The 144,179-nt window shown below is 41.3% G+C and overlaps 2 protein-coding genes and 1 long non-coding RNA gene across 3 annotated transcripts; 1 reads left to right on the forward strand and 2 right to left on the reverse strand.

Moving 5' to 3' along the window:
- Window positions 1-2,769: 2,769 nt before the first annotated feature.
- On the reverse strand, window positions 2,770-24,480 carry LOC139360287 (uncharacterized). The gene is made up of 3 exons (XR_011617592.1): window positions 24,320-24,480; window positions 20,497-20,580; window positions 2,770-2,992 (listed from the first exon to the last, which is right to left on the reverse strand). It is a non-coding gene; the product is annotated as an uncharacterized lncRNA (long non-coding RNA).
- Window positions 24,481-44,417: 19,937 nt separating this feature from the next.
- LOC139360197 (pregnancy-specific beta-1-glycoprotein 2-like) lies at window positions 44,418-108,510 on the reverse strand. Its single transcript, XM_071086200.1, has 6 exons — window positions 108,447-108,510; window positions 106,815-107,174; window positions 100,926-101,204; window positions 98,519-98,773; window positions 51,688-51,981; window positions 44,418-44,626 (listed from the first exon to the last, which is right to left on the reverse strand). The coding sequence occupies exons 1-6, from the start codon at window positions 108,508-108,510 to the stop codon at window positions 44,418-44,420; spliced, it is 1,461 nt and encodes a 486-aa protein (XP_070942301.1).
- Window positions 108,511-123,639: 15,129 nt separating this feature from the next.
- On the forward strand, window positions 123,640-125,634 carry LOC139360288 (deoxyuridine 5'-triphosphate nucleotidohydrolase, mitochondrial-like). The gene has a single exon (XM_071086938.1). It carries the CDS (start codon window positions 124,844-124,846, stop codon window positions 125,336-125,338), a length of 495 nt encoding a protein of 164 aa, XP_070943039.1. The 5' UTR covers window positions 123,640-124,843; the 3' UTR covers window positions 125,339-125,634.
- The last annotated feature ends 18,545 nt before the right edge of the window (window positions 125,635-144,179 follow it).

A 144,179-nucleotide genomic window follows, 5' to 3' on the forward strand; every position in this document is an offset into this window, starting at 1 on the left:
TGAAGAACTGGGGGGCCAGGTGTGCTGGCACAGGCCTGTAATCCCAGCACTTTGAGAGTCCAAGGCAGGAGGATCACTTGAAACCAGGAGTTTAAGACCAGCCTAAGCAACAAAGGCAGACCAAGTATTTACAAAGCAAAATAAATCAAATTATCCAGGTACAGTGGTGCATACCTATAGTCTCAGATTCTTGGGAGGCTAAGGTGGGAGGACCGCTTCAGCCCAGGAGTTCAAGTCTGCAGTGAGTACACTCTAGTCTAGGTGACAGAGCAAGATTGTGTCTCTTAAAAAAAAAAAAAAAAGAAAAGAAAGAAAAGTAAAAGAATGGGGTAAACAGGAAAGCCAAAGATCTCAGGCATCTCCGGACGATTTCCTGAACAAATTGTTTTTTCTTGGCTTCAAAACCTTTCAAGATGTATGTTTCTTTGCAAAAGAAAGACATGCTGATTGTAACTTTGGGTGAACAATCAAAATCTAGCTCCTAAAACTGAAGTATTTTAACTCTCATTCTGATAATATTTATTTTCTGAGGCACAGAAGAAAGACAAGATTAGATCAATTGTTTTTCTGCCCACTCCATCTCTTCCTACCTGCCTACCCTCCTTTAATCAAATGTATAAATACTAAGCCTCCTGAAACCTCTGCAGAGAAAACACAAGCCACCGAAGTTTTTTGAAAGTCATGTTTTCCCAGGGTGCCGTGTCAAGCTCTGGCTCAATAAAACTCGATTGTTCAAGACCCTTGCCTCAGTCAGTCATTCTGGATAACCACCATGAGTCCTGGAAAGCCCTTCAGTAATCTGTTGTCTGCCTTGTTGATGTGTATCTAGGTGAGTCAGATCTTCTTAAGTCAAACACTCTTCTTCCATTTCTGCCTTTCCCAACCCTACCACGCAGTGCTGTGTGCTCTGATCTGACCCCAGCTCTCAGGTTGTTTGTATTGGTCTAAGAAAGCAAGACCAGGAAGGGCAGGTTGAGAAGGAAGTAAGAGGTCAACAGCCATGGAACATGGCAGATGGGACTGTCTTGGCTCAAAGCCACACTCTCTGGGTGCATTTTATGAATTTTTCAGATTTGGAATCTTTTCCCTGTGTGTCTATCTGGAAACTCACCCTCCTCCTACTTTCTTCTCCTTACACTTTCTTTTTCTAGTGCATTTGTTTATGGCCAGAGAACGGCCATGCAAATAGTTGACAATAGAATAAAAAAATGATCTTTTGTGAGACTTGGAACCTGGCCTTTCTTTTTTCCAAAAAAGATTGAGGTTTCTAAAAGCTAGCTTTTATGCAGGGCTGTGCAGTTGTGAGTGTAGTGTTAGGGAACAGGTGCATAAGTGAAGGATGAGACAGAAAACAAAATGCTGGCTGTCAAATCCTGAAAGTAAGTGGGACAAAAATCATTTTTGAAGGTGGATGTCATTCAGGAGACCTCGTAAATCTTAGAGTGTCCTCTTACCGGATGAAGTGGAGGATGAGGTTAAATTATGGAGTGAGGAGACAGTGGGCACATACTTCTATGCCACAGTTTTTTTTTTTTTTTAATAATCTGTAGAAATGGGGATGGTGGCACTTAGGATTTTTTGTCAGGACTGTAGCTACATGAAAGGCTCTTAGGCTAGAGTCTGTTGCATAGTGAGTGCTGCATCAGTGTGTGAGCTATTATAATTATGGGAGTAGGCAAAAGTGCCACCCTGGTCATCCAGAGTGTGCAGGTAGTTTCCAGTCAGGGTCCAGGCAGGCCAGCTAGAGATGAAGCTCGTTAGTGAGGAAGCTTAACTTCCAGGAGTAGTATTTAGGAGGAGTAACTCATGCACAACATTCTGTAAACATACCTTTACCCAATAGTAGGAATGCTCTGAGTGGGTGTGGCTTCCGTGACAATCATTATCTCCTGGGAATCTAAGAATGTATCCAAGGCTCAAATGGCTTTGATGTAAACCAAACCCAGAAATAGGCTTCAGTGCTGCCTTGCAGATAGCATTCATCTTGAAAAAGGAAAGCATTCATCTTGCTAAAGGAATACCCTCTTCAGGCCCAGGCCATTATTTTTGTTTTTGTGCTATCCTAATTTTTAAGTTGTAAGGAGAAAGACTGAAGAATAAAATAATGAAGTGCATGTATGAAATAACAGGGTTGAATTGATACTGGTGTGTGTAAGTTAAGAGAAATGGTGTATAAATTTTGTGTGAACATAAAAAGGATTTCTTGTTGCAAACAGACCTCTCCATATAAGTAATACTCATTGCTTTGAGTGGATAGCAGACTCTATCAGAAGAACATACCATCAGAGTCATGAGGGAATAGGTAGTGTGTCTCTTTGATTGGCAGGTTAGACTGAGGAAGTTACTGAAGAGAAAGGAGTTGAAGGAGAAGATGGGTGAGGGCAAGAAAAATGGGATGGTGAAAGGAAAGGACTGAAACGAATGTTTACCGAGGGCTCATTAGGTACCATGCTCTGTGACTAATGTCTTACGCATGTTAATTTACTCTTCCATTGTCATTTTCTGACTGCAGATGAGGAAGGAGGCTGAGGGAGGTCAAAGGAGTGGCCTAGGGTCATCCAACCACTTCTTAACAGAGCTAGTATATTTCACTGTGGTTTGTGCAGACAGAAAAATGAGACATGGAAAGAAGGCAAAACATATTTTTATTGTGAGTAATGTTTATGATAGTGACATGTATGAGGCAGAATAATAGCCTCTTAAAAATGTCCACATCCGGGCTGGGTGCGGTGGCTCATGCCTGTAGTCTCAGCACTTTGGGAGGCCGAGAAGGACAAATCACGAGGTCAGGAGTTCGAGACCAGGCTGGTCAACATGGTGAAACCCTGTTTCTACTAAAAATGCAAAAATTAGCTGGGCGTGGTGGTGGGCACCTGTAATCCCAACTACTTGAGAGGCTGAGGCAGGAGAATCATTTGAATCTGGGAGGTGGAGGTTGCTGTAAGCTGAGATCACCCTACTGCATTCCAGCTGGGGCAACATGAATGAAACACTGTCAAAAAAAAAAAAAAAATCCACATTATAACACTTGGAACACATGCATTTATTTTCTTGGAAAAAGCACTGTTGAACGGTGATGCAGTTGAGTATCTTGAGATGGAAAGCTTATTCTGGATTATCTGGGTGGCTCCCAGTGTCATCCTAAAGGTCCTTGTAAGTGAAAGAGAAAAGCAGGAGGGTCAGGGGGAGAATTATACAGCCTGAGAGACTCCACTGGCCATTGCTTGGTGTGAATATGTGTGACAAGACAAAATTACAACTAATTTAGTTATAGATGTAATTGGCTTTTATTTGTCATTTATGATTTGGGGCAGCTCTCTCTCTACAGATACGGTGATAACTTCCCCTGGGCAATACAATAACAAAACAATGGGTTTTGACAAATGCGGATCAGTAAACAAAGCCATAGAAATAAATTCATTGGTTAAAGTCAGAGTACTTCAGGTCACTTTTTTTGGTAAAAGTTAAAGCAGAGGGGACTTCCTTATTATGCTCACTCAGGTTCACTGGAATCTTCTTTTTACAGAAAAATATGATCTGTTTTGAGAGCTATCTGCTTCCTTAAATTTTCAGTGGGAGTATACAACGTTTAACATATGTGGCTTTATTTTGAAGTGTCTGTACTCTCACTTAGGTGAGAATATGATCAAAACTTAAAGAATTAGCATTATTCTCAATAACCATAATTTTGGGCTTCCATCATTTCTTTTCTTTTTTATTTCAATTTCCTTTGTCTTTTAAAAATATTTTTTAAACTTTATGTACTAGGGCACATGTGCACAATACGCACATTTGTTACATATGTATACATGTGCCATGTTGGTGTGCTGCACCCTTTAATTCGTCACTTACATTAGCTGTATCTCCTAATGCTATCCTTCCCCCCTCCCCCTACCCCACAACAGACCCCAGTATGTGATGTTCCCCTTCCTGTGTCCAAGTGTTCTCATTTTTCAATTCCCACCTATGAGTGAGAACATGCGGTGTTTGGTTTTCTGTTCCTGTGACAGTTTGCTGAGAATGATGGTTTCCAGCTGCATCCATGTCTTTACAAAGGACACGAACTCATCATTTATTATGGCTGCATAGTATTCCATGGTGTATTTGTGCCACATTTTCTTAAGCCAGTCTTTTATTGATGGTCATTTGGGTTGGTTCCAAGTCTTTGCTATTGTGAATACTCCCACAATAAACGCATGTGTGCATGTCTCTTTATAGCAGCATGATTTATAATCTTTCGGATATATACCCAGTAATGGGATGGCTGGGACAAATGGTATTTCTTGTTCTAGATCCTTGAGGAATTGCCATACTGTCTTCCACTATGGCTGAACTAGTCTGCAGTGCCACCAACAGTGTAAAGGTGTTCCTATTTCTCCACATCGTCTCCAGCACCTGTTGTTTCCTGACTTTTTAATGATCGCCATACTAACTGGTGTGAGATGGTATCTCATTTTGGTTTTGATTTGCATGTCTCTAATGGCAAGTGACGATGAGCATTTTATCATGTGTCTGTTGGCTGCATAAATGTCTTCTTTTGAGAAGTGTCTGTTCATATCCTTTGCTCACTTTTTGATGGGGTTGTTTGTTTTTTTCTTGTAAATTTGTTTGAGTTCTTAGTAGGTTCTGGATATTTGCCCTTTGTCAGATGAGTAGATTGCAAAAATGTTCTCCCATTCTGTAGGTTGCCTGTTCACTGTGATGGTAGTTTTTCTTTGATGTGCAGAAGCTCTTTAGTTTAATTAGATCCCATTTGTCGATTTTGGCTTTTGTTGTCATTGCTTTTGGTGCTTTAGACATGTAGTCCTTGCCCATGCCTATATCCTGAATAGTATTGCCTAGGTTTTTTTTCCAGGGTTTTTATGGTTTTAAGTTTAACATTTAAGTCTTTAATCCATCTTGAATTAATTTTTGTTTAAGGTGTAAGGAAGGGATCCAGTTTAGCTTTCTACTTATGGCTAGCCAGTTTTCCCAGCACCATTTATGAAATAGGGAATCCTTTCCCCATTTCTTGTTTTTGTCAGGTTTGTCAAAGATCAGATGGTTGTAGATGTGTGGTATTATTTCTGAGGGCTCTGTTCTGTTACATTGGTCTATATCTCTGTTTTGGTACCACTACCACGCTGTTTTAGTTACTGTAGCCTTGTAGTAAAGTTTGAAGTCAGGTAGCGTGATGCCTCCAGCTTTGTTATTTTCGCTTAGGAGTGTCTTGGCAATGTGGGCTATTTTTGGTTCCATATAAACTTTAAGGTAGTTTTCTCTAATTCTGCGAAGAATGTCATTGCTAGGTCACTGGGGATGGTGTTGAATCTGTAAATTACCTTGGACAGTATGGCCATTTTCATGATATTGATTCTTCCTATCCATGAGCATGAAATGTTCTTCCATTTGCTTGTGTCCTCTTTTATTTCATTGAGCAGTGGTTTGCAGTTCTCCTTGAAGAGGTCCTTCACATCCCTTGTAAGTTGGATTCCTAGGTATTTTATTCTCTTTGAAGCAATTGTGAATGACAGTTTATTCATGATTTAGCCCTCTGTTTGTCTGTTATTGGTGTATAAGAATGCTTGTGATTTTTACACATTGATTTTGTCTCCTGAGACTCTTCTGAAGTTTCTTATCAGCTTAAGGAGATTTTGGGCTGAGACGATGGGGTTTTCTAAATATACAATCATGTCATCTGCAAACAGGGACAATTTGACTTCCGCTTCTCCTAATTGAATACCCTTTATTTCTTTCTCTTGCCTGATTGCCCTGGTTAGAGATTCCAACACTCTGTTGAATAGGAGTGGTGAGAGAGGACATCCCTGTCTTGTTCCAGTTTTCAAGGGGAATGCTTCCAGTTTTAGCCCATTCACTATGATATCGGCTGTGGGTTTGTGATAAAGAGCTCTTATTATTTTGAGATACGTTCCATCAATACCGAATTTATTGAGAGTTTTTACCATGAAGGGGCGTTGAATTTTGTCAAAGGCCTTGTCTACATCTCTTGAGATAATCATGTGATTTTTGTCTTTGATTCTGTTTACATGCTGGATTACGTTTATTTATTTGTATATGTCGAACCTGTCTTGCAGCCCAGAGATGAAACCCACTTGATCATTGTGGATAAGCTTTTTGATGTGCTGCTGGGTTCGGTTTGCCAGTATTTTATTGAGGATTTTTCCATCATGGATATTGGTTTAAAATTCTTTTTTTTTGTTGTTGTCTCTCTGCCAGGCTTTGGTATCAGGATGATGTTGGTCTCATAAAATGAGTTAGGGAAGATTCCCTTTTTCTATTGATTGGAATAGTTTCAGAAGGAATGGTACCAGCTCCTCCTTGTACCTCTAGTAGAATTCGGCTGTGAATCTGTCTGGTCCTGGACTATTTTTGTTTGGTAGGCTATTAATTATTGCCTCAATTTCAGAGCCTGCTATTGGTCTCTTCAAGGATTCAACTTCTTCCTGGTTTAGTCTTGGGAGAGTGTAAGTGTCCAGGAATTTATTCATTTCTTCTAGGTTTTCTAGTTTATTTGTATAGAGGTGTTTATAGTATTCTCTGATTGTAGTTTGTATTTCTGTGGGGTCAGTGGTGATACACACTTTATCAATTTTTATTGTGTCTATTTGATTCTTCTCTCTTTTCTTCTTTATTAATCTTGCTAGCGGTCTATCAATTTTGTTGATCTTTTCAAAAAACCAGCTCTTGGATTTGTTGATTTTTTTGAAGGGGTTTTTGTGTCTCTATCTTCCCTCTGTGGGTAACCCTACCTTCCTCTGGCTACTCTTAACATTTTTTCCTTCATTTCAACTTTGGAGAATCTGGCAATTATATGTCTTGGAGTTGCTTTTTTGAGGAGTATCTTTGTGGTATTCTCTGTATTTTCTGAATTTGAATGTTGGCCTGCCTTGCTAGGTTGGGGAAGTTTTCCTGGATAATAGCCTGCAGAGTGTTTTCCAACTCGCTTCATTCTCCTAGTCACTTTCAGGTACACCAATCAGATGTAGGTTTGGTCTTTTCACATAGTCGCAAATTTCCCGGAGGCTTTATTCATTTCTTTTTACTTTTTTTCTCTAAAGTTCTCTTCTTGCGTCATTTCATTCATTTGATCTTCAAGTTGAACCCTTTCTTCCAGTTGATCGAGTTGGTTACTGATGCTTGTGCATTTGTCACGTTGTTCTCATCTCGTGGTTTTCATTTCTATCAGGTCGTTTAAGGACTTCTCTACATTGGTTATTCTAGTTAGCCATTTGTCAAATCTTTTTTCAACGTTTGTAGTTTCTTTTCTCTGGGTTCGTACTTCCTCCTTTAGCTCAGAGAAGTTTGATTGTCTGAAGGCTTCTTCTCTCAACTCGTGAAAGTCATTCTCTCTCCATCTTTGTGCTGTTGCTGGCAAGGAGCTGTGCTCCCTTGGAGGGGGAGAGGGGCTCTGATTTTTAGAATTTTCAGCTTTTCTGTACTGCTTTTTCCCCAACTTTGTGGTTTTATCTGTCTTTGGTCTTTGATGATGGTGACATACAGATGGGGTTTTGTTGTGGATCTCCTTTCTGTTTCCTAGTTTTCCTTGTAAAAATCAGGACCCTCAGCTGCAGGTCTGTTGGAGTTTGCTGGAGGTCCACTCCAGACTCTGTTTGCTTGGGTATCAGCTGTGGAAGCTGCAGAAGAGTGAATATTTCTGAACATCGAATGTTGCTGTCTGATTATTCCTCTGGAAGCTTCATCTCAGACTTGTACCCGGCCATGTGAGGTGTGGTGTGTCAGTCTGCCTCTAGTGGGGATGTCTCCCAGTTAGGCTACTCAGGGGTCAGGGACTCACTTAAGCAGGCAGTCTGTTCGTTCTCAGATCTCAAACTCCATGCTGGGAGAACCACTAGTCTCTTCAAAGTTGTCAGACAGGGACATTTGCATGGGCAGAGGTTTCTGCTGCCTTTTGTTTGTCTATGCCCTGTCCCCAGAGGTGGAGTCTACAGAGGCAGGCAGGCCTCCTTGAGCTGCGGTGGTCTCCATCCAGTTCAAGCTTCCTGACTGCTTTGTTTACCTACTTAAACCGCTGCAATGGTGGGCACCCCTTCCCTAGCCTCGATGCCGCCTTGTAGTTAGATCTCAGACTGCTGTGCTAGCCATGAGGGAGGCTCCATGGGCATGGGACCCTCTGAGCCAGGTGCAGGATATGATCTCCTGGTATGCCGTTTGCTAAGACTCTTGGTAAAGTGTAGTACTAGGGTGGGAGTGACCTGATTTTCCAGGTGTTGTGTGTCACGGTTTCCCTTGGCTAGGAAAGGGAATTCCTTTCCCCCTTGCACTTCCCTGGTGAGGTGATGCCTCACCGTGCTTCTGCTCTCACTCGTTGGGCTGCACCTACTGTCCTGCACCCAATGTCCAAGACGCCCCAGTGAGATGAACCCCGTACCTCTGTTGGAAATGCAGAAATCACCTGTCTTCTGTGTTGCTCATGCTGGGAGCTAGAGGCTGGCGTTGTTCCTATTCGGCCATTTGGCGCCACTCCTCCTTTTCTTTTTTTAAATGGAGTCTCGCTCTGTGACCCAGGCTGGATTGCAGTGTCATGATCTCAGCTCACTGCAGACTCCGCCTTACGAGTTCAAGCGATTCTCCCGCCTCAGCATCCCAAGTAGCTGAGATGATATTGCGGGATCTGGCCAGCATCCCGCCATGCAACAGGTCTCCTTCTTTGTTCCCAGGTGGATTGGCAGGTCAAGAAATAAAAGACACACACACGATAGTGAAAGCTGGGTCCAGGGGGGTCATTGCCTTCTGGTCCTGCGATGCCACCAATGTACTGGATATACCAACATTTATTATTAAGTTTAGTGAGGGTGGGGGTAGGTTAGCGAGGGATTCATTGTTGTTTGATTACGAGGTGAGATGGTCACATGGGGATGAAGGAATTCTTTAACATAACATCTTTATGCAGAAGTACAGTATACAGAGATAAGAATTTTTTTTCTTTTTTTTTAAATTTATTTATTATTATTATACTTTAAGTTGTAGGGTACATGTGCATAACGTGCAGGTTTGTTACATATGTATACTTGGGCTATGTTGGTGTGCTGCACCCATCAACTCGTCATTTACATTAGGTATAACTCCCAATGCAATCCCTCCCCCTTCCCCCGTCCCCATGATAGGCCCCGGTGTGTGATGTTCCCCTTCCTGAGTCCAAGTGATCTCATTGTTCAGTTCCCACCTATGAGTGAGAACATGCGGTGTTTGGTTTTCTGTTCTTGTGATAGTTTGCTAAGAATGATGGTTTCCAGCTGCATCCATGTCCCTACAAAGGACACAAACTCATCCTTTTTTATGGCTGCATAGTATTCCATGGTGTATATGTGCCACATTTTCTTTTTTTTTTTTTTTGAGATGGAGTTTCGCTCTGCCGCCCAGGCTGGAGTGCAGTGGCCGAATCTCAGCTCACTGCAAGCTCCGCCTCCTGGGATCCCGCCATTCTCCTGCCTCAGCCTCCCGAGTAGCTGGGACTACAGGCGCCCGCCACCGCACCCGGCTAGTTTTCTGTATTTTTTAGTAGAGACGGGGTTTCACCGTGTTAGCCGGGATGGTCGCGATCTCCTGACCTCGTGATCCACCCGTCTCGGCCTCCCAAAGTGCTGGGATTACAGGCTTGAGCCACCGCGCCAGGCCGATGTGCCACATTTTCTTAATCCAATCTGTCACTGATGGACATTTGGGTTGATTCCAAGTCTTTGCTATTGTGAATAGTGCTGCAATAAACATATGTGTGCATGTGTCTTTATAGCAGCATAATTTATAATCCTTTGGGTATATACCCAGTAATGGGATGGCTGGGTCAAATGGTACATCTAGTTCTAGATCCTTGAGGAATCGCCATACTGTTTTCCATAATGGTTGAACTAGTTTACAATCCCACCAACAGTGTAAAAGTGTTCCTATTTCTCCACATCCTCTCCAGCACCTGTTGTTTCCTGACTTTTTAATGATTGCCATTCTAACTGTTGTGAGATGATATCTCATTGTGGTTTTGAGTTGCATTTCTCTGATGGCCAGTGATGATGAGCATTTTTTCATGTGTCTGTTGGCTGTATGAATGTCTTCTTTTGAGAAATGTCTGTTCATATCCTTTGCCCACTTTTTGATGGGGTTGTTTGTTTTTTTCTTTTAAATTTGTTTGAGTTCTTTGTAGGTTCTGGATATTAGCCCTTTGTCAGATGAGTAGATTGCAAAAATGTTCTCCCATTCTGTAGGTTGCCTGTTCACTCTGATGGTAGTTTCTTTTGCTGTGCAGAAGCTCTTTAGTTTAATGAGATCCCATTTGTCAATTTTGGCTTTTGCTGCCGTTGCTTTTGGTGTTTTAGACAGGAAGTCTATCCCATGCCTATGTCCTGAATGGTACTACCTAGGTTTTCTTCTACGGTTTTTATGGTATTAGGTCTAACATTTAAGTCTCTAATCCATCTTGAATTAATTTTCGTATAAGGAGTAAGGAAAGGATCCAGTTTCAGCTTTCTACTTATGGCTAGCCAATTTTCCCAGCACCATTTATTAAATAGGGAATCCTTTCCCCATTTCTTGTTTCTCTCAGGTTTGTCAAAGATCAGATGGCTGTAGATGTGTGGTATTATTTCTGAGGACTCTGTTCTGTTCCATTGGTCTATATCTCTGTTTTGGTACCAGTACCATGCTGTTTTGGTTACTGTAGCCTTGTAGTATAGTTTGAAGTCAGGTAGCGTGATGCCTCCAGCTTTGTTCTTTTGACTTAGGATTGTCTTGGAGATGCGGGCTCTTTTTTGGTTCCATATGAACTTTAAAGCAGTTTTTTCCAATTCTGTGAAGAAACTCATTGGTAGCTTGATGGGGATGGCATTGAATCTATAAATTACCTTGGGCAGTATGGCCATTTTCACTATATTGATTCTTCCTATCCATGAGCATGGTATGTTCTTCCATTTGTTTGTGTCCTCTTTGATTTCACTGAGCAGTGGTTTGTAGTTCTCCTTGAAGAGGTCCTTTACATCCCTTGTAAGTTGGATTCCTAGGTATTTTATTCTCTTTGAAGCAATTGTGAATGGAAGTTCATTCCTGATTTGGCTCTCTGTTTGTCTGTTACTGGTGTATAAGAATGCTTGTGATTTTTGCACATTAATTTTGTATCCTGAGACTTTGCTGAAGTTGCTTATCAGCTTAAGGAGATTTTGGGCTGAGACAATGGGGTTTTCTAAATATACAATCACGTCATCTGCAAACAGGGACAATTTGACTTCTTCTTTTCCTAACTGAATACCCTTGATTTCTTTCTCTTGCCTAATTGCCCTAGCCAGAACTTCCAACACTATGTTGAATAGGAGTGGTGAGAGAGGGCATCCCTGTCTTGTGCCAGTTTTGAAAGGGAATTTTTCCAGTTTTAGCCCATTCAGTATGATATTGGCTGTGGGTTTGTCATAAATAGCTCTTATTATTTTGAGGTACGTTCCATCAATACCGAATTTATTGAGCGTTTTTAGCATGAAGGGCTGTTGAATTTTGTCAAAAGCCTTTTCTGCATCTATTGAGATAATCATGTGGTTCTTGTCTTTGGTTCTGTTTATATGCTGGATTATGTTGATTGATTTGCGAATGTTGAACCAGCCTTGCATCCCAGGGATGAAGCCCACTTGATCATGGTGGATAAGCTTTTTGATGTGTTGCTGAATCCGATTTGCCAGTATTTTATTGAGGATTTTTGCATCGATGTTCATCAGGGATATTGGTCTAAAATTCTCTTTTTTTGTTGTGTCTCTGCCAGGCTTTGGTATCAGGATGATGTTGGCCTCATAAAATGAGTTAGGGAGGATTCCCTCTTTTTCTATTGATTGGAATAGTTTCAGAAGGAATGGTACCAGCTCCTCCTTGTACCTCTGGTAGAATTCAGCTGTGAATCCATCTGGTCCTGGACTTTTTTTCGTTGGTAGGCTATTAATTATTGCCTAAATTTCAGAGCCTGCTATTGGTCTATTCAGGGATTCAACTTCTTCCTGGTTTAGTCTTGGAAGAGTGTAAGTGTCCAGGAAATTATCCATTTCTTCTAGGTTTTCCAGTTTATTTGTGTAGAGGTGTTTATAGTATTCTCTGATGGTAGTTTGTATTTCTGTGTGGTCGGTGGTGATATCCCCTTTATCATTTTTAATTGCATCGATTTGATTCCTCTCTCTTTTCTTCTTTATTAGTCTGGCTAGTGGTCTGTCAATTTTGTTGATCTTTTCAAAAAACCAACTCCTGGATTCATTGATTTTTTTTGTGTCTCTATCTCCTTCAGTTCTGCTCTGATCTTAGTTATTTCTTGCCTTCTGCTAGCTTTTGAATGTGTTTGCTCTTGCTTCTCTAGTTCTTTTAATTGCGATGTTAGAGTGTCAATTTTAGATCTTTCCTGTTTTCTCTTGTGGGCATTTAGTGCTATAAATTTCCCTCTACACACTGCTTTAAATGTGACCCAGAGATAATGGTATGTTGTATCTTTGTTCTCATTGGTTTTAAAGAACATCTTTATTTCTGCCTTCATTTCGTTATGTACCCAGTAGTCATTCAGGAGCAGGTTATTCAGTTTCCATGTAGTTGAGCAGTTTTGATTGAGTTTCTTAGTCCTGAGTTCTAGTTTGATTGCACTGTGGTCTGAGAGACAGTTTGTTATAATTTCTGTTCTTGTACATTTGCTGAGGAGTGCTTTACTTCCAATTACGTGGTCGATTTTGGAGTAAGTACAATGTGGTGCTGAGAAGAATGTATATTCTGTTGATTTGGGGTGGAGAGTTCTATAGATGTCTATTAGGTCTGCTTGCTGCAGAGATGAGTTCAATTCCTGGATATCCTTGTTATCTTTCTGTCTCGTTGATCTGTCTAATGTTGACAGTGGAGTGTTGAAGTCTCCCATTATTATTGTATGGGAGTCTAAGTCTCTTTGTAAGTCTCTAAAGACTTGCTTTATGAATCTGGCTGCTCCTGTATTGGGTGCATATATATTTAGGATAGTTAGCTCTTCCTGTTGAATTGATCCCTTTACCAATATGTAATGGCCTTCTTTGTCTCTTTTGATCTTTGATGGTTTAAAGTCTGTTTTATCAGAGACTAGGATTGCAACCCCCGCTTTTTTTTTGTTCTCCATTAGCTTGGTAAATCTTCCTCCATCCCTTTATTTTGAGCCTATGTATGTCTCTGGGTGTGAGATGGGTCTCCTGAATACAGCAGACTGATGGGTCTTGACTCTTTATCCAGTTTGCCAGTCTGTGTCTTTTAATTGGAGCATTTAGTCCATTTACATTTAAGGTTAAGATTGTTATGTGTGAACCTGATCCTGCCATTATGATATTAACTGGTTATTTTGTGCGTTAGTTGATGCAGTTTCTTCCTAGCCTCGATGGTCTTTACATTTTGGCATGTTTTTGCAATGGCTGGTACCGGTTGTTCCTTTCCATGTTTAGTGCTTCCTTCAGGGTCTCTTGTAAGGCAGGCCTAGTGATGACAAAATCTCTAAGCATTTGCTTATCTGTAAAGGATTTTATTTCTCCTTCACTTATGAAACTTAGTTTGGCTGGATATGAAATTCTGGGTTGAAAATTCTTTTCTTTAAGAATGTTGAATATTGGCCCCCACTCTCTTCTGGCTTGGAGAGTTTCTGTCGAGAGATCTGCTGTTAGTCTGATGGGCTTCCCTTTGTGGGTAACCCGACCTTTCTCTCTGGCTGCCCTTAAGATTTTTTCTTTCATTTCAACTTTCGTGAATCTGGCAATTATGTGTCTTGGAGTTGCTCTTCTCGAGGAGTATCTTTGTGGCGTTCTCTGTATTTCCTGGATTTGAATGTTGGCCTACCCTACTAGGTTGGGGAAGTTCTCCTGGATGATATCCTGAAGAGTGTTTTCCAACTTGGTTCCATTTTCCCCCTCACTTTCAGGCACCCCAATCAGACGTAGATTTGGTCTTTTTACATAATCCCATACTTCTTGCAGGCTTTGTTCATTTCTTTTTCTTCTTTATTCTTTTGGTTTCTCTTCTCGCTTCATTTCATTCATTTGATCCTCAATCGCAGATACTCTTTCTTCCAGTTGATCGAGTCGGTTACTGAAGCTTGTGCATTTGTCACGTATTTCTCGTGTCATGGTTTTCATCTCTTTCATTTCGTTTAGGACCTTCTCTGCATTAATTACTCTAGCCATGAATTCTTCCACTTTTTTTTCAAGATTTTTAGTTTCTTTGCGCTGGGTACGTAATTCCTCCTTTAGCTCTGAGAAATTTGATGGACTGAAGCCTTCTTCTCTCATCTCGTCAAAGTCATTCTCCGTCCAGCTTTGATCCGTTGCTGGCGATGAGCTGCCCTCCTTTGTCGGGGGAGATGCGCTCTTATTTTTTGAATTTCCAGCTTTTCTGCCCTGCTTTTTCCCCATCTTTGTGGTTTTATCTGCCTCTGGTCTTTGATGATGGTGATGTACTGATGGGGTTTTGGTGTAGGTGTCCTTCCTGTTTGATAGTTTTCCTTCTAACAGTCAGGACCCTCAGCTGTAGGTCTGTTGGAGATTGCTTGAGGTCCACTCCAGACCCTGTTTGCCTGGGTATCAGCAGCAGAGGCTGCAGAAGATAGAATATTTCTGAGCAGCGAGTGTCCCTGTCTGATTCTTGCTTTGGAAGCTTCCTCTCAGGGGTGTACTCCACCCTGTGAGGTGTGGGGTGTCAGACTGCCCCTAGTTGGGAATGTCTCCCTGTTAGGCTACTCAGGGGTCAGGGACCCATTTGAGCAGGGAGTCTGCCCCTTCTCAGATCTCAACCTCCGTGTTGGGAGATCCACTGCTCTCTTCAAAGCTGTCAGACAGAGTCGTTTGCGTCTGCAGAGGTTTCGGCTGCGTTTGTTATTGCCCTGTCCCCAGAGGTGGAGTCTACAGAGACAGGCAGGTTTCCTTGAGCTGCTGTGAGCTCCACCCAGTTGGAGCTTCCCAGCAGCTTTGTTTACCTACTTAAGCCTCAGCAATGGCGGGCGCCCCTCCCCCAGCCTGGCTGCTGCCTTGCAGGTAGATCACAGACTGCTGTGCTAGCAATGAGGGAGGCTCCATGGGTGTGGGACCCTCCCGGCCAGGTGTGGGATATGATCTCCTGGTGTGCCTGTTTGCTTAAAGCACAGTATTGAGATGGGAGTTACCCGATTTTCCAGGTGTTGTGTGTCTCAGTTCCCCTGGCTAGGAAAAGGGATTCCCTTCCCCCTTGCGCTTCCCAGGTGAGGCAATGCCTCGCCCTGCTTCAGCTCTGGCTGGTCGGGCTGCAGCAGCTGACCAGCACGGATCGTCTGGTACTCCCCAGTGAGATGAACCCAGTACCTCAGTTGAAAATGCAGAAATCACCGGTCTTCTGTGTCGCTCGCGCTGGGAGTTGGAGACTGGAGCTGTTCCTATTCGGCCATCTTGCTCCGCCCCCCCTCCCCCCCGAGATAAGAATTTACAGCATAGTGTGTGCATCAGCAATTTCTAACAGAGCCTTGAAACAGAAACACAGTCAATCCATAACCTATTATTAGCAAGATATTAATCAGCAGTAACAGTTGCAGGAAAAGCTGGTTGCAAACAATCAATAGAAACAGGACGACCGGGCGCGGTGGCTCACGCCTGTAATCCCAGCACTTTGGGAGGCTGAGGTGGTTGGATCACGAGGTCAGGAGATCGAGACCATCCTGGCTAACACGGTGAAACCCCGTCTCCACTAAAAAATACAAAAAATTAGCTGGGCATGATGGCGGGCGCCTGTAGTCCCAGCTACTCGGGAGGCTGAGGCAGGAGAATGGCGCGAACCCGGGAGGCGGAGCTTGCAGTGAGCCGAGATGGTGCCACTGCACTTCAGCCTGGGCAACAGAGTGAAGACTCTGCCTCAAAAAAAAAAAAAAAAAAAAAAAAAGAAACAGGACATGAAGCTAGACAACCGGGTAAACCAAAAAATTCTTTGAAGGGAGTATGCCTTAACCCTAAAGAGACCTAGAAGAGCTGTGGCAAGATAAGGGCATTTATAACCCTATCTTATCCGTATGAACAGGCTCCCCTCGTATGTCCTTTTATAGGCTCTCCACAAGGGTTGTATTCCATTCCCAGAGCTTTGAATATCTGCTTTTCTGGGATAGGAATCTTGGTGATGTGAAACCTCCCTGACTATACGTCCATTTATAGGCTCTCTGCAGGGGGAAGTACACCACGTGCTGTTGAGTCATTCTGGCAGCACAAACTGGCATTGTGTAAATACACAATCCTGCATGCAATTTTGTATTTACAATAATCAGGAGCGTTTCATCTTTTATTCCATAGCAATGGTTTCAGGGGTTCTCCCTACGTAACTACAGGTGTACGCCACCACACCCGGATAATTTTTGTATTTTTAGTAGAGACAGCGTTTCACCATATTGACGAGGCTGGTCTCCAACTCTGGACCTTGTGATCTGCCTGCATTGGCCTCCCAAAGTGCTGGGATTACAGATATGAGCCACTGCTCCCGGCCCATAAACCACACATTTCCTTGAGTTTTTGAATTCCAGCCCAAGGGAAACAATTTGATATTTGAAGGATGTCTGCACACAAACATTTGCCCACAAATAAAAATGTTTGTAAATTGCACCACATGAGGGAGAGTACCAGTATGACTGTCAGGACGAAAATATCAACAGTTTGGAATATACACCTTAGGCAAGATGCAAACTAACTACAATAGAATAGATCAAAGAAGAAGCCAGAAGAGTCTAGTCATTTTAACCAGGCAGCACATTTGTTGATTTTACAACTGAGTCTCTATAATACCCGATGTATTTATCTAAGTGCAAGAAGAAGTGTCAGAAGCTGCACAGGCTCCCCCCTGTTTAGCTGGTAGAGAGCAATTCTATTTTCTAGCATTGCATGTCTACTTTAAATTAAAACAGGCAGTGAGAAGAATAGGCAAGTATAGAAGTAGAAGCTTAAAAAAAACTCCATACATTTGAGGTAAATATTGTGTTAAAGATGCAGCTTACGTCAGACTTTGGGTTTATTAAAGGATCTCTGGTTATGTAAAAATGTGTGTACCATGTGTGGTGGCTCACACCTGTAATGCTAGAACTTTGGGAAGCCAAGGCGTGCGGATACCTGAGGTCGGGAATTCGAGACCAGCCTGAACAACATGTAGAAACCCTGTCTCTACTAAAAATACAAAATTAGCCTGGTGTTGTGGCGCATGCCTATAATCTCAGCTACTAGGGAGGCTGAAGAAGGAGAATCACTTGAACCCAGGAGGCGGAGGTTGTGGTGAGCCGAGATTGTGCCATTGAACTCCAGCATGGGCAAGAAGAGAGAAACTCCACCTTAAAAGTAAAAGGTGTGGTTGACATGATATATCTGACACTGTTAACTTACTCTCAGAAGGTATTTCTTGTGAAATCCTAAGTACAGCATTATTCTGAGAAGCAAAGGAGACAGGCATAAGCAAGGACAAATTAAGAGAGGTAAGAATTTCATCATGATCGATAGTCTTGTTCTGACATCTTGAGAAAAGCTGTCCACAGTGTACACTCATCAACTTGTTGTCCTGGTTTGCAGTTTAAGCGTCTCTAAGTTATGGTGTTGAACATTTGGTGAACTCAGAGTGGCCCACACCTCAGACATGAGGGTTTAACAGAGCTGTTCTTGTTCTTAATTATTTCATTATAGAAAATTGAATTGGAAAAACTAAAAGAATTCAGGGTCCAATCCAGTCTACCAATGGATTTTAAATACTCAAAGATAATGAAGAATGGTTCAATACAGTAACAGGTGTACTACAGTTTTCTTTTCAATATAATTTTTCTCTATATAGGAGTCTCTTTTTTTACCAAAGATAATTCCAGTAGGATGAATTTGTTTGCAAAATAGATTGAGTCTCACCGAAGTTGCCTAGATTTTTTTCTTAAGTGCAGCAAGAGTAGCAAGAGACCATAGGGCTCTTTTTAAATTTTGCTTTGCTAGAAGTTTTATAAGACTCTCAGATTAAACTTCCAAAACCTCTTGAGACTAGGAAGCCAAACCAAGGCCAATTTCAGACTTTGCCTGCATTCCCTATGGGTTTATTCTATGTATATTCTCAAATAGAACATCCCAGTCAAAGCCTTGGTAGTATAACCAGTGTTTTCAAGTGTGTCCTGTTATAAACAGAGTAGATTCTTACTGAACTTGTGCAAATAACTTTATTACCATAAGCATATGAATACTCATGAATAGTTTCCCAATTCTGGGGCACTCAGACTGGGAGTAAAGCAAATGTTTCATTTTTGTTTACAAAAGTATAGTTTACCAAATTGCTGCAAAGTATTAATAGCTTAAAAGAGAAAGTTCATAAATCTGGAGAAAAAACATTCAAAGACTCAGCACATTTTCAAATAAAAAATTATGAAAACCTTATCCTTTGTATTGTTTAGTCCCATAAAACTGAGTTTTTTTTTTCTTCTTTGTCTTGAATTCCAGGAAGATATCAGCCTGTTCATTAAAAGTTTGAAAGTTCTCAGAGAGTCCGGTGCTATGATACTGAAGTTATCAGAAACTTGTATTCAAGAGTCGTTTTCAGAGACTTTTTACATATATCACCTCGAAGAAAAAGCAAATTTGTACAGTTGCTGATTATAAATACTTCCAGTAAGAATCATAGCAATTATCTGGGAATGACAAAGATTTAAAATGAATATGGTTAGAAATCTAATGAGATTTTTATTAGGTTTATTACGGTAAAGACAGAGTTCATGTAGAAATCTAGTTACTTCTGTGGCATATGACACTATAACTGATAACACATTGGATTTCCAGAAATTTCATAGAGGTTTTAGAATACTCATTTTTTTTGAAATTCTTTTATTTTTTTTTTTGAGATGGAGTCTTGCTCTGTCGCCCAGGCTGGAGTTCAGTGGCATGATCTCTGCTCACTGCAAGCTCCGCCTCCTGGGTTCATGCAATTATCCTGCCTCAGCCTCCGGAGTAGCTGGAACTACAGGTGACTGCCACCACCTCCAGCTAAGTTTGTTTTGGTATTTTTAGAAGAGACGGGGTTTCACCGTGTTAGCCAGGATGGTCTCGATCTCCTGACCTCATGATCTGCCAGCCTCGACCTCCCAAAGTGCTGGGATTACAGGTGTGAGCCTCCGCGCCAGCCTAGAATACTCATATTATTAACATTCCCATAAATATTATTTAGAGAAGCTTTCGCATCACTTATCACTCATTTGAAAATACTTTATATATATTTTAATATATTAAATAAGGTGGCTTTTCCATTCACCTTCTGTTTCCCAACTGGATTATTGAGTTCTTGGTGTAGCCCATTAATAATTGGGGCCACAAAAGTATAGTCTTGTTTATGTTGAAAAAGGGCCTTAGGTAATACCAGTACTTCTAGCTGAAAATCATTGATTTAGTTTTAAGTTCTACCTATTACAACAGGAGTTCTCCTTCCTCGTTACATGTTTGCAGTATCAGGGGAGACTTAAAAATTACCAGTGCTTGGGTCGCTCTCCAGACTTTTAAACTGGAACTCATGGGTGGGGCTTGAGCATCCACTTTTAATAATATTTTCCATTGATTCCAATGTGTAGCTATATTTCCCATCAGATTTCTCTGATTTCTGGTGGCCTTCACTTTTTTTCTATTTTGGTATCATGATTGCTTTCAGATCTCATTCCCTGTCTTAGGCTTTATGTCCCCTGGGGTAGGGACTTTGCCATCTTCATTTTTGTATCTTTTCTGAACACGTGAATTGGTCATCAGGAAAAAGTCTCAACCACACATAGGTTTTGTTCTGAGTCTCAGGTACACAGGCTAATCCTAAAGTCTTTGTTCTCCATGAGGTCGGAGATTGCTTGTGATGAAGGGTGTGGTTAAGTCTGTAGTGCAGGTTGTGGAGGGGAGTTCACCCTGTTTTTAGGCATAGCATTGGAGCTAAGAATTTTTTGTCTATATGGGTGAAGGGGCAAGGATGTGTAGGAAGACCGTTGTAATTAGGATGGAGAAATTATACTAGGAAGTAGAGGTAAAGGAAGTGAGAAGGATTAGTAAATAGAAGAAATGTGAACTTACCAAATAGGCTAGAGTAGACCCTTGGGGATTCTTGATTAAGTGAATTAACTAGATTTTAGAAAAGTAACGAGGCAGTCATATGCAAGGAAGGTTTCAAAATCTGGAGACAAGAAGTCAAGCAACACTTTGAGAAGTGGTTGGTCTTTATGGGAATGGAGAGAATTACACTATTGAGAGATGTGAAAAATAATGAAGAGGGTTTCATAATGTGGAATTGTGTTTCTCATGTGAATCTGAGAAACAAATGAGCAGAGACTGGTGATAATTATGTCTAAACGACATTGGGGTAGAGGGAGCATAAAGGCCAGGTAGAAAGGGAACTGCAGGAATTAGTGCTGAGAAGCAGGAGTTTGGTGGAAAAGGAGGCGATCCAGTCCCAGATACAGGGAAATAAGTCTTTTCCCTCTCACAAGCATGGCAGTCAGCCCTGCAGAAAACAGAACAAGAGAAAAGGCCATCATACCTGCCAGTCTTCCTGAAATACAGAAATGACATCACGGTTGCTATATCGGAATATTCCAGGATAGCTGTGCTCTTCTTAAAGGAGCTGTCATGGAAAGAAATAAAAGAAGGAATGGTGGTGATGTTATTTTACTGGGGGAAGCCTCAGGAACAGGCATGTAACATGAGGTACTCTATAATTGTTTCTTCAAGGAATGTATTATTTCTGTAGGAAATTTGATGGGAGATGGTTATATTCTTGGAGGTTTTTTCCCCTCTCACCGTGTTTCTAAGTTGGTGATCAGTCCTCTGTCAATTCTCAACTGCACTCAGATATTTCAGAAAGCTTTCAGATGTGAGAAAGGCTGATTGCTATTTTCTATGTCATTAGAATCTGCACTTTTCCACCTTTTCATGGTTGCAACTTTTTCTCAGTGTCTCTGTGGTGGCAACCATGAATGAGACCCTGTCAGGTCTTCATGGCAGGGACAGAATTGACAGAAGGCCCAGGTCAGTGCATTTCAAATTCACCACGTCCTTTACACAGAAAGCTTCCTTCCCGCAGGCTCCCAGCAAGGGCATGAAAGCAAATGTAGTTCTCTGAGGCTGTGTTTAACTTTAATGGGAACCTGGTAGGAGGACTAGCCATCAGCCTTGCAAAAACTCTCTTAGAATTGTATTGATACCTAAAACTTCGTTCTCTTTCTTTTTCACAGGAGTCAGCTTTGCATAGTGGTCTCTGGGTTCTCCCATACTACCTTCATGCCTGCCCCACATTCCCTCAGAGGTGTCTTCCCTGATAAATTATCTTATATGTCTAATCCCATCCTGGATATATCTCAGTTGGTAAAAACTAACATGCCAGGCTTGGTTCTTTGCACTTAGCTTTTTTCCTTTCTCTCCCACAAGTAATCAGTCACCATGTCCTAGAGTTTTATGTGTTACCTGTTTTTCTATATATATATGGAAACAGGTACTCTTGAGGGGCACGTCCTATATGCCAGGCCCTGTGCTAAATAGTTTACCTGTACTTCATTTAATTCACACAGTAAGCCTGTCAGGTAGATATTTTTTTCCATTTTGCCATTGAAAAGACTGAAGCTTAGAGTAGTGTAGAAGCTTTCCTGGTGTCATTTGGCTAGTAATAGGTGGATCTGAGATTTGATTCTGGGACTATTTGACCTCAAGGCTAATGACGATGGTAGTAATATAGCAACGGACATTGGTTCGCCTGTGTGTGGCATCTTGTTTCATTGACTGCATGAAACCTTTAAAAGAATGATATGAAGCAAACTCTGTCATACTTCAGAATATGAAAGAAGAACAAACGAAACCCAAGCACAGTGAATGAAGGAAACAATACGGATTAGAGTGGATAAAAATAAAATGGAGAATGGAAAAAGAATAGAGTAAATTAATGAAACCAAAAGTTGATTCTTCAAGTTAAAATCAACAAAATGGATGACCATTAAATAGACTGACTAAGAGAAAAAAGAGAGAAGATTAAAATTACTAAAATCAGAAATGAAAATGGAGTCTGAGTATGATGGGTCATATTTTAATCGTAGCACTTTGGGAGGTCACAATGGGAGGATTTCTTGAGGCCAGGTGTTTGGACCAGCATAGGTAACCTGGGGAGACCCAGTCTCTACCAAAAAAATTAAAAACCAATTGGCTGGGCATATTGGCATCCATCTGTATTCCTAGTATCTTGGGAGGCTGAAGAAAGAGAATTGCTTGAGCCCAGGAGGTTGAGGCTGCAGTAAGCCACAATCACACCACTGTATTTCAGCCTGGGCTGGCCTACAAAGTGAGAGCCTGTCTCTCTCTTAAAAGAAGAATGAAAGAAAGAAAGAAAGAAAGAAAGAAAGAAAGAAAGAAAGAAAGAAAGAAAGAAAGAAAGAAAGAAAAGAAAAAGAAAAAAGAAAATGAAGTGATTACTATCAATTCTAATAAAATGATTATGAAATTACTGTAAATAATTGTTTTCCAATAAATTGGATAACTTAGATGAAATAGACAAATTCCTAGAAAAACACAAATATATGAATAGAACTATAATCAGTAATAAGATTGAATCAATATATGCATTTGATCAAATTCAATGTTTTTTCACAGTAAAAACATTCTAACTAAGAATGGAAGGAAATCACCTCAACATAAAGGCAATATGTGAGAAACTCAATGCTAACATCATACGCAATGGAGAAAGACTGAAAGCTTTCCCTATATGAGCAGGAACAAGACAAGGATGCTGCTTTTGATACTTCTATTCAATGTAGTATTGAAAGGTCTAGTCAGAAAAATTAGGCGAGAATTTTAAGAAAGACGTTGAAATTGGAAGAAAGGAGTAAAATTATTTCTGTTCGCAGATAACTTGAACTTATATGTAGAAAATCCTAAAGATGGAACAAACCTATTAGAATTAATAAATGAATTCAGTAATGTAGCACAATACAAAATCAACATTCAAACAGTCGTATTTCAATACACTAACCATGAACAATCCGAAGGGAAATTAAGAAAAAGTTTTAACTCATATTAATATCAAAAAGAATAAAATATTTTAGGAATAAGTTTAACCAATGAGGTAAAATGATTATACCTGAAATCCATAACATATTGCTTAATGATGACATCAATAAATTGAAAGACATTTTGTTTTCATAAATTGGAAGACTCAATATTGTTAGGAGGACAATGCTACCCAAAGTGAGCTGCAGATTCAATACAATTCCTATCAGAAACTCAGTGACATTTTTGCAGAAAAAGAAAAATCTATCCTAAAATTTATATTGAAACGCATGACCCTAAATAGACAAACAACTTTGAAGAGGAAGAATGAAGCCCAGAGGACTGACACTTCCGGATTTCAGCATTTACTACAAAGCCCCAGTAACCAATACAGTGTGGTACTGGCATAAAGGAGGACATAGAAATTAATGAAATTGAACAGAGAGCCCAGAAAGAAATACTTGCATGTATGGCCAAATGATTTTCATCGAGTGTGCCAAGATCGTTCAATGTTGAAAGGACAGTGTTCTCACCAAATGATATTTGGAAAGTTGGATATCCAAGGGCAAGAATGAGTGGAACCTTTACCTAACACCATATACAAAAATTAACCCACAATAGATCAAAGATCTAAATGTAAGAGCAAAAACTATACAACTCTTAGAAGAAAAGATAGAAGAAAACCTTAATGATATTGGATTTCACAATGATTCCTTGGTTGTAACAACAAAAGAATAGGCAACAAATAAAATGGATAAATTGGACTTCATAAAAATCAAAACCTTTTATATATCAAAGAACATTATCAGTAAAGTAAAAAGGCAACCCATGAAATGAGAAAAATATTTGCAAATTATAAGTGTGATAAGAAATTAATTTCCAGAATACATGAAAAAACTAGCAAACATTCAAAACCCAATTAAAAAATGAACCAAGGATTAAAATAGAGTTTTCTCCAAGGAAGATATGCAAATATTCAATTAGCCCATGCAAAGCTCCTCAGCGTCACAAATACTTAGAGATATGCAAAATCAAAACCACAATGTTACACCCCCTCACACACTTTGATGGCTTTGATAAACAACAACAACGACAGCAACACAAAACAACAAGTGTTTTCAAATAGATGGAAAAATTGGAGCTCTAGTGCATTGCTGATGAGAATGGGAAATGTTATAGCCACTGTAAAAAGTGGTGTGGCTGTTTCTCAAAAAATTAAACAATAAATTACCATTTGATCCAGCAATTCCACTTCTGGACATACTCCCTATAGAATTGAAAGAAATTTTAACAAATATTTGCACATTGATGTTCAGAGAAGCGTTACTCACCTTTGGCACCTTTGATTCCCCCACAGGTATCCTTCAATCAGAGTTGGCATCTCCCACCTTTCAGCCCACCTGAGTCCTTGAAAGCCAATAACTGGTGCATGTGTCACAAGACAGATGCACGGTGATCTAAGGGCTCAAAGACTGTGAGGCCACCTGCTCTGTCTTAGGGAAGCACAGACTTTCTCAAGTGTGAATTGAGCAGCAGTGTTGGGTCATGAACAGACACGTCAGTGGGAGTCACAGCCCCAGGTACTGACTGGCTGGGTCACCTTGGATTCCTTACCTGGAATGTGCAACTGCTGGGCCCCTTCCAAATTCCATCCTACTTTGCCCCCCTAGATGTGATTTCTCTGCAGCTTCTATTTCCAAGGACAGTCTAGAGATGAGTAACAATGGGACTTCCCATTGTCCTGACACCCTGAAGATACTGAGCAGCCTGGCCTGGGACTGGATGTTTCAGCAGAAATAAGACAGGGGAGACCAGAGTCAAGCCTGGAGGTCAGTTCATTCATCAGGCAGTGGAGGCGCAATGTGGGGCCGTTTTCTGCAGTGTTTCATGATGACTTACTTGAACCAGTGACCTCCAAAGATAGAGCAGAGTGCAAGGAATGATCTAGAAAGAGTGAAGGGGACAGGCAAGAGCTGGTGGCTTTGGAGCAGAACCATATTCCATGTTCTGGGATCTTTAATTTTCCTCTCCTTCTGCAGAGGGCAGGTGAGGACTATGTGGATCCTTCCAGAAATACATGTGGACATTTGCAAATGCAGAACTGAGTGGTGGAAAGGGTGGGAATGAACTGCTAGAAATCTGGTCCTCATTGGACCATGTGTGTTTGATGGAAATGAGACAACTTTTGGGAGAAGTTTTGGAAATATTTTCCTTTATTGTACTCTCTACTCTCCGATTCCATGGGTTTGACTACTCTAGGGACCCCATGGAAGTGGATTCCAGAGTGAATCTGAGAAGAGACTGCTGGTTGCCAGGAGCTGGGAGTGGGAAGAATCAGAAGTTGGTCATGGGTGTGCAGTATCAGTTATGCAAGATATTATATACAGCTTGATGCCTATAGTTCACACAGATTGAGCATTTCTTATGCATAAGACTTAGGACAAAAAGTGTTTTGGATTTCTGACATTTTTTGATTCTGAAATATTTGTCACATACTTACTGGTTTAACATCCCAAATCTGAAAGATTCAAAATCTATAATGCTCCAGTAAGCATTTCTTTTCAGCATCAGATTAGTATGCAAAAATGGGAGGTGATAGGCCAAATACGTTCTTGTCCTTTTTCTCTCTCTCACCATGTTTCTAGCTTGGTGATTAGTTTTTGGTCAATTCCATACTGGCCATGCTGCACTTGTATATTTTTGAAGGTTTTGGGATGTGAGAAATAATGATTGCTATTTTCTATGTCATCAACACTTTCCACCTTTTCATGGTTGCATCTTTTCTTCAGTGTCTCTGTTGTAGCAGTCATCAATTAAGAGCCTGTCAGGTCAGATTTAGGACAGATTTTTGTAATTCTGCAAAAAATGTTACTGGGATTCTGGTAGGAGTTGTGTTGAATCTGCAGCTCACTTTGAGTAATATTGTCTTCCTAACAATATTGATTCTTCCAATCCGTGAAAGTGAATAGTCTTTCCATATAATGATGTCGTCTTTAATTTCTTTCAGTAATGTTTTGTAGTTTTCATGATATAACCCTTAGACCTTTTTGGTTAAACTTATTCCAAAATATTTTATTCCTTTTGATGTTAATGTCATTGGAAATTCTTTTCTTAATTTCCTTTCAGATTGTTCATTGTTACTGTATAGTCTAAAGAATGATGTAGAAGGAGTGAAGGCGACAGGTAAAAGCTGGTGGTTTTGGAGCAGAAACATATTCCCTGTCCTGGGTTTTAGATTTTCCCTCTCCCTTTGGAGAGGGCAGGTGGCTCTTCCCTGATAGCCAGAGAGACTTCACTGGAAAACGTATTGGCAATGCTCCAGGGATCCACTTACCAGGGACCATGATCCTCTTGATTATGAGATTTGTTCCACCAGTGGCTGAGTTATGCATGAAACAGACATAGACCCCTCCATATGTTTTAGTGATTTGGGGGATAAAGAACACTTTGTTCTTTATCTGGATTACTGGAATTTCCCATCAATCAGCCAAGAAAGCTCTGGCAGTGGGTGAGAGTCTGTGAGGCAGGATAGCTTGGGGACTTCCCCTGGATGGTAATAGGTGTATGAAGAAGAAATGGTGGGGGTATCTAGGCCATCTGGAGCAAAGAGAATAAAGTCACAGCTGATGTTGTCAGAGGGAAGGGAAAATCCTGGTCTGTGGAAAGGCCACAGTGACCCTGTGAGCCTAGTCACAACACTGAAATCCCAGCCAAATCCTTGCTGTGTTCACTGTTCTGGAGCCTGAGACATTCCCCTGTTTCTCCCATCATAAGCTGTGGACCCTGAGTCTCCTGTGACAGGAGCAGCCTCTTCTCTCCCATTGTTGATCAAGCTGAAGCCTACTCTTTGTAGTCATGGCCAGCTTTGATGTGCAGGGGTAAAGGTCTTTGTACTTGCCCCTGAGAGGGACTGGGAGGCCTGGCCTCTGGCCATATGTATTTGAGATGGCAGCCTGGCTCACAGAGGAACAGAAGATACTCACAGACGGGATTCAGGGTGACGGGGTCACTGCGGCTGGAACTCACTGGGCTCTTCATTTCACATTCATAGGGTCCTGCAGTATACTGTGTGACACCAAATAGAATGAGGGTCCTGTTGTTTTAAGACAGCTGCAACCTGGGACTGATAGGGAGGCTCTGACCATTTATCCACCACAGGTAGCTTGCGTTCGGGGTGTCAGGATCACAGGATAAGACCACAGTCTCCGTGGCCTCCTTGGGGTTTAAATTACTGCTGGAGATGGAGGGCTTGGGAGTCTCCACTGTGGAGATAACAGACAGAAGATTGCACCGTGCGGCACATTTGATTCCTCCTAGGACATTTTTCAATCAGAGTTGGCATTTCCTACCTCTCAGCACACCCATGTCCCTAAAAGTCCATGGCAGGTGTATGTGTTACAAGACAGATGCATGGCAATCTGAGGGCTCAGAGATTGTGAGGCTGCCTTCCGTATGTGGGAGAAGCACAGACTTTCCCAAATGTGAATTGAGCAGCGGCATTGGGTCATGGAAAAATATGGGACCAGCAGTCACAGCACCTGGTGCCTCTCTGAGTCTCTCCCTCTCCAACTGCCTGCCTGGCCCACTCTGTGATCCTCACCTGGAGCATGTAGTACTGGAATCTTTTTAGTTTCAGTCTTACTTTGCCCCCTAGGGTATGTTTTCTCTTCAGCTTCCCCTTCCAAGGATATCCTAGAGATGGATGATGGAACTTCCCAATGTCCTTAAACCCTTTGGGTACTGGGAAGCCTGGCCTGGGACTGAGTACTTCAGCAGAAATAACACAGGGGAGACCAGAGTCAAGCCTGGAGGTCAGTTCAGTCATCAGGGAGTGGAGCTACAAGTTGTGGCACTTGCCCAGCTGTCTCATAGTGAACTGACTTGAGCCAGTGACCTCTAAAGATAGAGCAGAGTCCAAGGTATGATGTACAAGGAGTGAAGGGGACACGCAAGCTCTGATAGCTTTGGAACAAGACCATGTTCCCTGTTCTCTGTCCATGATGTTCCCTTCTCCCTGTAGAGGGCAGGTGAGGACTATGTGGATCTTTCTAGAAATACATGGGGAAGTTTGAAAATGGAGAACTGACAGGTGGAAAGGGCGAACATGAACTGATGACAGAAGTCTGGCCCTCATGGTCCGTATGTGTTTGGTGGATATAGACCAATATTTGGGAAGAAGTGTTGCAGATACTTTCTCTCGTTAGACATTCTACTCTCTGATTCTATGAGTTTGACTACTCTATGTACCTCATCTCAGTGGATTCCAGAGTGAATCAGAGAGTAGAACAGTAGTTTCCAGGAGCTGGGGTCTGGGAAATAGGGCATTGTTCTGTGAGTGTGCAGTTTCAGTTATGCAGGATAAGGAGGACCTAGAGATCTCCTGTGGAACTTCATGCCTATAGTTCACACAGATAAAGTGTTCCTTATGCAGAAAGCTTAAAACCAAGTGTTTTGGATTTCTAACTTCTTTTCAATTGTGGAATATTTGCAGTAGATGTACTGGTTTAGCATCCCAAATCTGAAAAATTTAAAATCCAAAATGCTCCAGTGAGCACTTCTTTTTAGCATCACATCAGTTTTCAGAAGTGTTGGATTTTGGAGCATTTCAGATTTTGGATTTCTGGATTTGGGATGCTCAATTTGTAATACTGTAATTTTCCCATAAAAAGTTGTCAGGAATTTAGACCTCATGCTACATTCTGACTCCAGTAACAACAACAATAGCAAAATTTGGAGGAAACATTAAATGTTGTCATAAGTGGAAATTTTTACTGATGGTCCAAATATCTAAGATCAATTGCTGGTAGTAGTATTTCTCCTGATTACAAATTAAGTTTTAGGTGTGCCGTGAATTCCTGCAGGATCACATTATGCTCAAAGAAAGATATCAAAGGTGATTTGAAATTAGCAACTCCTTAAGTAGAGAGAGTCCCATTAAAAGGGCAGAACTGGTCAGTGTGTCAATTACATAAAAGGAGGAATGCTGCTGAATTAAAAGAAGTGATGTGTGTTATGTTAGTAAATAAAGAAAGAATTCCCTGCTTCTAATTTCTGTGCAGAGTTAGGAAAAATTTGGAGGAGCCCAAAACAGGTATTTGAAATGCTTTCTTCATTTTCTGTTAACCTCAGAAAATACAACTAGTGTTTAAGATTGTGTGAATTAGGAAGAGTCTAAGTGAGAAGCCAGTGGCTCATGTGTCCCCCACACGAAGAACCCCAACTTATGAAAATGGCATCATAATGATGAAACAATGGTTTGTAGCACAGGCAGTAAAACCATCAGGTAGCAGCCACCTGGCTACCTCCAAGAGGTCCCCGAAACCACCAGTATTCCCATTGCGTGCCTTGGTAGTTACAGCCTTGGTAGTTGTCCCACAACTACAAAATTGAAAAATTGCGATTGTCAACACAAAATATTAAATATGAAGTTTAATATGTTGTTCCACTTTTTTTTCCCCCACTCTTTTTGAACTTTCCTGTTTCAGTTTTGGAAGTTTCTATTGACACATCCTCAAGCTAGGGATTCCTTCCTGAGTTGTGTGCAGTCTACCAGTAAGCATCAAAAGCATTCTTCATTTCTCTAACAAACCTTTTTTTTTTTTTTTTTTTTTTTTTTTTCTGAGACGGAGTCTCGCTCTGTTGCTGAGGCTGGAGTGCATTGGCACCGTCTTGGCTCACTGTAAGCTCCGCCTCCTGGGTTCACCCCATTCTCCTGCCTCATCCTCCCGAGTAGCTGAGACTACAGTCGCCCGCCACCACGCCCGGCTAATTTTTTGTATTTTTAGTAGAGATGGGGTTTCACAGTATTAGACAGGATGGTCTTGATATCCTGATCTCATGATCCGCCCGCCTCGGCCTCCCAAAGTGCTGGGATTACTGTCATGAGCCACTGTGCCCGGCCATCTCTTAGGGATTTTAACGAGTTGTTGACTTTTGAGTTTGTTAGCTTTTTACTTACTATTAGAACCGAGTAACAAATTTCAGGCATGTTATATGCCTGAAAGGAAACCAGAAATCTCTAGGAAATGACTGGAGAATGTGAACTCCATAGTAGGTTGAGGATGGAGTCACGAGTGAAATGGGTGAAATGAGCCCATGGGCTTTGGGCACCGCAGGCCTGTACAACAACTGACACCCTGGTGAGTCAGTGCAAAGTTTACAACAGTGACAGCAAACCAGCATGGATGAATACATGTGGCATCCAGTCTCAGGCTGGCTGTCCTCACTCATTCCTGGACATAGGCCAGGCTAACCATGGGAGGAATTTAGTTTATGGTTTAACTTTGAAGCAAGAATGATAATAGTTCCTCCATAACACTAATACCCTTCTTTTGCCAAGGGATTGCCTTTGTAAAACTGGTGAAAGACCATGAGAGTAAGATTATAGGAGGGAAGTGAATTCTGCTAAAATGTAGGCACAGTTTTTATAATCCCTTACTGCTCAAATGTCATTTGGTCAGAGTTTTCAAAATTTGTAACTAATTACTCCTATAAATAACATCACTATTGTAGAACCTGAGATTGGTCTTTTGAGATGTTTCTTATTCTTTGCATTCTGGCAACCGGCTGACCTCATCCATACCCATGACTAATGGTTGAGCCAATCACGTGGTCCCCACCTAGCGGCAGATTCAAGCAGAAACAGATCATTTCTTGTAAATTTATTTGAGTTCTTTGTAGGTTCTGGATATTAGCCCTTTGTCAGATGAATAGATTGCAAAAATTTTCTCCCATCCTGTAGGTTGCCTGTTCACTCTGATGGTAGTTTCTTTTGCTGTGCAGAAGCTCTTTAGTTTAATTAGATCCCATTTGTCAATTTTGGATTTTGTTGCTGTTGCTTTTAGTGAAGTCCTTGCCCATGCCGATGTCCTGAATGGTATTCCCTAGGTTTTCTTCTAGGGTTTTTATGGTATTAGGTCTAACATTTAAGTCTCTAATCCATCTTGAATTAATTTTCGTATAAGGAGTAAGGAAAGGATCCAGTTTCAGCTTTCTACTTATGGCTAGCCAATTTTCCCAGCACCATTTATTAAATAGGGAATCCTTTCCCCATTTCTTGTTTTTGTCAGGTTTGTCAAAGATCAGAAGGCTGTAGATGAAAAAAAAAAACACCCCATCAAAAAGTGGGCAAAGGATATGAACAGACATTTCTCAAAAGAAGACATTCATACAGTCAACAGATACATGAAAAAATGCTCATCATCACTGGCCATCAGAGAAATGCAAATCAAAACCACAATGATATACCATCTTACACCAGTTAGAATGGCGATCATTAAAAAGTCAGGAAGCAACAGGTGCTGGAGAGGATGTGGAGAAATAGGAACACTTTTACGCTGTTGGTGGGATTGTAAGCTAGTTCAACCATTATGGAAAACAGTATGGCGTTCCTCAAGGATCTAGAACTAGAAGTACCATATGACCCAGCCATCCCATTACTGGGCATGTACCCAAAGGATTATAAATCATGCTGCTCTAAAGACACATGCACATGTATATTTATTGCGGCACTATTCACAATAGCAAAGACTTGGAATCAACCCAAATGTTCATCAGTAACAGACTGGATTAAGAAAATGTGGCACATATACACCACAGAATACTATGCAGCCATAAAAAAGGATGATTTTGTGTCCTTTGTAGGGACATGGATGCAGCTGGAAACCATCATTCTCAGCAAACTATGGCAAGAACAGAAAACCAAACACCGCATGTTCTCATTCACAGGTGGAAATTGAACAATGAGATCACTTGGACTCGGGAAGGGGAACATCACACACCGGGGCCTATCATGGGGAAGGGCAGTGCGGAGGGATGGCATTGGGAGTTATACCTGATGTAAATGACAAGTTGATGGGTGCAGCACACCAACATGGCACAAGTATACATATGTAACAAACCTGCACGTTATGCACATGTACCCTAGAACTTAAAGTATAGTAATAATAAAAAAAAAGAAGTGTTATTCAAGCTTAACAAGGAATAAAATTCCAATATATCGTGCAAAATGGATGAACCTTGAAGACATTATGCTAACTGAAATAAGCCAGATACAAAAGGATAATTATTACATACTTCCACTTATAAAAGATATAATAGCCAGTTACATAGAGACAGAAAGTAGAATGGTGAGTGCTATGGGTTAGGGGGAGAAGGAGTAAGAGTTACTGTTTATAGGGTACAGAAGTTTAATGGTAGGAGGAAAAAGTTCTGGAAATGGAAAGTGTGATGGTTACACAACACTAAATTGCACACTTAGAAATAGTTAATGATAAGCCTTATATTAGATATATAAATAGTGTCCTGGTAGTCTTATACTCTATAAATACACACTTTTTGGTATTGCCCGTTTCCTGCCATGCAGAGTCCCAGAGGTGAATCTCCCTATTTCTCCAAGTGTGCATCACTCACTCTCCTCTGTGCTGTGTCCTAGTGCTGTGCCCACAGCCTCACACAGCCGATGACTTCAGAGCCAGGAAACAGCACAAGAGTCGGCCCCGAGGTTCCCTCTCTGCTTATTTCCCTGCAACCTAGGCTTCACTTCAACTGGCAGCTCGATTTAGCCGAATTCAGGACAGGCCACCAGGGCTCTTTCTCCACACAAGCTGGTCCCACCCCAGGTGGAGTCAGGCAGGGCCAGACACCAGAGAAACCCGGAGCAGAGCAGGGAGCGGTCTGAGCTGCTCCTCTCTCATCCAGGGGACTTCCTCCTCCCATTTGGAGGAAAAATGTGAGCTTGTTTCAAACCTCAGATGTTCCTTGAAGCTCATGGAGTAGTAAAAGAAAACAAAGACGTGGTGGAAAGGGAAGTGTTGGTGACAGTGAGAAAAAATTTGACCTTGAGGACTCTCCTTCTTGTCCCTCTGTGAAGCCTCTTCCACCACATCGGGCTCAGGACTGACAAAGCTTTCTCAGCCTGGACTCAAATTCAGCCATGAGAAAACAGAAACACAAGGAGAAGAGAGTCTGTAGAGACAAATTGGGAGGGTTCAAGAGGAGAATTTAGGATTTGCTTCTGCCCATGGGACACAGGCTGGGAATAAAAAATGTTTTCCTGACTCTTCTCAGAAAGCCATAGAGACTCTACCTAAAACCCTATTGCCAGTGATGCAGGATCCACTTACTATAGACTTTGATCCTCTTGAATGTGGAACGTTCGCTGCCAGTGACTGAGTTACGAGCAGAGCAACCATAGAGCCCGTCATGCTTTGTAGTAATATCGCGGATATAGAGCTCTTGTCCTGATTGCACAAACTTCCCATTAATCTTCCAAGAATACTCTGCCGGTGGGTTAGAGTCCGCGAAGCAGTACAAGTGGATGTTTTCTCCTGTATAGTAGTAATACCTGACTGGAGCCAAAATGCTGGGTACGTCTGGACCATCTGGAGTAAAGAGAATAAAGCCACAGGTGATGTCGTCTGAGGGAAGGAGATGCTCCTGGTCTCTTAAAGGCACCAGTGTCCCTCTGAGCCAAGACACACCCTTAAGGCCCAGCCAAACCGCTCCTGTGTTCACTGAGTCGAGGCCTGAGGTATTCACCTGTTTCTCCCATCACAGGATGCAGACCCCAAGTCTCCCATGATGAGAGTATCTCCTCACCTTATATTCTTGGTTAAGGCTGTGCCTACCCAGGTTTTCCCAGGGCAGGGAGTCATGGCCAGCTCGGGTGTCCAGAAATTAAAGTGTCTGTATTTGGACGTGAGAGAGACTGAGATGCTTGGCCTCTGGTCATTTGGATTTTAGCTGGTGGCCTGGTCCACAGAGGAACCAAAGATACAAAGGACCTCCAGGGTGACTGGGTCACTGGGGATGCTACCAACTCGATCCCGTATTTTACATTCATAGGGTCTTGTGTCATTTCTTGTGACATGCTAGAATGAGGATACTGTTTTTACCGGGTTGTTTAGCCTGGGAACTGACCGGTAGGCTCTGACCATTTACCCATCACACATAAGTGTAGCCCTGAGTCTTAGGTTCACAGTTAATGCTACAACATTCTTATTCTCCATGGGGTTGAAGCTGTTGCTGGTGAGGTAGGACTTGGGCAGCTCCGCTGTGTGGATAACAGAGAGAAGATTGTCCTGTGTGGCACCTTTGATGCCTCCATAGTCATCCTTCAATCAGAGTTGGCATCTCCCACCTCTCAGCCCACTCAAGTCCTTGAAAGTCAGTAGCTGGTGCGTGTGTCACCAGACAGATGCATGATGATCTAAGGGCTCAAAGACTCTGAGGCCGCCTGCTCTGTCTTAGGGTATCATAGACTTTCTCAAGTGTGAATTGAGCAGCAGTGTTGGGTCATGGACAGACAGGTCAGTGGGACCCACAGCCCCTGGTACCCCTCCCAGTCCCTCTCTAATCAACTGTCTTGCTGGCTCACCTTGGGTTCATTACCTGGAATGTGCAACTGCTGGGCCCCTTCCAAATTCCATCTTACTTTGCCCCCCCAGATATGATTTCTCTGCAGTTTCCATTTCCAAGGACATTCTAGAGATGAGTAATAATGGGACTTCCCATTGTCCTGAAATCCTGAAGATACTGAGCAGCCTGGCCTGGGACTGGATGTTTCAGCAGAAATAAGACAGGGGAGACCAGAGTCAAGCCTGGAGGTCAGTTCAGTCATCAGGCAGTGGAGGCACAAGGTGGGGCAGTTTTCTGCAGGTGTTTCATGATGACTTACTTGAACCAGTGACCTCCAAAGACAGAGCAGAGTGCAAGGAATGATCTAGAAAGAGTGAAGGGGACAGGCATTAGCTGGTGGCTTAGGAGCGGAACTATGTTCCCTATTCTGGATTCTTTAAGTTTCCTCTCCTTCTGCAGAGGACAGGTGAGGACTATGTGGATCTTTCCAGAAACACATGTGGACCTTTGCAAATGCAGAACTGACTGGTGGAAAGGGTGGGAATGAACTTCTGGAAATCTGGTCCTCATGTACTATGTGTGTTTGATGTATATGAGACAAATTTGGGGAGAAGTTTTGCAAATATTTTCTTTCATTGGACACTCTCCTCTCTGATTCCATGGGTTTGACTACTCTAGGGACCTCATGTAAGTGAATTCCAGAGTGAATTTGAGAAGAGAGCTGCTGGGAGTGGGGAGAATCAGAAGTTTTTTGTGGGTGTGCAGTTTCTGTTATGCAAGACGAGGAAGTTCTAGAGATCTGCTGTACAGCTTGATGCCTATAGTTCACACAGATTGAGTGTTTCTTATGCATAAGAGTTAGGACAAAAAGTGTTTTGGATTTCTGACATTTTTTGATTCTGAAACGTTTGTCACATACTTGCTGGTGTAGCATCTCAAATCGGAAAGATTCAAAACCTAAAATGCTCAGGTGAGCATTTGTTTTCAGCATCAGTTAAGTATGCAAAAGTGGGAAGTGATAGGCCAAATACTTTCCTGCCTTTTTTTTTTTTTACTTTTTTTCTCTCACCACGTTTCTAGCTTGGTGATTAGTTTTTGGTCGATTCCGTAGTGGTCATGCGGCACTTGTATATTCTTGAAGGCTTTGGGATGTGAGAAATAATGATTGCTATTTTCTACGTCATCAAATCTTTCCACGTTTCCATGATTGCATCTTTTCCTCAGTTTCTGTGTTGTGGCAGTCATTAATAAGAGCCTGTCAGGTTAGATTTAGGACAGGTTTTTGTAATTCTGCAAAAAATGTTACTGGGATTCTGCTAGGTGTTACTTTGAAACTGCAGCTCATTTTGGGTAGTATTGTCTTCCTAACAATATTGATTCTTCCAATCTGTGAAAATGAAATGTCTTTCCATATACTGATGTTGTCTTTAATGTCTTTCAGTAACGCTCTGTAGTTTTCAAGGTATAACCCTTAGACAGTTTTGGTTAAACTTATTCCAAAATATTTTATTCCTTTCGATGTTAATGTGAATGGAAATTCTTTTCTTAATTTCCTTTCACATTGTTCATTGTTAGTGTATAGTCTAAAGAATGATATAGAAAGAGTGAAGGGGACAGGGAAAAGCTGGTGGTTTTCAAGCAGAAACATATTCCCTGTCCTGGGGTTTTGTTTTTCCCTCTCCCTTTGCAGAGGGCAGGTGACTCTTCCCTGATAGCCAGATAGGCTTCACTGGAAAACATATTGCCAGTGCCCCAGGGACCCACTTACCAGGGACTATGATCCTCTGGATTATGAGATTTGTTCCAAAAGTGGCTGAGTTATATATGAAACAGACATAGACCCCTCTATATGTTTTAGTGATTTGGGGATAAAGAACACTTGTGCTGATTGCTGGAACTTCCCATCAATCAGCCAAGAAAGCTCTGCCAGTGGGTGAGAGTCTGTGAGGCAGGAGAGCTTGAGGACTTCCCCTGTGTGCTAACAGGTGTATGAAAAAGAAATGGTGGGATCATCCAAGCCATCTGGAGCAAAAAGAATAAAGTCACAGATGATGATGTCAGAGGGAAGGGAAAATCCTGGTCTGAGGAAGGGCCACAGTGACCCTGTGAGCTAAGTTACAACACTGAAGTCCCAGCCAAATCCCTGCTGTGTTCACTGATCTGGAGCGTGAGACATTCACCTACTTCTTCCATCATAACCTGTGGACCCTGAATCTCCCATGACAGGAGCAGCCTCTTCTCTCCCATTGCTGGTCAAGCCTAAGGCTACTCTTTGTGGTCATGGCCAACTTTGATGTCCAGGGGTAAAGGTCTCTGTACTTGCACCAGAGAGGGACTGGGAGGCCTGGCCTCTGGCCATGTGTATTTTGGATGGCAGCCTGGCTCACAGAGGAACAGAAGATACTCACAGACGGGATTCAGGGTGACTGGGTCACTGCGGCTGGAACTCACTGGGCTCTTCATTTGACATTCATAGGGTCCTGCAGTACGCTTTGTGACACCAAATAGAATGAGGGTCCTGTTGTTTTCGGACAGCTGTAGCCTGGGACTGATAGGGAGGCTCTGACCATTTATCCACCACAGGTAGCTTGCGTTCGGAGTGTCAGGATCACAGGATAAGGTCACAGTCTCCATGCCCTCCCTGGGGTTTAAGTTGCTGCTGGAGATGGAGGGCTTGGGAGTCTCCACTGTGCAGATAACAGAGAGAAGATTGCCCTGTGTGGCACCTTTGATTCCTCCAAAGACATTTTTCAATCAGAGATGGCATTTCCCACCTTTCAGCCCACCCAAGTCCTTAAAAGCCCATATCAGGTGTGTGTGTTACAAGACAGACGCATGGCAATCTGAGGGCTCAGAGATTGTGAGGCTGCCTTCTTTATATGAGAGAAGCACAGACTTTCTCAAGTGTGAATTGAGCAGCAGTATTGGGTCATGGAAAGGTATGGGACCAGCAGTCACAGCCCCTAGTGCCCCTGTGAGTGCCTCCCTCTCCAACTGCCTGCCTGGCCCACCCTGTGGTCCTCACCTGGAGCATGCAGTGCTGGAATCTTCTTAGTTTCAGTTTTCTTTGCCCCCCAAGGTATATTTTCTCTGCAGCTTCCCTTTCAAGGACATCCTAGAGATGGATGATAGAATTTCCCATTGTCCTTAAACCCTTTGGGTACTGGGAAGCCTGGCCTGGGACTGGGTACTTCAGCAGAAAAAACACAGGGGAGACCAGAGTCAAGCCTGGAGGTCTGTTCAGTGATCAGCCAGTGCGCCACAAGGTGGGGCAGTTTTCCCAGCTGTCTCATAGTGACTGACTTGAGCCAGTGACCTCTAAAGATAGAGTAGAGTCCAAGGAATGACCTACAAAGAGTGACGGGGACAGGCAAGAGCTGATAGCTTTGGACCAGGACCATGTTCCGTGTTTAGTGTGCATGATGTTCCCTTCCCCCTGTAGAGGGAAGGTGAGGACCATGTGGTTGTTTCTAGAAATACATGTGGATGTGTGAAAATGGAGAACTGACTGGTGGAAAGGGCGAACATGAACTGATGATCGAAGTCTGGCCTTCACGGACGATATGCGTTTGGTGGCTACTAGAACAATGTTTGGGAAGAAGTCTTGCAGAAACTTTCTGTCATTAGATATTCTACTTTCTGATTCTATGAGTTTGACTACTCGATGTACCTCATCTCAGTGGATTCCAGAGGGAATCAGAGAGTATAATAGTAATTTCCAGGAGCTGGGGTCGGGGGAATAGGGCATTCTTCCATGGCTGTGTGGTTTCAGTTAGGCAGGTTGAGGAGGTTCTAGAGATCTCCCGTGTAGCTTCATGCCTATAGTTCATACAGATAAAGTGTTCCTTATGCAGAAAGTTTAAAACCAAGTGTTTTGGATTTCTAACTTCTTTTTTTTTTTTTTTGGAATATTTGCAGTAGATGTACTGCTTTAGCATCCGTAATCTGAAAAATTTGAAATCCAAAATGCTCCAGTGAGAGCATCTTTTCAGCATCACATCGGTGGTCAGAAGCATTGGATTTTGGAGCATTTCAGATTTTGGATTTCTGGATTTGGGATGCTCAATTTATAATACTGTAATTTTCCCATTAAAAAATTGTCAGGAGTTTAGACCTCATGTTATATTCTGACTCTAGTAACAAGACCCAAAAAAAATTTTGGAGGAAACTTTAAAATGTTGTCATAAGTGGAAATTTTAACTGATGGTTCAAACATCTAAGATCAATTGCTGGTAGTAGTATTTCTCTTGATACCCAATTAAGGTTTAGGTGTGGGGTGAATTCCAGCAGGATCAAATTATGCTCAAAGAAAGATGCCAAAGGTGATTTGAAATTAGCAAGTCCTTAAGTAGAAAGAGTCCCGTTAAAAGGACAGAACTGGCCAGTGTGTCAATTACATAAAGGGAGGAAGGATGCCGAATTAAAAGAAGTGATGTGTGTTATGTTAGTAAATATAGAAAGAACTCCCTGTTTCTAATTTCTGTGCAGAGTTAGGAAAAATGGGGAGGAGCCCAAAACGGGTATGTGAAACGCTTTTTTCATTTTCTCTTAACCTCAGGAAGTACAACTAGAGTTTAAGTTTGTGTGAATTACGAAGACTCTAAGTGAGACGCCAATGGTTCATGTGTCCCCCACATGAACAACACCAACTTATGAAAATGGCATCATCAGGAGTAAACAATCATATGTGGCACAGGCAGTAAAACCATCAGATAGCAACCTCTGGCCACCTCCAACAGGTCCCCGACACCACCAGTATTCCCATTAGGTGTATGTTACAGCCTTGGTAGTTGTCCCACAACTACAAAATTTAAAAATTGCTATTGTCAATACAAAATGTTAAATATGAAGTAGAATATGTTGTCCCACTTTTTTCCCCCACTCTTTTCGAACTTTCCTGTTTCAGTTTTGGAAGTTTCTATTGACACATCCTCAAGCTAGGCATGCTTTCCTCAGCTGTGTGCATTCTACCAGTAAGCATCAAAAGCGTTCTTCATTTCTCTAACAGCACTTTTTTTTTTTTTAAATTTCTGAGACGGAGCCTCGTTCTGTTGCCCAGGCTAGAGTGCAGTGGTACGGTCTTGGCTTACTGCAAGCTGCACTTTCGGGGTTCACACCATTTTCCTGTCTCAGCCTCCCGTGTAGCTGGGACTACACGTGCCTGCCACCACGTCTGGCTATTTGTTTGTATTTTTAGTAGAGTTGGGGTTTCACCGTGTTTGCCAGTATGGTCTCGATCTCCTGACCTCATGATCCACCTGCCTCACCTTCCCAAAGTGCTGGGATTAGAGGCGTGAGCCACTGTGCCAGGCCATCTCTGAGGGATTTCAATGGGTTGTTGACTTTTGAGTATGTTCAGCTGTTTACTTACTGTTAGAACAGAGTGACAAATTTCAAGCTTGTCGTATTCCTGACGGGAAACCAGAAGTCTCTAGGAAGTGACTGGAGAATGTGAGCTCCATGGTAGGCTGAGGATGGAGTCACAAGTGAAATGGGTGAAATAAGTCCATTGGCTTTGGAGACTGCAGGCCTGTCCAGCCTCTGACTCTCTGGTGAGTCAGTGCAACGATTCCAACAGTGACACAAAATTAGCACGGTTGACTCCATCTGGCATCTAGTCTCAGGTTGGCTGCCCTCACTCATTCCTGGACATAGGCCAGGCTAACCATGGGAGGAATGTAGTTTATGGTTTAACTTTGAAGAAACAATGATAATAGTTCCTCGATAAAACTAATACCCTTGTTTTGCCCAGGGATTGCCTTTGTAAAACTGGTGAAAAACCATGAGAGTAAGATTATAGGAGGGAACTGAATTCTGCTAAAGTGCAGGCACAGTTTCCACAGTCCCTTACTGCTCAAATGTCATTTGATCAGAGTGTACAAAATTTGTAAGTAATGGCTCCAATAGATAACATCACTATTGTAGAAACTGAGGTTGGTCTTTTGAGATGTTTCTTATTCTTTGCATTCTGGCGACCTGCTGACCTCATCCATACCCATGACTAATGGCTCAGTCAGTCACGTGGTCCCCACCTAGAGGTGGATTCAAGCACAAAGGGATCATTTCCCTCCGCCCGCATGATTCCATCATCAAACAATCAGCAGTACCCATTTTTTCGTCCTGTGTCCCTGAAACTATCCTTGAAAATCTCTAACTCGTGATCCACTAGGGAGGCTGATTTAAGTAATAATAAACCTCTGTCCTCCTGTTTGGCAGACTTGGACTCGTTAAAATCTTTCTTTACTGCAAATCACCATCGGGATAAATTGTGTTTTTTTTTGTGCAGGAGGCCAGAAGAACTTGTTTGGGAATTATAAGAGTGGATGGAGGAGCTGCCTATCCCTGTCCCACGGTCTTGTCCACAGATCAGCCTCACAAAGGGAAAGATCCTTGGATGGGGATACAGTGGAAGATCATTCTCGTAGTGACCTGGGGAGATTGGCTCGAGATGAAGCTTTTCAGGAGTGGCAACTCCAGTTGATTTCTGTGCCTTTCCTATTTCCTGGGAGGTGGGCCAGGTCACAGTGTTAGCAGGAAGGGAACAGAACAGTCAGCCTAGTTAGAGGGAGTGTCTGGGGAAGGCCTAGGGATGGAGGAAGAAGCTGTGCAGGGCAGGGCTTGCCAGGTAGAATGAAGTGGGAGGAAGATGAGGGACACAGAGAAGCAGAGAGAGACAGAGACAGCATGACAGTGAACAGTGGGGCCTACAGTGACTTCAGAGACCCCAGGGACCAGGTGCTCCCGTTTCCACAGTCCAGGACCAGGGAGCCCTGAAAACCCTCCAGTGGCCAAAGAGCTTCAGAGTAACACATGAAGTGGGATGGCTTTAGGGACAAGAGGAAGTGGGGGGATGAAACGTGGGTGTCAGCCTCTGAATGACAAGGGACAGGTGTGGCGAGAATTTCCTAGGATTCTGCATCCAAGATCCAGTCTCTAAAGAGGTTATGGATCATTCATTCCTTCATTCAATTCCTTCATTTGTTATGTGAGAGCACCTGAGAGTGTGTCTCTCACTGGACTTGAGCTGGTGCAGGGTGTGAGTGGGGAATGAAAAAAAGGTCCTCTCTTTTATCCTGTCATGCCAGTGACATGGACAGTTTGGGAAACATAGGATTTCAGGTTCAGTGATAGGGGTTAAGATCTGAGGGGGACGCCTGGACATATTTTGTACTGACTCTGATGGTTGAGACTGGTGATTTAGTTCTGGAGTGCAGACTAATCAGCTGACCATTTGCTCTCACTCCTCTGAGGTTTGGATGCCTAAGAAGAGAGGATTTGAGCCAATAAATTACTACAGGGTCATTGGAATCCAATAAGCCCTCACTTCTGGTGGAGGAGAGGATGGGCCTGTGGCTGCAGACAGACCTCATGTGACCCTGATCTGCCTTTTGTGTTTGTGTGACTCTGGTTCAGTGACTGTGCCTTCCTGTGCCTCAGTTTTCTCTCAGTCAAATAAGCTAAATGGCAAATGGACTGTGGCTTTTCATGCTATCTGTGAATAAATTGTAAATTCTTCACAGTCACCTGACCTAATGCTTGGCACAGTGGAGGTGTTCACACAAACAGCATTTATTGTTATTCACTTCCATGAGAGAGCACCTTTACGTCAGCTCTCTGTGGACAAGCTGCTGCCAGGTACATTTTCTCTCTTCTGTTTCTGCTTCTGGGGACATTAGACTATCTATGGGGTGTCCTAAGCCCCACAAGGCAGTTGGCTGATGGCCTACAAAGCTTGCCTTTCTGTCCTCTCCACTCTGAGTGTCAGGTGAAGAAAGCTCTGTCCTTGACCAGATGAGGTTCTGAGGGCTGAGCCCTGGCTAGTGAGCAGCTCCAGGAGACACAGTCGTCAGACAGCTGGTGAATCCTTTGTCCCAGTAAGCCCTGCCACAACCCAGAAGTGACACAAGCTTCTCAGCTTTATCTGGAGTAAGGATTTAGGGACGGGGTCTAGGGTTGAGGCTTCTTGGGCTGAGCTGCTCTGAGAGTATCTCAGGGGTCCTCTTTGGCAAAGCCCTACTCAGTTCTCCAGGGTCTTTCTCAGGGTCAAGTTTATGAAGAGGGCATGAGGTGCTTGGCTGAGGCTGATCTCCTCCTGCTGAGCACCCCCCCACCCCCTATCAGACTGTCCTTCCTGTGCAGCAAGTGTCTACAGGGTCTGGAGGCAGGAAAGGAATTCTGATCTGTTGAGGTTTGTCTCCTCTGTGTGTGTCCTGCACTAAATGCCAAAACCCCAACATGGGACATAATGCAGAGAGAGACACAGGCACAGTCCAGGCCTGACCATCCTGTGTGTGCAAAGTAGAAGTGACCCCCACCCCCCAACACCCAGGGATCATGTGGAATCACTCACTGTATAAGGTGAAATGTCCAGTTACTCCTTCAGTCCTGTAACCTCGCTTTATGATTTTTACGGTGTAGGATCCTGCGTCCTTCTGGTTCACACTCTGGATCAGCAGGGATGCATTGGAATATACTCTTTCTCGTCCACTGTATGCAGGCCCAAATATAATTCTTTCAGTGTCTATTGTATATGCTGTAATGTAATTTTGGAGGTCCATTATTTGCCCTTTGTACCAGATGTAGGCAGCTGGATTCTTGGGTAAATTGTGCACAAGTAGAAGAACATCGTTCCCCTCGGAAATATTGGTTGGCTCAGCTTCAATTGTGACTTGGGCAGTGGTGGGCGGGTTCCAGAAGATTAAAAGTGATGCTAGTAGGTGGAGAGAGCATCAGTCAATATTGAGACCTATGTATTGGGGTGAAAAGATGGGGCCCTGCATCCTGAGAAGATCTCTTCAGTCATCAGCCTTGAAGACACACACGCACACACACACACAAAATCCACACATACCTCTTTTTTTGTGTGTGTGTGTGATTGTGTGTTTGTGTCCTACTGTCCTACTGTCCTACTGGGTGAAGGTCAGTGGCATGACCCCATTCCTTCAACACTTCTGACCTCGGTATTTTTCTGTTTGGAATTCTCTTCCCCAGAGTTCTGCACGGCTCCCTCCACACTGCCCTCAGGTCCTGCTCACATCAGGGCATCCTTAGACTTCTTTCCTGATACCTCCTTCAGAGACTCTGGGTCTTCCCTTTCTGACATTTCCCTGCTCTGCTCCCTCCGGAGCTCTTGTCAACACCTGACCTCACATTCTAGATCTCTTTGCATGTCTGTCTTCCTCCCTATGAGAGCATGAGCTCACTGAGTACAGGGACTTTTATGAACTTGGTTTCACCCCAGTGCTTGGGACAGGCTGCAGACTCTTGCAGATGTGAGGGTTCCAAGGGCCCTCCATGCCAGGGCTATTTTTTTTTCTTTCCTCAATTGTTGAGGATTTTGCTGAGGACAATGTTTCATGCCCTGCTTACATTTTCATTTGAAGTGCAATCTGATAATAGTTATTATTATCATTTTTCAAAATGTGGTGTCCAGTGATGATTAACCAGGAAACAAGAACACTTGAGATTTGCCTACCTCTTACTAATTCCCGTTCAATGTGATATTCCTGTTTTGACCCCTGTCCCTCTTGCGTATATTTTTCCCTATCCAGGCTCCAACAGAGCCTTCTATCCTGTATTTTTTTTTTTTTTTTTGAGACAGAGTCTCTTACTGTCAGCCAGGTTGGCGTGCAGTGGCACAATCTCCGCTCATTGCAACCTCTGCCTCTTGGGTTGATGCAATTCTCCTGCCTCAGCCTCCCAAGTAGCTAGGATTACAGGAGCACACCACCACACCTGGTTAATTTTTTTGTATTTTTAGTAGAGACGGGGCTTCAGTGTGTTGAACAGACTGATCTTGAACTCCTGACCTCATGATCCACCCAACTCAGCCTCCCAAAGTGCTGACTTTCATTTTTAAGAACCCCATACTCTCCAGGAGACCCCATCCAATCATTCTGCTTCCTCCTCCTGTCCTCTCCCAGGAAGTTCTCTCCTCACCTGTGAGCAGGAGCTCCTTCCAGGTGATGTGCAGTGTGCAGGGAGGGGCTGAGGGGGCCCCCATGGTCTGTGCTGCCTGTGTGTTCTCCGTGGAGATGAGCCTGGGATCCAGAATCTTTCTGAGCACGACTGTCAGCTGTGCTGTCCTTCCTCCTTCTGTGCTGAGCCTCTTCCCGCGGCAGGAGCACTTCTCTGGTTCATGGGTGGGGTCTGTTCCCAGAGCACCTCTCTGTCCCCGCCCCTCTCAGTCCTGCCTCCTTGTCCCTCCTTCTCTTTTACCTTTTGTCTGTGTGTCAGGTCCTTGGGAATTGTGGAGGCCTCTGCCTTTTTCAGCAGTGATTCTGTCAACAAACCTCGATACACACTATGTGCAGAAACACAAACACACACACAAAAGAGACACACACAGACACACACGGTCACACACATACCCTGTAGGTTGGGCAATCACAGTCCTGGGTCTCAGCCTCCTGCTGTCCCCATGGGTCTGGGTCGGTGTGCACATTTGTGCCCTTTGCCCTCTTTCATCCCCGTCTAGCTCTCCCCTTCAGTGCAGGAGGCTGGAGCTGCACCATGTCCCTGTCACAGGGATACCCCATTGTGCTGTGGGTGAGCTGTGTGTTGCCTAGTGACAGGGACCATTCCTTTCTCTAATTGTGTCTAGCTTGACTGCAGCTTCCAAGGATGGACATTCAGGACCTGGGTGTCCCACAGGAAACTGTCCTTCCTGGAGGTGTGCAGGGTGAATCTCTCATGCCTCTTGGGAGGAGAGGCCTGTGCTGGTTGCTCAGTGAGGGCTGTGAGTCCCATGGTCAAAAGACAGTTCTCAGTCACTCTATTGCTCCCTGGGGACTGGTGGCTGAGCTGGGGCTCAGGGTTTATCATTTCTTCCTGACCATCTTTTGTGTCCTCTCTTCTGTGCCCAGCTGACTGTACTGTGGTCAGCACAGTACACTTCCCCATGGTGCTGCAGGAGGAAGTGGGGAGTTACCCAGGAACCCCGTGGAACAAGGCTCGTTGAGACACAGGAAGAGAAGCCTGGGACAGAGCAGGGGTTTAGAGCTGGAGAGATTCATCCCGACTTACTCTGTGGTCATGATGGGCTCAGCCCTGCGTGTGCTGACATAACCAGGGGTCTATCCTGAGGGTTTTGAATTGGCCAAGCTGCTCTCTGTAGAGGAGGAACAGGCAGTCGCCAGAGATTCTGTTTGGAGGGACGTTGGTCACCCCTGAGAGGGCAGGTGAGGGTGAGTTGTGTTCTGGGAGCAAAGAGCAATAATATCCCCTTCTCCTGGCAGGGACACAGGAGAGGTCTGTCTTCCCAAGGGACAGACGGGGGTAGGCGGCCACATCCTGGACGGTGCCTGTGTGTGACCATCACACACGCTTTGAGCCCCACGGGGTGCAGCGGGTAGACAGGTCACGGGGTGCCTGTCTGATTCCCGGGGAGGCTGTGGGCCCTCAGGCAGCCGCTGTTCTGTGTCAGCGCTAGGCTTGGCCCGGGATGCCCCACAGAACAGGACAGATGGAGCACAGGCGGGCATTTAGGGAGCAGTAAAAGAAAGAGTTGATGAGGATGGAGGGAGGTCACGAGGGGAAAGCGTGCAATGTGGCTTCGTGTGCACCATCGCTGCCCTGGGAGATGTCTTTTTAGCTGAGCCCAGGGAAGGAGCAAGCCTGTGGGGCAGGAGCTGCCAGCAGAGGGAGTGGTCTTAGATTAGCGGCCGCCAGGTCTGGGAGGAGCTGACAGAGTCCATGTGGCGAGCATGGAGGACGTTGAGGTCTTGGGCCGAGGTGACCCTGGTGAGGGTGGACCCTGCTTGGCTATGGGTTCTACTGAGGGACGTCGGCCTCCCCTGGGAAGGCTCCAGGCTGGAGGGACTCTGCCGCCCTCTGGTGGACTGGAAGGGAAGTGTGGGTGGCCGAAGTCCCTGCCAGGCTGTGTGTTTTATTCCACAAGGATCTGCACATTTCACTCGAGGTCACACATATGTTATATTACAGCTCCATCACCTTCCAGCCCAGTGAGTCCCATTCTCTGTGGCTCCACGTTCACTGTTCTCCCTCTTTCACAATCGGATGTCCCGAATGCAGATTTTTGTCACCTTCTGTGAGTTTGTGTGTGTGTGCAGTAGGCGGCACTGTGTATACCCTGGGGACAGTGATGTCTGGAGCTGAGCACTGCACATGGGCTTGGGAGCTTCCAGCTAACTTGATTGAAAAAGTGATACGTTTCATGGAAAACACTGGGTCAGATGATGTATTCACAGGCTTTAGCTGCTATAACAAACAACTTAGCCTTGGTGAATTAAATAATAGAAATCGATTTTTCACAGTTCTGTGAATTACGTGCTATTTTAACCACTTTAAAATGTGCAATCAAGTGGAATTAACCACATACACAGTGTTAAGTTCCCATCAACACTGTTTTTCATAGAAAATTTTTGTCATTTTAAACTGAAACTTTGTATCATTGAAACAATAATAACTCCGTGTATTTTCCACCCTAGACCTTGATCATCTCTACTCTATCTCTATGAATTTGCCTATTCTAGATGGTTCATGTAAATGGAATTTTATATATATATATATGTTATTTCGTTTCTGACATATTTCACTTAGCATAGTGTTTCCAAAGTCCATGTATATTCCAGCGGATGTCAGAGCTTCCTTCCTTTTTATGGCAGATTTACATCCTGTTGTATGTGTCACCACATTTGTTTATTGATGTGTTGATGAACACTTGGATTGTTTTTATATTTTATCTTTTATGAGTAATGCTGCAATCAACAGTCTCATGCGAGTATCTATTTGAGTTCCTGCATTCAATTCTTTGGGTACATACCTAGGAATGGATGCTCTTTTATATGAGAATTCTATGATTATCTTCTTGAGGAATAGCACATCTGTTTCTCCTAGTGGCTGTACCTTTTTATAATCTCACCAGCAATGTATGAGGATTCCAAATTCTGCATAAGGCTTTCACTTGTTATTTAACATGTGAAAAGAATGGTAGCCATATTTGTAGGTGTAATGTGGTATCTCCTTGTGGCTTTCACTTTGTATTTTCCTAATGACTATGATGTTGAGTTTCTTTTCATATTCCTCTTGATGATTTACATATCTTCTTTGAGGAAATGTCTATTTGCGTCCTTTGCCCATTTGTATAAATTGGTGGTTTGTCTTTTTGTTATCCAGTTGTAGCAGTTCTTTATCTATTCTGGGCATGAAATCATTGTCTATGTGATTTGCAACTTTTATGTCTCATTCTGTGTTTGGTCTTTTTATTTTCTTGATAATATCTTTGATGCACAAAAGGCTTGCATCTTTAGCCCAATTTATCTATTTTTCCTTTTTCTTTCTCATGTATTTGGGTCATACCTGAGAATCCATGGCACATTTGAGGTCATTAAGTTTTACCCCTATGTCTTTTTCTAAGATGTTTTTATGGTTATAGATCTTATAATTAACTCACTGATCCATTTTTAGATAATTGTTTGATATGGTTGGAAATACAGTTCTCTAAGTTTATTGTCTCGCATGTGGTTACCTAGTTGTTCCTGCACCTTTATTTGAGGGACAGTGAGCTCCTTAATGAGGAGCACAGAAGACATTGCTTTGGGACACAATGTTGTCAGGGGAGTTGTGTTCATCTCTACTTCTTTATTTTTTGTACAGTTTGGTTCTCTGCTGGACATACTAGATATAGAAGTCTTTGTTCATTCTCTTGGTTCTGGTTTGGCTGACCTGTCAGCTGGAGCTGGAGGACATGCCTTGCAGGGGAGTGACCCCCATGTGAAAGAGCAGGGCTCAGCAGAGTGAAAGCAGCTGAGACCCAGAAAAGCCAGTGAGGTGTGACTCTTAGAAGCCAAAGACCAATAGGTGGGTGTCCTCAGGGGCAAATGGACTGCACTGGTAACCATTCCAGTGGACTGGGGAAAGCTAAGAGGCTTTGGATATTCCATTTTCTCTCTCAGCTCTTCAGTAGGAGATTTGGGCCCTGGGCTGGTATTGTCCTGCAGCAGGGACACGGTGGACAGGGATGGCTGCATATCAGGCCTAAGTCCATGTCATGCTCTCAGGCATTGCCCCTGAAGTTGGAGAATTTTGTTCAGAGGCCCAGCCTGGGCACGTGGGAGGAACCACCTTATTAAAATTAATTTAAGAAAACAGTATGCATGCTTTATTCTTCTAGAATAAGTATTAATGTCATGTTTTACAATGTGTCGCTTAAAGGAATGGTGAGAATCATCTACATAATGCATGTTTTAGGTGGTCTTTTCTATAATTGCAGTTTTCACATGTTCTTATAGAAACCATTTCCTTTGGGATCACACAGGCAGTATCTCTGTGTTCATTTCTACTGGGAAATGTTTATGCGGCGTGGAGAGAGTCACGTTTCCTAAGGAGAGATGGAAAGCATTTGACTACCAGAAAAAGTGTTGAAATTCTGCTGGTATGATCATGGTGCTGCAGGTGGAGGTCAGTTGAAGGGCGGTGTCCGGCAAAGCAGTTTTGAAAGTCTTTTTTATTTTTATTTTTGTTTTTTTGTTTTTTACAAAACCATGGGCAGAAGCCACCACCTGGACCCACCACATGTTGAAATGGATGAGGGACAGAAGTGGAGCTCAGTAAATTGAGAATGAAATCCACGAGTGGGGAAGAGGTTTGAGAGGTCAACGGGTGTGAGAGGTGAATGAGTGAATGATGAATGTTCAAAACATCTTTCTCCATAATAAGAGAGCATTTAGTCCCCTGAGCCAGACAGTGTCCAGGCCAGGGGGAGCAGGGTGTTGTCAGCTCTCCTGGTCAAAAGTGAGACTCCAGCAGTGTCCAGTTACTTGATCCAGTTTGGGATTTATTCATATTTTAAAAATGATCCAACAGTATACAGTTTTGAAAATATACAAAAATCCCTATGCTACCATTCAAAGACAGACAAGATGGCTCTAAGATGGTGAGAGAATCAGAATGGGGTTTGGGTTTACATTGTGTATTTTTTTCTCCCAATATCTACAGAATTCCCTACATCAATTTTTTAACATAACCCAGTGTGTGTCATTCCCTTTCACAGTTACAGACATTTCCAGTTCATGGTTACAGACCCTTGGATAACCCACACCCTTTCTGCTGTGAGGTACAGGCAGCCATGCGACATCACCTCTAAACATGCCTTCTGGGACATCAAATTGCTGATTATGTAAAGGTCATTTCAATAGATATTGAAGACCTCCATTTTACCCCTCTCACACTTGTAATTCTTCTACCAGGAGGTGATGGATTTTAGTGGTGATTTGCTTTTATAGATTAGTGTAGATTAATGCATCTGCCAGGGGCAATTTTTGCGTTCGGAAAAGCAATTGGCAAAGTCTGGAGACATTGCTGGTTGTCAGAGCTGGGGGAGGGAGTCCTGCTGGCCTTGAGTGTGTAGAGTCCCCAGATAGTGCTGAACATTCTAGAGTTCACAGAGCCCCAACAGCACGACCACTACAAAGTTCAATGCTGAAGTTGAGTGGAGAGCCCTGATGTGCTTCCCCTAGCTTCCCTGGAGCTTTTTACCTTCCCCTTCCATCAGTCTCTAGCACTTTCTCACCTCCTTGAACCTTTGTGCCCTCCGTTTGAACTTTCCCTTAGTTTAAGACCTGCTGTAAACTCTGGACTTCCTTAACCCCTTTCTGATCCTCAGCAGGGTGTCCTCTAGAGGGGATTCTCACCTTTCCTGGAGCTTCCCAGGATCCAGATGCCCCTGCCCTGTGTGGGCACCAGGGATATGGCTGTATGCCTGTGTCCCTACAAGTCCTGTCACTCAGGACATTTGTGTGAGAGCAACTGAGGTGATATTACCCTCCCCTACTTTTCTTGGAACATAAAAATATGTACAAACCTTATAGAGTAAAATTTCTCGATGCCTGTCAAAATTTTAAAATTATATATTTTTGCCTTCCAACCTTTACTGGGAAAAATTTATCACACTACCAGTCATGAAAAATGATGCCTAATCAGGGTTATTCACTGTATTGTTTGTCTAACAGCAAAATATTGGGAACAACCTATACTTTTACCAGCACGATGCTTACTAAACAGATTACCTTGTATCTACACAATAGAATATGATGCAGTTGCATTAAAAGTAGAGAATCTTTCAGCTATTCATATGGAAACACCTCCATGTTGTATTTTAAGTATGGCATCTAAACATCACAGAACAAGGTGCAGTTTTTGTACTAGATGTGACCTTAGAACATTATTTTTACTTTTTTTTTTTTTTTTTAAAGAGAGAGTGTGTCACTCTCATACCCAGGCTGAAGTGCAGTGGCGAGATCATAATTGACTGTAGCCTTAACCTTGTGAACTCAAGCAATACTCTTGTCTCAGCCTCCTGAGTAGCAGGAATCACAGGCACGTGCCACCATGCCTAGCTAATTTTTTGTGTTTGTTTCTCTAGAGATGGGGTTTCACCCAGGCTGGTGATATCCCAGGCTGGTCTCCAACTTCTGGGATCAAGTGATCTACCCACTTTCCCTCCCAAAATACTGGAATTACAAGCAAGTGTCATCACACCTGATTGTGCCTTTTTTTTTTTTTTTTTTCTTCAAATTGGATTGCAGTCTACTGACTCATCTCTTTCCCCATCAGATGATTTGTGTTTTTCCTCTATTTCTCTACCATATGTCCATGCCTAAATCCAGATGTATTTGCTTTTGTTTAGAATTAGATTTTTTTTTAAAGAGAACCTTAGGAATGGTCTCCTAGCTGATTTTCAGGATTCTAATCTTCACTGTCTAAGCCATAGGTTTACAATTCTGGATATTGATTAGAGTCACTTATAGGGCATTTAAAGCCTACCAATGCCTGTACCATCCCTCAAGTGTATCTGATTTGGCTGATGTGCGGTGTCGTCCAAGGATTGGTTGTTTAAAAATGCTTTCAAGGAAAAGTGTCATTTTGCAGTGGAGGAACTTTAGCCCAGTGATCAAAGTTAACATCCCCAGTAATCAGAGATAACGATAAGGAAGGAGACCACCCCTCATATTGTCTTATGCCCAATTTCTGCCTCTAAAGAAAGAAGAAGTAAAAACTAAAAGGCAGAAATGAAATCTACAGACAGACAGCCCGGCTCCGCACCCTGGGCCTGGTAGTTAAATATGGACCCCTGACCTAATTGGTTCTGTTATCTTATAGATTGCAGACATTGTATAGAAATGCACTGTGAAAATCCCTATCTTGTTTCATTCTGATCTAATTACCGGTGCAAACAACTCCCAGTCATGTACCCTCTGTTTGCTCAATCAATCACGACCCTCTCACATGCACCCCCTTAGAGTTATGAGCCCGTAAAAGGGACAGGAATTGTCCTTTTTATGTTCCTTGGGGAGCTAGGGTCTTGAGACTGAAGCCTTGCCAATGCCTCCAGCCGAATAAACCCCTTCCTTCTGTAAATCGGTGTCTGAGGAGTTTTGTCTGCCGCTCCTCCTGTTACTTTCTTTGTTCCCTGACCGGGAAGTGAGGTGAATGGTGGATGGTGTAGGCAGCTCCTTAGGCGGCTTAAGCCTGCCCTGTGGAACATCCTTGCGGAGGACTCCGACCAGCCCAATCCACGCGGATCCTGAGAGGGCTCCCGGGTAGGCATTTGCCCCTGTGGGACGCCTCACCAGAGCAGTGTGTGGCAGGCCCCCAAGCAGGATCAACACAGTCGCTGAACACCGGGAAGGAATGGGCACTTGGAGTCTGAGCATCTAAAACTTGGTACGACTAGTCTCCGAAACTTGCCCACTCCGTTTGAGTGGAAGTGTGGCCTGATCACCCATGGTGTGCCTTTATTGGCACTTTGGTTTTGGTTTTGACTTGGTTTGAATTGCTTGACAGGACTGGTCTTGGGAACTTGCCTACTCCATTTGAGTGGGAGCGTGGCCTGATCACCCACGGTGTGCCTGTATCGGCACTTTGGTTTTTGTTTTTGACTTGACTTGGATTGCTTGACACTTTGGTTTTGGTTTTGACCTGGCTTGGGTTTCTGGATACCCAGATTTTGGTTTGGTGTAAACTACAAAAGTGTGTGTGTGCCGTTTTTACCCGTTTTTTGTTTTGTGTTGTGCATGTGTTGTGAGCGTGGTGTTTTGTCTAGAGTAAACATGGGTGAGGCACAAAGTAAGCCCATCGCACTAGGAACCATGTTGAAAAATTTCCAAAAAAGGATTTAAGGGAGACTATGGAGTACTATGACACCAGAAAAACTTAAAACTTTGTGTAAGATAGACTGGCCAGCATTAGAGGTAGGTTGGCCATTAGAAGGAAGCATGGACAGGTCCCTTGTTTCAAAGGTATGGCAGAAGGTAACCTGTAAGCCAGGGAACCCAGACCAGCTTGTTTTAGATCCCCCGCCCCCAACACACAGTAGTTGAGAGAACAGCAGCATAAGTGGCTGGCAGACTCAAGGAAAGACCAGCAGAGAGAGAGAAAGGAAAGAGACAGAGAGGAAAAGAGGCAAAGAGAGAGAGAGAGGAAGAGATGGAGAGGAAGAGACAGACAAAAAAGGAGTCAAGGAGAGAGAGAAAGAGAAAGACAGAGGCAGAGAGAGGAAGAGACAGAGGCAAAACGGAAGTCAATGAGAGAAAGAAAGAAAGAGAGAGAGATATATATAAGTAGTTAAAAAAAAAGCGTACCCTGTTCCTTTAAAAGCCATTATAGCAATTCTAATTTGGACAAAACAAGGTGTTATTAATAGCAATGGATAATTAAAATCCCAAACTTACCAGGTTTTCAACAAAAGTAAAGTTTGCTAAAAGTTAACAGTGTGACATGTATTATAGTAACTTCTAATCTGTGGCCTTAGACAGTCTAGTCCACAGACATAAAAAAAAAGGTTCACTTTGGAAAAGAAAGGTTATCATCTTCGGATAAAAAAAGAAAAAAGGGGGGGCGGAATTTATATAAAAAGAGTGTTATGTGGTAAATTCTTGTCCTCAAATAAATTAACTGGTTGTTTAAAAAAAGAAATGTTTGTAATAAGTCTGAAAATGAAGGCATGTCAAAAAAGAAATTGCTGGTAAAAGTCGTGGGGGGGTGTGTGGGAAAAGAAAGGTTATAAAAAAAGTGTATGAAAAAAGAATTTATGCAAAAATATTGTATAATTTAAAAGTAATTAGACCTCCTGAATGTAAAACAATTGAAAAAAAAAAACAGTTTATGTGCAAGGTATATAAGAAAAGCAAAATATATCTTTGGTAAAAGGATTATAAGGAGGCATAAGAATGTACATTTTTACCTACATTAAAAAGTTAAAAATTATTATTTTGAAAGTTTAAGCAAGTTTTAAAATGTTAATTGTAAAGAACATTGTGTAAACATATTAGCTAAAGTTAAAGAAGTATCATCCAGTTTTTCTGTGAACTGGACATTAAAGTAAAAGCATAGCAGCTTTTCTTAAAGCACCAGCCTGCTCTTTAGCAAAAATTATAAAAGATTAAAAAGAGTCTGTAAAACCTTACCTTATGGTCAAACATAAAAACTAAATAAATATGTCTATAAGGTTTTATTAAAATTAGGTTTAACATTAATAACACACTAATATAAAGATAAAATTTAGCTTATCTGGTGTAAAAATTATACAAGAAGCATTGTTAAATGTAAAATGGTATTTGGTTTTCTTTGGTTTAAAAACTAATAAAAATAGGTGCTAAAGGAAATTTCTCAGTAAAAAGGCACTAAGGACTATAAAGTCCGCTGCCAAGGTCCCCACATTTAAAACAAAAGGTCAATTTCTTAAAAATTATATACTTGGTTTATCTTCCACTTTCCTTTCTCACACACACAAAAAAAAAAAACCTAAAAGTCTTTTAGCACATCTACCACCCCTAGAATTTCCAGTAAACCAACACCTACCTGAAGATCACATTCTCATCGAAAGGTGGAAAGAAAAAAAACTTGAGCCAGCCTGGGAAGGACCCTACCTTGTGCTGCTAACCACCAAGACTGCTGTTCATACAGCAAAAAGAAAAAAAAAAAAAAAAAAAAAAGATGGATTCACCACAGCCAAGTCAAGAAAGCGCCAACCCCTCCAGAGTCGTGGGCCATAGTCCCAGGGGAAAACTGTCATGCGCGTCCATCCATGTGAAGAGGTCACCAAATAGGCTTTGTGTGAGCAAAAAAGCTGTTTATTTCACCTGGGTGCAGACGGGCTGAGTCTGAAAAGAGAGTCAGCGAAGGGAGATAAGGGTGGGGCTGTTTTATGTGAAATGGGTAGGTAAAGGAAAATTACAACCAAAGGGGGTTGTTCTCTGGTGGGCAGGAGTGGGAGTCACAAGGTGCCCATTTGGGGAGCTTTTTGAGACAGGATGAGCCAAGAAAAGGAATTTCACAAGATAATGTCATCACTAAAGACAAGGACCGGACATTTTCACTTCTTTTGTGGTAGAATGTCACCAGTTAAGGCAGGGCAGGACATTTTCACTTCTTTTGTGATTGATTCTTCAGTTACTTCAGGCCATCTGGGCTTATAAGTGCAAGTCACAGGGGATGCGATGGCTTGGCTTGGGCTCAGAGGCCTGATGAAAACCCTACAAAACTAAAGCTAAGAAAAATTTAACTCTTTTAATCTATTCCATTACTCTTTCTTCTTTCCTTGTTCTATTACTGACCATCTAGTTATTAATATAACCAAGTCAATTTCACCTCAAACTATTGCATTTAATGCTTGCTTTGTTACACCCTGTGAGGACTTGCCAAGTCAAAGACAGCTTTCTACTTCAGAAAAGTACTTCTGTCCCTCCTGACTCCCCTCAGACTAGACATTAGTAAACTAGGACCATTTAATCCAGGGAGATTTCGATAAAGACCCCAGTGCCAACCAGGAGTGTTGCACCCCGATGTACAGCTTTCATGCCATAGTTGATCCAATGTTCTGTGGACCACTAAAGAGCAAGGATGGACTGCCCCAACTGCTTTTTGTAATTTCCCTAAAACCACACATTCATTTTACTGGAGGATCATAGAAGTTAAAGACTTAAAACAAACTTTAGCAATTAAGACAGGATATCAAGATGCAAATGCCTGGTTAAAATTGATCAAATATTCCAATTGCACATTAAACAAAAGCAATTGTTATGCTTGTGCACATGGCAGGCCAGAGGCCCAGATTGTCCCCTGCCACTAAGGTGGTCCTCCAGTTGACTAGGCGTAGGCTGCCTGATAGCTCTTTTCCAGGATTCTACAGCCTGGAGTAATAAGTCATGCCCAGCTCTCTCTGCTATATCCCAAAGACCCTGTGGGTCAGCCCCCGAGGGCCATCCAGCTTCTGTCTCCCAGCACTAAGTTCACTTCGTGTCTCTCACGACAAGGAGGAAACTTAGCATTCCTTGGAGACTTGAAAGGATGCAGTGAGCTTAAGAATTTTCAAGAGCTTATCAATCAGTCAGCCCTTTTTCATCCCTGAGTGGATGTGTGGTGGTATTGTGGTGGAGCTTTACTAGGCACTCTGCTGAATAACTGGAGTGGCACTTGTACTTTAGTCCAATTGGCTATCCCTTTCACCCTGGCATTTCATCAACCAGAAGGAAAAATAATACTAATAAGACATCATAAAGTGAGAGAAGCCCCTTATGGGTCTTTCAACTCTCATGTCTATTTAGACACAATTGGAGTCCTACAAGGAATACCAGATCAATTTAAAGTTTGAAATCAAATAGCTGCAGAATTTGAGTCAATATTTTAGTAGGTGACAGTTAATAAAAATGTAGATTAGATAAACTACATCTATTACAACCAATAGCAACGAGCTTTTCAAGAGTTAAAAGAAAAACTCATGTTGGCCCCAGCCCTGATACTACCTGATCTGACAAAGCTCTTTACACTCTAGGTGTCAGAAAGAGAAAAAATGGCAGTTGGAGTTTTAACCCAGACTGTGGGGCCTGGCCAAGGCCAGTGGCCTATCTCTCAAAACAACTAGACAGAGTTAACAAAGGCTGGCCCCCAGGTCTACGGGCCCTAGCAGCAAAGGTCCTGTTAGCACAAGAAGCAGATAAACTAACCCTTAGGCAAAACCGGAATATAAAGCCCCCCATGCTATGGTAACTTTAACAAATACCAAAGGACATCATTGGTTAAAAAATGCTAGATTAACCAAGTACCAAAGCTTGCTATGTGAAAATCTCCACATATCTGTTGAAGTTTGCAACACCCTAAACCCCACCACCTTTTTCCCTGTATCAGAGAGCCCAGTTGAACATAACTGTGTAGAGGTATTGGACTCAGTTTATTCTAGCAGGCCCAAACTCTGAGACCATCCTTAAGCATCAGAAGACTGCAAGTGGTATGTGGATGGGAGCAGCTTCGCCAATCCCTGCAAAGTGACTCTGAAGAAGACGACAAGCCCTGCTCCAGTCACACCCAGAAGCTGACTGGTCCACGCACAACTGAAGCATGAGACAACTCATCGCGGTACTCATTTTCCTTCAAATTTGGACTTGTACAGTAAAGACTTCCACTGACTTTCCTCAGACTGAGGGCTGTTCCCAGTGTATACATCAAAGCACTGAGGTAGGACAAAAGGTTGCTAAGGTCCTATTATTTTACACTTATTGTAAGTGTACTGGAACTCTAAAAAGAACTTGTTTGTATAATGTTATTGTATACAAAGTATGTAGCCCAGGAAATGACCAACCTGATGTGTGTTATGACCCATCTGAACCTCCCATGACCAGAGTTTTTAAAATTAGATTAAGGACTGAGGACTGGTGGGGGCTCTTAAACGATATGAGTAAAGTGTTAGTCAAAACAGAAGAAAAAAAAGGGTGCCCAAACAAGTCACCTTAAAATTTGATACCTGTGCTATCATTAATAGTAATAAGTTCGGAATAAGGTGTGGTTGTCTTAATTAGAAAAGAGGCTATATGGCAGAAAATAAGTACATCTGTCATAAATTAGGACTGTGTGGAAATAAATGTAAATTCTGGTCTTGTGTCGTTTAGGCCACTTGGATAAAAGAAAAAAATAATGATGAAAAGGATCCAATCCACCTTCAGAAAGGAAAAAATGGCCCTTCCTGTACTAAGGGACAATGTAACCCGTTAGAGCTAGTAATAACCAATACTATTGATCCTTGCTGGACAAAAGAGGAGTGTGTGACCTTAGGAATTGACGGGGCCAGACCGGATCCCCGAGTAAATATCTTGGTTCGAGAAGAAGTTTACAAACACTTTCCTGAGCCACTGTTTCAAATTTTCTATGATGAACCAAATGTACCAGTACCAGAAATTCCAGAAAAAAACAAGAAATTTGTTTTTGCAATTAGCCAAGGCATGTAGCCCCGTCTCTGAATGTCACTTCATGTTATGTATGTGGAGGAACTGTAATGGGAAATCAATGACCATGGGAAGCCCAAGAATTGGTGCCTACAGACCCATTTCCTGATGAATTTCCAGCTCAAAAGAATCACCCTGATAATTTCTGAGTCCTAAAATCCTCAATTATTGGATAGCTAGAGAAGGAAAAGAATTCACTCACCCTGTAGGACGACTTAGTTGTCTGGGACAGAAACTGTATCATGGTACCACAAAAACAGTCACTTGGTGGAGTTCAAATCAAACAGAGAGGAATCCGTTTAGCAAATTCCCAAAGTTGCAAACCATGTGGACCCACCTGGAGTCCCACCGGGACTGGACAGCCCCCACTAGATTGTATTGGATATGTGGGCATCGAGCTTATGCCAAATTACCTGACCAGTGGGCAGATAGTTGTGTTATTGGCACAATTAAACCATCTTTCTTCCTACTGCCCATAAAAACAGGCAAACTCCTGGGCTTCCCTGTCTATGCTTCCCGTGGAAAGAGAAGCATAGCTATAGGAAATTGGAAAGATGATGAATGATCCCCTGAGAGAATCATGCAATATTATGGGCCTGCTACTTGGGCACGAGACAGCTCATGGGGATACCGGACCCCCATTTACATAATCAACAAAATCATATGGTTACAAGCTGTCTTAGAAATAATCACTAATATAAGCGGCAGAGCCTTGACTATTCTGTTCTGGCAAGAAACTCTGATGAGAAATGCTATCTATCAAAATAGATTAGTTCTAGACTACTTGCTAGCGACAGAAGGAGAGATCTGCAGGAAATTTAACCTTACTAATTGCTGCCTACACATAGATAATCAAGGGCAAGTAGTTGAAGACATAGTTAGAGATATGACAAAACTGGCACATATGCCCATGCAAGTGTGGCATGGATTTGACCCTGGGGCCATGTTTGGAAAATGGTTCCCAGTGCTAGGAGGATTTAAAACTCTTATAATAGGAGTTATAATAATAATAGGTACCTGTCTACTGCTCCCCTGTTTGATACCTGTACTTCTTTGAATGATAAAAAGCTTCATTGCTACCTTAGTTCACCAAAATGCCTCAGCACAAATATACTATATAAATCATTATCGATCTGTCTTGCAAGAAGACATAGGTAGTGAAAATGAAAGTGAGAACTCCCACTAATAAAATGAGTGAGAGTCTCAAAAGGGACGAATAATGGAGGAGACCACCCCTCATATTGTCTTATGCCCAACTTCTGCCTCCAAAGAAAGAAGAAGTAAAAACTAAAAGGCAGAAATGAAATCCACAAGCAGACAGCCTGGTATCGCACCCTGGGCCTGGTAGTTAAAGATCGACCCCTGACCTAATTGGTTCTGTTATCTTATAGATTACAGACATTGTATAGAAATGCACTGTGAAAATCCCTATCTTGTTTTGTTCTGATCTAATTACTGGTGTAAACAGCCCCAGTCACATACCCCCTGCTTGCTCAATCAATCACGACCCTCTCACATGTACCCCCTTAGAGTTGTGTGCCCTTAAAAGGGACAGGAATTGGTTACTCAGGGAGCTCAGCTCTTGAGACTGAAGTCTTGCTGATGTTCCCGGCTGAATAAAACTCTTCCTTCTGTAACTCGGTGTCTAAGGAGTTTTGTCTGCCCCTTGTACTGCTACAACGACATCTTAGGGCATTCTAATATAGTGGATGGAGAAGGTGCAGCATCATACCTGTGGTGTTCTTGTACAAAGTGTATAACATGAGTTTAATCATGAGAAAATATTAGAGAAGTCCAAACTGAAGGTCATTCTACAAAATAAGTAACCAATACTCTTCAAAAATGTGAAGCACTTAAAGATAAATCTTAACTTTCCCAGATTAAAGGAGACTGAGAGAACAGTACAATGAAGAGCAATATGTGATACTAGATTGGATCCTGGTCCAGAGGAAGAACATTAGTCAGAACATACAGGGGATTTGGATAAGGTCGCTACAGGCATTCATTTTACAATGTTAATGACCATTTATTGATTTTGATTATTAGGTGCATATCTTAAAGTTAATATTTGGGGAAGTTGAATGAAAAGCATATGAGGACTTCGCCTAATTTTGGAACATTTTTGAATGTCTGAAATGGTTTCAAAATTAAACATGAAAAGAAAAGAAAAGAAATATAGATCTTTTAGATATTTCTATTAAGTTTCCAAAGTTGAAGATCATTTCCCAACTTATCTTGCCTAATACTGGTCAGAGTAATCTTCCTGGAAATGCAGTTTGTCATGTTTGTGACCTTCTCAAAGCTTTCCAGTGACTTCTCTTATCTGTAGGATGAAGTTCTCATTACGTAGGCTGCCATTCCGTGTCCTCATAGCATGGCCCTAATCTCCCTTTTTTTTTGATCTGTACTGAAAAACCTGACCAACATTTTATTTTCTTATGGCCAAACTTGTTCTAACTTTTTCTTGCTTAATGATGCCTTTCCCTGTCTTCTCAACTGTGGGACTTCAGTCAAGGTGGTGGGAAATGTTTTAGAAGAAAAATTATAAATATAGCTATAGGAAATAGTCACAAACCTTCTTGGAAGTCTGGTAGTTTACATAGCTTCAGTAAAAGGTTTGGCTGAAGGCAGCTGAATTATCTTAAATGCTTAGGGCATAGATACACAGGAATGTAGAGGAGTTTATCTAAATATCTTGTTTACTCAGGCCATCCTAAAACCAACATTTAATCTTATGCTCAGGGAAACTATTTTCTGGAAGGTCTGCAATGTCAGTTACCTTCTAGTGGTGTTTACTCAAGACATTTGTCATTTAATCTGTACTCAATAAATGCAAACTTCACTGGCTGATCAGGGCCTCTGCTGTTAACTCTTTACCGGACCTTTCTATGTATCCGTGAGTGACTTGGCCACCTAGCCTGCTCTTTCACTGGATAATTGTGTCTGAATGTATTTGTTCATCCATTGCTGGGTCAGAGTCTGCCGGTTGGACCCAGACAGTTGGTGCCCCGTGTGAGGACCTGGCATGTTGGTTCCCAGGTCTGAGGTATAGCTGCAAATAATCACGACAGAACCCTTGAAAAAGAAGGTGAAGACTGTGCAGTTGGTAAGCCAGTAAGTCGATAAGTCAGTAAGTCAGTAGGTCATCAGTGCCTGCTTGGGATCTCCAATTTCGAGGGAATTGTTCAGGGTAGGGTTTTTATCAGGGGACAACAGTTATCAGCACAGCAGAAGCAGTATTCAAAAAGTATTCAAACAGCTGCTTAAAGTCACTGGAGCCTCAGTTTTGCAGGATCAATTAAGGGACCTAACGCAAATTGTATCATTTAACCCATGGTTCCTGAAAGAAGGTAAGCTAGACATAGAGCTTTGGGAACAAGAGGGAAGAAAAATTTCTGTTGTTGTTGTTGTTTTTTGTTTTGTTGTTGTTTGTTTTTTCTGTTTTTTAAAATTATTCTTTTTTAGAGACAGAGTCTTACTCTGTCATCCAGGCTAGAGTGCAGTGGCACGATCTCAGCTCACTGCAATCTCCCTCTCCTGGGTTCACACCATTCTCCTGCCTCAGCCCCCTGAGTAGCTGAGACTACAGGCGCCTGCCACCACGCCTGGCTAATTTTTTTGTATTTTTAGTAGAGACAGGGTTTCACCATGTTAGCCAGGATGGTCTAAATCTCCTGGCCTCATGCACAAGAGCAACGGGTCCCAGTATAATCTTTAATGCTATGGGCTTTAGTGAGGGCGACTCTGCTCCCATTATACACAGAAGAGCCTAAAAAGGGGAAGGAGAAAGAACCGTCACCTACTTTACCACCCCTGAGTTCCTTAGCCCCAATATCACCTGGCAAAAATAACAAAGAGGAAAGGGAGGTTTTGCCTGAGCCCCCTCCTCCAATAAATAAGAAAAAAGACAAGGCATACACTACAGCTATGGGACCCTTTCTTAAGCAAGCGACATTTGAAGGGGAGCTTTTAGCCTGCCCAGTGATGCAAAATCAATAAGGCAGTCAGGTGTATGTTTAGAAAGAGATAAGAAAAGGCATTAGAAACCGAAGCTGTGCAGCCAAGCAGGCGGTGTGCGTTAGGAAAGGCTCAGCGGGAAAAAAGCCAGCAGTGCCCAATCTGACAGGGTCCTCCAGGCCAGCAGCCTCTGCCCAGCGGTAGGAGGAGGGAGGCATGCAGACAAAAAGAGGTGCCTATGCAAGCGCAGTGGGACCGCTGACCAGGACCTGCGTCGCTGCTCTCCGGCTCCACGGGCGGCCCATGGTAAAATTTCATGTGTTCCTTGTATACCAGGAACATCACAAATTATAATTCTCTGTTAAAATTTAAGTTACATTTAAATTATAATTATGGCCACTGTTTTACCTCCACTGCCCCTGATGTGGCTCTCTCAAAATCTTAGTTGGGTAGAGAACAGTGACCTCTGAAGGGAGAGAAATTACAAAGAGCCCATGAATTATTTGAGGAACAATTAAAATCCGGCCATATAGACCCATCTAACAGTCCTTGGAATTCGGCCATTTCCTCATTCCCAAAAGTTTGGCAAATGGAAACTTTTGCATGACTTCCCTGCTATTAACGCTAATCTACAGCCTACGGGACCCCTTCCCCCGTGGCGATTGCTCAAGATTGGCCTATAATTGTGATTGACTTAAAGGACTGTTTTTATTCTATTCCTCTCACAGAACAGAACAGAGAAAAATTTGCGTTTACATTACCAGCTATTAATAATGAAAGGCCAACTTCCTGATTTCGTTGGGAAGTGCTTCCTCAGGGAATGCTGAATAGTACTATCATGTATCAGTAACATGTAGATCAGGCTTTAGTTCCCAGTAGAAAAGAATTTTCTAATAGCAAGATTATTCATTTTATGGGTGATATATTACTGGCAGCCCCAAGAGAACCAGCACCTTTAAATTTATATGCCTCTGTTATAAAGAATACACAGTTGGCTGGGTGCAGTGGCTTACGCCTGTAATCCCAGCACTTTGGGAGGCCAAGGCGGGTGGATAACGAGGCCAGGAGCCCGAGACCATCCTGGCCAACATGGTGAAACCCTGTCTCTACTAAAATACAAACATAACCACTTTAAAATGTGCAATCAAGTGGAAATAACCACATACACGGTGTTCAGTTACCATCACCAATATTTTTCCTAGAAAATTTTTATCATTTTAAACTGAAGCTTTGCATCTTTTAAACAATAATAACTCCCTGTATTTTCCACCCTAGACCTTGATCATCTCTACTATCTCTCTATGAATTTGCCTATTCTTGGTGTTTCATATAAATGGAATTATACATATTTGTTATTTTGTTTCTGACATATTTCACTTAATATAATTTTCCAAAAACCATGCATGTTCCAGCGGATGTCAGAGCTTCATTCCTCTTTAAGACAGATTAACATTCTGTTGTATGTGTGACCACATTTGTTTATTCATATGTTGATGAACACTTGGATTGTTTTCATATTTTATCTTTTGTGAGTAATGCTGCAATCAACATTCCCATGCGAGTACCTGTTTGAGTCCCTGGATTCAATTCTTTGGATATATACCTAGGAATGGATGCTGTTTCATATGAGAATTCTATGATTAGCTTCTTGAGGAACAGCACAACTGTTTCTCCTAGTGGCTGTACCTTTTTATAACCTCACCAGCAATGTATGAGGATTCCAAATTCTACATAAGGCTTTCATTTGTTATTTAACATGTGAAAAGAATAGTAGCCATATTTGTAGGTGTAGTGTGATATCTCCTTGTGGTTTTGACTTTGTATTTTCCTAATGACTAATGACGTTGAGTTTCTTTTCAGGTGTCTCTTGATGATTTGCATATCTTCTTTGAAGAAATGTCTATTTGAGTTCTTTGCCCATTTATGTAAATTGGGTAGTTTGTCTTTTTGTTGTCGAGTTGTAGCAGTTCTTTATATATTCTGGGCATGAAACCATTGTCTACGTGATTTGCAACTATTATGTGTCATTCTGTGTTTGGTCTTTTTATTTTCTTGATAATATCCTTTGATGCACAAAAGGCTTGCATCTTTAGCTCAATTTATCTATTTTTCCTTTTTGTTTCTCATGCATTTGGGTCATACCTGAGAATCCATGGCACATTTGAGGTCATTAAATTTTACCCCATGTCTTTTTCTAAGATGTTTTTATGGTTATAGATCTTATAATTAACTCACTGATCCATTTTCAGATAATTGTTTGATACGGTTGGAAGTATAGTTCTCTAAGTTTATTGTTTTGCATGTTTTTACCTAGTTGTTTCTGCACCATTATTTGAGAGGATGACTGTTCCTCCATTAAATTATCTTGACACCCTTATGCAAGAGCAATGAACTATAAGGGTGAGTGTTTATTTCTGGACTCTCAATTCTATCCTTTTGACCCCTATTTGTATTCTTATGCCAGCAGCCTCTGTTTTTAATAGTTGTAATGTTTTGTGAGATATGAAATAAGAAAGTTCAATTTCTGCATTTTTTTTGGCAAAATTGTTTTGGCTCTTTCAGGGGTACTTTTTTAAAAGCAGGGAGGCCAATGTTGTGCAGTTGGAAAGCCATTTCTGTCTTCTTTCAAAGGGGAATTTTGCAGTCTAGGGATCTTTTCAGGAACTTTATCAAAGTAGGTAAATTATCACCACTTCCATTGCTGAGGTACTGTGTTAAAATGTGTGTTGCCTCCCTTTGAGGAATTGAGAGACTCTGGAAGCACTTACCCATGTGGTGAGGGACAGTGAGCTCCTTCATGAGGGGCACAGAAGACATTGCTTTGGGACACAATGTTGTCAGGGAAGGTGTGTGCATCTCTACTTCTTTATTTTTTTGTACAGATTGCATCTCAGCTAGATGTACTAGATATTGAAATCTTTGTTCATTCTCTTGGTTCTGGTTTAGCTGACCTGTCAGCTGGAGCTGGAAGACATGCCTGGCAGGGGAGTGACCCCCATGTGAAAGAGCAAGACTCAGCAGAGTGAAAGCAGCTGAGACCCAGAGAAGCCAGTGAGGTCTGACTCTTAGAAGCCAAAGACCAGCAGGGGGGTGTCCTCAGGGGCAAATGGACTACACTGGTACCCATTGCCGTGGATTGGAAAAAGGTAAGAGGCTTTGGAGATTCCATTTTCTCTCTCAGCTCTTCAGCAGGAGATTTGGGCCCTGGGCTGGTACTGTCCTGCATCAGGGGCAGGATAGACAGTAATGGCTGCATATCAGGCCTAAGTCCATGTCACCCTCTCAGGCATTGGCACTGCAGATGGAGAATTTTGTTCAGAGGCCTAGCCTTGGCACATGGGAGGAACCACCTTATTAAAATTAATTTAAGAAAAGAGTATACATGCTTTTTTCTTCTCGAATAATTATTAATGTCATGTTTTACAATGTATCTCTTAAAGGAATGGTGAGAATCATCTACATAATGTATGTTTTAGGTTGTCCGTTCTATAATTGCAGCTTTCACATATTCTTATAGAGACCATTTTCTTTGGGAACACACGGGCAGTGTCTCTGTGTTCATTTCTACTGGGAAATCTTTATGCAGGGTGGAGAGAGTCACATTTCCTAATGAGAGATGGAAAGCATCTGGCTACCAGAAAACATGTCCAAATGCTGCTGGTATGATCATGGGGCTGCAGGTGGAGGTCAGTTTAAGGAGGTGTCAGGCAAAGTAATTTTAAAGTCTTTTTTTTTTTTTTTTTTTTTTTTTTTTACAAAATCATGGGTAGAAGCCACCATCTGGACCCACCACATGTTGGAATTGATGAGGGACAGAAATGGAGCTCAGAAAATTGAGAATGAAATCCAGGAGTGGCAAGAGGTTTGAGAGGTCGACAGGTGTGAGAGGTGAATGAGTGAAGGATGAAATGATCAAAACGTCTTCTTTCTCCACAATAAGAGAACACTTGAGGTCCCTGAGCCAGACAGTGTACAGGCCAGGAACCTAAATGCTACCATTCATAGATAGCCAAGATGGCCCTAAGATGGTGAGAGAATCAGAATGGGGTTGGGGTTACATTGTGTATTTTTTTCTCCCAATATCTACAGAATTCCCTACATCCCACTTTTTAAAGTAACCCAGTGGGTGTCATTACCTTTCTCAGTTCCAGACCTTTCCGGTTCATGGTTACAGACCCTTGGAAAACCCATATCCTTTCTGCTGTGAGGTACAGGCCGCCAAGTGGCATTATCCCTAAACATGCCTTCTGGGACATCAAATTGCTGATTAAGTAAAGGTCATTTCAGTAGCTATTGAAGACTTCCATTTTACCTGTCTCACACTTGTAATTCTTCTACCAAGAGGTGATGGATTTTAGTGGTGATTTGCTTTTATAGATTAGTGTAGATTAATGCTTCTGCCAGGGGCAGTTTTTTCATTGGGAAAAGCATTTGGCAAAGTCTGGAGACATTGCTGGTTGTCAGAGCTGGGGGAGGGAGTCCTGCTGGCCTTGAGGGGGTAGAGTCCCCAGATAGTGCTGAACATTCTAGAGCTCACAGAGCCCCACCAGCATGACCACTACAAAGTTCAATGCTGAGGAGGAGTGGAGAGCCCTGATGTGCCTCCCCTAGCTTCCCTGGAGCTTTTTACCTTCTCCTTCCATCAGTCTCTACCACTTTCTCACCTCAGCTTACTCCTTGAACCTTAATGTCCTCCACTTGAACTTTCCCTTAGTTTAAGAGCTGCTGTAATTTCTCAACTTCCTTGGCTCCTTTCTGATCCTTAGCAGAGTGTCCTCTAGAGGGCACCCTCACATTTCCTGGAGCTTCCCAGGATCCAGAGGCCCCTGCCCTGTTTGGGCACCAGGGATATGGCCTTGTGCCTCTGTCCCTAAAGGTCCTGTCACTCAGGAGCTTTCTGTGAGAGCAACTGAGGTGATATTACCCTCCCCTACTTTTCTTGGAACATAAAAATATGTACAAACCTTGTAGAGTAAACATTCTTAGTGCATGTCAAAATTTAAAAATACATATATTTTTGCCTCCCAAACTTTACTGGGAAAAATTTATCACAGTCTCGGTCATGAAAAATGACACATAATCAGGGTTATTCACTGTATTGTTTGTTTAACAGCAAAATACTGGGAACAACCTAGACTTTCACCAGCACAATGCTAATTAAACAGGCTACCTTATATCTACACAACAGAAGATGATGCAGCTGCATAAAAAGTATAGACTCTTTCAGCTATTCTTACGGAAACACCTCCATGTTCTGTTTTAATTATAGCATCTAAACATCACAGAATAAGATGCAGTTTTTGTACTAGATCTGACCTTAGAACATTGTTTTTACCGTTTTTTTTTTTTTTTTAAAGAGAGTGTCTCACTCTCTTACCCAGGCTGAAGTGCAGTGGTGAGATCATAATTGATGGCAGCCTCAAACTTGTGAGCTCAAGTGATCCTCCTGCTTCAGCCTCCTGAGTAGCTGGAATCACAGGCATGTGCCACCATGCCTAGCTAATTTTTTGTGTTTGTTTCTGTAGAGATGGTGTTTCACCCAGGCTGGTGAAACCCCAGGCTGGTTTCAAACTTCTGGGCTCAAGTGATCCGCCCACTTTCACTCCCAAAATGTTGGAATTACAAGCAAGTGTCATGACACCTGATTCTGCCTTTTTTTTTTTTTTTAATTTGGACCGCAGTCTACTCACTCACCTCTTTCCCCATTAGGTGATTTCTGTTTTTCCTCTATTTCTCTACCATATGTCCATGCCAAAATCCAGATGTATTGTCTTTTGTTTAGAATTATATATATATATATTTTAAGAGAAGTTTTAGGAATGGTCTCCTAGCTGATTTTCAGGATTCTAATCTTCACTGTCTAAACCATGTTTTTGCATTTCTGGATACTGATTAGAGTCAATTGTAGGGCATTTAAAGCCTACCAATACCTGTACCATCCCTCAGTGTATCTAATTTGGCTGATGTGTAGTGTGGCCCAGGGATTGGTTGTTTAAAAATAGTTTCAAGGAAAAGGGTCGTTTTGCAGTTTAGGAACTTTAGCCAAGTGATCAAAGTTAACATCCCCAGTAGTCAGTGTTAATGACATCTTAGGGCCTTGTAATATAATGGATGGAGAAGGTGCAGCATCATCCCTGTAGTGTTCTTGTACAAAGTGTATAACCTGAGTTTAATCATGATAAAGTAACAGCAAAGTCCAAAATGAGGTTCATTCTACAAAATAAGTAACCAATGCTCTTCAAAAATGTGAAGCTCTTAAAGGTAAATCCTAACTTTCCCAGATTAAAGGAGACTGAGAGAACAGTACAACAAAGAGCAATATGTGATAGTAGATTGGATTCTGGTCCAGAAAAAGGACATTATTCAGAAGATAGAGGGGATTTGGATAAGGTCTGTACAGGTGTTCGTTTTACAGTGTTAATAATCATTTATTGATTTTGATTATTAGGTGCATATCTATAATGTTAATATTTGGGGAAGTCGAATGAAAAGCATATGAGGACTTTGCCTATTTTTGGAACATTTTAGAATGTCTGAAATGATTTCAAAATTTAACATGAAAAGAAAAGAAAAGAAATATAGATCTTTTAGATATTTCTATGAAGTTGCCAAAGTTGAGGATCATTTCCCAAGTTATCTTGCCTAATACTGGTCAGAGTAATCTTCCTGGAAATGCAGTTTGTCATGTTTGTGACCTTCTCAAAGCTTTCCAGTGACTTATCTGTAGGATGAAGTTCTCATTATGTAGGCTGCCATTCAGTGTCCTCACAGCATGGCCCTAATCTCCCTTTTTTTTGGATCTGTGTTGAAAGACCTGATCAACATTTTAATTTCTTATGGCCTAACTTGTTCTAATTTTTTCCTGCTTGTGTGATGCCCTTCCCTGTCTTCTCAACTGTGGGACTTCAGTCAAGGTGGTGGGATATATTTTAGAAGAAAATTTATAAAGATAGTTATAGGAAATAGTCACAAACCTTCTTGGAAGTCTGGGGGTTTGCATAGCTTCAGTAAAAGGTTTGGCTGAAGGCAGCTGAATTATCTTAAAAGCTTAGGGCATAGATATACAGGAATGTAGAGGAGTTTATCTAAATAGCTTGTTTACTCAGGCCATCCTAAAACCAACATTTAATCTTATGCTGAGGGAACTACTCTGGGGGAGGTCAGCAATGTCAATTACCTTCTAGTGGTGTTTACTCAAGACATTTGTCATGTAATCTATACTAAATAAATGCAAACTTCACTGGCTGATCAGGGCCCCTCCTGCTAACTCTTTACGCAATGCTTCTAGGTATCTGGGAGGGACTTGGCCACCTAGCCTGCTGTTTCACTGGATATTAGTGTCTGAGTGTATTTGTTCATCCATTGCTGGGTCAGGGTCTGCCAGTTGGACCCTCACAGTTGGTCCCCAGGTCTGAGGTATAGCTGCAAATAATCACGGCAGAACCTTCAAAAACTAAGGTGAAGGCTGTGCAGTTGGTAAACCAGTAAGTCAGTAAGTCAGTTGGTCATCGGTGCCTACTTAGCATCTCCAATTTTGAGGGGTTGTTCAGGGTAGAGTTTTATCACGGGACAACAGTTATCAGCACAATAGGAGCAGTATCTAAAAGTATTCAAACAACTGCTTAAAGCCACTGGAGCCTCGGTTTTGCAGGCTCGATTAAGAGACCTAATGCAAATTGTATCACTTAACCCATGGTTCCCGAAAGAAGGTAAGCTAGACATAGAGCTTTGGGAACAAGTAGGAAGAAATCTTTCTTTCTTTCTTTCTTTTTTTTTTTTTTTTTTTAAGACAGATACGAGAAACAGAAAAGGTAGAGATGTGGGAGTTTAGGGTGGCGGAAAAGATTTTAGAGGAAAAATTATAAAGATAGTTATAGGAAATAGTCACAAACCTTTTTGGAAGGCCGGGGGGATTGGGGTTTGCATAGCTTCAGTAAATGAGTTGGCTGAAGGCAGCTGAATTCTCTTAAAAGGTGTAGATACATAGGATTGTAGAGGAGTTTACTCAGGTGGTCTTAAGAACACCCTTTGATTATCTGCAGGTTCCTGATTGCTCTTTACTTGGGAGGTTGGTAATGTCAATTACCCTCTAGTGATGTTCACTCAAGATGCTTGTAATTTAATCTGTACTAAATAAATGCAAACTTAGCTGGCTGATTGGGACCACTGCTGCTAACTCTTTTCTGGAACTTTCTTGGCATGTGTGAGTGGCTAGGCAGCCCAGCCCCATCTTTCGTTGGATATTTGTGTCTGAGTATATTTGTTCATCCGTCGCTGTTTCAGGGTCTGCCGGTCCGACTCAGGCACTCAACCTCCTTAATTGTTTTTTGTCCTAAGACCCATTTCAGACCCCATCTCTTCAATGACGTCTGTATAGTTATTTCTGTTAGATGCAACCAACTTTCCTTTCTTTGAATTCTGGTAGGTACAATTGTGTAGAGTGAAATGCGAGTTATATTTTATTATTATTTTAGAAAAAGAAGCTAATTTATTCTGCTCATTAAAAGTTTCCTTTTTAAAACAAATTTTAAAATTTTGAATGGAGGATTAGAGATTAAATTGTTGATGTTTGAAATTCATTGTGGTTGTTAAAAAAAAAAATGCTTGTTGTAGTTTCAAGGGTACACCTGTAGGTCTTTTATGTAGGTAAACCCATGTCACGGGGGTTTGATGTACAGATTACATCATCAATTAGGTACTAAGGCTAATACTCAATAATTATTTTTTCTTCTGTTGTTTTGCCTCCCAACCTCCACCCTCAAGTAGATCCTGGTGTGTGTCGCTCACATCGCGTCCATGCATTCTCTTTATTTACTGCCCACGTACACATGCAATATTTCATTTTCTGGTTCCTGCATTAGTTTGCTAAGGATATTATTCTCTAGCTTCATTTATGTTCCTGCAATAGACAAGATCTCTTTTTTTTTTTTTTTTTTTTTTTTGGATAGGTTGATTCCATGTCTTTTCTGTAGCAAATAGTGCTGCAATGAAAATTTGTGTGCGTGTGTCTTTATGGTAGAATGATTTGTATTCCTCTGGGTATATAACCTGTAATGAGATTGCACGGTCAAGTGGTAGTTCTGCTTTTAGCTCTTTGAGGAATTGTCACACTGCTTTCCACAATGATTGAACTAATTGACACTGCCACCAACAGTGTATAAGCATTCCCATTTTTTCTGCAACTTTGCCAGCAGGTTATCTTTTTATTTTTTGAAACTAGCCATTCTGATTGGTGTGAAATGGTGTCTGGTTGTGGTTTGATTTATATTTCTGTAATGATCAGTGATATTGAGCTGTTTCACGTGCTGTAGGCCACATGTATAACTTCTTTTAAAAAGTGCCTCTCCATGTCCTTTGCCCACTTTTTAATGGTTTTTTCTTGTGTAAATTTATTTAAGTTTCGTATAGATTCTGGGTATCAGACCTTTGTCAAATGCATAGTTTTTAAATATTTTATCTGATTTCTTAGCTTGTCTGTTCCGTCAGTTGATAGTTTGTTTTGCTGGAAGCATGAGTTTTAGATTTAGATATGTGAGTCTGAGTCCTGCTTCTGCCTTTAATGGGCTCTGAGATAAGGAAGAAGTTCATTGATGTTTTGGGATAGATGGATAATAGTAACTGATTAAAGGGTCATTGTGAGCATTATATGAGGTGCAAACATAAAGGTCTCCAGTGCATAGCAGGTTTTTTCCTCTTCGTTTTCATCTTAACGTGTATATTCTCTCATAAAGCAAGGTCACATCAATTGTAACTTTAAGTGTGCAATCTAAGTCTAGCTCCTAAAACTAAAGTCTGTTAGACTTTACACTGATAATACTTTTTTTTCTATGTACAGAATAAAGACAAGATGAGACCCAATATTCTTCCCCCTACTTGTCTCTTCCTACCTGCCTTCCCCTTTAAGATGATGTATAAATGCCAGACCTCCTGAAAACCTCCTCAAAGACATAACAAGCCACAGAGGGTTTCTACAACTTGTGTTTTTCTAGGGCATGCCCTCAGGCTCTGGTCAAATAAACCTCAATTGATTCAGAAACTTGAATCAGGCACTCAATTTGGTTAACATTTTTGCCAACCATGAAGGGGTTCTCTTAATGGAGTTAGAACCTTTGACCTGCAGGGCTTCTTTTTTTGTTCATGCTCAGTACCAATTATAGAGCTTTAGTTTTGACCAATCGTGTGACTTTCTGAGAATTGACTCCTACTTTCTCTTGAGGTCCCTGCTTTCTCAGATTTTTTTTTTGTTTGAGATCTGAGTTTTGTTTTTTCATGGAACTCCTCTCCTCATGGAGCCTTGCTCACTTCCAAAAAGGAACAGGAGTTTCCTGCTCCTGTGACAATGGAGAGCAGACTGTAGCTTGGTCCCTGCTCAACTAAGGAGCTGGTTTGGGGTTTTGTTTTAGAATTTGATAGCTGCAAGATAAGACTTATTACTACTTCATTGTAACCTCTCCTTATGCTTAGAGTTTTCAATAGTATGTAAATAGTGCAATCACTATTTCTGTGTGTGTGTTTTTTTAAATAATTCTTCCTTTGGATTTGACCAACTCTTCACCCTGTCTAATGTCCAAAACCCTTTCACTTGGTCAAATCCAAATCTAACAGGAGCTCTAAATTATGGTGAAGCAAGCCTTGACATTGGCTAAAGTTCTGTAACTGCAGAACATCCAATTCCACCTCTAGAAACACCTGTTAGTTGAAGAAAATAAAAATATTTTTAACCCACGGCGTAGTTCTTTGACAAATTTTGACGTGTCTGTCGGAGGGCCAGCAAATATAAGTGTCCCTGCACAGTTGCCTTTTGGGGAGAAAAAGTATATCATAGAGAATCATTATTAATGCAGGCATGTCTTCCCTTATCTGGATCTGGGAGAAGTGGACTGAATCTGATACCTTGAAGATAAAACATTTAGCCTTGATTTTTCTCTGAGGGCTGCTACCAGCAAAGTTTCACTGACACAAGACCAGCTTTGCTAAGTGAACTTCTTTTCTTTCTTCCATGACCTGTATTACCACTGAAACCTGATTTACTGCCATAAACTTGTTTTGGATGTGCAGAAATGCAAAAAAATAGTAAGTCAGCTAAAGGATAAAAATGTATTAATCTCAAGTTTCCTGGCTTTTCTCTGTGCATTCTTTCCAAATGGATGGTAAAAATCACTGTTTCCTCCACCAAATTTTTATTAATGGGAGAAGATTTGTGTTGTACTAGACCTAGTGTAGTAATTCTTGTGTACTTTTTAGTGATGTTGGGGCGTGAATATTTTGATTGTTTAATCCATTTCCTACCAGAAATAGTCTTTTCCTTTATCTCTTTCCTTTAGTGTTGTTCATAAAGGGAGGTACTGGATAAAGTTTTCTCATGTTGTCATATGTCATTGAGGTTGTGATTTGTGACCATGTCAGAGCACTCACTCTTGATCTCCGCTATCAGGGGGAGGAAACATTTTTGAGTCATTATTAGGTGACCAGCCTTAACATGGCTGAGAACCTGAGGTTTTTTACTTTTTCTTTTGTTTTCCAAATGTGTTAAGCTCCCAGGAGGGCTTGTCATAAGAAATCCCATCCATCTTGGACTTTTGTCATCCCAAGTCTTTTTGCTTAGATAGGGCAGTGGCAACACGAGTCTTTTGCTTTCCTAAGCCTATTCCTGAGAGTACATATTTTATTTTGTTGGGGTGGGGAAAAGATCATTGGGATTGGTTTTTCACTGAAGAGGCTGTTGGATCGAGTCACTTAAAATCAATACACCACTGGAAATTCTAATAGTCCATGGCCAGAAGATGGATTCTTTAAATTGGGACTTCTAATTTAAAAATATATTTTAGAGCACTCTTATGCCAAACGGTTGATCAGAGGATTGAATTTCAAAGAAAGACAACTAATAGTGTTACGGCTAGCCTTAAAATTTCTTTTGACTAAATTACAGAGCAAAAATCTGACTTAAAACAAAGCTAATTTTTTTTTAAAACTCAAACTGCTTGCCTTAGATCCTCTGAGAAAATAAGAATAAAAACCACTTTACCTTGTCACTGAACACTTAAAAATTTTATGCTTCTACTGCTGCATCCTGGATTTAATTTTGGATGAGGGAACCAGCGTTATTTGTTTTGATATTTGTGTGAGTTTTGAGTTTTTGAGTTGCTCCTTCACCTCTTTGAAGATGCCTCATGCATGCTTGGCTAAGTCAAAATCTTGGTTAAGGCTTATTAATTTCATTTGGGAGGACACTTTTGGTTAAAAAAAACAAATCAAATGCCAGAAATATCAGGTGTTTGTCCTACCTAAAATCTGATAATAAGAAATCTATGGCCAGGCGCAGTTGCTCATGCCTGTAATCCCAGCACTTTGGGAGGCCGAGGTGGGCAGATCATGAGGTCAGGAGATCAAAACCATCCTGGGTAACACAGTGAAACCCCATCTCTACTAAAAATACAAAAAATTAGCCGGGCATGGTGGCGGGTGCCTGTAATCCCATCTGCTCAGGAGGCTGAGGCAGGAGAATGGTGTGAACCTGGGAGATGGAGTTTGCAGTGAGTTGAGATCACGCCACTGCACTCCAGGGTAGGTGACAGAGCAAGACTGTCTCAAAAAAAAAAAAAAAAAAAAAAAAGAAAGCAAAAAAGAAAAAGAAAAGAAAAAGAAAAAAAATCTGAAAGTGTTAACAGTAGATAGCTGGTCAGATGTGAGCAGGGCAAGAGAGATCTTTCCACCTCCACATACTAGAAATGTCAAGTGAACATCACCAGGTGATGGTCAAGTCAGGTGGTTGTTAACCGTCTCTCTAAAGTAGTAATTGGTTGCAGGTAGTGCCAGGGAGATACAGTCTCACAATAGATAGAATACACTTGCAACAGGTGATCAGCAGCTTCTGGAAAAGTTGTCAGATACTGAGCAACTGGGCTGATATATATGCATTAAGAGGTAACATAACAGAGTTTCCGGTATATGACCTTCGGGGACTTTTTTTTTTTTTTTTTTTTTTTCATTTGAGAAGCATTTTGTAGGAACTATGTTTTTAAATTTTTTATTATTTTATTTTATTTTAAAATCTTTCCTTTCCGAAGGTTTTTGGGGATTTGGTATTTAATTACATAAGTTCTCTAGTGGTGATTTGTGAGATTTTGGTGCACCCATCACCCGAGCAGTATACAATGAACTCAATTTGTAGTCTTTTATCCCTCACCCCCTTCCCACCCCTTTCCCCAAGTCTATTTTATCATTCTTATGCCTTTGCATCCTCATAGCTTAACTCTCACTTATAACTGCTGGTGTAAAAGGGGTTCAGTTCTTGATTTGATTCTCTGCTTGGTCACTGTTGGTGTATAGCAGAGCTACTGATTTGTGCACATTAATTTTGTATACTGAAACTTTGCTGAATTTATTTATCTGTTCTAGCAGCTTTTTGGAGTCTTTAGGGTCTTCTAGGTATACGATTATATCAATTGCAAACAGCGACAGTTTTACTTCCTCTTTACCGCTTTGGATGCCCTTTATTTATTTCCCTTGTTTGATTGATTTGGCTAGGACTTTCAGCCAAATCTGTTGAATAAAAGTGGTGAGAACCAGTGGCCTTCCTTGTCTTGTTCCCCTGCTGAGAGTGAATGCTTTCAACTTTTTCTCATTCAGTATTATGTTGGCTGTGGGTTTGTGTGCCAATTTTGCTGAGAGTTTTAATCATAAAACGATGCTTGATGTTGTCATGTACCTTTTCAGGGTCTATTGAGAGAATCATGTGATTTTTAAATTTTGTTCATGTGGCGTACCACATTTATTGACTTGTGTATGTGGAACCATTCCTGCATCCCTAATGTGAAACCTACTTGATCATGGTGGATTATGTTTTTGATGCGTTGTTGGATTCGGTTAGCTAGTATTTTGTTAAGAATTTCTGCATCTGTGTGCATCAGGGATTTTGGTCTATAGTTACCTTTGTTATGTCCTTTTCTGGTTTTGGTATTAGGGTGATGCTGGCTTCATAGAATGATTTAGGGAGAATTCCATCTTTCTCTCGCATGTGGAATCATCCTTGAATTTGTTTTGTTTTGTTGTTAATTTTTAAATTATTTTTTCAATCTTGCCGCTTTGTATTGGCCTGTTCGGGGTTTCTAATTCTTTCTGATTTAATCTAGGAGGGTTTCATATTTCCAGGAATGTACTCATCCCCTCTAAGTTTTCTAGTTTATGCACATTAATGGGTTCATAGTACCTTTGAATGATCTTTTGTATTTCTGTGGCGTTGGTGGTAATAGCTCCCATTTCATTTCTAATTGAGCTCATTTGGCTCTTCTCTGTTCTTTTCTTATTTAATCTTGCCAATGGTGTATCAATTTTATTTGGTTTTCGAAAAATCCAGCTTTACGTTTTATGTATAGTTTCTACTATTTATTTCAACTGCATTTAGTTGTGCTTTGATCTTGGTTATTTTCTTTCTTCTGCTGGGTTTGGTTTTGGTGTGTTCTTGATTCTTGAATTTCTAGAAGTGCAACCTTAGATTGTCTACTTGTGCTCTTTCAGTCTTTTTGATGTAGGCATTTAAGGCTATGAACTTTTAGCACACTCTGCAGAATTCCAGATGTTTTGATAGGATGCATCACTATTGTTCAGTTCAAAGAAGTTTTAATTTTCTTGATTTCATATTTGACCCAATGATCATTCAGGAACAAGTTATTAATTTCCATGTGTTTGCATGGTTTTGAAGGTTCCTTTTGGAGTTGATTTCCAGTTTTAGTCTACTGTTGTCTGAGAGAGTACTTCATATAATTTCAATTTTCTGAAATTTTTTGAGACTTGTTTTGTGGCATATCATATGACCTATCTTGAAGGAAGTTCCATTTGCTGATGAATAGAATGTATATTCTGGGTTGTTGGGTAGGATATTCTGTAAATATGTCTTAAGTCTATTTGCCCTAGGGCATAGTTTTAATCCATTGTTTTTTTTTTTTAAAATTATTATTATACTGTAAGTTCTAGGGTACATGTGCATAATGTGCAGGTTTTTTTACATACGTATACTTGTGCCATGTTGGTGTGCTGCACCCATCAACTCGTCATTTACATCAGGTATAACTCCCAATGCAATCCCTCCCCCTCCCCCCCCATGATGGGCCCCAGTGTGTGATGTTCTCCTTCCTGAGTCCAATGAATCTCATTGTTCAGTTCCCACCTATGAGTGAGAACATGCGGTGTTTGGTTTTCTGTTCTTGCGATACTTTGCTGAGAATGATGGTTTCCAGCTGCATCCATGTCCCTACAAAGGACACAAACTCATCCTTTTTTATGGCTGCATAGTATTCCATGGTGTGTATGTGCCACATTTTCTTAATCCAGTCTGTCACTGATGGACATTTGGGTTGATTCCAAGTCTTTGCTATTGTGAATAGTGCCACAATAAACATATGTGTGCATGTGTCTTTATAGCAGTATGATTTATAATCCTTTGGGTATATACCCAGTAATGGGATGGCTGGGTCATATGGTACTTCTAGTTCTAGATCCTTGAGGAATCGCCATACTGTTTTCCATAATGGTTGAATTAGTTTACAATCCCACCAACAGTGTAAAAGTGTTCCTATTTCTCCACATCCTCCCCAGCACCTGTTTCCTGACATTTTAATGATTGCCATTCTAACCAGTGCGAGATGGTATCTCATTGTTGTTTTGATTTGCATTTCTCTGATGGCCAGTGATGACGAGCATTTTTTCATGTGTCTGTTGGCTGTATGAATGTCTTCTCTTCTTTTAAGAACTGTCTGTTCATATCCTTTGCCCACTTTTTGATGGGGTTGTTTGTTTTCTTCTTGTAAATTTGTTTGACTTCTTTGTAGGTTCTGGCTATTAGCCCTTTGTCAGATGAGTAGATTGCAAAAATTTTCTCCCATTCTGTAGGTTGCCTGTACACTCTGATGGTAGTTTCTTTTGCTGTGCAGAAGCTCTTTAGTTTAATTAGATCCCATTTGTTAATTTTGGCTTTTGTTGCCATTGCTTTTGGTGTTTTAGACATGAAGTGCTTGCCCATGTCTATGTCCTGAATTGTATTAGCTAGGTTTTCTTCTAGGGTTTTTATGATTTCAGGTCTAACATTTAAGTCTCTAATCCATCTTGAATTAATTTTCGTATAAGGAGTAAGAAAAGGTTCCAGTTTCAGCTTTCTACTTATGGCTAGCCGGTTTTCCCAGCACCATTTATTAAATAGGAAATCCTTTCCCCATTTCTTGTTTTTCTCAGGTTTAGATGGCTGTAGATGTGCGGTATTATTTCTGAGGACTCTGTTCTATTCCATTGGTTTATATCTCTGTTTTGGTACCAGTACCATGCTGTCTTGGTTACTGTAGCCTTGGAGTATAGTTTGAAGTCAGGTAACGTGATGCCTCCAGCTTTGTTCTTTTGACTTAGGATTGTCTTGGCAATGCGGGCTCTTTTTTGGTTCCATATGAACTTTAAAGCGGTTTTTCCAATTCTGTGAAGAAACTCATTGGTAGGTTGATGGGGATGGCACTAAATCTATAAATTACCTTAGGTAGTATGGCTATTTTCACGATATTGATTCTTCCTGTCCATGAACATGGTATGTTCTTCCATTTGTTTGTGTCCCCTTTTATTTCACTGAGCAGTGGTTTGTAGTTCTCCTTGAAGAGGTTCTTTACATCCCTTGTAAGTTGGATTCCTAGGTATTTCATTTTCTTTGAAGCAATTGTGAATGGAAGTTCATTCATGATTTGGCTCTCTGTTTGTCTGTTACTGGTGTATAAGAAAGTTTGTGATTTTTGCACATTTATTTTGTATCCTGAGACTTTGCTGAAGTTTCCTATCAGCTTAAGGAGATTTTGGGCTGAGACAATGGGGTTTTCTAAATATACAATCATGTCATCTGCAAACAGGGACAATTTGACTTCTTGTCCTAACTGAATACGCTTTATTTCTTTCTCTTGCCTGATTGCCCTAGCCAGAACTTCCAACACTATGTTGAATAGGAGTGGGGAGAGAGGGCATCCCTGTCTTGTGCCCATTTTTTCCAGTTTTTGCCCATTCAGTATGATATTGGCTGTGGGTTTGTCATAAATAGCTCTTATTATTTTGAGAGACGTTCCATCAATACCAATTTTTTTGAGCGTTTTTTGCATGAAGGGCTTTTGAATTTTGTCAAAGGCCTTTTCTGAAACTATTGAGATAATCATGTGGTTTTTGTCTTTAGTGCTATTTATGTGCTGGATTACGTTTATTGATTTGCGTATGTTGAACCAGCCTTTCATCCCAGGGATGAAGCCCACTTGATCATGGTGGATAAGCTTTTTGAGGTGCTGCTGGATCCAGTTTGCCAGTATTTTATTGAGGATTTTTGCATCAATATTCATCAGGCATATTTGTCTAAAATTCTCTTTTTTTGTTGTGTCCCCGCCAGGCTTTGATATCGCGATGATGTTGGCCTCATCAAATGAGGTAGGGAGGATTTCCTCTTTTTCTATTGATTGGAATAGTTTCAGAAGGAATGGTACCAGCTCCTCCTTGTATCTCTGGTAGAATTCTGCTGTGAGTCCATCTGGTCCTGGACTTTTTTTGGTTGGTAGGCTATTAATTATTGCCTCAATTTCAGAGCCTGCTATTGGTCTATTCAGGAATTCAGCTTCTTCCTGGTTTAGTCTTGGGAGAGTGGAAGTGTCCAGGAAATTATCCATTTCTTCTAGATTTTCTAGTTTATTTGCATAGAGGTGTTTATAGTATTCTCTGATGGTAGTTTGTATTTCTGTGGGGTCGGTGGTGATATCCCCTTTATCATTTTTTATTGCATGTATTTGATTCTTCTCTCTTTTCTTTTTTGTTAGTCTTGCTAGCAGTCTATCAATTTTGTTGATCTTTTCAGAAAACCAACTTCTGGATTCACTGATTTTTTTGGAGGGTTTTTTGTGTCTCTATCTCCTTCAGTTCTGCTCTGATCTTAGTTATTTCTTGCCTTCTCCTAGCTTTTGAATGTGTTTGCTCTTGCTTCTCTAGTTCTTTTAATTGTGATGTTAGAGTGTCAATTTTAGATCTTTCCAGCTTTCTCTTGTGGGCATTTAGTGCTATAAATTTCCCTGTACATACTGCTTTAAATGTGTCCCAGAGATTCTGCTATGTTGTATCTTTGTTCTCATTGGTTTTAAAGAACATCTTTATTTCTGCCTTCATTTTGTTATATACCCAGTAGTCATTCAGAAGCAGGTTATTCAGTTTCCATGTAGTTGAGCGGTTTTGATTGAGTTTCTCAGTCCTGAGTTCTAGTTTGATGGCACTGTGGTCTGAGAGACAGTTTGTTATAATTTCTGTTCTTGTACATTTGCTGAGGAGTGCTTTACTTCCAATTATGTGGTCAATTTTGGAATAAGTGTGATGTGGTGCTGAGAAGAATGTATATTCTGTTGATTTGGGGTGGAGAGTTCTGTAGATGTCTATTAGGTCTATTTGTTGCAGAGCTGAGTTCAATTCCTCGATATCCTTGTTAACTTTCTGTCTCATTGATCTGTCTAATGTTGACAGTGGGGTGTTGAAGTCTCCCATTATAATTGTATGGGAGTCTATGTCTCTTTGTAAGTCTCTACGGACTTGCTTTATGAATCTGAGTGCTCTGTATTGGGTGCATATATCTTTAGGATAGCTGAAAGTAGAAGACTTATATAAACTTCTGGAGAAATCATAGTAACTTATATATAAATAACCTTTATGCCTGCTGATGAGTAGACTACACAAAATGTACACATGAACACTGGATTCAGACTGCAATTCAGAGAATTGTGTCAGATTGCCATTTCAATTGAAAGAGGCTTCAGAAACTCTAGAAAAGCTAGCTATAGACTGCTGCAGACATTACAGGTGAACCAACATACAACTGAAAGGGTTAGAACGATGTTTGCCAAACACATTGCTCTAATTGAAGCAGCATTTGTGTGACTTTAATAAGGTTCCAAGATTATACTGTCCCTTTGTTGCTGTGACTTCCCTTTGCCCTTTTCTGATTTGTCTTCATCCCCTTTTCCATGGGACGTGACTTGTTAAGAATGAGCCTCCCTAGTCATGTAGGATCAGATGAAACATACAGCCACAGGGGTCTTCTACAATGCTTTCTCTGAGAGCTTTTGAAGAACTGTGGGGCCAGGTGTGCTGGCACAGGCCTGTTATCCCAGCCCTTTGGGAGTCCAAGGCAGGAGGATCACTTGAAACCAGGAGTTTAAGACCAGCCTAAGCAACAGAGGCAGACCACATCCTTACTATACAAAATAAATCAAATTAGCCAGGTGCAGCGATGCATGCCTGTAGTCTCAGACACTTGGGAGGCTAAGGTGGGAGGAGCGCTTCAGCCCAGGAGTTCAAGGCTTCAGTGAGTACACTCTAGTCTGGGTGATAGGGCAAGATTGTGTCTCTTAAAAACAATACATAAAATTAAAAAAGAAAGAAAGAAGAGAAAAAGAGCGGGGTAAACAGGAAATCCAAAGATCTCAGGCATCTCTGGATGATTGTCTGAACAAATTATTTTTTCCTTGCTTCAAAACCTTTCAAGATGTTTATTTCTTTGTAAAAGAAAGACATGCCATTTGTAACTTTAGGTGAGTAATCAAAATCTAGCTCCTAAAACTCTCATTCTCTATTTTAACACTGTTTTAAGTCTCATTCTGATAATACTTATTTTCTAAGGCACACAATAAAGACAAGATTAGATCTATTGTTTTTCTACCCACTCCATCTCTTCCTACCTGCCTTCTCTCCTTTAATCAAGTGTATACATACTAAGCCTCCAGAAACCTCTTCAGAGAGAACACAAGCCACAGCAGTTTTTTGAAACTCTTGTTTTTCCAGGTTGCTCCGTCAAGCTCTGGCTCAATAAAACTCAGTTGGTCAAGATTCTTGCCTGAGTCTTTCATTCTGGATAACCAGCATGAGTCCTGCAAAGCCCTTTAGTAATCTATTGCCTGCCTAGTTGATGTGTGCCTCGGTAAGTCATGTCTTCGTGAGTCAAACACTCTTCTTCCTTTTCTGCCTTTCCCAACCATACCACCCAGTGCTGAGTGCTCTGATCCGACCCCAGCTCCCAGGTTGTTTGTACTGGTCTAAGAAAGCAAGACCAGGAAGGGCAGGTTGAGAAGGAAGTAAGAGGCCAACAGCCGTGGGATGTGGCAAGTGGGGCTGTCGTTGCTCAAAGCTACACTCCCTGGGTGCATTTTATGAATTTTTCTGGATTTGGAATCTTTTCCCTGTGTGTCTATCTAGAAACTCACCTTCCTCCTACTTTCTTCTCATTACACTTTGTGTTTCTAGTGCACTTGTTTCTGTCCGGAGAATGGCTATGCAAATTGTTGACAATAGAATAAAAAATGACTTTTTGTGAGCCATTGAACCTGGCCTTTCTTTTTTCCAAAAAAGATTGAAGTTTCTAAAAGCTAGCTTTTATGCAGGGCTGTGCAGTTGTGAGTGTAGTGTTAGGGAACAGGTGCATAAGTGAAGGATGAGACAGAAAACAAAATGCTGGCTGTCAAATCCTGAAAGGAAATGGGACAAAAATCATTTTTGAAAGTGGATGTCATTCAGGAGACCTAGTAAATCTTAGAATGTCCTCTTACCAGATGAAGTGGAGGATGAGGTTAAATTTTGGAGTTAGGTGAGAGTGGGCGCATACTTCTCTGCCACAGTTTTTTTTTTTTTTAATCTGTAAAAATTAGGATGGTGGTAACTAGGAATTTTTTGTCATGACTGTAGCTACATGAAAAGCACTTAGGATGTGCCTGTTGCATAGTGAGTGCTGCGTTAGTGTGTGAGCTATTATAATTATGGGAATAGGCAAAGGTGCCACCCTGGCCATCCAGAATGTGGGGGTACTTTCCAGTCAGGGTCCAGGCAGACCAGCTGGAGTTGAAGCTGGTTAGTGGGGAAACTTAACTTCCAGGAGTAGAAGAATTTAGGTGGAGTAAGTCATGCACAATATTCTGTAAACATTCCTTTACCCAAATGTAGGAATACTTAGAGTGGTGTGGCTTCCATGACAATCATTATCTCCTGGGAATCTAAGAATGTGTCCTAGAGTTGAAAGGCTTTGATGTAAGCCAAACCCAGAAATAGGTTTCATGGCTGCCTTGCAGACAGCATTCATCTTGAGAAAGGAAAGCATTCCTCTTGCTAAAGGAATACCCTCTTCTGGCCCAGGCCATTATTTTTGTTTTTGTACTATCCTAAGTTTTAAAGTGTAAGGAGAAAGACTGAAGAATAAAATAATGAAGTGCATGTATGAAATAACAGGGTAGAATTGAGACTGGTATGTGTAAGTTAAGAGAAATCACGTATAAATTTTGTGTGAACAAAAGAAGGATTTCTTGTTGCAAACAGACCTCTCCATATAAATAATACCCATTGCCTGGAGTGGATAGCAGACTCCATCACAAGAACAAACCATCAGAGTCATGAGAGAATGGATAGTGTGGCTTCTTTAATTGGCAGGTTAGACTGAGAAAGCTATTGAAGAGAAAGGAGTTGAAGGAGGAGATGGGTGAAGGCAAGAAAAATGGGATGGTGAAAGGAAGGACTGAAAGGAATGTTACCCAGGGGTCCTCAGGCACCAGGCTGTGTGACTAATGTCTTACACATGTTAATTAACTCTTCCACTGTCATTTTCTGACGCAGTAAGAGTCAGCCTTACACTGCAGATGAGGAAAGAGGCTGAGGGAGGTCAAAGGAGTGTCCTAGGGTCATCCAGCCACGTCATAGCAGAGCTAGTATGTTTCACTGTGGTTTGTGCAGACAGAAAAGTGAGACATGGAAAGAAGGCAAAACATATTTTTGTTGTGGGTGATGTTTATGAAAGTGACCTGTATGGGGCAGATTAGTGGCCTCTTAAAAGTGTCCACAGCCGGGCTGTGTGCAGTGGCTCACGCGTATAATCCCAGCACTTTGGGAGGCCGAGACGGGCAAATCAAGATGTCAGGAGTTCGAGAGCAGCCTGATCAATATGGTGAAACCCTGTTTCTACTGAAAATGCAAAAATTAGCTGGGCATGGCGGTGGATGCCTGTAATCCCAGCTACTTGGGAGGCTGAGGAAGGAGAATAATTTGAACCTGGGAGGTGGAAGTTGCAGTTAGCCGAAGTCACCCCACTGCACTCCAGCCGGGACAGCATCAGTGAAACTCTGTCGCAAAAAATAAAATAAATAAATAAAATCCACATCCTAACTCTTGGAACACGTGCCTTTACTTTTCTTAGCAAAAACAATGTTCAATGGTGATGCAATTGAGTATCTTGAGATGGAAAACTTATTTTGGATTATCTGGGTGGCTCCCAGTGTCATCATAAAGGTCCTTGTAAGTCAAAGAGAAAGGCAGGAGAGTCAGGGTGAGAATGATGCAGCCTCAGAGACTCCACTGGACATTGCTTGCTGTGAACATGTGTGACAAGACAAAATTACAACTAATTTAATTTTAGATGTAATTGGCTTTTACTTGTGTTTTATGAGTTGGGGCAGCTCTCCCTCTGTAGATACAGTGATAACTCCTCCTCGGCAATACAATTACAAAACAGTGGGTTTTGTCAAATGCGAATCAATAAACAAGGCCCTAGAAATAAATTGATTGGTTAACATCAGGGTACTTCAGGTCACTTTTTTTTTGGTAAAAGTTAAAGCAGAGGTGACTTCATTATTATGCTCACTCAGGTAGACTGGAATCATCTTTTTACAGAAAAATATGATCTATTTTGAGAGCTATCTGCTTCCTTAAAATTTCCGTGGGAGTATATAACATTTATCATGTGTGGCTCTATTTTGGAGTGTCTGTACTCTCACTTAGGTGAGAATATGACCAAAACTTAAAGCATTAACATTGATCTCAATAACCGTAATTTTAGGCTTCCATCAATTCTTTTCTTTTCTCTTTTTTCAATTTCCTTTGTCTTAAACTTTTTTCAATATTTTATGTTCTAGGGCACATGTGCACAACGTGCAGGTTTGTTACATGTGTATACATGTGCCATGTTAGTGTGCTGCACCCGTTAACTCGTCATTTACATTAGGTAATCTACTAATGCTATCCCTCCCCCCTCCCCCCCACCCCACAACAGACCCCGGTGTGTTATATTCCCCTTCCTGTGTCCAAGTGTTCTCATTGTACAATTACCACCTGTGAGTGAGAACATACGGTGTTTGATTTTCTGTTCTTGTGATAGTTTGCTGAGAATGATGGTTTCCAGCTGCATCCATGTCCTCATGAAGGACATGAACTCATCCTTTATTATGGCTGCATAGTATTCCATGGTGTATATGTGCCACATTTTATTAATCCAGTCTGTCATTGATGGACATTTGGGTTGGTTCCAAGTCTTTGTTATTGTGAATAGTGCCGCAATAAACGTCCGTGTGCATGTGTCTTTATAGCAGCATGATTTATAATCCTTTGGATATATACCCAGTAATGGGATGGCTGGGTCAAATGGTATTTCTAGTTCTAGATCCTCGAGGAATCGCCACACTGTCTTCCACAATGGTTGAACTAGTTTACAATCCCACCAACAGTGTAAAAGTGTTCCTATTTCTCCACATCCTCCCCAGCACCTGTTGTTTCCTGACTTTTTCATGATCGCCATTCTAACTGGTGTGAGATAGTATCTCATTGTGGTTTTGATTTGCATTTCTCTGCTGGCCAGTGATGATGAGCATTTTTTCATGTGTCTGTTGGCAGCATAAATGCCTTCTTTTAAGAAGTGTCTGTTCATATCTTTTGCCCACTTTTTGATGGGGTTGTTTGTTTATTTCTTGTAAATTTGTGTGAGTTCCTTGTAGGTTCTGGATTTTAGCCCTTTGTCAGATGAGTAGATGGCAAAAATGTTCTCCCATTCTGTAGGTTGCCTGTTCACTCTGATGGTAGTTTGTTTTGCTGTGCAGAAGCTCTTTAGTTTAATTAAATCCCATTTGTCAATTTTGGCTTTTGTTGCTCTTGCTTCTGGTGTTTTAGACATGTAGTCCTTGCCCATGCCTATTTCCTGAATGGTATTGCCTAGGTTTTCTTCTAGGGTTTTTATGGTTTTAGGTCTAACATTTATGTGTTTAATCCATCTTGAATTAATATTTGTGTAAGGTGTAAGGAAGTGATCTAGTTTCAGCTTTCTACTTATGGCTAGCCAGTTTTCCCAGCACCATTTATTAAATAGGAAATCCTTTCCCTATTTCTTGTTTTTATCAGGTTTGTCAAATATCAGGTGGTTGTAGATTTGTGGTATTATTTCTGAGGACTCTGTTCTGTTCCATTGGTCTATATGTCTGTTTTGGTACCAGTATCATGCTGTTTTGTTACTGTAGCATCGTAATATAGTTTGAAGTCAGGTAGCCTGATGCCTCCACCTCTGTTCTTTTGACTTAGGATAGTCTTGGCAATGTGGGCTTTTTTGTGGTTCCATATGAACTTTAAAGTAGTTTTCTCCAATTGTGTGAAGAAAGTAATTGGTAGCTAAATGGGGAACGCATTGAATCTCTAAATTACCTTGGGAAGTATGGGCATTTTCACAATATTGATTCTTCCTATCCGTGAGCATGGAATGTTCTTCCATTTGTTTGTGTCCGCTTTTATTTCATTAAGCAGTCGTTTTTAGTTCTCCTTGAAGAGGTCCTTCACATCCCTTGTAAGTTGGATTTCCAGGTATTTTATTCTCTTTGAAGCAATTGTAAATGCCAGTTCATTCATGATTTCACCCTCTGTTTGTCTGTTAGTGGTGTATAAGAATCCTTGTGATTTTTGCACATTGATTTTGTATCCTGAGACTCTACTGAAAATGCTTATCAGCTTCAGTAGATTGTGGGCTGAGACGATGGGGTGTTCTAAATATACAAATCATGTCATCTGCAAACAGGGACAATTTGACTTCCTCTTCTCCTAATTGAAAACCTTTTATTTCTTTCTCTTTCCTGACCAGAACTTCCAACAGTATATTGAATAGAATTGGCGAGAGAGGGTATCCCTGTCTTGTTCCAGTTTTCAAGGGGAATGCTTCCAGTTTCTGCCCATTCAGTATGATATTGACTGTGGGTTTGTCATAAATAGCTCTTATTATTTTGCGATACATTCTATCAATACCGAATTTATTGAGAGTTTTTAGCAAGAAGGGCTGTTGAATTTTGTCAAAGGCCTTTTCTGCATCTGTTGAGATAATCATGTGGTTCTTGTCTTTGGGTCTGTTTATATGCTGGATTATATTTATTGATTTTCATCTGTTGAACCAGCCTTGCATCCCAGGGATGAAGCCCACTTGACCATGGTGGATAAGCTTTTTGATGTGCTGTTCGATTTGGTTTGCCAGTATTTTATTGAAGATTTTTTCATCAGTGTTCATCAGGGATATTGGTCTAAAATTCTCTTTTTTTCTTTGTGTCTCTGCCAGGCTTTGGTATCAGGATGATGTTGGCCTCATAAAATGAGTTATGGGGGATTCCCTCTTTTTCTATTGATTGGAATAGTGTCAGACGGAATTTTACCAGCTCCTCCTCGTACCTCTGGTAGAATTCGGCTGTGAATCCGTCTGGTCCTGGACTTGTTTTGGTTGGTAGGCTATTAATTATTGCTTCAATTTCAGAGCCTGTTATTGGTCTATTGAGGGATTCAACTTCTTCCCGGTTTAGTCTTGGGAGAGTGTATGTGTCCAGGAATTTATTCATTTATTCCAGGTTTTCTAGTTTATTTTCGTAAAGGTGTTTATAGTATTCTGTGATGGTGGTTTGTATTTCTGTGGGGTCAATGGTGATATCCCATTTATCATTTTTTATTGTGTCTATTTGATTCTTCTCTCTTTTCTTCCTTATTAGTCTTGTTAGCGGTCTATCAATTTTGTTGATCTTTTCAAAAAACCAGGTCCTGGATTCCTTGATTTTTTGAAGGTTTTTTTTTTGTGTCTGTATCTCCTTCAGTTCTGCTCTGACCTTAGTTATTTCTGGCCTTCTGCTAGCTTTTGAATGTGTTTGCTCTTGTTTCTCTAGTTCTTGTAATTGTGATGTGACATTAGGGTGTCAGTTTTGGAGTTTTTCTACTTTCTCTTGTGGGCATTTAGTGCTCTAAATTTCCTTCTACAAACTGCTTTACATGTGTCCCAGAGATTCTGGTATGTTGTGTCTTTGTTCTCATTGGTTTCAAAGAACATCTTTATTTCTGTCTTCATTTCGTTATGTACCCAGTAGTCATTCAGGAGCAGGTCATTCAGTTTCCATGTAGTTTTGTGGTTTTGAGTGAGCGTCTTAATCCTGAGTTCTAGTTTGATTGCACTGTGGTCTGTGAGACAGTTTGTTATAATTTCTGTTCTTTTACATTTGCTGAGGCATGCTTTACTTCCAACTCTGTGGTCAATTTTGGAATAAGTGTGATGTGGTGCTGAGAAGAATGTATATTTGTTGATTTGGAGTAGAGAGTTCTGTCGATATCTACTAGGTCTGCTTGGTGCAGTGTTTGAGTTCAATTCCTGGATATCCTTGTTAACTTTCTGTCTAGTTGATCTGTCTAGTGCTGACAGTGGGGCGTTAAAATCTCCCATTATTATTGTGTGGGAGTGTAAGTCTCTTTGTTCATCTCTAAGGACTTGCTTTATGCATCTGGGTGCTCCTGTATTGGGTGCATATATATTTAGGATAGTTAGCTCTTCCTGTTGAATTGATCCCTTTACCATTATGTAATGGCCTTCTTTGTCTCTTTTGACCTTTGATGGTTTAAAGTCTGTTTTATCAGAGACTAGGATTGCAACTCTTGCTTTTTTTTGTTCTCCATTTGCTTGGTAGATCTTCCTCCATCCCTTTATTTTGAGCCTATGTGTGTCTCTGTATGTGAGCTGGGTCTCCTGAATACAGCATGCTGATGGGTGTTGACTCTTTATCCAATTTGTCAGTCTTTGTCTTGTAATTGGAGCATTTAGTCCATTTACATTTAAGGTTAATATTGTTATGTGGGAACTTGATCCTTTCGTTACGTTACGATGTTAGCTGGTTGTTTTCCTCGTTAATTGATGCAGTTTCTTCCTAGCATTGATGGTCTTTACAATTTGCCATGTTTCTGGAGTGACTGGTACCAGTTGTTCCTTTCTATGTTTAGTGCTTCCTTCAGGATCTCTTGTAAGGCAGGCCTGTTGGTGACAAAATCTCTCAGCATTTGCTTATCTGTAAAGGATTTTATTTCTCCTTCACTTATGAAGCTTAGTTTACCTGGATATGAAATTCTGGGATGAAAATTCTTTCCTTTAAGAATGTTGAATATTGGCCCCCACTCTCTTCTGGCTTGTAGAGTTTCTGCCGAGAGATCTGCTGTTAGTCTGATGGCTTCCCTTTGTGGGTAACCTGACCTTTCTCTCTGGCTACGTTAAGATTTTTTCCTTCATTTCAACTTTGCTGAATCTGGCAATCATGTGTCTTGGAGTTGCTCTTCTCGAGGAGTATCTTTGTGGCATTCTCCGTATTTCCTGAATTTGAATGTTGGCCTGCCGTGCTACATTGGGGAAGTTCTCCTGGATAATATGCTGCAGAGTGTTTTCCAAGTTGTTCCATTCTCCTAGTCACTTTCAGGTACACTAATCAGATGTAGATTTGGACTTGTCACATAGTCCCAAATTTCCAGGAGGCTTTTTTCATTTCCTTTTACTCTTTTTTCTCTGAACTTCTCTTCTCGCTTCATTTCATTCATTTGAGCTTCAATCACTGATGTCTTTTCTTCCAGTTGATCGAGTTGGTTACTGAAGCTTGTGAATTTGTCACGTAGTTCTCCTCTCATGGTTTTCATTTCTATCAGGTCATTTAAGGACTTTTCTGTATTGGTTATTCTAGTTAGCCATTTGTCAAATCTCTTTTCAAGGTTTTTAATTTCTTTGCGCTGGGTTCGTACTTCCTCCTTTAGCTCTGAGAAATTTGATTGTCTGAAGCCTTCTTCTCTCAACTTGTGAAAGTTATTCTTTGTCCAGCTTTGTTCCATTGCTCTCAAGGAATTGCGTTCCTTTGGAGGGGGAGGGCACTCTGATTTTTAGAATTTTCAGCTTTTCTGCACTGCTTTTTCCCAATCTTTGTGGTTTTATCTACCTTTGATCTTTGATGGTGACATACAGATGGGGTTTTGGTGTGGATGTCCTTTCTGTTTGTTAGTTTTCCTTCTAACGGTCAGGACCCTCAGCTGCAGGTCTGTTAGAGTTTGCTTGAGGTCCACTCCAGACCCTGTTTGCCTGGGTATCAGCAACAGAAGCTGCAGAAGAGTGAATATTGCTGAACAGCCAATGTTGCTGTCTGATCATTCCTCTGGAAGCTTCATCTCAGAGGTGTACCCGGCCCTGTGAGGTGTGGGGTATCAGTCTGCCCCTAGTGGGGATGTCTCCCAGTTAGACTACTCAGGGTCCAGGGACCCACTTGAGCAGGCAGTCTGTCTGTTCTCAGATCCAAAAGTCTGTGCTGGGAGAACCACTACTCTCTTCAAAGCTGTCAGACAGGGACATTTGTATCGACAGAGGTTTCTGCTGCCTTTTGTTTGGCTATGCCCTGTCCCCAGAGGTGCAGTCTATGGAGGCAGGCAGGCCTCCTTGAGCTGCGGTGGGCTCTACCCAGTTCAAGTTTCCTGGTCACTTTGTTTACCTACTTAAACCTCAGCAATGGCAGGTGCCCCTCCCCCAGCCTCGCTGCTGCCTTGCAGTTAGATCTCAGACTGCTGTGCTAGCCATGAGGGAGACTCTGTGGGTCAGCAATCCTCTGAGCATGGCTCAGGATATGATCTCCTGTTGTTCCATTTGCTAAGACCCTTGGTAAAGCGTCGTACTAGGCTGGGAGTCACCTGATTTTCCAGGTGTTGTTTTTCATGGTTTCCCTTGGCTAGGAAAGAGAATTCCCTTCCCCCTTGCACTTCCTGGGTGAGGAGATGCCGCACCCTTCTTCCGCTCTCACTTGTTGGGCTGCACCCACTGTCCTGCGTCCACTGTCCAAGCTTATAGAGCTTCAGCAACAGAGCTGTTCTTGTTCTTAATGATTTCAGTGGAGAAAATTGCATTGGAAAAAGTAAAAGAATTCAGGGTCCAGTCCAGTCTACCAGTGGATTATAAATACTCAAAGATAATGAACAGTGGTTCAATTTGGTAACAGGTGTACTACAGTTTTTCTTTTTAACATAATTTTTATCGACATAGGAGTCTCTATTTTTACGAAAGATAATTCCAGTAAGATGAATTAGTTTGCAAAATAGGTTGAGTCTCACCGAACTTGCCTAGATTTTTTACCTAAGTGCAGCAAGTGTAGCAATGGACCATAGACACCCTTTTTAAACTTTGCATTGCTAGAAGTTTTATAAAACTCTCAGATTAAACTTTCAAAAACCTTTTGAGACTAGGAAGCCAAATCAAGGCCATCTTCAGACTTTCCCTGCATTCCCTATGGGTTTATTCTATGTATATTGTCAAATAGAACATCCCAGTCAAAGCCTTGGTAACATAACCAATGTTTTTGAATGTGTCCTGTTATAAAGAGAGAAGATTCTTATTGAACTTGTGCAGATAACTTTATTACTATAAGCATATGAATCCTCATGAATAGTTTCCCAATTCTGGGGCACTCATATTGGCAGCAAAAGCAAATGTTTCAATTTTTGTTCACAAAAGTATACTTTAGTAAATTGCTGTGAAGTATAAAGAGCTTAAAAGAGAAAGTTCATAAATCTGGAGAAGAAAAGATTCAAAGAATCAGCACATTTTCAAATAAAAAATTATGAAAACGTTATTGTTTTGATTATTTAGTACAATAAAACTGCGTTTTTTTTCTTCTTTGTCTTGAATTTCATGAAGGTATCAGCCTGTTCATTAAAATTTTGAAATTTCTCCGAGAGTCCAGTGGTATGATCTTTTTTTTTTAAATTTATTTATTATTATTATACTTTAAGTTGTAGGGTACATGTGCATAACGTGCAGGTTTGTTACATATGTATACTTGTGCCGGTATGATCTTGAAGTTATCAGAAACTTGTATTCAAGAGTCATTGTCAGAGTCTTTTCCATATATCTCGTTGAAGAAAAAGCAATTTTGGACTGTAGCTGAATATAAATACTTTGAGGAAGAATCAAAGCAACTGTCTGGGAATGACAAAGATTTAAAATGACTATGGTGAAAAATCTAATGAGATTTTTATTCGGTTTATTATGGTAAAGACACAGCTCACATAGAAATCTAGTTACTTCTGTGGCATACGACACTATGACTGATAACATATTCGATTTCCAGAAATTTCATATAGTTTTTAGAATATTCATTTTTTTAAACTTTTTTATTTTTATTTTTTGAGATGGAGTCTTGCTCTGTCACCCAGGCTGGAGTGCTGTGGCATGATCTATGCTCACTGCAAGCTCCGCCTCCCAGGTTGATGCCATTCTCCTGCCTCAGCCTCCGGAGTAGCTGGACTACAGGCGCCTGCCACCACACCTGGCTAATTTTGTTTTTGCATTTTTAGTAGATTCGAGGTTTCGCCGTGTTAGCCAGGATGGTCTCGATCTCCTGACCTCATGATCTGCCCACCTCTGTCTCCCAAAGTGCTGGGATTACAGGCGTGAGCCACTGCGCCCAGCCTAGAATACTCATATTATTAAAATTCCCATAAATATTATTTAGAGAAGGTTTAGCATCACTTATCACTCATTTGAAAACACTTTGTATATATATTTTAACATATAAAATAAGGTGGCTTTTCCATTCAGCTTCTGTTTCCTAACTGCATTACTGAGTTCTTGATGTAACCCCTTAATAATTAGGGCCAAAAAAGTATAGTCTTATGTATGTTGAAAAAGGTCCTTAGGTCATTCCGGTACTTCTAGCTGAAAATCATTGATTTAGTTTTAAGTTCTACCTATTACAACAAGAGTTCTCCATCCTCGTTACATGTTAGTAGTGTCAGGGAAGACAAAAATTACCAGTGCCTGGGTCCCTCTCCAGACCTTTAAACTGGAACTCATGGGTGGGGCTTGAGCATCCACTTTTAAAAATGTTTTCCAGTGATTCCAATGTCTAGCTATATTTTCCATCAGATTTCTCTGATTTCTTGTGGCCTTCACTTTTTTTCTATTTTGGTATCATGATTATTTTCAGGTCTCATTTCCTGTCTTAGGCTTTATATCCCCTGGGGTAGCGACCTTGCCATCTTCATTTCTGTATCTTTTTTGAACACATGAATTGGCCATCAGGAAAAGGTCTCAAGCACACATAGGTTTTGTTCTGAGTCTCAGGTTCACAGGCTAATCCTAAAGTCTTTGTTCTCCACGAAGTCAGAGATTCCTTGTGATGAAGGGTGTGGTTAAGTCTGTAGTGCAGATGGTGGAGGGGAGTTCACCTTGTTTTCAGGCTTAGCATTGGGACTAAGAATTTTATGTCTATATGGGTGAAGGAGCAGGGATGTGTAGGAAGACAGTTCTGATTAAGATGGAGGAATTATACTAGGAAGTAGAGGTAAAGGAAGTGAGAAGGATTAGCAAATAGAAGAAATGTGAACTTACAAAGAGGCTAGAGTAGACTCTTGGAGATTCTTGTTTAAGTGAATTAACTAGATTTTAGAAAGGTTATGAGGCAGTCATATGCAAGGAAGGTTTCAAAGTCTGGCGACAAGAAGTCAAGCAACACTTTGAGAAGTGGTTGGTCTTTATGGGAATGGAGAGAATTACACTATTGAGAGATGTGAAAAATAATGAAGAGGGTTTCACAATGTGAAATTGTGTTTCTCGTTTGAATCTGAGAAACAAATGAGCAGAGGCTGGAGATAATTATGTCTAAAAGATAGTGGGGTACAGGGAGCATAAAGGTCAGGGAGAAAGGGAACTGCAGGAATTAGTGCTGAGAAACAGGAGTTTGGTGGAGGAAGGAGATCCAGTCCCAGATACAGGCAAATAAGTATTTTCCCTTTCCCAAGCATGGCAGTCAGCCCTGCAGGAAACAGGACAAGAGAAAAGGCCATCATACCTGCCAGTCTTCCTGGAATACAGAAATGACATCATGGTTGTTGTTTCGGAATAACCCAAGATAGATATCCTCTTCCTAAAGGAGCTGTCATGGAAAGAAAGAAAACAAGGAATGGAGGTGATGTTATTTTACTGGGGGAAGCCTCAGGAACAAGCATGTAACACGAGGTACTCTATAATTGTTTCTTCAAATAATATATTATTTCTGTTGTAAAGTTGATGGGAGATGGTTATATTCTTGCAGATTTTTTCCCCTCTCACCATGTTTCTAAGTTGGTGATCAGTCCTCTGTCAATTCTCAACAGCACACGATATTTCAGAAGGGTTTCAGATGGGAGAAAGGCTGATTGCTATTTTCTATGTCGTTAGAACTTTCCACTTTCCCACCTTTTCATGGTTGCATCTTTTTCTCAGTGTCTCTGTGGTGGTAGCCATGAATGAGACCCTGCCGGGTCTTCATGGCAGGGACATGATTGACAGAAGGCCCAGGTCAGTGCATTTCAAATTCACCAAGTCCTTTGCACAGAAAGCTTCCTTCCCACAGGCTCCCAGCAAGGGTGTGAAAGCAAGCCTAGTTCTCTGAGGCTCTGTTTAACTTTAATGGGAAACTGGTTGGAGGACTCCTCATCAGCCATGCAAAAACTCTCTTAGAACTATATTAATACCTAAAACTTCTTTCTCTTTCTTTATCAGGAGTCAGCTTTGCATAGGGGTCTGTGAGTTCTCCCATACTACCTTTATGCCTGCCCCACATTCCCTCAGAGGTGTCTTCCCTGATAAATTATCTTATATGTCTAATCCCATCCTGGATGCATCTCAGTTGGTAAAAACTAACATACCAGGTTTGATTCTTTGCACTTAGTTTGTTTGCTTTCTCTCTCACAAGTAGTCAGGAACCATGTCCTAGTGTTTTATGTGTTACCTCTTTTTCTACATATATATGGAAACAGGTACTGTTGAGGGGCACATCCTATGTGCCAGGCCCTTTGTTAAATGCTTTACCTGTACTTCATTTAATTCATACAGTAACCCTGTCAAGTAGATAGTATTTCCATTTTGCCGATGAAAAGACAGAAGCTTAGAGTAGTGTAAAATCTTTCCTGGTGTCGTATGGCTAGTAATAGGTGGATCTGAGATTTGATGCTGGGACTATTTGACCTCAAGGCTAATGATGATGGTAGTAATATAGCAGCTGACATTGGTTCGCCTGTGTGGCATCTTGTTTCATTGACTGCATGAAACCTCTAAAAGAATGATATGAAGCAAACTCTGTCATACTTCAGAATATGAAAGAAGAACAAACGAAACCCAAGCACAGTGAATGAAGGAAACAATAAGGATTAGAGTGGATAAAAATAAAATGGAGAATGGAAAAAGACTAGAGTAAATTAATGAAACCAAAAGTTGATTCTTCAAGTTAAAATCAACAAAATTGACGACCATTAAGTAGACTGACTAAGAAAAAAGAGAGATTAAAATTACTAAAATGAGAAATGAAAATGGAGTCTGAATATGACGGGTCATAGTTCAATCCTAGCACTTTGGAAGGTCACAATGGGAGGATTTCTTGAGGCCAGGTGTTTGAACCAGCATAGGTAACCTGGGGAGACCCAGTCTCTACAAAAAAAGAAATAAAAATCAATTAGCTGGGCATATTGGCATGCATCTGTATTCCTAGTATCTTGGGAGACTGAAGAAGGAGAATTGCTTGAGCCCAGAAGGTTGAGGCTGTGGTAAGCCATAATCACACCACTGTATTTCAGCCTGGGGTAGCCTACAGAGTGAGAGCCTGTCTCTCTCTCTTAAAGAAAGAAAGAAAGAAAAAAGAAAATGAAGTGATTACTACCAATTCTAATAAAATGATTATGAAATTACTGGAAATAATTGTATTCCAATAAATTGGATAACCTAGATGAAATAGACAAATTCCTAGAAAAACACAAAAATATGAATAGAGCTATAATCAGTAATAAGATTGAATCAATGAAAGCATTTGATTAAATTCAATGTTTTTTCACAGTAACAACATTCTAACTAAGAATGGAAGGAAACCACCTCAACATAAAGGCAATATGTGAGAAACCCAATACTAACATCATACTCAATGGAGAAAGACTGAAAGTTTTCCCTGTATGAGCAGGCACAAGACAAGGATGCTGCTTTTGACACTTCTATTCAATGTAGTATTGAAAAATCGAGTCAGAAAAATTAGGCGAGAATTTTAAAAAAGACATTCAAATTGGAAGAAAGAAGTAAAATTATTTCTGTTCACAGATAACTTGAACTTACATGTAGAAAATCCTAAAGATGGAACAAACTTATTAGAATTAATAAATGAATTCAGTAATGTTGCACAATACAAAATCATCATTCAAACATCAGTCGTATTTCAATACACTAACCATGAACAATCTGAAGGGAAATTAAGAAAATATTTTTAATTTCTATTAATATCAAAAAGAATAAAATATTTTAAAAATAAGTTTAACCAAAGAGGAAAAATGATTATACCTGAAATCCATAAAACATTGCTTAATGATGACGTCAATAAATTGAAAAACATTTTGTTTTCATGATTTAGAAGACTCAATATTGTTAGGAGGACAATGCTACCCAAAGTGAGCTCCAGATTCAATACACTTCCTATCAGAATCTCAGTGACAGTTTTGCAGAAAAAGAAAAATCTGTACTAAAATTTATATTGAATCTCATGACTCTAAATAGACAAACAACTTTGAAGAGGATAAATGAAGCTGGAGGACTCACTCTTCCTGATTTCAGCATTTACTACAAAGCCTCAGTAAGCAATAGAATGTGGTACTGGCATAAAGGAGGACATAGAAATTAATGAAATTGAAGAGAGAGCCCAGAAAGAAATCCTTGCATATATGACCAAATGATTTTCATCGAGTGTGCGTAGATCGTTCAATGGGGAAAGGACAGTATTCTCACCAAATGACATTGGGAAAGCTGGATATCCAAGGGCAAGAATGAGTGGAACCTTTACCTAACACCATATACAAAAATTAACCCACAATAGATCAACGATCTAAATGTAAGAGCAAAAACTATACCACTCCTAGAAGAAAAGATAGAAGAAAATCTTTATGATATTGGATTTCACAATGATTCCTTGGTTGTAACAACAAAAGAATAGGCAACAAATAAAATGGATAAATTGGACTTCATAAAAATCAAAACCTTTTATATATCTAAGAACATTATCAAGAAAGTAAAAAAGGAACCCATGAAATGAGAAAAATGTTTGCAAATTATATGTGTGATACCTAATTAATTTCTAGAATACATGAAAAACCAGAAGTCAACAACAGCAAACATCCAAAAACCCAATTAAAAAAAGAACAAAGGATTAAAATAGAGTTTTCACCAGGGAAGATATACAAATATCCCATACGTCCACGCAAAGTTCCTCAGCGTCACGAATACTTAGAGATATGCAAATCAAAACCACAATGTGACACCATCTCACACACTTTAGGATGGCTTTGATAAACAACAATAATCACAGCAACATAAAACAACAAGTGTTTTCAAATAGATGGAAAAATTGGAGCTCTAGTGCATTGCTGATGGGAATGGGAAATGTTACAGCCACTGTAAAAAGTGGTGTGGTTGTTTTTCAAAAAATGTAAACAATAAGTTACCATTTGATCCAGCAATTCCACTTCTAGACATACTCCCTATAGAATTAAAAGAAATTTGAACAAATGTTTGCACATTGATGTTCAGAGAAGCATTACTCACAATAGCAAAAAAATGGAAACAACGGAAAGTCCATTGAAAGATAAGTCGGTAGGCAAATGAGGTATATCTATACATCAAAATGTTATTCAACCTTAACAAGGAATAAAATTCCAATACATCGTGCAAAATGGATGAACCTTGAAGACATTATGCTAACTGAAATAAGCCAGACACAAAAGGATAATTATTTTATAATTCCATTTATAAAAGATAGAATAGCCAGTTACATAGAGACAGAAAGTAGAATGGTGGGTGCTAAGGCTTAGGGGGAGAAGGAGTGAGAGTTACTGTTTATTGGGTACAGAGGTTTAATATGGTAAAAGGAAAAAGTTCTGGAAATGGATAGTGTGATGTTTACACAACACTGAATTGCACACTTAGAAATACTTAATGGTATGTCTTATAATAGATATATATAAGTGTCCTGGTAGTCTTATACTCTATAAATATACACTTTCTGGCATTGCCCCTTTCCTGCCATGCAGAGCCCCAGAGGTGAATCTCCCTATTTCTCCAAGTGTGCATCACTCATTGTCCTCTGTGCTGTGTCCCACGTGCTGTGCCCACAGCCTTATATGGCTGGTGACTTCAGAGCCAGGATACAACTCCAGAGTCTGCCCCGAGGCTCCCTCTCTTCTTATTTCCCTGCAGCCTAGGCTTCATTTCAACCGGCAGCTCAATTTAGCCGAATTCAGGACAGGCCATCAGGGCTCTTTCTCCACACATGCTGTTCCCACCCCAGTGAGACCCACCCCAGTGGAGTCAGGAAGGGCCAGTCACTGGAGAAGCCTGGAGCAGAGGATGCAGCAATGTGAGCTGCTCCTCTCTCATCCAAGGGGCTTCCTCCTCTTATTTGGGGGAAAAATGTGAGCTTGTTTCAAAGCCTCAGATGTTCTTTGTAGCACATGGAGTAAGTAAAAGAAAACAAAGACGTCACTGAAAGGGATGTGTTGGAGACAGCGAGAAGCAACTTGATCTTGAGGACTCTCCTTCTTGTCCCTCTATGAAGCCTCTTCCACCACATAGGGCTCAGGACTGACAAAGCCCCCTCCCTACCCTTCTCAGACTGGACACAAGGTCAGCCATGAGAAAACAGAGAAACAAGAAGAAGAGAGTCTGTAGAGACAAATTGAGAGGGTTCAGGAGGAGAATTTAGGATTTGCTTCTGCCCATGGGACACAGGCTGGGAATAAAAATGTTTTCCTGACTTTTCTCTGAAAGCCAGATAGACTCCACCTAAAACCCTATTGCCAATGATGCCGGGATCCACTTACCAGAGACTATGACCATCTTGAATGTGGAACATTCCCTGCCAGTGGCTGAGTTACGAGCAGAGCAACCATAGATCCCGTTATGCTTTGTACTAATTTGGGGGATAAAGAGCTCTTGTCCTGATTGCACAAACTTCCCATTAATCGTCCAAGAATACTCTGCCGGTGGGTTAGAGTTCGCGAAGCAGGACAAGTAGAGGTTATCTCCTGAATGGTAATCCGTGAATGAAGGGAAAATCCTGGGGAAGTCAGGACCATCTGGAGTAAAGAGAATAAAACCACAGGTGATGTCGTCCAAGGGAAGCGGAGGCACCTGGTCTCTCAAAGGGACACAGTGTCCCTCTGAGCCAAGACACACCCTCAAGGCCCAGCCAAACCCCTTCTGTCTTCACTGAGCCGAGGCATGAGGTATTCACGTGTTTCTCCCATCACAGGCTGTAGACCCCAAGTCTCCCATGACAAGAGCAGCCCCTCCCTTTATATTCTTGCTTAAGGCTGTGCCTAGCCAAGTTTTCCCAGGGCAGGGAGTCATGGCCAGCCCTGGTGTCCAGAAATAAAAGTGTCTGTACTTGAACCTGAGAGAGACTGAGATGCCTGGCCTCTGGTTGCCTGGAGTTTTGCTGGTGGCCTGGTCCACAGAGGAACCAAAGATAAAAAGGACATCCAGGATGATTGGGTCACTGCAGATGCTACCAACTCGGTCCCGTATTTCACATTCATAGGGTCCTGTTCATTTCTTGTGACATTGGCTAGAATGAGGATCCTGTTTTTACCGGGTTGCTTTAGCCTGGGACTGACCGGGAGGCTCTGACCATTTACCCACCACACGTAGGTGTAGCCCTGAGTCTTAGGTACACAAGTTAAGGATACATCATTCTTGTTCTCCATGGGGTTGAAATTGTTGCTGGTGATGTAGGGCTTGGGCAACTCCGCTGGGTGGATAACAGAGAGAAGATTGTCCTGTGTGGCACCTTTGATTCCTCCACAGACATCCTTCAATCAGAGTTGGCATCTCCCACCTCTCAGCCCACCCGAGTCCTTGAAAGTCAATAGCTGGTGTGTGTGTCACAAGACAGACGTATGATGATCTAAGGGCTCAAAGACTATGAAGCTGCCTGCTCTGTCTTAGGGTAGCACAGACTTTCTGAAGTGTGAATTTAGCAGCAGTGTTGGGTCATGGACAAACATGTCAGTGGGAGTCACAGCCCCTGGTACACGTCCCAGTCCCTCTCTAATCCACTGACTGGCTGGCTCACCTTGGATTCCTTATCTGGAATGTGCAACTGCTGGATCCCTTCCAAATTCCATCCTACTTTGCCCCCCTAGATGTGATTTCTCTGCAGCTTCCATTTCCAAGGACATTCTAGAGATGAGTAATAATGGGACTTCCCATTGTCCTGAAACCCTAAGATACTGAACAGCCTGGCCTGGGACTGAATGTTTCAGCAGAAATAAGACATGGGAGACCAGAGTCAAACCTGGAGGTCAGTTCAGTCCTGAGGCAGTGGAGGTACAAGGTGGGGTAGTTTTTTGCAGGTGTTTCATGATGACTTACTTGAGCCAGTGACCTCCAAAGATAGAACAGAGTGTAAGGAATGATCTAGAAAGAGTGAAGGGGACAGGCAAAAGCTGGTCGTTTTGGAGCAGAAACATATTCCCTGTCCTGGGTTATTTATTTCCTTCTCCCTCTGCAGAGGGCAGGTGGTTCTTCCTTGATAGCCAGATAGACTTCACTGGAAAACATATGGCCAATGCTCCATGGATCCACTTACCAGGAACTATGATGCTCTTAATGATGAGATTTGTTCCATCAGTAACTGAGTTATGGATGAAACAGACATAGGCCATTCTATATGTTTTAGTGATTTGGGGGATAAAGAACACTTTTGCTGATTGCTGCAACTTCCCATTAATCAGCCAAGAATGCTCTGCCAGTGGGTGAGAGTCTGTGAGGCAGGAGAGCTTGGGGACTTCCACTGGATGGTAATAGGTGTATGAAGAAGAAATGGTGGGGGTATCTAGGCCATCTTGAGCAGAAAATAAAGTCACAGCCGATGTTGTCAGAGGGAAGGGAAAATCCTGGACTGTGGAAGGGCCATGGTGACCCTGTGAACTAAGTCACTACACTGAAGTCTCAGCCAAATCCCTGCTGTGTTCACTGATCTGGAGCTTGAGACATTCACCTGTTTCTCCCATATAACCTGTGGACCCTGAGTCTCCCATGACAGGAGCAGCCTCTTCTCTCCCATTGTCGATCAAGCCTAAGCCTACTCTTAGTCATCATGGCCAGCTTTGATGTCCAGGTTTAAAGGTCTCTGTTCTTGGACCTGAGAGGGAGTGAGAGGCCTGGCCTCTGGTCATGTGTATTTGGGATGGCAGCCTGCCTCACAGAGGAACAGAAGATACTCACAAAGGAGATTCAGGGTGACTGGGTCACTGCGGCTGGAACTCACTGGGTTCTTCATTTCACATTCATAGGGTCCTGCAGTATCCTTTGTGACACCAAATAGAACGAGGGTCCTGTTGTTTCCAGACAGCTGCCACTTGCGACTGATAGGGAGGCTCTGACCGTTTATCCACCACAGGTAGCTTACATCCTGAGTGTCAGGATCACAGGATAAGATCACAGTCTCCACGACCTCCCTGGGGTTTAAGTTGCTGCTGGAGATGTAGGGCTTGGGAGTCTCCACTGTGCAGATAACAGAGAGAAGATTGCCCTGTGTGGCACCTTTGATTCCTCCTAAGACATTTTTCAATCAGAGATGGTCTTCCCCACCTCTCAGCCCACTCAAGTCCTAAAAAGCCCATGGCAGATGTGTGTGTTACAGGACAGCTGCATGGCAATCTGAGGGTTCAGGGATTGTGAGGCTGCCTTCTGTATGTGGAAGAAGCACAGACTTTCTCAAGTGTGAATTGAGCAGCAGCATTGAGTCATGGAAAAACATGGGACGAGCAGTCACAGCCCCAGGTGCCTCTCTGAGTCCCTCCCTCTCCAACTGCCTGCCTGGCCCACCTTGCGGTCCTCACCTGGAGCATGCATTGCTGGAATCTTCTTGGTTTCAGTCTTACTTTGCCCCCAAGGTATGTTTTCTCTGCAGCTTCCCTTTCCAAGGGGATCTTAGAGATGGATGATGAAAGTTCCCATTGTCCTTAAACCCTTTGAGTACTGGGAAGCCTGGCCTGGGACTGGGTACTTGAGCAGAAATAACACAGGGGAGACCAGAGTCAAGCCTGGAGGTCAGTTCAGTCACCAGGCAGTGGAGCCACAAGGTGGGGCGGTTTTCCCAGCTGTCTCATAGTAAGTGACTTGAGCCAGTGACCACTAAAGATAGAGCAGAGTCCAAGGAATAACCTACAAAGAGTGAAGGGGACAGGCAAGAGCTGAGAGCTTTGGACCAAGACCATGTTCGCTGTTCTGCATCGATGATATCCCCTACCCACTGTAGAGGACAGGTGAGGACCATGTATATCTTTCTAGAAATACATGTAGATGTTTGCAAACGCAGAACTGACTGGTGGAAAGGGCGGACATGAACTGATGACAGAAGTCTGGCCCTCATGGACCATATGTGTTTGGTGGCTATTAGAGCAATATGTGGGAAGAAGTCTTGCAGATACTTTCTCTCATTAGACATTCTACTCTCTAATTCTAGGAGTCAGACTACTCTATGTACCTTATCTCAGTGAATTCCAGAGTGAATCATAGAGTAGAATAGTAGTTTCCAGGAGCTGTGGTCGGGGGAATAGGGCATTGTTCCATGGCTGTGCTGTTCAGTTATACAGGATGAGGAGGTTCTAGAGATCTCCTGTACAGTTTCATGCCTATAGTTCATACAGATAAAGTGTTCCTTATGCAGAAAGCTTAAAACCAAGGTTTTTGGATTCTAACTTTTTTATTTATTTTGGAATATTTATGGTAGATGTACTGGGTTAGCATCCCAAATGTGAAAAATTTTAAATCCAAAATGCTCCTGTGAGCACTTCTTTTTAGCATCACATCAGTGGTCAGAAGTGTTGGATTCTGGAGCATTTCAGATTTTGGATTTCTGGATTTGGGATGCTCAATTTGTAGTACTGTAATTTTCCCATAAAAAGTTGTCAAGAGTTTAGACCTCATGTTATGTTGTGACTCTAGTAACGAAACAAAAAAAGATTTGGAGGAAACATTAAAATGTTGTCATAAGTGGAAATTTTTACTGATGGTCCAAACATCTAAGATCGATTGCTATTAGTAGTATTTATCTTGATACCAAATTAAGGTTTAGGTGTGGGGTGAATTCCAACAGGATCACATTATGCTCAAAGAAAGATGCCAAAAGTGATTTGAAATTAGCAACTCCTTAAGTAGAGAGAGTCCCATTAAAGGGACAGAACTGGTCAGTGTGTCAATTACATAAAGGGAGGAATGATGCCGAATTAAAAGAAGTGATATGTGTTATGTTAGTAAATACAGTAAAAAATCCCTGTTTCTAATTTCTGTGCAGAGTTAGGAAAAATGGGGAAGAGCCCAAAACAGGTATGTGAAAAGCTTTCTTCATTTTCTCTTAACCTCAGGAAATACAACTAGAGTTTAAGTTTGTGTGAATCAGGAAGGGTCTAAGTGAGATGCCAGTGGCTCATGTGTCCTCCACACAAAGAACCCCAACTTATGAAAATGGCATCATCAGGAGGAAACAATCGTATGTGGCACAGGCTGTAAAACCATCAGATAGCACCCCCTGGCCACCCCCAACAGGTCCCGGAAACCACCAGTATTCCCATTATGTGTAAGTTACAGCCTTGGAGGTTGTACCACAACTACAAATTTTAAAAATTGCTATTGTCAATACAAAATGTTAAATATGAAGTGGGATATATTGTTCCATTTTTTCCCCCACTCCTTTTGAACTTTCCTTTTTCAGTTTTGGAAGTTTCTATTGACACATCCTCAAGTTAGGGATTGTTTTCTCAGCTGTGTGCATTCTACCACTAGGCATCAAAAACATTCTTCATTTTTCTAACAGCAAGTTTTTCGTTTTCCTTTTTTTTCTGAGATGGAGTCTCACTCTGTTGTCCAGGCTGCAATGCAGTGGCAAGATCTTGGCTCACTGCAAGCTCCACCTCCTGGGTTCATGCCATTCTCCTGCCTCAGCCTCCTTAGTAGCTAGGACTACAGGCGCCCGCCACCACACCTGGCTAATTTGTTTGTATTTTTAGTAGAGATGGCGTTACACTGTGTTTGCCAGGATGGTCTCGATCTCCTGACCTCGTGATCCGCTCGCCTTGGCTTCCCATAGTGCTGGAATTACAGTTGTTAGCCACTGTGCCGGCCATCTCTGAGGGATTTTAACGAGTTGTTGACTTTTGAGTTTTCCGTTGTTTACTTACTGTTAGAACCGAGTGACAAATTTCAAGCCTGTTATATGGCTGACAGGAAACCAGAAGTCTCTAGGAAGTGACTGGAGAATGTGAGCTCCATAGTAGGTTGTGGATGGAGTCGTGAGTGAAATGGGTGAAATCAGCCCATGGGCTTTGGAGACTGCAGACCTGTCCAGCCTCTGACACCCTGGTCAGTCAGTGCAAAGATTACAACAGTGACAGCAAACTAGCATGGCTGACTCCATCTGGCATCTAGTCTCAGGCTGGCTGTCCTCACTCATTCCTGGACATAGGCCAGGCTAACCATGGGAGGAATTTAATTTATGGTTTAACTTTGAAGCAAGAATGATAATAGTTCCTCCATAACACTAATACCCTTCTTTTGCCCAGGGATTGCCTTTGTAAAACTGGTGAAAGACCATGAGAATAAGATTGTAGGAGGGAACTGAATTCTGCTAAAATGGAGGCACAGTTTCTATAATCCCTTACTGCTCAAATGTCATTTGCCCAGAGTTTACAAAATTTGTATCTATTTGCTCCTATAGATAACATCACTATTGTAGAACCTGAGATTGGTCTTTTGAGATGTTTCTCATTCTTTGCATTCTGGAAACCCGCTGACCTCATCCATACCCATGACTAATGGCTCAGCCAGTCACATGGTCCCCACCTAGAGGTGGATTCAAGCACAAACAGATCATTTCCCTCCGCCCTCATGATTCCATCCCCAAACAGTCAGCAGTACCCATTTTTTGGTCCTGTGCCCCTGAAACTATCCTTGAAAATCTCTAACCCCTGATCCACTAGGGAGTCTGATTTAAGTAATAATAAACCTCCATCCTCCTGTTTGGCACACTTGGAGTCATTAAAATATTTCTTTACTGCAAATCACTATCTGGATAAATTGGTTTTGTTTGTGCAGGAGGCCAGAAGAACTTGTCTGGAAATTATAAGAGTGGATGGAGGAGCTGACTATCCCTGTCCCATGGTCTTGTCCACAGAACAGCCTCACAAAAGGACAGAGCCCTGAATGGGGATACAGTGGAAGCTTATTCTCTTAGTGACCTGGGGACATTGGCTCAAGATGAAACTTGGCAGGAGTGGCAACTCCAGGTGATTTCTGTGCCTTTCCTGTTTCCTGGGAGGTGGGCCAGGCCACAGTGTTAGTAGGAAGGGAACAGAACAATTAACCTAGTTAGAGGGAGTGTCTGGGGAAGGCCTAGGGGTGGAGGAAGAAGCTGTGCAGGACAGGGCTTGCCAGGTAGAATGAAGTGGGAGGAAGGTGACGTACACAGAGAAGCAGAGAGAGGCAGAGACAGCATGGCAGTGAACAGTGGGGCCTACAGTGACTTCAGAGACCCCAGGGACCAGGTGTCCCCAGTTCCACAGGCCAGGATCAGGCCTGAAAACCCTCCAGTGAACAAAGGGCTTCAGAGTTACATGAGATGGGTTGGCTTTAGGGGCAAGAGTTAGTGGGGGATGAAACATGGGTGTCAGCCTCTGAATGACAAGGGACAGATGTGGCTAGACCTCCTAGGATCCTGCATCCAAGATCCAGTCTAAAGAAGTTATGGATCATTCATTTCTTCATTCAATTCCTTCATTTGTTATGTGAGAGCTCCTGAGTGTGTGTCTCTCACTGGGCCTGTGCTGGTGCGGGGTGTGAGTGGGGAATGAAAACAAGGTCCTCTCTTTTATCCTGTCATGCCAGTGACATGGACACTTTGGGAAACACAGGATTTCAGGTTCAGTGATAGGGGTTAAGATCTGAGTGGGAGATCCGGACATGTTTTGCACTGACTCTGACAGTTGAGGCAGGTGATTTAGTTCTGGAGTACAGACTAATCAGCTGACCATTTGCTCTCACTCCTCTGATGTTTGGACGCCTAAGAAGAGAGGATTTGAGCCAATGAATGACTATGGGGTCCTTGGAACCCAAAAAGCCCTCACTTCTGGTGGAGGAGAGGATGGGCCTCTGGCTGCAGACAGACCTCATGTGACCCTGATCTGCCTTTTGTGTTTGTGTGACTCTGGTTCAGTGACTGTGCCTTCCTGTGTCTTAGTTTTCCCTCAGTCAAATATGGTAAATTGCAAATGGACTGTGGCTTTTCATGCCATATGTGAATAAATTGTAAATTCTTCACAGTCACCTGACCTAATGCTTGGTGCAGTGGAGATGTTCACACAAACAGCATTTATTATTACTCACTTCCATGAGAGAGCACCTTTAGGTCAGATCCCTGTGGATAAGCTGCTGCCAGGTACATTTTCTGTCTTCTGTTTCTGCTTCTGGGGACATTAGACTCGCAAAGCAGTTGGCTGATGGCCTATAAAGCTTGTCTTTCTGTCCTCTCCACTCTGAGTGTCAGGTGAAGAAAGCTCTGTCCTGCCCAGATGAGGATCTGAGGACTGAGCCCTGGCAGTGAGCAGCTCCTGGAGACACAGTCCTCAGACGCCTGGTGAATCCTTGGTCCCAGTAAGCCCTGCCACAACCCAGCCTTGGTACAGCCTCCTCAGCTTTATCTGGAGTAAGGATTTAGGGACGGGTCTGGGGTTGAGGCCTCCAGGGCTGAGCTTTTCTGAGAGTATCTCTGGGGGCCTCTTAGGCAAAGCCCTACTCAGTTCTCCAGGGTCTTTCTCAGGATCTAGTTTATGAAGAGGGCATGAGGTGCTTGGCTGAGATTCATCTCTTGCTGAGCACCCTCCCTTCAGATTGTCCTTCCTGTGCAGCAAGTGTCTGCAGGGTTTGGAGGCAGGAAAGGAATTCTGATCTGTTATAGTTTGTCTCCTCTGTGTGTGTCCTCCACTAAATGCCAAAACACCAACATGCGACATAATGCAGAGAGGGACACAGGCACCGTCTAGGCCTGACCATCCTGTTGGTGTAAAGTAGAACGGACTCCCGACCCCCAACACCCAGGGATCATGTGGAATCACTCACGGTATAAGGTGAAATGTCCAATTACTCCTTTAGTCTTATCACCTTGCTTTATCATTTGAATGGTGTAGGATCCTGTGTCATTCTGGGTGACATTCTGGATCAGCAGGGATGCATTGGAATATACTGTTTCTCGTCCACTGTATGCAGGCCCAACTATAATTGTTTCAGCATCTATTACATATGATGTAATGTAATGGCGGAAGTCCGTTTTTTGCCCTTTGTACCAGATGTAGGCGATAAGATTCTGGGGCAAATTGTGGACAAGTAGAAGAACATCCTTCCCCTCGGAAACTTTGGTTGGCTGAGCTTCAATCGTGACTTGGGCAGTGGTGGGTGTGTTCCAGAAGATTAAAAGTGATGCTAGGATGTGGAGAGAGCATCAGTCAATATTGCGACGTATGTATGGGGGTGAAAAATGGGACTGTGGGTCCTGAGAAGCTCTCTTCAATCTTCAGTCTTGAAGACACACACACACATACAAACACACACACGCACCCCAGTATGACAGTAGGACACACACATACACCCCTTTTGTGTGTGTGTGTGTGTGTGAACTACTGTCCTACTGGGTCAAGGTCAGCAGCATGACCCCCATTTCTTCAACCCTTCTTACCTTGTCATATTTCTGTTTGGAATCCTCTTCCCCAGGGATCTTCATGCCTCCCTCCACACCACCCTCAGGTCCTACTCACATCAGGGCATCTTTAGATTTCTTTCCTGACACCTCCTTCAGAGACCCTGGGTCTCCTATTTCTGACCTTTCCCTGCTCTGCTCCCTCCGGAGCTCTTGTCAACACCTGACCTCACATTCTAGATCTCTTTGCATGTCTGTCTTCCTTCCCATGACAGCGTGAGCTCCCTGAGGACAGGGACTTTTAGGATCTTGGTTGCACCCCAGTGCCTGGAACAGGCTGCAGACTCCTGTAGATGAGAAAGTTCCCAGGTCCCTCCATGCCTGGGATGTTTTTTTTCTTTCACCAATTGTTGAGGTTTTTTGGCTGAGGACAGTGTTTCATGCAATGCTTATATTTTCATTTGAAGGGTCATCTGATAATCGTTATTATTATCATTTTTCAAAATGTGGTGTCCAGTGTTGATTAACCAGGAAAACAGAACACTTGGGATTTTCCTACCTCTTACCAATTCCAGTTCAATGTGATTTTCCTGTTTTGACCCCTGTCCCTCTCTGGTGTATTTTCCCCTATCCAGACTCCAACAGAGCCTTCTTTTCTGTTTTTGTTTCTTCTTTTCCTTTCCTTTCTTTTTTTTTTTTTTTTTTTTTTTTTTGAGACAGTCTCATACTGTCACCTAGTCTGTTGTGAAGTGTCATGATTTTGGCTCACTGCAACCTCTGCCTCCCAGGTTCATGTAAATCTCCTGCCTCAGCCTCCCAAGTAGCTAGGATTACAGGAGCACATCTCCACACCTGGTTAATTTTTTGTATTTTTAGTAGAGATGGGGCTTCACTGTGTTGACCAGACTGGTCTTGAACTCCTGACTTCATGATCCACCCACCTCAGCCTCCCAAAGTACTTTCTTCTGTTATTTCTTAGAACCCCATCCTCTCCAGGAAAATCCATCCAATCATTCTGCTTCCTCCTCCTGTCCTCTCCGAGGAAGTTCTCTCCTCACCTGTGAGCAGGAGCTCCTTCCAGGTGATATGCAGTGTGCAGCGAGGGGCTGAGAGGGGCCCCATGGCCTGTGCTGCCTGTGTGTTCTCCTGTATGGAGATGAGCCTGGGATCCAGAATCTTTCCTAGCACAGCTGTCAGCTGTGCTGTCCTTCCTCCTTCTGTGCTGGGCCTCTTTCCGGGGCAGGAGCACTTCTCTGGCTCATGGGTGGAGTCTGAGCCCAGGACACCTCTCTGTCCCCTCCCCTCTCAGTCCTGCCTCCTTGTCCCTCCTCTCTTTCCTTTTCTCTGTGTGTCAGGTCCCTGGGAATAGTGGAGGCCTCTGTCTTTTTCAGCAGTGATTCTGTCACCAAACCTCAACACACACTATGTGCAGAAACACAAACACACACACAAAAGAGACACACACAGTCACACACATACCCTGTAGGTTGGGCAAGCACAGTCCTGGGTCTCAGCCTCCTGCTGTCCCAATGGCTCTGGTTTGAGGTGCACATTCATGCCCTTTGCCCTCTTTCATCCTCATCTGGCTCTCCCCTTCAGTGCAGGAGGCTGGAGCTGCACCAGGTTCCTGTCACAGGTACACCCCATTGTGCTGTGGGTGAGCTGTGTGTCGCCTGGTGAGAGGGACCTTTCCTTTCTCTAATTGTGTCTAGCTTGGCTGCAGCTTCCAAGGATGGACATTCAGGACCTGGGTGTCCCAGAGGAAAGTGTCCTTCCTGGAGGTGTGCAGGGTGAATCTCTCATGCCTCTTGGGAGGAGAGGCCTGTGCTGGTTGCTCAGTAGGGGCTGTGAGTCCCATGATCAAAGAGACAGTTCTCAGTCACTCTATTGCTCCCTGGGGTCTGGTGGCTGAGCTGGGGCTCAGGGTTTCTCATTTCTTCTTGACCATCTTTGGTGTCCACCAGGGCAGTAGCATCAAAGCCAGGGGATTAGGGACAAGTCATTTTCATTTTCTCATTCCCAGGGACCAGAACCCAGGATTCTGACTCCAGGGCATGGTATCACACCCTGCTGGTGTCCATGAATGTCATGAGTGCTCATAGTGTCATGTTGCCTTGGCATTCATTTTTTAAGGTGTATGTTTATTTGCCTCACATCAGAGGCAGGCCTGGGTCACCATGGCAGTTTTCCATACTGTATCTGGTTCAAGTGGGTCCAGTTGTTGACCAGAGATAAAATCTTAGAGTCATCTCTTCTGCTTGTTGTGCTGGGATCCCCTCTCTCCAGCTGCTTTCTTTAAACTGATAAATCCGATATTTGCCCTCACATTTAAAGTGACCGCTTCTCAGTCACAGCATGATCTCCTGGTCCCAGTGTTTGCTGCTTGCTTTAAACACATCCATTAAAACTCCCTGCTGGAAACCTGTCAGATAACACCTGAACTTACTAAAGACATTGGCTTACCGGTCTCTTCTCTCCTCCCTGCCTGGGCTCACTGACCTCTGTATCTGTGGTCTCCAGGTGTGCTGAGTGCTCCCCAGTGTCTGTAAGTAGTAAAAACACTTACACTTTCACGTTGTGGTTGTATCACTATAGCCTCACGTGCCATCCAGGGCCTGACATCAAGGCTGCCCTATGGGACCTGTGCTGGTTGAACCCTTGCTGGAGCTCTTGTTTTGGAACCTCTGCTTCTTCTGGGCACAGGAGCTTCCAGCTAACTTGATTGAAAGAGTGATATATGTCATTGAAAACACTGGTTCAGATGATGTATTCATGGGCTTCAGCTGCCGTAACAAACACCTTAGCCTGGGTGAATTAAATAATGGAAATCAATTTTTCACAGTTCTGTGAATAATGTGCTATACTAACCATTTCAAAATGTGTAATCAGGTGGAATTAGCCACATACACAGTGTTCAGTTACCATCACCACTATTTTTCTGAGAAAATTTTTATCATTTTAAACTGAAACTTTGTATCTTTGAAACAATAATAACTCCCTGTATTTTCCACCCTAGACCTTGATCATCTCTACTCTGTCTCTATGAATTTGCCTATTCTTGATGTTTCATATAAATGGAATTATACATATATGCTATTTTGTTTCTGACATATGTCACTTAGCATAAGGTTTCCAAAGTCCATGCATGTTCCAGTGGATGTCAGAGCTTCATTCCTCTTTATGGCAGATTAACATTCAGTTGTATGTGTGACCACATCTGTTTATTCATGTGTTGATGAACACTTGGATTGTTTTCATATTTTATCTTTTGTGAATAATGCTGCAATCAACATCCTAGGTAAGTACCTGTTTGAGTCCCTGGATTCAATTCTTTGGGTGTATACCTAGGAATGGATGTTATTCTGTATGAGAATTCTATGATTATCTTCTTGAGGAGCAGCACAACTGTTTCTCCTAGTGGTTGTACCTTTTTATAATCTCACCAGCAGCGCATGAGGATTCCAAATTCTACATAAGGCTTTCACTTGTTATTTAACATTTTGAAAGAACGGTAGCCATATTTATAGGTGTAATGTGGTATCTCATTGTGGCTTTGACTTTGTGTGTTCCTAATGACTAATGATGTTGAGTTTCTTTTCATGTTCCTCTTGATGATTTGCATATCTTCTTTGAAGAAAAGTCCATTTGAGTCCTTTGGCCCATTTATATAAATTGGGTGGTTTGTCTTTGTGTTTTTGAGTTGTAGCAGTTCTTTATATATTCTGGGCATGAAACCATTGTCTATGTGATTTGCAACTGTTATGTGTCATTCTGTGTTTGGTCTTTTTATTTTCTTGATAATATCCTTTGATGCATAAAGGCTTGCGTCTTTAGCCCAGTTTATCTGTTTTTCCTTTTTGTGTCTCATGCATTTGGGTCATACTTGAGAATGCATTGCACATTTGAGGTCATTAAGTTTTACCCCTATGTCTTTTTCTAAGATGTTTTTATGGTTATAAATCTTATAATTAACTCGCTGATCCATTTTTAGATAATTGTTTGATATGGTTGGAAGTATAGTTCTCTAAGTTTATTGTTTTGCATGTGGTTATCTAGTTGTTTCTGCACCGTTATTTGAGAGGATGATTGTTCCTCCATTAAATTATTTTGACACCCTTATGCAAGAGCAATGAACTATGAGGGTGAGGGTTTATTTCTGGACTCTCAATTGTATCCCTTTGGTCCCTATTTGTATTCTTATGTCAGGAGCCTCTGTTTTTAATAGTTGTAATGTTTTGTGAGATTTCAAATAAGAAAGTTTAAGTTCTGCAATTTATTTTTGCAAAATTATTTTGGCTCTTTCAAGGATACTTTTTTGAAAAGCAAGGAGGCCAATGTTTTGCAATTAGAAAGCATTTTCTGTCTTCTTTTGACTGAAATTTTGCAGTCTAGGGATCTTTTCAGGAATTTTATCAAAGTAGGTAAATTATCATCACTTCCTTTGCTGAGGAACTGTGTTAAAATGTGAGTTGAGGAATTGAGAGACCCTGGAAGCACTTACCCATGTGGTGAGGGAAAGTGAGCTCCATAATGAGGGACACAGAAAACATTGCTTTGGGGCACAATGTTGTCAGGTTAGCTGTGTACATCACTCAGTAGAATGAAAACAGCTGAGACTCAGAGAAGCCAGTGAGGTCTGACTCTTAGAAGCCAAAGACCAGCAGGTGGATGTCCTCAGGGGCAAATGGACTGCACTGGTACCCATTGCAGTGGAGTGGAAAAAGGTAAGAAGCTTTAGATATTCAATTTTCTCACTCAGCTCTTCAGCAGGAGATTTGGGCCCTGGGCTGATACTGTTCTGCAGCAGGGTCATGGTAGACAGGAATGGCTGCATATCAGGCCTAAGTCCATGTCATCCTGTCAGGCATTGCCTCTGAAAATGGAGAATTTTGTTCAGAGGCCCATCCTGGGCAAATGGAAGGAACCATTTTATTAAAATTTATTTAAGAAAACAGTATGCACGCTTTATTCTTCTAGAATAATTATTAAGGTGATGTTTTACAATGTATCTCTTAAAGAAATTGTGAGAGTCATCTACATAATATTTGTTTTGTGTTGTCTTTTCTATAATTGCAGCTTTCATATGTTCTTCTAGAAACCATTTCCTTTGCGAACACACAGGCAGTATCTCTGTGTTCATTTCTACTGGGAAATCTTTATGCAGGGTGGAGAGAGTCACATTTCCTAATGAGAGATGGAAAGCATCTAACTACCAAAAAAAGTGTCTAGATGCTGCTGGTAATGATCGTGGGGCTGCAGGTGGAGATCAGTTTAAGGAGGTGTCAGGGAAAGTAATTTTGACTGTCTCTCTTTTTTTTTTTCAACAAAATCATGGGTAGAAGCCACCACCTGGACCCACCACATGTTGAAATGGATGAGGGACAGAAATAGAGCTCAGTCAATTAAGAAAGAAATCCAGGAGTGGGCAAGAGGTTTGAGAGGTCGACGGGTGTGAGAGGTGGATAGGTGAATGGTTAGAATGTTCAAAACATCTTCTTTCTCCATAATAAGAGAACATTTATGCCCCTGAGCCAGACAGTGTCCAGGCCAGGAGGAGCAGGATGTTGTCAGCTCTCCTGGCCAAAAGTGAGACTCCAGCAGTGTCCAGTTTCTTGTTCCAATTTGGGATTTATTCCTATTTTAAAAATGGTCCAACAGTATACAATTTTGAAAATACACAAAAATCCCTATGCTACCATTCATAGATAACCAAGATGGCCCTAAGATGGTGAGAGAATCAGAATGGTGTTTGGGTTTACTTTGTGTATTTTTTTCTCCCAATATCTACAGAATTCCCTACATCCCACTTTTTAATGTAACCCAGTGTGTGTCATTCCCTTTCGCAGTTACAGACCTTTCCGGTTCACGGTTACAGACCCTTGGAAAACCCACACCCTTTCTGCTGTGAGGTACAGGCAGCCATGCGGCATCACCTCTAAACATGCCTTCTGGGACATCAAATTACTGAATAAGTAAATGTCCTTTCAATAGATATTGAAGACCTCCATTTTACCCATCTCACACTTGTAATTCTTTTACCAAGAGGTGATGGGTTTTAGTGGTGATTTGCTTTTATAGATTAGTGTAGATTATTGCTTCTGCCAGGGGCAAATTTTTCATTCAGAAAAGCATTTTGCAAAGCCTGGAAACATTGCTCTTTGTCAGAGCTGGGAGAGGGAGTCCTGCTGGCCTTGAGCAGGAAGAGTCCCCAGATAGTGCTGAACATTCTAGAGCTCACAGAGCCCCACCAGCATGACCACTACAAAGTTCAATGCTGAGGAGAGGTGGAGAGCCCTGATGTGCCTCCCCTAGCTTCCCTGGAGCTTTTTACCTTCTCCTTCCATCAGTCTCTACCACTTTCTCACCTCAGCTTGCTCCTTGAGCCTTAACGCCCTCCACTTGAACTTGCCCTTAGTTTAAGACCTGCTGTAATCTCTGGACTTCCTTGGCCCCTTTCTGATCCTTAGCAGCGTGTCCTCTAGAGGGAACCCTCACCTTTCCTGGAGCTTCCCAGGATCCAGAGGCCCCTGCCCTGTTTGGGCACCAGGGATATGGCCGTGTGCCTGTGTCCCTAAAGGTCCTGTCACTCAGGACATTTGTGTGAGAGCAACTGAGGTGATATTACTCTCCCCTACTTTTCTTGGAACATAAAAATTTGTACAAATCTTGTAGAGCAAAATTTCTTAATGCATGTCAAAATTTAAAAAATATATATTTTTGCCTCCCAAACTTTACTAGGAAAAATTTATCATAGTCCCAGTCATAAAAAATGACACGTAATCAGGGTTATTCACTGTATTGTTTGTTTAACAGCAAAATATTGGGAACAACCTAGACTTTCACCAGCACAATGCTAATTAAACAGATTACCTTATGTCTACACAACAGAATATGATGCAGCTGCATAAAGAGTACAGAATCTTTCAGCTATTCGTATGGAAACACCTCGTTGTTCTATTTTAATTATAGGGTTTAAACATCACAGAATAAGATGCAATTTTTGTAGTAGATCTGACCTTAGTACATTATTTTTACTGTTTTTTTTTTTTTAAATTTAAAGAGAGAGTGTCTCACTCTCATCCCGAGCTCGAAGTGCAGTGGCGAGATCATAATTGACTGCAGCCTCAACCTTGTGAGCTCAAGAGATCCTCCTGCCTCAGCCTCCTGAGTAGCTGCAATCACAGGCACGTGCTACCATGCCTAGCTAATTTTTTGTTTGTTTCTGTAGAGATGGGGTTTCACCCAGGCTGGAGAAATCCCAGGCTGTTCTCATACTTCTGCGCTCAAGTTATCTGCCCACTTTCACTCCCAAAATGCTTGAATTAAAAGCAAGTGTCACCACAGCTGATTCTGCCTTTTTTTTTTTGAAATTGGACTGCAGTCTACTCACTCATTTCTTTCCCCATCAGGTGATTTCTATTTTTCCTCTATTTCTCTACCATATGTCAATGCCAAAATCCAGATGTATTTGCTTTTGTTTAGAATTCGATTTTTTTTTTTTTTTAGAAGAGAAACCTTAGGGATGGTCTCATAGCTGATTTTCACGATTCTAATCTTCACTGTCTAAGCCATAGGTTTTCAACTCCGAATACTGATTAGAGTCACTTGTAGGTCATTAAAGCCTACAAATGCCTGTACTATCCCTCAAGCATATCTGATTTGTCTGATGTGTGGTGTAGCCCAGGGATTGGTTGCTTAAAAATGCTTTCAAGGAAAAGGGTCATTTTGCAGTGGAGGAACTTTAACCCAGTGATCAAAGTTAACATCCCCAGTAATAAGAGATAACGACATCTTAGGGCATTCTAATATAATTGATGGAGAAGGTGTAGAATCATCCCTGTGATATTCTTGTACAAAGTGTATAACCTGAGTTTAATCATGAGAAAATATTAGAAATGTCCAAACTGAGGGTCATGCTACAAAATAAGTAACCAATACGCTTCAAAAAGGTGAAGCTCTTAAAGGTAAATCCTAACTTTCCCAGATTAAAGGAGACTGAGAGAAGAGTACAATGAAGAGCAATGTGTGATACTAGATGGGATCCTGGTCCAGAAAAAGGACATTAGTCAGAACATCGAGGGGATTTGGATAAGGTCTGTACAGGCATGCATTTTACAGTGTTAATAATCATTTATTGATGTTTATTGTTAGGTGCATATCTATAATGTTAATATTTGGGGAAGTTGAATGAAAAGCATATGAGGACTTTGCCTATTTTTGGAACATTTTAGAAAGTCTGAAATGATTTCAAAATTAAACATGAGAAGAAAAGAAATATAGATCTTTTAGATATTTCTATTAAGTTGCTAAAGTTGAAGATCATTTCCCAACTAATCTTGCCTAATACAGGTCAGGGTAATCTTCCTGGAAATGCTGTTTGTCACGTTTGTGACCTTCTCAAAGCTTTCCAGTGACTTCTCTTATCTGTAGGATGAAGTTCTCATTATGTAGGCTGCCATGCAGTGTCCTCATAAAGTGGCCCCAATCTCCCTTTTTTTTTTTTTTTTTTTGATCTGTGTTGAAAGACCTGACCAACATTTTACTTTCTTATGGCCAAACTTGTTCTAGTTCTTTCTTGCTTGTATAACGCCCTTCCCTGTCTTTTCAACTGTGGGACTTCATGGTGGGAAATGTTTTAGAGGAAAAATTGTAAAGATATTTATAGGAAATAGTCACAAACCTTCTTGGAAGTCTGGGGGTTTTCATAGCTTCAGTGAAAGGTTTGGCTGAAGGCAGCTGAATTATCTTAAAAGCTTAGGGCTTGGGTACATAGGAATGTAGAGGAGTTTATCTAAATAGCTTGTTTACTCAGGTGGTCCTAAATCCAACATTTAATCTTATACTCAGGGGAACTATTCTGGGGGAGGTTGGCAATGTCAATTACCTTATAGTGGTGTTTACTCAAGACCTTTGTCATTTAATCTGTACTAAATAAATGCAAACTTGCCTGACTGATCAGGGCCAAGGCTGTTAACTCTTTACCAGACCCTTCTTGGTATTGGTGAGTGATTTGGCCACCTAGCCTGCTCTTTCACTGGATATTTGTGTCTAAGTGTATTTGTTCCTCCATTGCTGGGTCAGGGTCTGCTGGTCGGACCCAGACAGTTGGTGCCTGGTGTGAGGACCTTGCATGTTGGTTCCCAGGTCTGAGGTATAGCTGCAAATAATTGTCACAGAACTCTCGAAAACTAAGGTGAAGACTATGCGGTTGGTAAGTCAGTAAGTCGATAAGTCAGTAAGTCAGTAGGTCATCGGTGCCCGCTTGGGATCTCCAAGTTCGAGGGAATTGTTCAGGGTAGGGTTTTATCACGAGACAACAGTTATCAGCACAACAGAAGCAGTATCTAAAAGTATTCAAACAGGTGCTTAAAGCCACTGGAGCCTTGGTTTTGCAGGCTCAATTAAGGGACCTAATGCAAACTGTATCACTTAACCCATGGTTCCTGGAAGAAGGTAAGAGAGACATAGAGCTTTGGGAACAAGTGGGAAGAAATCTTTTTGTTGTTGCAGTTGTTTTTTCTTTTCTTTTCTTTTTTCTTTCTTTCTTTCTTTTTTTTTTTTTTTTTTTTTTTTTTTTTTTTTTTTTTGTGAGACAGAGTCCTGCTCTGTCACCCAGGCTGGAGTGCAGTGGCACAATCTCGGCTCACTGCAATCTCCGTCTGCTTGGTTCACGCCGTTCTCCTGCCTCAGCCTCCTGCATAGCTGGGACTACAGGCACCCATCATCACATCTGGCCAATTTTATGGTATTTTTAGTAGAGATTGGGTTTCACCATGTTAGCCAGGATTGTCTCGATCTCCTTACCTCATGTGCAAGAGCAGCGGGTCCCAGTATAATCTTTAATGCTATGGGCTTTAATGAGGGCGATTCTGGTCCCATTATACACAGAAGAGCCTAAAAAAGGGAAGGAGAAGGAACCATCACCTACTTTACCACCTCTGAGTCCCTCAACCCCACTATCACAGGGCCAAAATAACAAAGAGGAAAGAGAGGTTTTGCCTGAGTCCCCTGCTCCAATAAATAAGAGAAAAGAAGGCATACACTACAGCTATGGGACCCTGTCTTAAGTAAGCAGCATTAGAAGGGGAGCTTTTAGCTTGCTCGGTGATGCAAAATCAATAAGGCAATCAGGTGTATGTTTATAAAGAGGTAAGAAAAGGCATTAGAAGCGGAAGCAGTCCAGCCCAGGGGGCGGCAGGTATAAGGAAAGGCTCAAGGAGAAAAACGCTTATAGTGTCCAAGCTGACAAGGTCCGCCCAGGATGGCAACCTCCGCCCAGCGGTGGCAGGAGGGAGCGGGGCAGACAAAAAGCAGCACAGACAAAAAGTGGCGCCTATGCAAGCACAGTGCGACCACTGCCCAGGATCTGTTTCGCTGCCCTCCAGCTCCACGGGCGGCTCATGGTAAAATTTCATGTGTTCCTTGTATACAAGGAACATCTCAAATTATAATTCTCTGTTAAAATTTAAGTTAAATTTAAATTATAATTATGGCCACTGTTTTTCCTCTACTACCCCTGATGTGTGTCTCTCAAAATTTTAATTGGGTAGAACAGGGACCTCTGAAGGTAGAGAAATTACAAAGAGCCCATGAATTAGTTGAGGAACAATTAAAAGCCGACCATATAGAACCATCTAACAGTCGTTGGAATTCACCCATTTCCTCATTCCCAAAAGTCTGGCAAATGGAAACTTTTGCATGACTTATGTGCTATTAATACTAACCTACAGCCTATGGGACCCCTTCCCACATGGCAATTCGTCAAGACTGGCCTATAATTGTGATTGACTTAAAAAATTGTTTTTATACTATTCCTTTCACAGAACAGAACAGAGAAAAATTTGCGTTTGCATTATCAGCTATTAATAACGAAAGGTCAGCTTGCCGATTTTATTGGAAAGTGCTTCCTCAGGGAATGCTGAATAGCCTGTCATGTATCAGTAACATGTAGATCAGCCTTGCTCCCCAGTGGAAAAGAATTTTGTAATGGCAAGATTATTCATTTTATGGATGATATATTACTGGCAGCCCCAAGAGAGCCAGCAAGTTTAAGTTTATATGCCTGTGTCACAAAGAATACACAGTTGGCCGGTTGCTGTGGTTCACGCCTGTAATCCCAGCACTTTGGGAGGCCGAGGCGGGTGGATCACCAGGTCAGGAGATCGAGACCATCCTAGCTAACACGGTGAAACCCCGACTCTATTAAAAATACAAAAAAGTAGCCGGGCATGGTGGCGTGCGCCTGTAATCCCAGTTACTCGGGAGGCTGAGGCAGGAGAATGGTGTGAACCCGAGGGGCAGAGGTTGCAGTGAGCTGAGACCGTGCCACTGCACTCCAGCCTAGGTGATAGAGTGAGACTCTGTCTTCAACAACAACAACAAAAAATCTGAAAGTGTTACAGTAGGTAGCTGGTCAGACATGAGCAGGCAGGAGAGATCCTTCCACCACCCCCATATTAGAAATGGCAAGTGATCATCACCAGGTGATGGTCAAGTCAGTTGCTTGTTAACTGTCTCTCTAAAGTAATAATTGGCTGCAGGTAGTGCCAGGGAGATACAATCTCACAATAGATAGAAAAGAGCGGAAACAGGTGATCAGCAGCTTCCCGATAAGTTCTCAGAAGTTGAGCCAGTGGGCTCAAACATATGCACTAAGAGGCAGCATAATAGAGTTTTCTGGTATGTGACCTTCAGGGCCTTTTTTTTTTTCTTTTTTTTTAAATTTTAGAATTTTTTAGGAAGGCTGTTTTTAAATTTTTTGCCATTTTATTTTATTTTTAAATCTATTTTTCCATAGATTTTTGGAGATTTGGTATTTAATTACATAAGTTCTCTAGTGGTGATTTGTGAGATTTTGGTGCACCCATCACCAGAGCAGTATACACTCAACTCAATTTGTAGTCTTTTATCGTTCACCCCCTTCCCACCCTTTTCTCTGAGTCTATGGTATCATTCTTACACCTTTGCATCCTCGTAGCTTAGCACCCACTTATGAGTGAGAACATACAGTGTTTGGTTTTCCATTCCTGAGTTACTTCACTTAGAATAAGAGTCTCCAGTTTCTTCCAGGTTGCTAGGAATGCCATTAATTCATTCCTTTTATGGCTGAGTAGTATTCCATCATGTATATATGACAATTTCTTTACCCACTCATTTATAGTTTACGTTCCCACCAGCAGTGTAGACGTGTTCCCTTTTCACCGCTTCCACATCGACATCTATTACTTTCATTTATTTATTTTTGAGATGGATGGAGTCTTGCTCTTTCACCCAGGTTAGAGTGCAGTGACAAGACCTTGTCTCACTGTAACTTCTGCCTCCCAGGTTCAAGCCATTCTTCTGCCTCAGCCTCTGGAGTAGCTGGGATTACAGGCATGCACCACCTCACCTGGGTAATTTTCTTGTATTTTTAGTAGAGACAGGGTTTCACCATGCTGTGCACACCGGTGTCAAACCCCTGACCTTAAGTGATCCACTTTTTCATAGGATTGTTTGTTTACTAATCTGTTTGAGTTTTTAGTAGAGACAGGGTTTCACCATGCTGTGCACGCTGGTGTCAAATCCCTGACCTTAAGTGATCCACCGGTCTTGGACTCCCAAAGTGTTGGGATTACAGGTGTCAGCCACTGTGCCTGCCCAGCAACTGTTATTTTTTCATTTTTTGATTATGAACATTCTTGCAGGAGTAAGGTGGTATCACATTGTGGTTTTGATTTGCCCTTTATTTCCCTGATCATTAGTGATATTGAGCATTTTTTCATATGTTTGATAACCATTTGTATATCTTCTTTTGAGAATTCTTTATTCACATACTTAGCCCACTTTTTCATGGGATTGTTTGTTTACTAATTTGTTTGAGTTTCTTGTAGATTCTGGATATTGGTTATCTTTCAGATGTATAGATTGTGAAGATTTTCTTTCACTCTGTGGGTTATATGTTTAGTCTGCTGACTGTTGCTTTGCTGTGCAGAAGCTCTTTAGTTTAATTCTCACCTATTTATTTTTGCTTTTGTTGCGTTTGCTTTTGGGTTCTTGGTCATTAACTTTTCGCCTAAGCCAATGTTCAGAAGGATTTTTCCAGTGTCATCTTCAAGAATTTTTATAGTTTCAGGTCTTAGTTTTAAGTCCTTGTTTCATCTTGAGTTGATTTTTGTATAAGGTGAGAGATGAGGACCCAGTTTTATTTTCCTGCTTTGGCTTGCCAATTATTTCAGCACCATTTGTTGAATAAGGTGTCCTTTACTATTTTATGTTTTGGTGTTCTTTGTCAAAGATAAGTTGGCTGTAAGTATTTAGGTTTATTTCTGGGATTTGTATTCTGTTCCACTGGTCTATGTGCCTATTTTTATACCAGCACCAAGCTGTTTTGGTGACTTTGGTCTTAGGGTATTTTTCAAGTCAGGTGATGCGACACGAGCAGATTTGTTCTTTTTGCTTAGTCTCGCTTTGGGTGTGTTGGCTCTTGTTTGGTTCCATATGAATTTTAGAATTGTTTTTCTAGTTCTGTGAAAAATGATGGTGGCATTTTAATGGGAATTGAATTGAATTTGTAGATTGCTTCTGTCGGTGTGGTCATTTTCACAACAATGATTCTATTCATCCATGAGGATGGGGTCCATTTTCATTTTTTGCATCATCTATGATTTCTTTCGGCAGTGTTTTGTAGTTTTTCTTGAGGTCTTTCACCTCCTTGTTTAGATATATGCTGAGTTATTATTTCTTTAAAACTGCTGTCGTAAAAGGGGTTCAGTTCTTGATTTGATTCTCTGCTTGGTCACTGTTGGTGTGTAGCAGAGCTACTGATTTGTGCACATTAATTTTGTATACTGAAACTTTGCTGAATTCAGTTATCAATTTTAGCAGCTTTCTGGAGGAGTCTTTAGGGTCTTCTAGGTATACAATTATATCATCAGCAAGCAGCATCAGTTTTACTTCCTCTTTATCAATTTGGATGCCCTTTATTATCCCCTTGTTTGATTGATTTGGCTAGGACTTTCAGTACTCTGTTGAATAAAAATGGTGAGAGTGAGCGGCCATCCTTGTGTTGTTCCCCTGCGGAGAGTGATGCTTTCAACTTTTTCTCATTCAGTATTATGTTGGCTGTGGGTTTGTGTGCCAATTTTGATGAGCGTTTTAATCATAAAACGATGCTGGATGTTGTCAAGTACCTTTTCAGTGTCTATTGAGAGGATCATGTGATTTTTAAATTCTGTTTATGTGCTGTTCCACATTTATTGTCTTGTGTATGTAGAACCATTCCTGCATCCCTATTATGAAACCTACTTGATCATGGTGGATTATGTTTTTGATATGCTGTTGGATTCAGTTAGCTAGTATTTTGTTAAGAATTTCTGCATCTGTGTGCATCAGGGATACTGGTCTGTAGTTTTCTTTGTTATGTTTTTTTCTGGTTTTGATATTAGGGTGATACTGGCTTCATGGAATGATTTAGGAAGAATTTCATCTTTTTCTAGCATGTGGAATAGTGTCAAATGAATTGCTACCAACTCTTCTTTGAATATCTAGTAGAATTCAGCTGTGAAACAATCTGGTCCTGGAATTTGTTTTGTTGTTAATTTTTAAATTATCTTTTCAATCTTGCCGCTTTTTGTTGGTCTGTTCAGGGTTTTGAATTCTTTCTGATTTAATCTAGGAGGGTTTTATATTTCCAGGAATTTATTCATCCCCTCTAGGTTTTCTAGTTTATGCACATAAATGTGTTCATACTACCTTTGAATGATCTTTTGTATTTCTGTGGCGTTGGTGGTAATAGCTCCCATTTCATTTCTAAATGAGCTTATTTGACTCTTCTCTCTTCTTTTCTTGGTTAGTCTTGCCAATGGTCTATCAATTTTATTTATTTTTCCAAAAAGCCAACTTTATATTTTATTTATATTTTGTATTATTTTGTTTCAACTTCATTTAGTTCTGCTCTGATCTTGGTTATTTTCTTTCTTCTGCTGGGTTTGGGTTTGGTGTGTTCTTGTTTCTTGAATTTCTAGAAATGTAACCTTAGATTATCTATTTGGGCTCTTTCAGTCTTTTTGATGTAGGCATTTAAAGCTATGAACTTTTAGCACACTCTGCAGATTTCCAGATGTTTTGATAGGATGAGTCATTATTGTTCAGTTCAAAGAATTTTCAAATTTCCATATTGGTTTCATATTTGGCCCAATGATCATTCAGGATCAAGTTATTTAATATGCATGTGTTTGCATGGTTTTGAAGGTTCCTTTTGGAGTTGATTTTCAGTTTTATTCTACTGTTGTCTGAGAGAGTACTTCATAGAATTTCAGTTTTCTTAAATTTATTGAGACTTGTTTTGTGGCCTTCATATGGCCTATCTTGAAGAAAGTTCCATGTACTGGTGAATAGAATGTATATTCTGGGTTGTTGGGTCGAATATTTTTAAATATATCTTAAGTCTCTTTGCTCTAGGGCATAGTTTAAATCCACTGTTTGTTTCTTGACTTTCTGTCTTGATGACCTGTCTTGTTCTGTCAGTGGAGTACTGAAGTGACTCACTATTATTGTGTTACTGTCTATCTCATTTCTTAGGTCTAGTAGTAATAGTTACATAAATTTGGGAATTCCAGTGTTAGGTACATATATATTTAGGATTGTGATATTTTCCTGTGGGACAAGTCCGGTTATTATTATATAATGTCGCTCTTTGTCTTTTTTAACTGCTGTTAGTTTTTTCTGATATAAGAATAGTTACTCCTGCTCACTTTTGTCGCCATTTCCATGGGGTATCTTTTTCTATCCTTTTACCTTAAGTTTATATGACCCTTTATGGTTAGGGGAATCTCTTGAGGGCAGTAGACACTTGCTTGGTGAATTATTATCAATTCTGAAATTGTATATCTTTTAAGTGGAGCATTTAGACCACTTACATTCAATGTTAGTATTGAGATGTGAGGTACTGTTCCATTCATCCTGCTATTTGTTGCCTGGATACCTTGGTTTTATTCATTTATTTATTGTATTTTTGTTTTATAGGTTATGCGTTGATGTGTTTCCAGGATTTGTTTCAAGATTTGGAGCTCCTTTGAGCAGTTATTGTAGTGCTGGCTTGGTAGTGGCAAATTGTCTCAGCATTTGTTTGTCTGAAAAAGTCTGTTATCTTTCCTTTATGAACTTTAGTTTTGCTGGATATAAAATTCATGACTGATAATTTTTATAAGGAGGCTGCAGATAGGTATGCATGCTCATTTGAGGTGTTCTTCCATTATTGAAGATTACTAAAATCACATTGGTTGAAAAGCATTTGTGTTATTTACTTAATTGATTAGTATGCATTTATTTTTATATTTATTTGATACCATGTCTAAACAGTATATAAACACAGGTATGGACATATTCATATATGTGATACAACATAGAACATATACATGTGCACATAAAGATAGAGGGATGACAGAAATACTTTAGATTTTTGAGTTTAAAACTTTATGCATGAAACCCATAAAACTCACTTTAAAAAAAGCTGTTGGATTTGAATTGTGGTTTTGTAAATAGAAAAAGTTACAATTTATCTGAGGAAGCACTTGCCGAGTTTTAGAGAAAGTAGGTAGTAAATTTACATCTCAAAGAAGAGAGAGAAAGAGAGAGAAGGATTTTGGGTGTGTTCAAGGAGATTAAAAATAGATGCCAAGGTAACATAAAAATGATAGAAATTTATAAGAGGATTTTATTAGGAGACCAATTTTATTTACATACACAGCTTTTATTTTGGTCTCTGTTTTCCAACTGTACTCCAGGAAACACACTACACAGGCTCCCTTCCTAAGTGCTCGTGGGCCACTGCACATGCAGACAGCCCACTTTAAGGGAAGAATCAGGGGAGAAGAGATGCAGACCCCAGAATTATTCCATCATACAAACACCTAAGTCACAGGTCAAACCACACACCTGAAATCTCATCACCTGTTTGGCCCTGTTTTAAGTGTACTTTACTTTCTTTAATTTCTGCTCTAAAGATTTTAAATAAACTTTCACTCTTGTTGTAAAACTGGCCCCAGTCTCTTCTTCTGCCTTATGACCCTTAGTTGAGTTCTTTCTTCTGAAGAAGCAAGAATTGAGGCTGCTGCAGACTTGTACAGATTTGCTGCCATTAATATACTTTAGTGCCATTCTACATGATAGAATATGTGTATATTCTTATATTTATACATATATATATATACACACAACATATATGTATTCATAGAGGCCTTGAATCTACACTCTTGCTGCACTTTGTGTAAAGAATTCAGGTATAAGACTAAAGCTTATTTTGCAATTACGTTGGTCCCATATGATTTCCATTTCATAAAAATGGGAAACAGGAGGGGAAAACTGTTTTGCAGAAGAAAACAACAGCACAACAGTTATTAAATTTTAGGTGTGTTCGAACTCTTCGTGCGCTCTCTTGTTCCTCGGGCGCTCTCCTCGCTGGCCTTCTGGCTTTCCCATGCCCTGCTCTGAAGAGACACCCGCCATTTCACTCAGTAAGCGGCCTCGGCCTGCAGAGGAGGGCGGCATGCAGCTCCGCTTTGCCAGGCATTCCAAGCACGCCACTGCCCCCACCCGGGGCTCCGCGCGGGCCGCGGGCTACGACCTGTACAGTGCCTATGATTATACAATACCACCTATGGAGAAAGCTCTTGTGAAAACGGACATTCAGATAGCGCTCCCTTCTGGGTATTATGGAAGAGTAGCTCCAAGGTCAGGCTTGGCTGCAAAACACTTTATTGATGTAGGAGCTGGTGTCATAGATGAAGATTATAGAGGAAATATTGGTGTTGTACTGTTTAATTTTGGCAAAGAAAAGTTTGAAGTCAAAAAGGGTGATCGAATTGCCCAACTCATTTGCGAACGGATTTTTTATCCAGAAATAGAAGAAGTTCAAGCTTTGGATGACACCGAAAGGGGTTCAGGCGGTTTTGGTTCCACTGGAAAGAATTAAAATTTATGCCAAGAACAGAAAACGAGAAGTCATACCTTTTTCTTAAAAAAAAAAAAGTTTTTGCTTAAAGTGTTTTGGTATTTTGCACTTCTGTAAACTTACTAGCTTCACCTTCAAAAAGTACTGCATTTTTTACTTTTTTTTTTTTTATGGTCAAGGAAGAGATCATAAAAAAATAAAACACAAAGCTTTTTGTGTTTGGATCAAAAAGAAACTTTGTTTTTCTGCAATTGATGGTTGTATGTAAATCTGCTTTGTGGTGACCTGATGTAAAGTGTCTTCTTAAAATCAAATGTACATCAATTACAGATTAAAAAAAAAAACAACCTGTATTTAACTCAAAAAAAAAATTTTAGATGTGTTCATTTTTTTTTTTTTTTTGAATTTTGTTATTTACCTACAATTTGGACTGAATCCTAAATTTTTTCCTGGGTACAAGTTTCAAAACTAATCGTTTCAGAATTTTCTTCCATTTCTCTTCCATTTTGGTATATTGTAAATTAAAACTGTGCTTTTAAATTTTTTATCATTTTTTAAAATTACACTTTTAAGTTCTGGGATACATGTGCAGAACCTGCAGGTTTGTTACATAGGTATAGACGTGCCATGGTGTTTTGCTGCACCCACTAACCCATTGTCTACATTAGGTATTTCTCCTAATGCTATCCTTCCCCTAGCCCCCCACCCCCCAACAGGCCCTGGTGTATGATGTTCCACTCCCTCTGTCCATGTGTTCTCATTGTTCAACTCCCACTTATGAGTGAGAACATGCAGTGTTTGGTTTTCTGTTCCTGTGTTAGTTTGCTGAGAATGGTGGTTTCCAGCTTCATCCATTTCCGTGCAAACGACGTGAACTCATCCTTTATTATGGCTGCATCGAATTCCATGATGTATATGTATCACATTTTCTTTATCTAGTCTGTCATTGATAGGCATTTGGATTGGTTCCAAGTCTTTACTTTGTGAATAGTGCCACAATAAACATATGTGTGCGTGTGTCTTTATAGTAGAATGTTCTATAATCCTTTGGGTATATACCCAGTAATGGAATTACTGGGTCAAATGGTATTTTTTGTTCTAGATCCTTGAGGAATTGCCACACTGTCTTCCACAATGGTTGAACTAATTTACACTCCCACAACAGGGTAAAATCGTTCATATTTCTCCACATTCTCTCCAGCATCTGTGTTTTCCTGACCTTTTAATGATCACCATTCTAACTGGCGTGAGATGGTATCTCATTGTGGTTTTGATTGGCATGTCTCTAATGACCAGTGATGATGAGCATTTTTTCATATGTTTCTTGGTCACACAAATGTCTTATTTTGAGAAGTGTCTGTTCATGTGCTTCGCCCACTTTTTGATGGGGTTTTTGGTTTTTTTCTTGTGAATTCGTTTAAGTTTCTTGTAGATTCTGGATATTAGCCTTTTGTCAGATGGATAGATTAAACCTTACAAGCTGAAACTAGATGGCTTATGTAAACTTCTGGAGAAATCATAGCAACTTATATATAAACAACCTTTATGCCTGCTGATGTGTAGACTACACAAAAGGTACACATAGACACTGGGTTCAGACTGCAATCCAGAGAATTGTGTCAGATTGCAATTGCAGTTGGGAGACGCTTCAGAAACTCTAGAAAAACTAGTCTATAGACTGCTCCAGACATTACAGGTGAGCCAACATACAACTGAAAGGTTTGGAGCGATGTTTGCCAAACAAATTGCTCTAATTGAAGCAGCAGTTGTGTGACTTTAATAAGGTTCCAGGATTATACTGTCCCCTTTTTGCTGTGATTTCCCTTTGCCCTTTTCTGATTTGACTTCATCCCCTTTTCCATGGGATGTGACTTCTCCAGAATGAGTCTTCCTAGTCATGTAGGATCAGATGAAACATACAGCCACAAAGGTCTTCTACAATGCTTTCTCTGAGAGCTTTTGAAGAATTGGGGTGCCACGTGTGCTGTCACAGGCCTGTAATCCCAGCATTTTGAGAGTCCAAGGCAGGAGGATCACTTGAAACCAGGAGTTTAAGACCAGCCTAAGCAACAAAGGGAGATCACATCTTTACTAAACAAAATAAATCAAATTAGCTAGGTGCAGTGGTGCATGCTTATAGTCTCAGATACTTGGGGGGCTAAGGTAGAAGGACCGCTTTAGCCCAGGAGTTCAAGGCTGCAGTGAGTACACTCTAGTCTAGGTGACAGAACAAGAGTGTGTCTCTTAAAAAAAAAAAAAAGAAAAAAAAAAAAAAAAGAAAAGAAAACGAACGGCGTAAACAGGAAAGCCAAAGATCTCAGTCATCTCCAGATGATTGCCTGAAGAGATTGTATTTTCTTGGCTTCAGAACATTTCAAGATGTATATTTCTTTGCAAGAGAAAGACACGCCAATTGTAACTTTATTATTTTCTGAGGCACAGAAGAAAGAGAAGATTAGATCAATTGCTTTTCTGCCCACTACATCTCTTCCTACCTGCCTTCTATCCTTTAATCAAATGTATAAATGCTAAGCCTCCTGAAACATCTTCAGAGAGAACACAAGCCACCGAGGTTTTTTGCAACTCATGTTTTTCCAGGGTGCACCTTCAAGCTATGGCTCAATAAAATTCAATTTTTTCAAGACCCTTGCCTCAGTCAGTCATTCTGGATAACCTCCATAAGTCCTGCAAAGCCCTTCAGTAATCTATTGTCTGTCTATGTGATGTGTACCTAGGTGAGTGAGGTGTTCATGAGTCAAACACTCTTCTTCCTTTTCTGCCTTTCCCAATACTACAACTCACTGCTGTGTGCTGTCATCTGACACCAGCTCCCATGTTGTTTGTATTGGTCTAAGAAAGCAAGACCAGGAAGGGCAGGTTGAGAAGGAAGTAAGAGGCCAACACCCATGGAACGTGGCAGGTGAGGCTGCCATTGCTCAAAGCCACACTCCCTGGGTGCATTTTGTGAATTTTTCTGGATTTGGAATCTTTTCCTGGTGTGTCTATCTAGAAACTCACCCTCCTTCTACTTTCTTCTCATTACACTTTCTGTTTCTAGTGCACTTGTTTATGGCCAGAGAATGGTCATGCAAATAGTTGACAATCGAATAAAAATTGACTTTTTTGAGACTTGGAACCTGGCCTTTCTTTTTTCGAAAAAAGATTGAAGTTTCTAAAAGCTAGCTTTTATGCAGGGCTGTGCAGTTGTGAGTGTAGTGTTAGGGAACAGGTGCATAAGTGAAGGATGAGACAGAAAACAAAATGCTGGCTGTCAAATCCTGAAAGCAAATGGGACAAAAATCATTTTTGAAGGTGGATGTCATTCAGGAGACTTTGTAAATCTTAGAGTGCCCTCTCACCAGATGAAGTGGAGGATGAGGTTAACTTATAGAGTTAGGTGACAGTGGGCACATACTTCTCTGCCATAGTTTTTTTTTAATCTGTAAAAATGGGGATGGTGGCACTTAGGATTTTTTTGTCAGGACTGTAGCTACATGAAAAGCTCTTAGGATAGTGCCTGGTGCATAGTGAGTGCTACATCAGTTTGTGAGCTCTTATAATTTTGGGAATAGGCAAAAGTGCCACCCTGGCCATCCAGAGTGTGGAGGTACTTTCCAGTCAGGGCCCAGGCAGGCCAGCTGGAGATAAAACTGGTTAGTTGGGAAGCTTGACTTCCAGGAGTAGAAGAATTTAGGAGAAGAAACTCATACACAACATTCTGTAAACATTCCTTTACCCAACAGTAGGAATACTCACGTGGGTTGGCATCTGTGACAATCATTATCTCCTGGGAATCTAAGAGTGTGTCCTAGAGTGGAATGGCTTTGATGTAAGCCAAACCCAGAAACGGGCTTCAGGGCTGCCTTGCAGATAGCATTCATCTTAAAAAAGGAAAGCATTCATCTTGCTAAAGGAATACCCTCTTCTGGCCCAGGCCATTATTTTTGTTTTTGTGCTATCCTAATTTTTAAGGTGTAAGGAGAAAGACTGAAGAATAAAATAATGAAGTGCATGTATGAAATAACAGGGTAGAATTGAGACTGGTATGTGTAAGTTAAGAGAAATCGTGTATAAATTTTGTGTGAACATAAACAGGATTTCTTGTTGCAAACAGACCTCTCCATATACATGATACCACTGCCTTGAGTGGATAGCAGACTCTATCACAAGAACATACCATCAGAGTCATGAGAGAATGGGTACTGTGGCTTTCTTAATTGACAGATTAGACTGATAAAGTTCCTGAAGAGAAAGGAGTTGAAGGAGAAGATGGTTGAGGGCAAGAAAAATGGGATGGTGAAAGGAAAGGACTGAAAGGAATGTTTACCCAGGGCTCATCAGGTACCAGGCTCTGTGACTAATGTCTTACACATGTCCATTTACTCTTCCACTGTCATTTTCTGATGTAGTAAGAGTCAGCCTTACACTGCAGATGAGGAAGGATGCTGAGGGAGGTCAAATGAGGGGCCTAAGGTCATGCAGCCACTTCGTAGCAGAGCTACTATGTTTCACGACGGTTTGTGCAGACAGAAAAGTGAGACATGGTAGGAAGGCAAAACATATTTTTGTTGTGGGTAATGTTTATGAAAGTGACCTGTATGAGGCAGAATAATGGCCTCTTAAAAATGTCCACATCTGGGCTGGGTGCAGTGGCTCATGTCTGTAATCCCAGCACTTTGGGAGGCCGAGACGGGCAAATCACGAGGTCAGGAGTTCAAGACCAGCCTTGCCAACATGGTGAAACACTGTTTCTACTGAAAATCCAAACATTAACTGGGTGTGGTGGCAGGCACCTGTAATCCCAGCTGCTTGGATTCTGAGGCAGGAAAATCATTTGCACCTGGGAGGTGGAGGTTACAGTGAGCTGAGATCACCCCACTGCATTCCAGATGGGGACACATGAGTGAAACTGTCTCAAAAAAAAAAAAAAATCCCATCCTAAGCCTTGGAACACATGCATTTACTTTTCTTGGAAAAAACACTGTTCAACAGTGAAGCAGTTGAGTGTCTTGACATGGAAAGCTTATTCTGGATTATCTGGGTTTCTCTCAGTGTCATCATAAAAGTCCTTTAAGTGAAAGAGAAAGGCAGGAGAGTCAGAGTGAGAATGATGCAGCCTGAGAGACTCCACTGGCCATTGCTTTCTGTGAACATGTGTGACAAGACAAAATTTCAACAAATTTAATTATAGATGTAATTGGCTTTTATCTGTGATTTATGATTTGGGGCAACTCTCCCTCTACAGATATAGTGATAACTCCACCTCGGCAATACAATGACAAAACAGTGGGTTTTGTCAAATGCGAATCAGTAAACAAAGCCCTAGAAATAAATTGATTGGTTAACATCAGAGCACTTCAGGTCAGTTATTTTGGTAAAAGTTAAAGCAGAGGGCACGTCCTTATTATGATCTCTCAGGTAGACTGGAATCTTCTTTTTACAGAAAAATATGATCTGTTTTGAGAGCTATCTGCTTCCTTAAAATTTCAGTGGGAGTATATAACATCCAGCGTGTGTGGCTCTATTTTGAAGTGTCTGTACTCTCACTTAGGTGAGAATATGATTAAAACTTAAAGAATTAGCATTAGTCTCAATAACTGTAGTTTTGGGCTTCCATCATTTCTCTTCTTTTCTTTTTTTAATTTCCTTTGTCTTAAAAAAATTTTTTTATACTTTATATTCTAGGGTACATGTGCACAACCTGGAGGTTTGTTACATATGTATACATGTGCCATGTTGGTGTGCTGTACCCGTTAACTCGCTATTTACATTAGGTATATCTACTAATGCTATCTCTCCCCACTTCACCCACCCTACAACAGACCCCAGTGTGTGATGTTCCCCGTCCTGTGTCCAAGTGTTCTCATTGTTCAGTTCCGACCTATGAGTGATAACATGCAGTGTTTGGTTTTCTGTTTTTGCGATAGTTTGCTGAGAATGATGGTTTTCAGCTGCATCCATGTCCCTACAAAGGACATGAACTCATCCTTTTTTATGGCTGCATAGTATTCCATGGTGTATTTGTGCCACATTTTCTGAATCCAGTCTGTCATTATTGGAGAATTGGGTTGGTTCCAAGTCTTTGCTCTTGTGAATAGTGCTACAATAAACATACATGTGCACGTGTGTTTATAGCAGCATGATTTATAATCCTTTGGGTATATCCCAAGTAATGGGTTGGCTGGGTCCAATGGTATTTCTAGTTCTAGATCCTTGAGGAATCGCTGCACTGTCTTCCACAATGGTTGAACTAGTTTACAGTCCTACCAACAGTGTAAAAGTGTTCCTATTTCTCCACATCCTCTCCAGCACCTGTTGTTTCCTGACCTTTTATTGATCACCACTTTAACTGGTGTGAGATGGTATCTCATTGTGGTTTTGATTTGCATTTCTCTGATGGCCAGTGGTGATGAGCATTTTTTCATGTGTCTGTTGGCTGCATAAATGTCTTCTTTTGAGAAGTGTCTGTTCATATCCTTTGCCCACGTTTTGATGGGGTTGTTTGCTTTTCCTTGTAAATTTGTTTGAGTTCTTTGTAGATTCTGGATATTTGCCCTTTGTCAGATGAGTAGATTGCAAAAATGTTCTCCCATTCTGTAGGTTGCCTGTTGCCTCTGATGGTAGTTTCTTTTGCTATGCAGAAGCTCTTTAGTTTAGTTAGGTCCCATTTGTCATTCTGGCTTTTGTCGCCCTTGCTTTTGGTGTTTTAGACATGGAGTCCTTGCCCACGCCTATGTCCTGAATGGTATTGCCTAGGTTTTCTTCTAGGGTTTTTTCATGGTTTTACATCTAACATTTAAGTCTTTAATCCATCTCGAATTAATTTTTGTATAAGGTGTAAGGAAGGGATCCAGTTTCAGCTATCTACTTATGGCTAGCCAGTTTTCCCAGCACGATTTATTAAATAGGGAATCCTTTCCTCATTTCTTGTTTTTTGTCAGATTTGTCAAAGGTCAGATGGTTGTAGATGTGTGGTATTATTTCTGAGGGCTCTGTTCTGCTCCATTGGTCTATCTCTCTGCTTAGAAACCAGTACCATGCTGTTTTGGTTACTGTAGACTTGTAGTATAGTTTGAAGTCAGGTAGCGTGATGCCTCCAGCTTTGTTTTTTTGGCTTAGGATTGTCTTGGCAATGCAGACTTCTTTTTGGTTCCATATGAACTTTAAAGTAGTTTTTTCCAATTCTGGGGAGAAAGTCATTGATAGCTTAATGGGGATGGCAATGAATCTATCAATTACCTTGGACAGAATGGCCATTTTCATGATATTGATTCTTCCTATCCATGAGCATGGAATGTTCTTCCATTTGTTTGTGTCCTCTTTTATTTCACTGAGCAGTGGTTTGTAGTTCTCCTTGAAGAGGTTCTTCACGTCCCTGAAAGTTGGATTCCTAGGTATTTTATTGTCTTTGAAGCAATTGTGAATGACAGTTCATTCATGATTTGGCTCTCTGTTTGTCTATTATTGGTGTAGAAGAATGCTTGTGATTTTGGCACATGAATTTTGTATCCTGAGACTCTGCTGAAGTTGCTTATCAGCTTAAGTAGATTTTGGGCTGAGACGATGAGGTTTTCTAAATATACAATCATGTCATCTGCAAACAGGGACAATTTGAATTCTTCTTATCCTGATTGAATACCCTTTATTTCTTTCTCTTGCCTGATTGTCCTGGCCAGAACTCCCAACACTATGTTGAATGGGAGTGGTGAGACAGGGCATCCCTGTGTTGTTCCAGTTTTCAAGGGGAATGCTTCCAGTTTTTGCCCATTCAGTATGATATTGGCTGTGGGTTGTGATAAAGAGCTCTTACTATTTTGAGATACATTCCATCATTAACAAATTTACTGAGAATTTTTTAGCATGAAGGGCTGTTGAATTTTGTCAAAGGCCTTTTCTGCATCTATTGAGATAATCATGTGGTTTTTTTCTTTGGTTCTGTTTATATGCTGGATTACATTTATTGATTTGCATATGTTGAACCAGCTTTACATCCTAGGGATGAAACCCACTTGATCATGATGGATAAGCTTTTTGATGTGCTGTTGGATTCTGTTTGCTAGTATTTTATTGCGGATTTTTGCATCGATGTTCGTCAGGGATATTGGTCTAAAATTCTCTTTTTTTGTTGTATCTCTGCCAGGCTTTGGTATCAGGATGATTTTGGCCTCCCAAATGAGTTAGGGAGGATTCCCTCTTTTTCTACTGCTTGGGATAGTTTCAGAAGGAATGGTACCAGCTCCTCCTTGTAACTCTGGTAGAATTTGGCTGTGAATCCGTCTGGTCCTGGACTTGTTTTAGTTGGTAGGCTATGAATTATTACCTCAATTTCAGAACCTGTTATTGGTCTATTCAGAGATCCAGCTTCTTCCTGGTTTAGTCTTGGGAGAGTGTATGTATCCAGGAATTTATCTATTTCTTCTAGTTTTTCTAGTTTATTTGCAAGAGTTGTTTGTAGTATTCTCTGATGGTAGTTTGTATTTCTGTGGGGTCGGTGGTGATATCCCCTTTATCATTTTTATTGTGTCTATTTGATAATTATCTCTTTTCTTCTTTATTAGTCTTGCTAGTGGTGTATCAATTTTGTTGATCTTTTCAAAAACCCAGGTCCTGGATTCGTTGATTTTTTTGAAGGAGTTTTTGTGTCTCTATCTCCTTCAGTTCTGCTCTGATCTTAGTTATTTCTTGCCTTCTGCTAGCTTTTGAAAGTGTTTGCTCGATATTGATTCTTCCTATCCATGAGCATGGTATGTTCTTCCATTTGTTTGTGTCCTCTTTTATTTCACTGAGCAGTGGTTTGTAGTTCTCCTTGAAGAGGTCCTTCACATCCCTTGTAAGTTGGATTCCTAGGTATTTTATTCTCTTTGAAACAATTGTGAATGGAAGTTCATTCATGATTTGGCTCTCTGTTTGTCTGTTACTGGTGTATAAGAATGCTTGTGATTTTTGCACATTTATTTTGTATCCTGAGACTTTGCTGAAGTTTCCTATCAGCTTAAGGAGATTTTGGGCTCAGACAATGGGGTTTTCTAAATATACAATCATGTCATCTGCAAACAGGGACAATTTGACTTCTTCTTTTCCTAACTGAATACCCTTGATTTCTTTCTCTTGCCTGATTGCCCTAGCCAGAACTTCCAACACTATGTTGAATAGGAGTGGTGAGAGAGGGCATCCCTGTCTTTTGCCGGTTTTCAAAGGGAATTTTTTCCAGTGTTTGCCCATTCAGTATGATATTGGCTGTGGGTTTGTCATAAATAGCTCTTATTATTTTGAGGTACGTTCCATCAATACCGAATTTATTGAGCGTTTTTAGCATGAAGAGCTGTTGAATTTTTGTCAAAAGCCGTTTCTGCATCTATTGAGATAATCATGTGTTTCTTGTCTTTGGTTCTGTTTATATGCTGGATTATGTTTATTGATTTGCGTATGTTGAACCAGCCTTGCATCCCAGGGATGAAGCCCACTTGATCATGGTGGATAAGCTTTTTGATGTGCTGCTGGATCCGGTTTGCCAGTATTTTATTGAGGATTTTTGCATCGATGTTCATCAGAGATATTGGTCTAAAATTCTCTTTTTTTATTGTGTCTCTGCCAGGCTTTGGTATCAGGATGATGTTAGCCTCATCAAATGAGATAGGGAGGATTCCCTCTTTTTCTATTGATTGCAATAGTTTCAGAAGGAATGGTACCAGCTCCTCCTTGTACCTCTGGTAGAATTCAGCTGTGAATCCATCTGGTCCTGGACTTTCTTTCGTTGGTAGGCTCTTAATTATTGCCTCAATTTCAGAGCCTGCTATTGGTCTATTCAGGGATTCAACTTCTTCCTAGTTTAGTGTTGGAAGAGTGTAAGTGTCCAGGAAATTATCCATTTCTTCTAGATTTTCTAGTTTATTTGCATAGAGGTGTTTATAGTATTCTCTGATGGTAGTTTGTATTTCTGTGGGGTCGGTGGTGATATCCCCTTTATCATTTTTTATTGCGTCGATTTGATTCTTCTCTCTTTTCTTCTTTATTAGTCTTGCTAGCGGTCTGTCAATTTTGTTGATCTTTTCAAAAAACCAACTCCTGGATTCATTGATTTTTTGGAGGGTTTTTTGTGTCTCTATCTCCTTCAGTTCTGCTCTGATCTTAGTTATTTCTTGCTTTCTGCTAGCTTTTGAATGTGTTTGCTCTTGCTTCTCTAGTTCTTTTAATTGTGATGTTAGAGTGTCAACTTTAGATCTTTCCAGCTTTCTCTTGTGGGCATTTAGTGCTATAAATTTCCTTGTACACACTGCTTTAAATGTGTCCCAGAGATTCTGGTATGTTGTATCTTTGTTCTCATTGGTTTCAAAGAACATCTTTATTTCTGCCTTCATTTCGTTATGTACCCAGTAGTCATTCAGGAGCAGGTTGTTCTGTTTCCATGTAGTTGAGCGATTTTGATTCAGTTTCTTATCCTGAGTTTTAGTTTGTTTGCACTGTGGTCTGAGAGACAGTTTGTTATAATTTCTGTTCTTGTACATTTGCTGAAGAGTGCTTTACTTCCAATTATGTGGTCAATTTTGGAATAAGTGCGATGTGGTGCTGAGAAGAAAGTATATTCTGTTGATTTGGGGTGGAGTGTTCTATAGATGTTTATTAGGTCTGCTTGCTGCAGAGCTGAGTTCAATTCCTGGATATCCTTGTTAACTTTCTGTCTCGTTGATCTGTCTAATGTCGACAGTGGGGTGTTGAAGTCTCCCATTATTACTGTATGGGAGTCTAAGTCTCTTTGTAAGTCTCTAAGGGCTTGCTTTATGAATCTGCATGCTCCTGTATTGGGTGCATATATATTTAGGATGGTTAGCACTTCCTGTTGAATTGATCCCTTTACCATTATGTAATGGCCTTCTTTGTCTCTTTTGATCTTTGTTGGTTGAAAGTCTGTTTTATCAGAGACTAGTATTGCAACCCCTGCTTTTCTTTGTTTTCCATTTGCTTGGTAGATCTTCCTCCATCCGTTTATTTTGAGCCTATGTGTGTCTCTGCACTTGAGATGGGTCTCCTGAATACAGCAGACTGATGGGTCTTGCCCAAGATAATTTATAGATTCAATGCCATCCCCATCAAGCTATCAATGAGTTTCTTTGCAGAATTGGAAAAAACTGCTTTAAAGTTCATATGGAACTAAAAAAGAGCCCCCATTGCCAAGACAATCCTAAGTCAAAAGAACAAAGCTGGAGGCATCGCACTACCTAACTTCAAACTGTACTACAAGGCTACACTAACCAAAACAACATGGTACTGGTACCAAAACAGAGATATAGACCAATGGAGGAGAACAAAGTCCTCAGAAATAATACCACATATCTACAGCCATCTGATCATTGACAAACCTGAGAGAAACAAGAAATGGGGAAAGGATTCCCTATTTAATAAATGGTGCTGGGAAAATTGGCTAGCCATAAGTAGAAAGCTGAAAATGGATCCTTTCCTTACTCCTTATACGAAAATTAATTCAAGATGGATTAGAGACTTAAATGTTAGACCTAATACCATAAAAACCATAGAAGAAAACCTAGGTAGTACCATTCAGGACATAGGCATGGGATAGACTTCATGTCTAAAACACCAAAAACAATGGCAGCAAAAGCCAAAATTGACAAATGGGATCTAATTAAACTAAAGAGCTTCTGCACAGCAAAAGAAACTACCATCAGAGTGAACAGGCAACCTACAGAATGGGAGAACATTTTTGCAATCTACTCATCTGACAAAGGGCTAATATCCAGAACCTTCAAAGAACTCAAACAAATTTACAAGAAAAAGACAAACAACCCCATCAAAAAGTGGGCAAAAGATATGAACAGACATTTCTCAAAAGAAGACATGCATACAGCCAACAGATACATGAAAAACTGCTCATCATCACTGGCCATCAGAGAAATGCAAATCAAAACCACAATGAGATACCATCTCACACCAGTTAGAATGGCGATCATTAAAAAGTCAGGAAACAACAGGTGCTGGAGAGGATGTGGAGAAATAGGAACACTTTTACACTGTTGGTGGGATTGTAAACTAGTTCAACCATTATGGAAAACAGTATGGCGATTCCTCAAGGATCTAGAACTAGAAGTACCATATGACCCAGCCATCCCATTACTGGGTATATACCCAAAGGATTATAAATCATGCTGCTATAAAGACACATACACACGTATGTTTATTGCAGCACTATTCACAATAGCAAAGGCTTTGAATCAACCCAAATGTCCATCAGTGACAGATTGGATTAAGAAAATGTGGCACATATACACCATGGAATACTATGCAGCCATCAAAAAGGATGAGTTTGCATCCTTTGTAGGGACATGGAGGCAGCTGGAAACCATCATTCTTAGCAAACTATCACAAGAACAGAAAACCAAACACCGCATGTTCTCACTCATAGGTGGGAACTGAACAATGAGATCACTTGGACTCAGTAAGGGGAACATCACACACCAGGGCCTATCATGGGGAGGGGGGAGGGCGGATGGATTGCATTGGGAGTTATACCTGATGTAAATGACGAGTTGATGGGTGCAGCACACCAACATGGCACAAGTATACATATGTAACAAACCTGCACGTTATGCACATGTACCCTACAACTTAAAGTATAATAATAATAAATAAAAAAGAAAAAAAAAGAAAATGTGGCACATATACACCATGGAATACGATGCAGCCATAAAAAAGGATGAGTTTGTGTCCTTTGTAGGGACATGGATGCAGCTGGAAACCATCATTCTCAGCAAACTATCACAAGAACAGAAAACCAAACAGCGCATGTTCTCACTCATAGGTGGGAACTGAACAATGAGATCACTTGGACTCAGGAAGGGGAACATCACACACTGGGGCCTATCATGGGGAGGGGGAAAAGGGGAGGGATTGCATTGGGAGTTATACCTGATGTAAATGAGTTGATGGGTGCTGACGAGTTGATGCGTGCAGCACACCAACATGGCACAAGTATACATATGTAACAAACCTGCATGTACCCTAGAACTTAAAGTATAATATAAATAAATAAACAAACAAACAAACAAAAAAAGAAAGTGTTTGCCTTTTTTCTCTAGTTCTTTCAATTGTGATGTGTTGTTAGGGTGTCAATTTTAGATCTTTCTTGCTTTCTCTTATGGGCACTTCGTGCTCTAAATTTCCCTCTACACACTTCTTTAAATGTGTCCCAGAGATTCTGGCATGTTGTATCTTTGTTCTCACTGGTTTCAAAGAACATCTTTATTTCTGTCTTCATTTCATTATGTACCCTGTATTCATTCCGGAGCAGGTTATTCAGTTTCCATGTAGTGTTGTGGTTTTGAGTGAGTTTCATAATGTGGAGATCTAGTTTGATTGTACTGTGGTTTGAGAGACAGGTTGTTATAATTTATCTTCTTTTACATTTGCTGAGGAGTGCTTTACTTCCAATTATGTGGTCAATTTTTGAGTAAGTGTGATGTGGTGCTGAGAAGAATGTATATTCTGTTGATTTGTGTTGGAGAGTTCTGTAGATGTCTGTTAGGTCCGCTTGGTGGAGAGTTGAGTTCAATTCCTGGATATCCTTGTTAACTTTCTGTCTCGTTGATCTGTCTAATGTAGACAGTGGGGTGTTAAAATCTCCCATTATTATTGTGTGGGAGTCTAAGTCTCTTTTTAAGTCTCTAAGGACTTGCTGTATGCATCTGGGTGCTCCTGTATTGGGTGCATATGTATTTAGGATAGTTAGCTCTTGTTGTTGAATTGATCCCTTTACTATTATGTAATGGCCTTCTTTATCTCTTTTGATCTTTGTTGGTTAAAGTCTGTTTTATCAGAGACTAGGATTGCAACCCCTGCCTTTTTTTGTTTTCCATTTGATTTGTAGGTCTTCCCCCATCCCTTTTTTCTGAGCCTATGTGTGTCTCTGTACGTCAGATGGGTCTCCTGAATATAGCAGTCTGATGACTCTTGACTCTTTCTCCATTTTGCCAGTCTGTGTCTTTTAATTGGACCATTTAGCCCATCTACATTTATGTTTAATATTGTTATGTGTGAACTTGATCCTGTCATTATGATGCTATATGGTTATTTTACTCGTTAGTTGATGCAGTTTCTTCCTAGCATCGATGGTCTTTACATTTTGGCATGTTTTTGCAGTGGCTGGTACCGGTTGTTCCTTTCCGTGTGTAGTGCTTCCTTCAGGAGCTCTTGTAGGGCAGGCCTGGTGGTGAAAAAATCTCTCAGCATTTGCTCATCTGTAAAGGATTTTATTTCTCCTTCACTTATGAAGCTTAGTTTGGCTGAATATGAAATTCTGGGATGAAAATTCTTTTCTTTAAGAATGTCGAATATTGGCCCCCACTCTCTTCTGGCTTGTAGAGTTTCTGCCGAGAGATCCGCTCTGTCTGATGACTTCTCTTTGTGGGTTACCCGACCTTTCTCTCTGACTGCCCTTAACAATTTTTCCTTCATTTCAACTTTGGTGAATCTGACAAATATGTATCTTGGAGTTGCTCTTCTCGAGGAGTATCTTTGTGGTGTTCTTTGTATTTCCTGAATTTGAATGTTGGCCTGCCTTCCTAGGTTGGGGAATTTCTCCTGGATGATATCCTGCAGAGTGTTTTCCAACTTGGTTCCATTCTCCCCATCACTTTCAGGTACACCAATCAGACTTAGATTTGGACTTGTCACATAGTCCCAAATTTTCTTGAGGCTTTGTTCACTTCTTTTTACTCTTTTTTCTCTGAACTTCTCTTCTCCCTTCATTTCATTCTTTTGATCTTCAATCACTGATACCCTTTCTTCCAGTTGATCGAGTTGGTTACTGAAGCTTGTACATTTGTCATGTAGTTCTCATTTCATGGTTTTCATTTCTATCATGTCATTTAAGGACTTCTCTACATTGATTATTCTAGTTAGCTGTTTTTCAAATCTTTTTTTCAAGGTTTTTAGTTTCTTTGCACTGGGTTCGTACTTCCTCCTTTACCTCGGAGAAGTTCGATTGTCAGAAGTCTTCTTCTCTCAACTGGTCAAACTCATTCTCTGTCCAGCTTTGTTCCATTGCTGGTGAGGACCAGTGTTCCTTTGAAGGGGGAGAGGCGCTTTGATTTTTAAAATTTTCAGCTTTTCTGCACTGCTTTTTCCTCATCTTTGAGGTTTTATCTACTTTTGGTCTTTGATGATGGTGACGTACAGATGGGGTTTTTTTGTGGATGTCCTTTCTGTTTGTTGTTTTTCCTTCTAACAGTCAGGACCCTCGGCTGCAGGTCTGTTGGAGTTCGCTCTGAGCCAGGCGCGGGACATGATCTCCTGCTGTGTCCTTTGCTAAGACCCTTGGTAAAGCACAGTATTAGCGTGGGAGTGACCAGATTTTCCAGATGTTGTGTGTCACGGTTTCCCTTGGCTAGGAAAGGGAATTCCCTTCCCTCTTGCACTTCCTGGGTGAGGTGATGCCTCACCCTGTTTCCGCTCTGAATCGTTTGGCTGCACCCACTGTCCTGCACCCACTGTCCAAGACACCCCAGTGAGATGAACCAGATACCTGAGTTGCAAATGTAGAAATCACCCGTCTTCTGTGTTGCTCACGCTGGGAGTTGGAGGCTGGTGCTATTCCTATTCAGCCATCTGGGCACCACCACCTTCCCCCCCGACTTTTTTTTATTTTTAGATGGAGTCTCTCTGTGGCCCAGGCTGGATTGCAGTGGCACGATCTCGGCTCACTGCGGCCTCCGCCTTCGGGTTCAAGCGATTCTCCCGTCTCAGCATCCCAAGTAGCTGGGATTATATTGTGGGATCTGGCCAGCAGCCCACAATGCAACAGGGCTCTTTCTCTGTTCCCAGGTGGATTGGCAGGTCAAGAAATAAGACATACACAAGATAGTGATAGCCGGGTCCGGGGGTCAATGCCTTCTGGTCCTGTGATGCCGCCAACGCACTGGATATACCAGCATTTATTATTAAGTTTAGTGAGGGCGGGAGTAGGTTGGTGAGGGATTTAGGGTCGTTTAATGATGAGGTGAGATGGTCACACGGGGATGAAGTAATTCTTTAACATAAGTTTGATTATGAGGTTAGATGGTCACATGGGCATAAGGTAATTCTTTAACATAACATCGGTATGCAGTAGTACAGTATACAGAGATGAGAATTTGCAACCTAGTGTGTGCATCAACAATTTCTAACGGAGCCTTAAAACAGAAACACATTCTATCCATAACCTATGATTAGCAAGATATTAATCAGCAGTAACAGTTGCAGAAAAGCTGGTTGCAAACAATCAATAGAAACAGGATGTGAAGCTAGACAACCAGTTAAACCAAAATATTCTCTGAAGGGAGTATGCCTTAACCCTAAAGAGACCTAGAAGAGCCGTGGCAAGATAAGGGCATTTATAAGCCTATCTTATCCGTATGAACAGGCGCCCCTCGTGTGTCCATTTATAGGCTCTCCACAAGGGTTGCATTCCATTCCCAGAGCTATGAACATCTGCTTTTCTGGGATAGGAATCTTGGTGATGTAAAATCTCCCTGACTACACATCCATTAATAGGCTCTCTGCATGGGGAAGCACATCACGCACTGTTGGCTCATTGTGGCAGCCCAACCTGGCATTGTCTTTACACAATCCTGCATGCAATTTTGTATTTACAATAATCAGGAGCATTTCATCTTTTATTCCATAGCAATGGTTTCAGGGGGTCTCCCTACAGGACTACAGATGTGCAGCACCACACTAGGCTAATTTTTGTAATTTTAATAGAGACAAGGTTTCACCATATTGACCAGGCTGGTCTCCAACTCCTGACCTTGTGATCTGCCTGCCTTTTCCTCCCAAAGTGCTGGGATTACAGATGTGAGCCACTGCCTCCGGCCCATAAACCACACATTTCTTTGAGTTTTTGAATTCCAGTCCAAGAGAAACAATTTGATATTTGAAGGATGGCTGCACACAAATATTTGCACACAAATAAAAATATTTGTAAATTGCACCACATGAGGGAGAGTACCAGTATGACTATCAGGACAAAAATATCATGAGGCTGGAATATTCACCTTAAGCAAGATGCAAACCAACTACAATAGAATAGGTCAAAGAAGAAGCCAAAAGAGTCTAATAGGGTTAAGGCATACTCCCTTCAGAGAATATTTTGGTTTAACTGGTTGTCTAGCTTCACATCCTGTTTCTATTGATTGTTTGCAACCAGCTTTTCTGCAACTGTTACTGCTGATTAATATCTTGCTAATCATAGGTTATGGATAGAATGTGTTTCTGTTTTAAGGCTCCGTTAGAAATTGTTGATGCACACACTAGGTTGCAAATTCTCATCTCTGTATACTGTACTACTGCATACCGATGTTATGTTAAAGAATTACCTTATTTTAACCAGGCAGCACATTTGTTGATTTTTACAACTGAGTCTCTATAATACCCAATGTATTTATCCATGTACAATAAGAAGTGTCAGAAACTGCACAGGCTCCCCCCTGTTTAGCTGGTAGAGAGCAATTCTATTTTCTAGGATTGCATGTCTATGTTAAATTAAAACAGGGAGTGAGAAGAATAGGCAAGTATAGAAGTAGAAGCCTAAAAAAGCTCCATACATTTGAGGAAAAAGTTGTGTTAAAGATGCAGCTAACTTCAGCCTTTGGGTGGACTAAAGGATCTCTTGTTATGTAAAAATGTGTGAGCCACTTGCAGTGGCTTGTACCTGTAATCCCAGTACTGTGGGAAGCCAAGGCGTGTGGATCACCTGAAGTCAGAAATTTGAGACCAGCCTGACCAACATGTAGAAACCCCGTCTCTACTAAAAATACTGTTAGCCTGATATGGTTGCACATGCCTATAATTCCAGCTCCTAGGGATGCTGTAGCAGGAGAATCACTTGAACCCAGGAGGCGAAGGTTGTAGTGGGCCAAGATTGTGCCATTGCACTGCAGTGTGGGCAACATGAGAGAAACTCCATCTTAAAAAAAAAAAAAAAGTGTGGTTGATGTGATATATCTGACACTGTTAACTTACTCTCAGAAGTTACTTCTTGTGAAATCCTAAATACAGCATTATTCTGGGAAGCAAAGGAGACAGGCATAAGCAAGAACAAATTAAGAGAGGTAAGAGTCTCATCATGATTGACGGTCTTGTTCTGACATCTTGAGAAAAGCTGTCTGTCCACAGTGTACAGTCATTAACTTGTTGTTGTGGTTTGCAGTTTAAGTGTCTCTAAGTGATGGTGTTCAACATTTGGTGAGCTCTGAGTGGCCTACACCTCAGACACGAGGGTTTTCCCATGAAATTTACACTGAGTTGTCTAGTTTATATGGCTTCAGGAACAGAGCTGTTCTTGTTCTTAATGATTTCATTGGAGAAAATTTAATTGGAAGAACTAAAAGAATTCAGGGTCCAGTCCAGTCTACCAGTGGATTATAAATACTCAAAGATAATGAACAGTGGTTCAATGTGGTAACAGGTGTACTACAGTTTTTCTTTTCAACATAATTTTTCTCTATATAGGGCTCTCTATTTTTGTCAATGATAATTCCAGTAGGATGAATTTGTTTGCAAAATAGGTTGAGTCTCACCGAACGTGCCTAGATTTTTTACCTAAGTGCAGCAAGAGTAGCAATCGACCATAGAGGATCTTTTTAAACTTTGCTTTGTTAGAAGTTTTATAAGACTCTCAGATTAAACTTTCAAAAACCTCTTGAGACTAGGAAGCCAAACCAAGGCCAACTTCAGACTTTGCCTGCATTCCCTATGGGTTTATTCTATGTATATTGTCAAATAGAACATCCCAGTCAAAGCCTTGGTAACATAACCAATGTTTTCAAATGTGTCCTGTTATAAAGAGAGTAGATTCTTACTGAACTTATGCAAA

Source organism: Macaca nemestrina, chromosome 20 (genome assembly GCF_043159975.1).
Source record: "Macaca nemestrina isolate mMacNem1 chromosome 20, mMacNem.hap1, whole genome shotgun sequence".
NCBI lineage: Eukaryota > Metazoa > Chordata > Mammalia > Primates > Cercopithecidae > Macaca > Macaca nemestrina.

Excerpts from the sequence above, each read along its gene's own strand:
- LOC139360197 (XM_071086200.1), bottom strand. The coding sequence starts at position 108,510 with ATGGGGCCCCTCTCAGCCCCTCGCTGCACACTGCATATCACCTGGAAG. Across the intron at positions 107,175-108,446 it reads GAAGGAGCTCCTGCTCACAG|CATCACTTTTAATCTTCTGG; the intron begins GTGAGGAGAGAA and ends TCCACATCCTAG. Across the intron at positions 51,982-98,518 it reads CAAGATGGTCATAGTCTCTG|CGACTGTGTTGATCCTGCTT; the intron begins GTAAGTGGATCC and ends CCCGGTGTTCAG.
- LOC139360288 (XM_071086938.1), top strand. The coding sequence starts at position 124,844 with ATGCCCTGCTCTGAAGAGACACCCGCCATTTCACTCAGTAAGCGGCCT.